Below are 144,179 nucleotides of genomic sequence, written 5' to 3'. Positions count from 1 at the left end.
TGGATTATCTCATTTTTGAAGAGAGCCACGTCCATCAGAATTGATCATCATATAGTATTGTTGTTGATGTGTATAATGATCTGGTTCTTCTCATTTCACTTAGAATCAGTACATGTAAGTCTCTCCAGCCCTCTCTGAAATCATCCTGCTGGTCATTTCTTACAGAACAATAATATTCCATAACATTCATATACCATAATTTATTTAACCATTTTCCAATTGATGGGCATCCAGTCAGTTTCCAGCTTCTAGCCACTACAAAAAGGGCTGCCACAAACATTTTTGCACATACAGGTCCCTTTCCCTTCTTTAATATCTCTTTGGGATATAAACCCAGTAGAAACACTGCTGGATCAAAGGGTATGTACAGTTTGATAATTTTTTGAGCATAGTTCCAAACTGTTCTCCAGAATGGTTGGATTCATTCGCAATTTCAACAATGTATCAGTGTCCCAGTTTTCCCACATCCCTTCCAACATTCGTCATTATCTTTTCCTGTCAGCTTAGCCAATCTGAGAGGTGTGCAGTATGTTCTTTCTCTTCATCATAGGATACTATGTCCCTACATAACAGGAAATATAGTGTAACAGATATATTTGGCTTTGGAATCAGGAAGACCTGGATGCCAGTATTGATTTTAATAAATATTGGCTATGTGATGATGGAAATTTCTTTTTTTTAATTAAAGCTTTTTATTTTCAAATCATATGCATAATTTTCAGCATTTACCCTTACACAATCTTGTGTTTTTCCTTCCCCCACTCTCTCCCCTAAATGGCAAATAATTCAATATATTTTAACTATGTGCAATTTTTCTATACATATTTCCACAATTATGTTGCACAAGAAAAATTGGATCAAAAAGGAAAAAAATGAGAAAGAAAACAAAATGCAAACAAACAACAACAAAAGTGAAAATATTATGTTGTGATCCATACTCAGTTCCCACAGTCCTCTCTCTGGGTACAGATAGCTCTCTTCATCACAAGATATAGGAAATGGAATCACCTTGCCATTAAGAGCCACATCCATCAGAATTGGTGATCATTTAATCTTGCTGTTGCTAAGTACAATGTTCTCCTGGTTCTACTCACTTCAGTTAGCATCAGTTCATGTAAGTCTCTCTAGGTCTCTCTGAAATCATCTTGCTGATTGTTTCTTATAGAACAATATTATTCCATAATATTCATGTACCATAACTTACTCAGCTATTCTCCAACTGATGGGCATCCACTAAATTTCCAGTTTCTTGCCTTTACAAAAAGAGCTGCCACAAACATTTTTGCACATGTGGATCCTTTTCCCTTTTTTATGATCTCTTTGGGATATAGGACCAGTAGAGATAATGCTGGATCAAAAGGTATGCACAGTTTGATAAACTTTTGGGCATAGTTCCAAATGACTCTCCAGAATAGTTAGGTCAGTTCACAACTTCACCAACAATGTATTAGTGATGGAAAAGTTTCTTAATCTCTTGGTTACTAAGAAACTTGTTTATAGAGCTGATTTCTATTGGTGGAAAGAATGTTCACAGCAGGAGTTCCCTTCTATAGAGTCTTATAAATAATTTTTCATTCCCTACATTGATAGAATCACAAGTTTGGATTTAAGATGTTCCTAAATGAATACTACTAAAGAATATAGTTATAAAAAGGAAGTATGGCTTCCAGAACAGAACTTGTTGGCATTCCATTTTCATTTTAATCCTATGGAAATTTTAAAAATCTTGAGCCAGTATATTATTGGATTTATCTTATAAATGCTTCTTTAGATTAGTAACTTGATAATGGTTTCTATTAAAAATTTAAACCAAATTTAAACAGAGTATTTATAAACAGTTCAGAAAGGAATAGGTGAATACTGAGAATCACTATATGTTTATTAAGTACAATTTTGGCAGGCTCAAATTTTCATACTTATCTCTGACAATTTTAAGTTATATTTATACATAGTTTAATGGCTAAACTTTTGAAACTAATATTCTTCTTTGTTCTCGCCAAATAGTATTATTGGATAACTTAAAAATTTTTTTTAAGTTGTGAGAAGATTGAAATCTTTCTCAATGATTGTTATAACTTTTTAAAGATTAATAAATTAATTTATAAATATTTGAATTTTATTTGCTTTATCCCTACTTCTTTCCTTCTGCTCTCCTATCCCTCCTTCTTTATATACATTCCCACTATACTGGTATTCTGAAAATTCTAGCTCTGTCTCCTTTATGGAAAATAACTGTTTGACTCAGATTCGGAAACTGAAGCAATTTAATTGAACAATGAGATAAAAAATTAATAAAAAGTCAGCCCAATGTAAATTCAAATTCGCAAATATTTTTGAATATCTACTATAGGAAAAGATGTGGACATAAGCATTAATTATGATATAAGGTAATATATTTGGAGCAAGATGCAGATTATATACTGCATAAAGTCCAAACAGAAAAAGGATTCCCTATTGACAGGGAGTTTTTCCAGTTGTTCTTCCTTACAAATAATTCTATATCAATTGTAAGAACGTAACTTGGGATTATGGATATAATTGGCTTCAAAGACAGAAAAACCTGAGTTCACATGCTGTATATGTGATACTTGGAAAGCTACCTGTTCTCTCAGTGCCTTTTTAATCCCTTAACCTTTTATGTGTCATAATCTTTTATGACATCTGGTGAAGCCAAGGGATGCCTTCTCAGGAAAAAAGAAAAGTGTTTTAATACATAAAATACAAGTTAATTATATTATTATACCGAAATAAAGATATATTTTTTCCTATTTAAATATATGGAATCTAGGAGTTTCTAAGATTATAATTTGGAGAGTTGATGAAAAACCTGCATTGATAAAAGTTTCTTCACTTCATTCAAATAAGATAATTTGCATTAGAAAAACTAAGTGGATGAAGAACATATTTTCCCCAGATTATGACATGGACTTGAAGTATTAAAGCATAAATATATACATAATATGCAGGTGTATATAAAACATACATCTTGGACAATTTACTGTAGATGGGCATTGAATTGGATCCAGAACTTAAAAAGAAATAGAGATTAGTCTGAATCAGATCTGGGAACGTGTAAAATGCTTTTAATTATCTTATACTATTTTTTTTTAACACAGTATGAATCTACATACAACATCATGTAATATCATCATCAATGCTTCATATTTTGTACAAATTAATTTAGTTCTGATCTGAATTTTTTAAAAAGATGCTAAAATCTTTTGTCATATTAGTTTCTTGATTTAGTTTTCTTCACCCCATAAGAATTTGGAAGGCAAGATAGTTTTCACAGCTCATTTGCCTAACATTTTCTCCTTTGAAATGGGGTTTTGTTACAAGTTCCAATTATTCAGTAATGAAGAGAGTCATCTACACCCAGAGAGAGGACTATGGGAAATGAATGTGGACCATAACATAGCATTTTCAGTCTTTCTGGTATTATTTGCTTGCATTTCTGTTTTCCTTCTTAGGTTTTTTTCTTTCTTTCTAGATCAGATTTTTCTTGTGCAGCAAAATAACTGTATAAATATGTACACATATATTGTATTTAACATATATTTTAATATATTTAACATGTATTGAACTACTTGCTATCTAGAGGAGGAGGTGAGGGGAAGGAAGAGAAAATTTGGAACAGAAAATTTTGCAAATGTCAATGTTGAAAAATTATCCATGCATATGTTTTATAAATAAAAAGTTATAATAATAAAAAAAATTTTTTAAAGAAATGTTTTTGTTGTGATCTGCATGTTGTTCTTTTTTTCTTCTGATGTTATGTCATTATTAACACCTGCTTTTTAACATTTAATGAAAACTAAAAAATGTCAAAAATATTATATATAGATGGCAAACAGCATAGTTTCTAATCAGTTGACTTATAATTTAATTAGATTTTTGTGAGAATCAACTTAGGCAAAAGATATAAAAAGTGTTCTGAAGACTATAAATGGACATATGAATATTAGGTGTTGTTACTGTTGTCAATATGGTTATAAATTAAATTTTTAAGGCAATCAGAGCTTAGTGACTTCTCCAGGATCACAAAATTAGTGATCCTGTAATTTGAGGTCACATTTGAACTCAGGTCCCCCTGACTTCTGGGCTGGTGCTCTATCCATTGAGCCACCTAACTACCTATGACTTTACTTTTAAGGAAAGAAGACGTGGAAGCATGAAGTAGATTAATTTTTTTTTCTTTAGCCAAGGAGCAAAGCTTTATTGTAACAGTAATGCCATTACAAAGCAAAGGAATTCAGCAGAGAAATAGAAGCAAGGAGATACATTTATCCAGCTTTTTAGCATTGATATGCTAATTCTATGGCTCAAAGGTAGGAAGAAATTTGTTTCTCATTGACCAGATTATTAGTCAGCAATGAATTAAGGAGCGGTCTTCAGAATCAGGCAGATTGTCAAAATAATAGCATTCCTAGGTGGAGACTGAGAGGGGAAGGGGGGAGCCAAAGGACTTTGGAATCAGATAGATTGCCAAAACAGAAGCCCCTCTAAAATCAAGAAATCACAAAAATCACATTATATCATTTTCCCCCCTCAAACAATCATCTCCAAATTCATTTAAGACAAAGGGATGGAAGTCTCATCTTCTGGAGCTGTTTTATGCTGATAAGGAGTATAATATAAGGCTCTGCTTAGTGGCATCCACACTGAGGAGGGAGGACAAGATGGCGGCAGCAGAATTCAAAGGGATACTAGGTTTCAGAATCTGTTAGCCAGTGGTATTCAGATTGAATCAGTAGTTGGAAGTTCATAGCTTGGAGCCTGAAGGAAACAAATTTCACAAGTAGGTTAGAATGTAGGGGCCAAATATAAGCAAAAAGAATTTAAAGTGGAATTGGTAGGAACAATAGCCAGGAACCCCACCCAAAGGAAGGTTGGTGGGGGAAAGATGAGGCTATCATGAAGGCGTTTCATTAAGACAGCTTTTATTAGGACAAATACCAAAGAATGTTTTCCCCCAAATCCCCACTTTTGTCTTCTTAAAGGGATGGGGGCAGTGTCTGAAGCAGTGGCATTATACACAGTGAAAAGAACATTCAGATGGAGTGCAAGAAACATGTTTAAAAGATGTTAAGCATTGGGTAGAGAGGCTTATGTAGAATGGAGATAATAATTGATCTTAAATGGATTTCATCTTCTTTAGCAAAAACCTGAGCCTTCAGTCTTTCAAGGGAATGATTTTACCTAATTAGTAAGGGTAACAACAAAAATCCAGTTTGAAGCCCCTGAGAGGGAGCATATGTGTAAAATTCACCTGCCAATTCTTCCCTAAGTATGTACCCCTCCTCCAAATAGGCTTCAGGATGGGGGTGGGGGGTGGGGTTAGCAGCCCTTTCACAAACTAGGCATATTTGACAGCTCTGTTTAATAGTTTCTCCTAGCTTTTGACCAGTGAAAATAGGTTTCACAAGGATTGGAGAGTATGTTTTTTCCCAAGAAAGTAGTTTGATGTAGATCATAGAGAAGTTTCTACTGACTAGCTTCAGGATTCAGAATGTTAGTTCTCAGGAGGTTATGAAGAAACCTCAAGAAAGGTAGTGTAGAAGCATTATGAGCAAGTTTGCTAGAATAATTTTGGAATGGATATCCTACAATTATTATCTTTCAAATACAGAGGCTGACTGGCTTTCTGGGTGCTGTCAGAGGTACCCAAATTCTTGCCAGGCAGTTCCTGGACAGAACCTGCTGAAAGCTAGGGTGCCAGCATATCTCTTTGATGGCAATCTCAGGTGCCAGGGCTCAAGGAATGCTGACCATAGAGCCTGATTTCCATTCCATTCCCATTCCCAACGTGAGTTAGGGAATTTCCCTACAATTCTTGACAAGAGGGTGTTAGAGTTCAAATGTTGGAGTTTGTTCTTCTCAAAGCACAGCCAGTTTAGAGGCTTAGAGCCCTTCGGATGTCTCCAAATCCAAAGGTTCTGTCCTTCAGCCTCTGCCTCTGCTTTCTTCTGCCTCCAACCAAGACAGAGATGGAAGGTCTCTCTTATCTCCTTCTGGGGAGCCCAGCCACCAACTTGCCGCGGAAAGAGGGCTTCTGGCGTCCAGCTACCAACTTGCCGCGGAGAGAGGGCTTCTGGCGTAGCTCCCCTGAAATCCGTCAAAAGTGTTCTCTGCACCAGAGTCGTTCCTCTCGAGTCCAGCGCGATCAGCCAGCCAAGAGGAAAAAATGTATTCTGCCACAGATCCCTCGTCGCTGGCCTTTTATCTGCCTCTTCTGAGAGAATGGGATTATGGGTTTTCTCCCATAGTGCTCTCTGGCTCCCATAGAGCTTTTAAGGGAGGTGTGGACTCCCTTGAAGTTAGAAAGTGTACTTTGTGAAGCTAGCATACTTGTGGACTCCAATGAGTAAAGGTGTGAACACAAGCCTTGTATTGATTAGTTCTACTTAGTACCTTGTTTCAGGTTCTGGCCAAAACATCTTCTTGTAAGATTAGATCAACTCTAATTAGTTAGCAGTTAGTAAGGATTCCAACAAGAGGGGAATCAAGCCACAGAAGGCCAACTTGCCCCAACCAGGCCACCAAATGTTGAGATTGGGAAAGGGGAACCCCAAAAGTTTGGGGTCCCAAACCAGTGTTGCAAGGTATCTCAAAAAAAATTTGCAGGTTTGAACCCATCTCCTTAGCCAAGGGGCAAAGCTTCATTGTAATAGTAATGCCATTACAAAGCAGACTGAATTGTAAGGGAATTCAGCCAAAGCAGAATAATTTTAGGTATTACATAAATCATGTATTTAACCATTGATAGCACACATGAGCTATTGAATCCAGGCACAAATTCATACAATTTATCTACCTGAGAGTAGCTCCAGTACTCCATCAGAATGTTACTGATGGAGCTCACATAAAAGCCTTCCCTCCCACCTTAGAAAAGATTATAAAACTCATACAGATTAACTCTTCACTGTTGGTTGCCCCAAAATTTATTCTTTCCTATATAGTATAGAACATTTCAAAGTTGTGTCAGAGAGAAAAATGTCTTGGAATTACCATGATTTAAAGCCACCTACAATATGGCATCAGGAGGCTGACACTTTTCCTTATATTGTATTTTTCTTAGGTCAGGGCCTTAGTTGTGGTTAAAAGAAGAAATCTACTCCCCTAGTGTAGAGGACTGAAATTCTGAATCAGACAAGAGAGCACTTAAGGCTACCTATTCAATGTGAGACAATGGCTCTATTAGCATATATTTAGATGATAGCTCTTCTCACCATTGGTGCTTGCTGAATGTTTGGTAGTAAGATAATCATAGGCAAGGATTGGAGGGTGGAGGGAGAGAAATGAGAGATACTTGATGGCAGGATGAGGAAGAGAGAGGCTGGAGACTCCTGACTCCAGAATCCAGGATACATTTTTGGCAAGCCAGGTGGCAGCTTGCCTACCTCCTTCACTTCTCCCGCTAAAGACCAAGGACTTTGATTTATCCTGACTCTGGCTGACCCTGAGGCACTTCAGGGAACTAGCCCATACTTTACACCCTAGGAAAAGTAGAGACTTTCTCGCTTATCTATCTTTCTTTAGAAAGGGATAGACTCATGGCAGAGTACATCATATGGCTTCTCTTCCCAGCAGCAGATGACTAACTGAGGAAGATCTAATACCATTACAATGATATAGCTTTAACTAAATGATAAAATTAAAATGCAATAAATTTATTTTAATAAGGACTGAAATGCACATAATTTGAGAAGTACTAATGTAAAGTTTACAAGAACCTTAAAGATTATTCAGCCTAACCACTCTAATTTTAAAGCTAAAACTAAGCCCAAGAAAAGTTGTTATTTACCTACATTCACAGAAGTTTCCAATAATAGTAATACAATAACAGATCAAATAATAATTTGATCTCAGATATTATGATTCTTTTTATTATTTTTTTTTATTTTAATATCTTTTTATTTACAGGTTATATGTCTGGTTAACTTGACAATTGCCAAACCTCTTGTTATGATGACCAGTAGATGTTAAATATATTAAAGTATAAATTAGATACACAATAAGTATACATGACCAAACCATTATTTTGCTGTACAAAAAGAATCGGACTCTGAAATATTATACAATTAGCCTGTGATGGAAATCCAAAATACAGGCAGACAAAAATATAGGGATTGGGAATTCAATGTAATGGTTCTTAGTCATCTCCCAGAGTTCTTTTGCTGGGCGTAGCTGGTTCAATTCATTACTTCTTCATTGGAATTGATTTGGTTCATCTCATTGCTGAGAATGGCCAGGTCCATCAAAATTGGTCATCATATAGTATTGTTGTTGAAGTATATAATGATCTCCTGGCCCTGCTCATTTCATTCAGCTTTAGTTCGTGTAAGTCTCTCCAGTCCTTTCTGAAATTATCCTGTTGGTCATTTCTTACTGAACAATAATATTCCATAATATTCATATACCACAATTTATTCAGCCATTCTCCAACTGATGGGCATCTATTCAGTTTCCAGTTTCTGGCCACTACAAAGAGGGCTGCCATAAACATCTGCACATACAAATCCCTTTCTCTTCTTTACGATCTCTTTGGGATATAAGCCCAGTAGTGACACTGCTGGATCAAAGAGTATGCACAGTCTGAGATATTCTGATTCTAAGTTTAGTATTCTTCATTGCAATACTTTACCTACTAATCATATTATAAAGCTTTACAGATAAATCCTTTTATTGAAAAATATAAATCCCAAATCCAAAGTGCAAAAAGTTTACCAATTCTGTGACTAATCACTAGCCTTTTGCTTTAATTTGACTATGAAGATATAGACAAGCATTCTCTGAATAAATTATAAATATTGAAGAAAATCTGATTCTCTTAAACAAAAACACCATGAAAATAATGATAAGAAAATATCTTTGCAGATGAACTCATGGTTTTAATTGCTATCTTTCACCCAAAATCATCATGATTTAATCACATCAATGACATGATGTTTGGAAAACTGTTATGATTATCTGATTAATTATATTCCATTAACTAAGTTTATAAAACTAACATGATATTTTTAAAATTAAAATTAATTTATTTTCATGAACATTTGCCTTCTCTCCCTCTTATTTTTCCCTCCCAGCCTCCAAATTTAGAAAGCAATGAAAACAAAAACAAAAACAAAACCTGTTACAAACACATATACTCAAGAAAAGAAATTCCCATATTGGCCACATCTAAATAAAAGTCTCAATTTGCACTCTGAGTCCATTACCTCTCTATCAAAAGGTATAAAACACAACATGATCATTTTAAAGTTTAAGTGAGACGTAACTTTCAGCAGAAATAAGAGGTAGCATTTTTTTTCTTTTCAGTTCCATAAACATTTATTATTTCTTATAAGGCACAAAGTAATCAATAAGTGGGATAGATCCAGAGAATAATGAGCAATCTTGATGGTGATCAAGGGAATTTAAACTTCAAAATTCTATTCTTGCAAATTATTATTTTTCCAACTTTAGGCTATTCACTGTATCTCTCTGGACATCAGTTTTTTTCTCTGTAAAAAATGAGGATGATAGGGTAAGAAATTCCTAAGATTTTTTCCAACTTCTGTATCCCATGATCCCAACAACCAGTTCTCTCAAAATTCTAAAATCCACAGAATAAATAATTGTGACACAATATACTACCTTGAGATTTTTGGGGGGAGAGTGCACTTTATTTAGTTTTCATATTTACACCTTTCTCCTTCTCCCTCTCTTTTTATATGCACTGAGACCTGACTCCACCCTGATGAAACAACTTCCCTGCTTCCCCTTTCCAGAAGGAGAAATGTTGCATTTTGATACATATCCCCTAATTCATTGGGGGATTGGATTAGAAGAAGTTGGATTACTTCTTCTAAAATCCTTCTCTCTACTACAAACACTCAGTAACTTCTCCTCTGAGGGTTATTTGATTCATATCTGTCATTCAATCAATAGTCTAATAGTTCTTGTTTACAGATGTCCAGGACAGATTCTCCATTCCTCAGTGAGTGCAGTATCTGGTTCAGTCTTTCTCCTCCAATTGTAAAGGGCTGAAAACTCTGAGCAGATACATTTGGACAACGGAGCACTTACGGCTAATTACTTATTGGACAATATTCTATTAGCATATGCTTGGAAAATGGCCCACCCCACTATTAAGTGCTGGCTCGATCTGTTGGTGTAGACAGAGAATTGTAAGAGGGGATTAGAAGGTGAAGTAAGACAAGTGGGAGTTATTTTTGTGGCGGTGGAGAGAGAGAAAGAAGGTGTGGAGATTCCTGTGTCCATTCCCCTGACTGCTACCCCAAAAGACCAAGAATAAAGATCAAGGACTTTTGCTTATCCTGATTCTGGCTGATTCTAAGGTATCCAGGGTGCTAACTCAGTCTTCACATCCAACTCTTGCCATAATACAAGGAGACTTGAAAACATATGTTGCTTGTCATTTGTTTTTGAGGAGAACCAGTGACATCAGGGATGATATCATGACTTGCTCATCACTGGATTTAAATGAGACAGACTTGCACAAAGTCGTTTTCCATCATAGGAGTCTAATAGCAAAACAAAAATCAAGATGACTGGCAATGACTCAGGGTGAAATAGAGAATTCAATGTGTGACCAAGTTCTAAGTGCTCAATAGTACCTGCTTCATCTCTATTTATGGTCATTGAAGTAAATTGTTCACATTCATCCATTCTATCAGGGGAAATCTTCACATAGGTTAGATATCTCCTAAATCATCAACAAGTTTGAGGCCTGTTGTTCATCCTCAATTCCTCAACCTATTCCTTTCATATGACTTAATTCCTACTCCATCAAAGCTATACAAAGAGATGATTAAACTCTTGATTTTAGGATCATCCACAAAAATTCTGTCTCCATATTCATGAATCTTGGAATTGTTTTATCTGATTATAATCTGTTATTCTTCTACCTCTTCCTTTGCCTGTAACTCCAAATCCTGTTCTTCATCCTTACTACAACCTCCAATTGATCAATTCTTTCCCAGGCCATCACCTCTGTACTGGTTATATACACTCTACTCTTCACCAGCTTTACCTCTTAGCGAGCCAGTTCAACTTTACATAGTCTTCTTCCTTTGAGTCCCTTGCACTTTTTCCTATCAAAAATTTTGTCCTTCTAAATCCCAGGCTTTAAAAACTCTGCATTCCCTTTGATTCAGAAGTATCTCCACTAGGTCCCAAAAAGATCATAAAAAAAGAAAAAGGATCCACATGTGGCAGCCCTTTTTGTAGTAGCAAGGGACTGGAAATTGAGTGGATGCCCATCAGTTGAGGAATGGCTAAATAAGTTATGGTATATGAATATAAGGGTATATGAATGTGGCATATGAAAAATGAAATGAGCAGGCTGATTTCATAAAAACCTGGAAGACTTATATGAACTGATGCTAAGTGAAGTGAGTAGAAACAAGAGAATGTTTTGTACACAGCAACAAGATTATATGGTAATCAACTGTGATGTACTTGGCTCTTTTCAATAATGAGGTGATTCAAGGCAATTCCAATAAATTTGTGATGGAAAGAGCCATCTGCATCCAGGATGATCCCCTTTTGATCTAATTTTTCTTGTGTAGCATAACACATGGAAATAAGAAGAATTGCACATCAGAATGATATTTGTGGAAATTTGTATAGAAGAATTATACATGTTTAACATATTGGATCTCTTGCTGTCTAGGGGAGGGGGTGGGAGGAAGGGAGAAAAAAATAGAACACAAGGTTTTAAAAATGTGAATGCTGAAAATTATTCATGTATCTATTTTGAAAATAAAAAAACTAATTAAAAAAAGAATTACACATGTTTACACTAATTTGGATTGCTTATTGTCTAGGAGGAGCAAGAGGAAGGGAGAAAAATTTGGAACACAAGGTTTTGCAAAGGTGAATGTTGAAAATTATATTTGCATGTTATTTGTATGTGGGACAGGTGCAAGACCCCCTTTGCCAGAGACATCTTCAGGTACGAAGAGAAAGCATTTATTTAATCCCTGCAGGGAGAGGCCCAGACACACCTGGGAGCCATCCCAACTCCTGCCATGTGCTCCTGTCACCTGGCCAGCTTCGCCTTGTCCAGGACTTATATGCAAAACCCGAGCCTTCTCATAAGATAGACTAAAAGGACATAATCATCTTTGACCAATGGTCCCCAATGTTGTCTGTTTCCTGTGGGTCATGTCACTTCCTGTAACTTCACTAACTTCCTGCATCCCAGGGTTCAAAGTTCATGCCTCATGACTTTCTGAAACCCAAAGCTCAACAAAGTATAGGGATCATGTGACTTGGGCCTAGTCCCATAAACCTGAGAAAACGTCATCTAATTAGTACCATTCATTTGGAAAAATAAAAAGCTAGCATAAAAATATATAAATTCCAACCTTAGTTCATTACCACCATTCATTGCCTTTCCTCTTATTCACTTTGTAAAATTGATGTATTTATTAATTATTGTTGAGAATTGAAGCTAATCACTGGAATTAGTGCTTAGGAATTAGTAATCTTAGCTGTAGGGTCTATAAAATGGTTTGATTTCTTAAGAAGAATTACTTCCCCATTTCTCAGGACTACAGACTGAACTTAGTGATTCAATATGGTCATAAACTGTTCTGCCTGGTCATAAGCCTCTCACCAGACCATTCTGGTGTAGGGGCTGTCGATGCAAGACTTGCCAGAGAATGTTACCTAACTCTGTGTTTCCCCTTGCTCCAAACTTGGGAAATTCCCATTTTGCAAGTCAGCATGATTATGCCAAATATAAGCCCACCCTACACCTTTTGTCTACCTCTGCTATAGAATAATCACAATCTTAGTTTAGTGTCATTGAACCTTACATAAACAATTATATATAAAAGACTACTCTGTTTGCTCTCAGGGATCTCTGATCACTGAGGGGCCAATTAGCCCTATTCCTGACAACTGTTAGCTTTGCTAATAAATAAATTATACTTAGAACTTTTCTCCCTCAGTTTCTCTTCATTTTAGATTTTTATCACAACAATGTACTAAGCTGAAGAAAAATCATTAAACTTTGCTGACTTAGGTTCACTACAAGTTTATGTTACATAATCTCTCAAGTGAATCCTCACTGCATCAAGGCAATCCCTTTACATCTCACCTAACTTAATTTACTACTGCACTTGCCAGAATGACTGTTTCAAACTTTTTTATTCTTTCTCAAACCTCCCACAGTTCTTCCCTCTCCCCACCCTCTAAGCTAAGAATCTTGCCTCTTATTTCCCTGAAAAAAATTAAGGTCATTCACAGAGAGCTATCTCTGCTCCCTTCCTCCTTATCTTACATCACTCAGAAGCCTTTTTTGTGCTACTATCTCTCACACTCTTGTTACATAAAGAGGTGACTCTCCTTGCCAGAGCAAATCCTTTTACATGCACAAATGATGCATTCCATTCCATTTTCTATATCAGAATGCCTCCAATATTATCCTATTCTTTCACTTCAGTTGCTCCCTATCCCCTGCTGCTTCCTTACTTTCTACAAACACATCCATATCTCATTCAAAAAACCCTTCTATCATTCCACATCTCTCCTTTTTGTAGCTAAACTCTTTGAAGTCATTTATAATCCAGCTTCTTAAACTGTGGATCTCAACCCCATATGGGATCTTGTAATTGAATGTGGGGGCATTAAATTATGATTTATTTACTTACTCTGATAGCCAGGGTCTTGTATAAATTTCTCACAAAAAGGGGTTGCAAGTGGAAAAAGTTTAAGAAACCTTGATTTATAATATGTCTTTCTTCTTCCTTTCCTCTTACTTTCTTCTGTTCTCTAGCAGTCTGAATTCCAGCTTTGTTATTCATCTGAACTTGCTACTCCAAAGTTACTAATAATCTCTTAATTGCTAAGGCTTATTCTCCTCCTTCTTTTCCTTTAGCACCATGAATTATCCTCTTTTCTCTAAGTTTTTGTGATATTGCTTCTATCTCTCTAATGCTTACTCTTTTTCCTTTACTGAATCTTCGTATAGGCCATGCCTTTTATACTTCCCTATTCCATTTTATCTAGGTCACACCTATTAACCAGAGATGCTCCCCCACCCACCCATCCAGACTTTGTCTTGGGGGTCTCTTCTTTTCTTATCTGCATACTAATTCACTTGGTTATCATAGCAGCTCTTCTGGTTTCAATAATCATTTCTGCAGATGATTCTTACAATCTACTTTTCTTTTCAATGCAGACCTCTCTCCTAACTTCTAGTCTTCTTAATCAATACAATGGGCACTTTTCTAAGTATTGGGGATACAAAAAGAGGTAAAAGACAGACCATTGTCTTCAAGGAGCTAACAATCTAACGGGGGAGACAACATATAAATATATACCAAAAGATCTATGTACAGAACAACTGAATATTTATCTATAGATAAGCAGGGCTTGTTCAATATTTAGAAAATCATCAGCATTATTAACCATACCAATAACAAAATCCACAAAAATCATATATCTCAAATGATGCAGAAAAATGGTTTTAATAAAATACAACATCCATTGCAATTAAAAATACTAGAAAGCACAAGAATAAAGGGAACCTTTTTTAAAATGAGAAATTATATCTATCTAAAGTCAAAAGCAAGCATTTTCTGTAATGGGGATAAGCTAGAAACCATCCTAATAAGCTCAGGAGTGAAGCAAGAAGATCCATTATTACTATCATTATTAAATATTGTTCTAGAAATGCTAGCTATAATGATAAAATATAAAAAAAATTGAAGGAATACAAATGGGCAATAAAGAAACAAAATTTTCATTCTTTGCAAATAGTATAAATAATGTAAATTGTGTCCCCTTTAACCTTTGGAGAGATTCTGAAACTGTGTCCCTTTTAATATGTGAGAGAAAAGTGATTCAGGATCTCAAGCTCTCCTCTGGGAGGGGCACACCCTTCTGCCCATAAGGAAAATATCCTAAGTAATCTCATTCAATTGGAGATCTTGGCCAGGGACATAATCACTATCCTCTATTGAAATGAAGAATAACTCCCTCAGAACCGATCTCAGTGACTCAAACCCCAAGTTAAGTGATCTCATTCAGTTGGAGATCTCATAGTCAATAGTACTCTACTGAGTGGCTCAAACTGCTCCCCAGATCCAGGCCTAGGTTTATCCAATATAATCAAGGATTGGTCAAACTTATCTTTGCAGACATCCTAATAGGACCTTGCCCACTGTTGAAGATATTTTCTTCTCAGTGTAACTCACCTTTGCTATATTCCTTACCCACTAAGAAGTCTGTCTTCCTAGCAAACTGGCTTTTTAGTGTAATTAAGCCCATCCTTTGCCACAAACCTCATGCCAGTATTCATTGGGGTTTGCAAATTCTTTCGCTCAGCCTGCCACCAGCCAAGGGAATCCCATTGCTGTTAAAGGATCTCTTTCTTTCTATTCTCGCACCTCATCATTTGCACCTCATCATAATGGTATGCTTAAATTCCAGAGAATTAACAACAAAAATTAATAGAAACAATAATTTTAGCAAAGTTGTAGAATAGAAAATAAACCCATACAAACCATCATTATTTCTACTTTTGTCAATAAAATCCAGAAGATATGGATAAAAAGAGAATTTCCATTTAAAATAGAATGTAGACATAAAATACTTGGGAATCTATCTGTTAAGACAAACCCAGAGACTATGTGAACACAATTATAAAACATTTTATATAAATACAGATCTAAACAATTAGGGAAATATTGCTTATAGGTTAAGTTAATACAATAAAAATGACAATTCTACCTAAATTAATTTACTTTTTTAGTGCCAATGATAAGATCAGGGAATCAAATGATGAGGTGTGAGAATTGGGGTGGGAGATCCCCTCTGGCAGGAACTGCAGGTCCTATGTGAAAGAATTTGCAAACCTGAAATCTGTGTGGCAAAAAGGAATTTTATTTCCCCTAAGAAGTCAGCTTGCTAGGAAGTCAGTCTTCTTAGTGGGCAGGGAATAAGCAAAGGTGGATTACACTAAGAAGAAGATATCTTTACCAGTGGGCATGGTCCTGTTAGGATGCCTGCAAAGACAGTTTGACCAACCCTTGATTATATCGAGTAAATCTTGGCCTATAGGCTGGGAGCAGTTTGAGCTACTCAGTAGAAGACTATCAGGCTGAGATCTCCAATTAAATAAAATCACTTAACTGGGAGTTTGAGCTACTGGCAGTGGTTTCGGACTAATCTTCAGCTCAATAGAGGGTGCGATCACATCCCTGGCCAAGATCTTCAACTAAATGAGACCATTTAACTAGATTCCCTGAAGAATGGGTCTCTTTCAGAGGAGAGTTTGAGATTCAGGAACTTCCCCTGAGAACAGATTTCAGTTTATATCACCATACAATTATTTCCTAGAGCTAGAAAAAATAATAACAACTTCATGTGGAAGAACAAAAGGTCAGAAATATCAAGGAAATCAATGAAAAAAAAATCTGAAGGAAGGCAGCATAGGAGTCACAGAATTAAAATATATTACAAAGTCATAATGATCAAAATAATATGGTACTACTGATACATTGTTGGTGGAATTGTGAATACATCCAGCCATTCTGGAGAGCAATTTGGAACTATGCTCAAAAAGTTATTAAACTGTGCATACCCTTTGATCCAGCAGTGTTACTTCTGGGCTTATATCCCCAAAGAGATTTTAAAGAAGGGAAAGGATCTGTATGTGCAAGAATGTTTGTGGCAGCCCTGTTTGTAGTGGCTAGAAACTAGAAAATGAATGGATGCTTATCAATTGGAGAATGGTTGGGTAAATTGTGGTATATGAATGTTATGAAATATTATTGTTCTGTAAGAAATGACCAGCAGGATGAATACAGAGAGACTTAGAGAGACTTACATGAACTGATGCTAAGTGAAATGAGCAGTTTTATATACTTCAACAACAATACTGTATGAGGATGTATTCTGATGGAAGTGGATATCTTCGACAAAGAGATCTAACTCAGTTTCAATTGATCAAGGATGGACAGAAGCAGCTATACCCAAAGAAAGAACACTGGGAAATGAATATAAACTCTTTGCATTTTTGTTTTTCTACCCAGGTTATTTTTACCTTCTGAATCCAATTCTTCCTGTGCAACAAGAGAACTGTTTGGTTCTGCACACATATATTGTATCTAGGATACACTGTGACATATTTAACATGTATAGGACTGCTTGCCATCTTGGGGAAAGGGAGGGGAAAAATTGGAACAGAAGTGAGTGCAAGGGATAATGTTGTAAAAAATTACCCAGGCATGGGTTCTGTCAATAAAAAGTTATAATTATGGTACTGGCTAAAATATGGAGTATCTTCAGTGGAATAGATTAGGCACTTAATACATAGTAATAAATAACCACAGTAAACTTGTTTGACAAAGCCAAAGATCCAAGCTTTGGGAGTAACAAAAATTGCTAGGAAAACCGGAAACTAGTTTGCAGAATTAAGCATAAATAAACCTTTCATACCATATGCCAAACTTCATAAAGGTTAAGTAATATCATAAGTAAATTAGGGAAGCATGAAAAAAATTTACCTGTCGGATTTATGAATAAGGGAAGAGTATTATCAAGCAAGAGACAATGAGGATCACAGGAAGTAAAATGGATAATTTTCATTGCATAAATTAAAAAGGGTTTGCACAAACAAAACTAACATAGCCAAGATTAAATAAAAAGTAGGAAAATGGAAGAAATTTTTGGACAACATTTCTCTGCTAAAGATCTCACTTCTCAAATATATGAGGAAGTGAGCCAAATTTTTAAGAATACAAGTCATTCATATTTAGCATGCATAGGACTGCTTGCCTTCTTAGGGAGGGGGTGGAGGGAGGAAGGGGAAAAGTCAGAACAGAAGTGAGTGCAAGGGATAATGTTGTAAAAAAAATTACCCAGGCATGGGTTCCATCAATAAAAAGTTATAATTATTTTTAAAAAAGTGAATGGATAGTGAAGAAAAAAAAAGAATACAAGTCATTTTCCAATTGATAAATGGTCAAAAATATAAGCAGGCAGTTTTCAGAAAAAGAAATCAAAATTATCAATAGTCACATGAAAAAATGCTCCAAAGCACTATTGATTAGAGAAATACAGATTGAAAGAACTCTGAGGTACCATTTCACATTTATCAATTTCACTAATACAATAGAAAAGAAAATTACAAATGCTGAAGGATATGTGGAAAAATAGGGACATTAATACACTGCTGGATGAGTTGTGAACTAGTCCAATCAAGCTGGAGAGCGGTTTAAAACTATGCCCCATATTCTATAAAACTACATAATTTTTGACTTAGCACTACCACTATGAATTAGTCTGTACCGAAACCGATCAAAGAAAAGGGGAAAGGATCTATATTACAAAAATATTTATAGCACCTCTTTTTGTAATAGCAAAGAACTGACCATTGAAGGAAGTCATTGGGAAATAGCTGAAAAAGTTGTGTGTGTGTGTGTGTGTGTGTGTGTGTGTGTGTGTGTGTGTGTATTTGTCTTTCTGATCAATAAACTTTGAAGAATTTAACCGAATTTTTTCACCTAGTCTCCTGTATAACCATACTCTTCATTCACTACTGGAAATGGACTCCAATAGTACTCATTTTTTTAAAGTTATGATTTTTTAAAAAATTTTTAAAGAATACATTAGCTTTAAAGTTCAATTACTTTATAGGGACTTTCCCCAGCTTCTCCTGAAGTCTAGGAGGTGAAGCTATATAATCTTGCAATCCAGGCTTTATGTCAAGTCAGTTAAACATGGAACTATTACATGCATAAAGACAAAGAAAACTTATCTATCCCATATGTAAATGGAAACCTGTCATTGAATCTAATCATTCTTCCAGGAAGTGCTTATTCTTCCAAATAAATAGAATGCAACATACCATAGACTAATTGCAATATTACACATTTGATGTAAAAGTAGGGAGGCTTCTGACAATAAAACAGAAATTAATGATGCAATACTATCTTACACTATTACTTTGAGTGTTATTTATGAAAAAAGCAGATGGTATATTAATAGATATGAAACTATAATACTGCTTAATTTAAAAAATACTAAACATATGCATTACATAGATACATATATATTTGCACACATAAAAGGAAATATAATGCATATTTCATCTTTAAAATAATGATAATAATAATAAAGATATATTTTATTCAGTAAAAATAACCATATCAAGATAAGGGCCAAATTTTGTTTTAGGAGAAGATTAATAATGTTATCAAAGAAAGTGGTATCGTGTTGGCATTCCATTAACTCTCATAGCAATTTATACAAGGTAGGCACTTTTACACTCTTCTTTGTACTCTATTTATATGTATACACATATAACAGGATTCAAGAGTCTCAGAACTACATTCTCTGGAAGCTTGGATATGATCAAGTAAGTGATGTTACCCCAGCTTGAACTCTGAAAAGATAAGCATGCTTTTGGTGTATTAAATCTAAGAAACTGTGACAAAGGTATAGGCTTGAATTTGGGCAAAAGAGTTAGGAAAAGAGAAGAAGAAGAAATGTCAAGCCAGGATCTAAGCATAACGTCCTGTTTAATGATTGCTTTACTAAGGGGCAGCACTTTCAGAACTGCCCAAGGTTTCAATACTGACCCAGTTTGCATCCCAAGTCAACACAACACTTTCTACAATGCCCTTCAATATTCATGCTGACACCTTTCTGTGACTGCTCTTTGCCTATAGGGATTAAAAAATTCAATGCATCTAATACTGCTGCTGTAGATGCTACATTTAGCTTAAATTTTTAAGTATATATATATATATATATATATACACAAAAGAAAGAAAATGGAAAAACAGCATGCTTTAAGTGGGCATTCAAACAATATCAGTTCCCTCCTTCTCCACCCACCCCCCCCAAGGTAGATGGTATGCTTTATTAGTCCTTTGATATTGTCTTTGATTATTATGTTGCTGAAAATACGTAAGTCATTCACAGTTCTTCATTGTACAATATTGTTGTTACTATGTACTAGTTCCCCTCACTTTGTTTGCATAAGTTCATGTTAAGTTTTTACAGGTTTTTCTAAAATCATCCTGCTTGTTATTTCTTATAGAACACTAAGTATATCAAAAGGATATACCACAGCTTATTTAGCCATGCTGTAGTGATGGACATCCCCTTGATGTCCAATTTCTTAGTTATCACAAAAAGAGCTGCTATAATTATTTTTATACAAATGGAACCTTTTTTCTTTCTTCCTTCCTTCTCCTCCTTCTTCTTCTTCTGTCTTTGGGATGTAGATCTAGTAGCAGTATTACTCACTCAGAGGTATATACAGATTTAAAGTCCTTTGAACAAAGTTCCAAATTGCTCTCCAGAATGGCTGGACCAGTTCACAGATCCACCAATAATAGTACATTACTGTTCCAGTTTTCCTATATCAACTTCAACAGCCATCATTTTCCTTTTTTGTCATGTTAGCCACTTTGAGAACTGTGAAATGGTACCCTAGAGTTGTTTTAATTTATATTTCTCTAATCAATAGTGATTAAGAGGATTTTTCCATATGATTAAAAATAGCTTTAATTTCTTTATCTGAAAATTACCTTTTTATAAAAATGTTATAGTTACAACCTTTGAGCATTTATTAATTAGAGAATGACTTGTATTTTTATAAATTTGACTCAGTTCTCTATATATTTGGGAAATGAGCCCTTTATCAGAATATTTGTTGAAAAAAATCTAATCTAATCTAAGAAAAAACTATATCTGTAGATTTTATATAAATATATATGTATATATATATATATATATATATATAGAGAGAGAGAGAGAGAGAGAGAAAGAGAGAGAGAGAGAGAAGAGAGAGAGAGAGAGAGAGAGAGAGAGAGAGAGAGAGAGAAAGAGAAAGAGAGAGAGAGATTGTTATATAGAAGCAGTTCAAGTAAGTCTTAGCCATTTCAGCTTTCTAAACTGAAATTGAAATGCAAACTTAGTTTCTTCAACTCTTGAATTGTTTATCTATAACGCTGGTATTCTAAAAAGAAAATACTTTCCCTCAAATAAGTTGTAAAAGATAGAAGTTACAAAGAACATAATTACATGACTAATTAAATATTAAAGTTAGCAATCTGTATGTCTGGATATAATTTGGTATAAATATCTAAATAAAGCATTTTTTTCCCTTTCTGGCTCATGCTGGGGTAGAGCTTGCTTGGCTTTTTTCACTAATGCTCACTTTATCTTTGAGATATCTAGGAAAACAGCCTGAGGTAAAAGTGCGTATCTTCAGCCAGCTTACCTTGGGGTGAGGGGATGGGGATAGGTACTTGACTAATAAGGAGTAACTGAAGAGACATGTATGGGACATGTAAGTTTTTAGACATGTAGACAGAAAACACACCATCCAGGACTTGGGGGGGGGTTGGGAAAGAGGAAACAAATTATGAAATCACATTTTCCCACTATGGTTTCTGTTGTTGTTGATATTGTTTATTTGTTTGTTCTTTCTTTCTCGAAGAGGACCATGAAATTAGGGAAGTGATGCCAAAATATGCAAGTGAATTGGATTTAAGTGAGGAAGGGCTGTGCAAAGTCACCAGCTTTACTCTTTCCTCCAGAGTCATCTGGGTTCAAGGGCAAGATATAGATCAGGACTTCTAATAGGTCTCAGTTTGACTGAAGCAACACCCTTTCTATAATTAAGACCAAGTGAAAATTAAGGCAAAGAATGGTCTTTTTTACCTAGTAAAAAAAGAAAAATTAATCTGGGTGGGAAAGATCCTCAGGGTTTCAGGCCAAAACAACAATTGTTATTTACTTTTACGGAATTCAACCTGGGACCTACTGTTGGCCAATCAATGAGAGCTACAGGGATCTGGATTTAAGGCATGATCCTTAAAATAGAAACCTGCTCCCCAAACCCCAAGATATCTTGAGAGGTTTCAGTATATATGTCCTCACCCCCTAAAAAAATACATTTCTTTGGATAGATCATCTGCAGGAAAGAATATGATACCCTCTGTGGACAGAAGGAAGGGAAAGAAAGGACCAGTTCCAGTTGGGTCCTCAGTGGGGCAGCCCTACTCACAATGATTGTTTTTGGAGACAAATGTAAACCTCGGTTGAGGAAGGGATGAGAGGAAAAAACATAATAAGGCATGAGAGAGAGGGGTGAGGAAAGATACTAAGAGGTAATGCTGTGGCAGGCAGGACCAAAAGGGGTTCAGCAAAGATGGCATAGGGGGTGCAGGAGTCCTCAAACTACGGCCCACGGGCCAAATGTGGCAGCTAAGGACGAGTATCCCCTTCACCCAGGGATATGAAGTTTCTTTATTTAAAAGCCCACAAAACAAAGTTTTTGTTTTTACTATAGTCCGGCCCTCCAACAGTTTGAGGGACAGTGAACTGGCCCCCTATTTAAAAAGTTTGAGGACCCCTGGAATAGGCCATGAATAAATTTATAAGAGAAATTTAATCTCAGGGGTTTGTCATAACTTGGATTTCTGACTGGACATAGCAAATGTCTACAGAGGGTGGGATTGTAAGGCTGAATTGATCTCCATCAATGCCCTTCCCTCTGCTTGCTTCAAGCAAGGAGTAATTTTATCAGTATTTAAGTCTTTCTCAGCCAACCTCACCTCAGGACCTCACCAGCATGACAAAAAGTCAGAGGAGTTATAAAGATTTCTAAGGAGAAAAAAAAAAAAAGCAGCTCTTTGGTAGATGTTACTTTCCATGAGCTTTGAAAAGAGTACTTGTTTTCTTTGACCTAAAAAATAAACTTTTTCTTACTTGAGTTTTGTGAATGGTGTGTTTACAAGGGATAGTTATGACATTGCCATAAAAAATATCTTATGATGAAGTTCATAGATTATTTTATAAGTGATTGCCCAAGATCAAAAACATGGTCAGAGTCCCAGTACAAATTTGAACTCAGGTTTTACTGAATACAATGTATGTGAAAAGCTTTGTAAACCTTAAGACACTGTAAGAATTAAGCATTCAATTGAGAGTGGTCTGCTTCTCTGAATTTTCTTAACATTTTCTTTCTCCCTTTTCATATTTTGCCTTATAGTTAGCTGAGTATGCTTTATCCTCAGTATTACACCATAATCTTTTTAAGAGTCCCTATATCCATCATCTTAGTGTTCAACCTCTCTCACCACCACCCTTCAATCTGCAGGACTGCAACCAGTCTCTTTGTCATTAATATAATCAGAAGTAAGCTACAGAAAATTACTTTTTTACCTCCAATCCTTGCATTGCTAGTCTTCTAGGCTGGAGTGAGATTTTAGATCAGACTTTTTTATTTATTATTTTTAAAACTTTTTATTTTCTAAAACATATGCATAGATGGTTTACTCTTACATTCACCCTTACAAGACCTTGTGTTCCCAATTTTTTTCTCCCTCTTTTCCCCCCTTCCCTCCCCTAAATGGCAAATAATTCAATATATGTTAAACATGTGCAATTTAGATCAGAATTTAGATCAAACTTCTTTTTTTTTGTGAGGGTTTCAGATTCTTATTCTTGTTGAGTTCACAATTTTTTTATCCTATCAAAGGATCATATCCTCTTCATAAGGAAGCAAATGTTGCATGCCTATTTTCATGAAACACTGAATTGATCCAATATAAAGCAATCTGGACAATGTGGCTGGGGCAAGTGAGGGGAGATGAAGGGTGGTAATGAAGAGTAAGAAGGGATGAGATATGCTTCTCAGTGAATTATATTCTTAGTTTGCCTAACCAAGACTATTTGGCTTATTCTTATTTCCATCATGGACATCTAGGTACATTTCTTAGATTTTCTTTTCTTTAACCATCCTATTTGGCTTACTCTCATCATTAAGGGAAATTCTTGATTTAAAAAAGAAATGTCATAGCTTATAAGATGCTCAAACTTTCCATTAAGATCTCTAATTTTAAAGTAGATTACTTAGCTGCATATTTTAATCCTTGCTTTTATCCTTTTCACCCTTTAAGGAGTGTTTCTTAATTCTATATTCCAGTATTTAATTACTTAGGTGCTATTTACCCTATACATACCATGTATGATTTTGTAGACTTCAATCATACTCCCTCTAATTCTTCACTAAAGAGTGACCTAAGAGTTCTGATATCTTTAGTCCTATGAATTGATTTATCTTTATCATTTAAGTTGCATTTCTCTGAACTTAAGTTGTTATACTATAAAGAAAAGTTCTTTGAGTCTACAGCAGAAGTGTGTTTTATTTTATTCCAAAGGCTCTACATAGACCAACAACATCTATTCATAATTCAATAAAACATTTTCTACAAAATACTTTAAAATACCTTCAGGGAAACAAACATTCTGACATTACTTCTGCTATACTTATATACATGTTTAAAGTGACTTTTGCTACAAAACAAATGATGGATCTGCATTCATGTCTGCATGTAAATTTGTTTTATTTTTTATAACTATGACTGGAGTAATGATTCTTGAAATGTCTCTCACAACAGACTTGATTGACAGCTCTCTAAGTGCTGTGGCTTTTATAGCAAACAAAATTGACAGCTCTTAGGTAAAGAGCACATGTAGCTGAGTGGCATTATTTTGTACTTATAGAATAAAGTAAAATGCAAAGGAAAATTTGTTCTAATTATTGCTTTTTAAAATTCAACTAATATATTGGGTAAATGTGTGAATTTTTATTTACTTGTGGGATTTGATGGATATATTTTTATACTGGTGATGATTAAGAATGAATGATTATATCAGCATTATATGTCTACTACAAAATATCTGAAATGCCTCAGTGAAACACAATATTACCTATCTCCCTATATAATATGTATATTGTTCATTAAACTATGTTTAATCTACACAACAAAGAACAAATTGACTACTAAACTTTCAAGTTATTCCACTAACTATAATTCAATTTAAACCAAGGAAGAACTCTTTTTCTAAATTATTTGGCTACATTTTGTATATGAGTGCATAGTCTATGTGAATTGTTAATCTGCATGGATATTCCATTGTTGCTTTTATAATGAAAATAATAAAACTCCCACATACTGTCACATCTTCCTATCAACATGATGCCTTCTAATATAGTTTTACAATCTCAAATAAACTGTTAACCCTAATCCCTTTCAGGGAATCCAGTGTCTAAATGACGATGATTATAGTGTTTTTCACATGAGGTACTCAACAAATGTATCACCAATTGCTGCTGACTAAAATTCACATTATAGACCATGTCAGAGAGATGTTGGGTATTTTACATAAAGGATCACTGGCTAGATCTTTATGTATTTTGTTAAGTAGTATAAGAGAAAAGTACAGATGCATAGAGCTGTGCAGAGTTCATGGGCTCATCTACCAGGAGAACAACTCCTTTCTGAAATGTATTTATGTGCCTGAGGGTAGATAAAAGTAGGGAAGTAGAGAGGGAAAGGACAATCTGGACCGAAACTATAGGATTCAGCTGGACTTTTAGAAGTCTGGGGAAGGTGTGAGGAGGGAAAAGAGATTAGACTTCTTCTTCTTCTTCTTCTTCTTTTTTTTTTTTTGGCTGAAGCAATTGGGGTTAAGTGACTTGCCCAGGGCCACACAATCAGGAAGTGTTAGGTGTCTGAGACTAGATTTGAACTCAGATCCTCCTGACTTCAAGGCTGGTGTACTGCACCACCTAGCTGCCCTGAAGTGTAGACTTCTAAAATGTTTATTATGCCTATTGATCCTATGATCTTATCTTCTTTCCCAAACCAGCTCCTTCTTCACTCTTTTAGTTGAGTGGATTTATCATTTGCCAAATGTTCTCAGAGGTAAGGATTTGTCAAATGTCACTCCATTAGCAAAAGACAAAAAATTTGGGTCATGTTTAATGGTATATTACAGTTGATTTGGATATTCTTGACTGAAAGGCCTCTAAGAACTTGGATATCAAACTGATGAGGATTTGAGCCAAGATGCTCTGACTCGAAATCTAATGCTCTTTTAATTACATAGTACAACCTCTTTTGCCTTTTCTGATGAGTTGTGTGATTCCTAACATTATTTTAACTAGAAGAGCCTTAGGACTTTAGATGTGAAGTGTAGCAAAATTTAGAGTTCTAGGTCAAATCCCAGGTATATAATTTACTATCTATGTAACCATGGTCAAATCAGTTTTCTCTTGGATATCATTTTCCTCATTTGTAAAATAAGGGATGTTGAGCTAGGTGATTTCTAAAGTCCCTTCTGGCTTTAAATCTATAACCCCATGCAATTACGTTGACTATAACTTTATACAAGATTTCATTCAACAACTATTTTCTTTATATGTATAATATATTGCTCATAAGAATATAAAAAATTCTAAGATTCTCTATCTTTATAATCTCAAAATTCCCAGGAGACAAAACATCTGTATAATTATATCTCAATTAAATAACTATCCTGATATAAAATGATGCAAATATTTAGGTGCTATGTCTTTCAAGAAGGAAAAGATCAATGGAGTTTTCAAAAAGCATTTCAAAAGTAGAGATTTCAAAAGGCTGTCCTGGGAAGTAGAATTTGAAACTGTGCTGAAGGATGAATAGAGTTTGAAAAAAGCAGAAATGGGGAAGGGTAGTAAGGTAGAAGAATGAGTAAAAGCACAGATTCATACAATGTAGCACTTGCAGGGACTTTAAAGGTCATCTCGGCTTAAATTTGAGAATAAGTATGGCCATTTGTGCTAAGATATAAGACGGAGAGGTGGAGGAATGCATTAGAATACTAAATAGCTTTTATATTGCTTAACATGTACCAAACTGTGTCCTTGCTATATATTCTTTCTGTGTGTGTATGTGTGTGTCTACCTTTCTCTCTTTCCTCCCATATCCTTCCTGAAGAGGTATCAGAATGCTCTTTACTCTCACTGTCACTTCAATATTCTCTATTTGCTTTAAACAGCAATTTTTCTTCCTTGAAGTATACTCAATCAAAATTTCTACCCAATCCAAATTGTGAAGGCTATAGTACACTGACTTCCAGGTTATTTTCCCTCCTTCTCAATGTTTTCAACACCTGGATTACCATCTTCCTTTATTCCCCAACTCTTGCCTTAATACTTTTCATATCTCCTTCTTCCCTCCCCCTGAGAACTTCACCTTTTACTTTACTAAAAAAAAATTAAGACTATTCAAATTGCGTTCCTTCTTCTCCAATTCTTTTAAACCTCAAACCTCCTTGACATTATCTCCCACTTCTTATTCCCTAGGTTTGTGACAAAAGAGTGGCTCTCGCATTGCCAAGGCCAACCATCTCTATGAGCATTAAACCCATACAAGCTTCTCCAATTTATGTACTTTTGATCATCTCCCCTCTCTTTCTAATCTTTAGCTTCTCCTCTCTCCTTTCTTTCTTGGTTCCTTCCACCTCCAAATCCAGTGCTCTTTCCATAATACTTAAGAAAGCCTGAGAAATTTCAGAACAAAGTAAAAAAAATTAAATTTATTAATAATAATAACAGCACTTACTATATGCCTGACAGTATGTAATTCATTAAATTTTTTTAAAATTCCATATCCCTAGATTCTCTCCACTCTTTTTCCATCTTCCAGCTCCTATGCCCCTATCCTCCTAACCCTCCACCAGTTTTCATGAGTTCTTCCAGACTTCCTGATGTAATTGAACTCAGAAAACCTGAGTTCAAATTATGGCTCTGCTATTTAAAAGCTTTGTGACCTGGGTAACGTTAATTAATCATGCTAATTAACTTTTGTGAGCTTGTATTTTGTGAACTATTAAATAAGGACACTGGTATAAGGATCTTTCCAATGCTAAATCCTATAATTTCCTATGCTGAAAGAATTAAGATACTGGTAATAATCAAGGCACAGGAGAGTTAGTGCTGCTCATGTGAATTACCATCAAGGGAGCTTTGGTGGTGATTTGGGACCTTCAATAGCTTCCCTAGCCTCTTCTCACTCCCCCCAACCTACTGTTACTCTGCCCCTACTCACTTCAACAAAATTATTACAGCTCTCCATTGCTATTGAGTTGGATGGAACAAAACTTCAGTTGTTACACTAGAGCCTTAGATTCTGCTGAAATGGAGACTCGGGTTTCCAGGACTCAGATAACAGATGGCTTATCATTAGAATCCATCAACTATGTACACAGTAAAAGCGATATTGTAACAATTATCAGTTGTGAAAGACAGCCATTTAATCAAGGGCAGAGCAGTCAGATAAAGGCAATAACTTGTCTGAGTTCTCCCAAATTTCCCTTCAAACAACTTTAAAATAACATCTCAAGTTTAAATCTGGAGCAGCAAAATTAACAAAAGGTTGATATGAAACAACTTACCGCCAAGAAAAGGGAATAGTTGGACCTGGAATCCAACAGCAGGCCTTGGAAGCAGTTCATTAGTGGGGTGGCAACCTTTGTAACTGTCAATCCAAAGAAGGGAGGTCAGACAACTGTTCAGAAGAGTATAAGGGACAATTTGCTGGAATTGGGTGTAGGACTCTGTCACATTGTCAATACGCAGTACTGGGTCACAATCCCAGAGCTAAGCACTTGCAGGCACCCATAGGGATGCAGGGATTCTGTTCATAATTCCAGGACAGAAAAGAGTATTAAGGTCACTCCCAAACCAGGGTACAGATTAGGAGAGTAGTGACTACGGGCCAACTTGAAAGAAACAAAATCCTAGAGACCCCTTGAGCTAGCTCTGATAATAGCAGCAAGAAAAGCCTGAAGCTTGAGATAGTATCCCATCAATCCTAGGAGCAGAGCTCACTTTTTATATAAAGTTATAAGTCAAGGAATAAGCTGGAAAAGTAAAACAAACAAACAAACAAACCAAGGGGCAGCTAGGTGGGGCATTACATAGAGCACCAGCCCTGAAGTCAGAAGGACCCGAGTTCATATCTGGTCTCAGATACTTAACACTTTTCTAGCTGTGTGACCCTGGACAAATCACTTAATTCCAATTGCTTCAACCAAAAAAACAAAAAACAAAAAACCCAACAAATCCTAGATCACAGAAAGTTACTATGATGACAGGGAAGATTAAGACAACTTAAAGGAACTCAAAACAACTACATGTGAAGCATCAAAGAAAAATATAATTTGGTCACAGCCTCAACCCTCCCCCCAAAAGGAAAAAGTTCTTGAAAGAGTTCAAAAAAGGATTTTAATAATCAAATAAGAGAGATAGAGAAAAGACTGGGAAAAGAAATGGAAGTGATGCAAAAAAATCACGAAAGAGGAGTCCATCATGGTAGAGGAAAGACAGAGAAATGTTGAAGAAGATAGCTCCTGAGAAAACAGAATGGGCCAAGTGATGGAAGAATAACATTTACTGAAAAAAAGAACTCTCTGAAAAGCAGAATTCATCCAAGATAATTCCAAAAGCCTCATGATAAAAAAATACTTTCTATCTTCAGAGAAAAAACAGATGGAACCTGAAGGTAAATTTTCACTTTATTTTTTTCATGTTTTTTTTTTTTTTTTGGAGGAGGGTCTATATTTTCTCTCACATGACCAATATTAAAATGTTTTGTGTAATTTCACATGTATAACCTAGATCAAATTGTTTATCATTTCAGGGAGGGGGATGGAGAAAGCAAGGGAGAGAATGTGAAATTTGAAATTAAAAAAATGTTAAATGTTTTTATATGCAACTGGGAAAAATTAAATATTACTTTAAAAAGGAAAAAAATCACAAATATATAATTAAGTCAAATTTATTAGAATATGAGTCATTCCAATTGATAAATGATCAGAGGATATGGACAGTTTTCTGAAGATGAAATCAAAACTATTTATGGCCATATGAAGAAAATTCTCTAAATCATTCTCAATTAGAAAAATACAAATTCAAATAACTCTGATGTACCACCTTATACCTACAATTGGCTAATATGACAGAAAAGGAAAATGATAAATGTCAAAGGGGATGTGGGAAAACTGGGACACTAATGAATTGTTGTTGGAGTTGTGTACTGATCCAACCATCCTTTTTTTTTTTTTTTTTTTTTAAATAAAACTTATTTTAAAAACATATGCACAGATAACACTGATCCTTGCATAGCCTTGTGTTTCAGATTTTCTCTTCCTTCCCCCCATCCCCTCCCCTAGATGGCAAGCAATTCATGTTAAACATATTAAAATATATGTTAAATGCAATATGTATAAACATATTTATAAAATTATCTTGCTGCACAAATCAGATCAAAAAAAGAAAATAAATAAGAAAACAAAATGCAAGCAAACAATAAAGAGTGAGAATTTTATGTTGTGATCCATATTCAGTTCCTACAGTTCTCTGTCTCCGTGCAGATGGCTCTCTTCATCGCAAGATCATCGGAACTGGCATCAATCATGTCATTGTTGGAAAGAGTCACGCTCATCAGAATTGATCATCTTATAATATTGATGCTGTGTACAATGCTGATCCAACTATTCTGAAAAACAATTTGGAACTATGTCTCCAAAGCAAACAAACTGTGCAAACTCTTTGATCCTGCAATAGCACTATGGGCCAGTTTTTCAAAGAGATTTAAAAAGAAGAGCACCTATTTGTATAAAAATATTTATAGCAGTTCTTTTTTTGTGGTGGCAAAGAACTGGAAAATAAGGAGAAGCCCTTCAATTGAGGAGTAGCTGAACAAGTTGCATTTTATGGTTGTAATGAAATACTATTGTATTACAAGAAATGTCTAACAATGGTTTCAGAAAGATTTGGAAAGACTTAAGTGAACAGAACTAGAAGAATATTATACATAGTAACAGCAATATGGTAACAATTATCAACTGTGAATGACTTAGCTATTCTCAGCAATACAATGATCCAAGACAATTCCAAAGGATTTATGATGCAAAATTCTATCTACCCCCAGAGAAGGAATTGATGAAGTTTGAAATGCAGATCAAAGCATATTTGTTCCCCTTTATTTTTCTTGGTTTGAGTTGTTGTTGGTTTTTTCTTTTTTTTTTTTTTTTGGGGGGGGGGGGCTATGTTCTTTTGTAACATGGTGAATATAGAGATGTTTTGCATGACTGCAAATGTATAGCCCATATCACATTGCTTGTCTTTTCAGGGGTAGGGAGGAAGAAAATTTGGAACTCACCATTTTGAACAATGAATGTTAAAAACTATTTTTTACATGTAATTGGGAAAATAAAATGTGAAAATAAAAATAAGACAATGATTCAAAACAAAGAACTGATGATGAAAGAGAACTAATGAATTTTGAGTACAGACTGCAATATAAATTTTTTCACTTTATTTTTCTTGTCTCCTCCATCCCTCAATGACTATGGGAATGCTTTGCTTGACTTCACATGTGTAATTGATTTCATATTGTTTGTCATAAATCCAAAGTAGAAAGGATTTTTTTTTTTTTTTTTGGTCTTCACATCTCCAGGGACTATAAAAGTTTAATAAATATGCTCTGAATGTTGAAAGAAACAATAATTAAGATCCCATGGAGGAAAGTACATTGGGAAATGGAGCCTCATAGGATTTTAAATAACTAACATTAACAGTACATTTAGTACTCTTTTCCAGGCACATTTCTAAACACTTAAAAAATATTATTTGATTCTCACAACCTGAGAGATTGGTGATGTTATCATCTCCATTTTACAGTTAGGAAAACTGAGGCAAATAGAAGTTAAATTACTTGCCCACATTCACACATCTAGTAAGTGTGAAACCAAATACAACTCAGGTGTATTGACTGTAGGCCCAAGGTTCTACCCAATGCACCATTGAGCTAGGACAGTGATTGGATAAAAACATTTTTCCAAGATGATTTGATTTAGAAGCTCTGGGTAGGATGGATAGAAGTAAATTGGGACTGTCTGAAAAAAGCAGATAGAAATTAATGCTTATTACACAAGTCTACCGAGTGTGCCTCTGATCGGGTCTCCATTAACTTGTCTTTTTGCTTGTTTTTTCGATACCTGCTACATGGTAGGAGCTTGAAAAATGCTTATTGAATAACCAGTGGTGGCAGTGGACAATGTTACATCCTGGTATAGTTGAAATTAAGAGAATTGGCTTAAGTAGAAGATGGGCCGGACGATCGATCAGTAAAGGTCCTTTTGGATTTGTGTCTCCATCAGATTTGTCTTTTGCCTTCCTTAGCAATGCCTGGAATATAGCAAAGAGAAAAGTTATTAAGGACAAGAGGTCAGAAGCTCGCCCCCTTTGGGGCCAAACCCTAGTTGAAAAACTTGGATGGCCGGGAGCATACACCAGGTTGAAGGTGCTGCTAGTGGTTGGCTACACTCTAAAATTCAACCAAAGTCCGGATCCACGCCAGGAAGCCGGCACAGAACACCCAGCGCCCTCCCCTATTACCCAGCCAATCACTGACGTGCAGAAAAGAACAAACCTCCACAGAGCATTTTCTAATGAGCATGCGTGATTGCTTGATTTCTTTCGCGACGTCAACGAGCGCAAAAGAATATACCTCCCACTCGGCACCTGCGCAGGAGACCGACTCCTCCCCTTTCTTTTCTTCCCGCGGTAGACATGGCGGCTCCCTGGGCGCCTTTCACCGCCACGGTCACTAGCTTTCTTTTTACTCGCAGTAGGAGTGGACTGGCTCGGAGCCTAGTCGCCTGGAAAGCAGCAGCAGTTGAGCAGCGAACGGCATGTGGGACCCAGGTAATCCCTGGAGAAGAGAAGGAAAGGGAGAGTCACGGGGACATAGAGCAAGGGGCGTGGGGAAATGTGGACTCGGCCTCAGGATCTTCCTCCTTCCTGCACGCCGCAGCGCGTGAGGCGGGGAAATGGCGCGCGAGGAGGGTGTTTGGTCCTCGTTCTTCGCTCCGCCCCTCCCCGGATAACCCCGCCCCGATTTCCTTCTCCCCCTTGTGTTCTTAGTTGTCTGGAAGGAGGCGGGAAAGAGACGTGTCACTACACTAGTGAGTGCTGCCCAGGTTTTCACTGTTGCTGATGTTCAGTTGTCTGGGTTCGCTGTGAGTTGAAGACTTTTAGATAGAGACACATGCCGGATGGAGGCAAAAGTTTCTGATGATTTTTTTTTCTTATTTTTTCATATTTTAATTTTTATTGTATTGTTTTATTTTATAATAACATTATAAAAGCCACCGGTCTTTCACTAAGCATATATCAAGCCCCTATCATATATCAGGCATAGCAAAAACAAACAATATATCATATTTTATTATTGTTTATTACATTTTCCTGTTTCCAATTTACAAAGCATTTATTTTCTCTCCCTCCCATCTGTCCCTCTGAGGGAAAAAACCCAAAACTTTTTTTTTTTAATATGTAGGTAGACCGAAAAAAGAATGAAAATTACTAAAGTTGGAGGGCCTGAATGTAAGCAGGCACATTGATCCACTACTAGTGGAACTGTGAATTATTCCAAACATGATTCATGTGTGAGGAGAATAAGAGAAACAACTCTGTCTCCACCACTAACTGCTATGTGACCTTGGCCATTATCACTAAGAAGGATGTAAAATGGGCCAGAACCAAGGTTGGGGACAGAAAAGGATATGCCACTCCTGTACTTTAAAACTCTATACTTCAACTTTTCTTGAATATGTCCCCTTTTTTCTTGTGACATTGCTACCATTCGGGTACAGGCCCTCTTCATCTTAAGTCTGAGCTCGCAGTAGCTTACTGGATGGTTTCCCTCCCTTAAGTTTTTCTCTATTCCATCCCATCCTCTACCCTGCTGTTAAATTGACCTTCCTAAAGAGCAGTTCTGACCATTCTCAACTCCTCCTCAAGCCCTCCCCGCCCCCCCATTCAGTCAACTCAGTTGCCTCCCTTTTGTCCCCAAGATCCAGTATTAAAAAACTTTCATTTAGCTTTTAAAGCCCTCCATAGCCTTCCTTCTTCCTATTTTTTTCAGATCTAACCTTCCTGTCCTCCATGATCCAGTGGCAGGCATTCTTATTTCTAGAACACAACATTGCTTGTTCCCCATTCCTGGAAATCTCTCCTACCTTATCTATACTTTTTTATTTTCCTGTCTTACTCAGATTTCAGCTAAAGTTCATCTCCAGCAAGAATCTTTTCCCAATCCTTTTAATCTTAGTGCCTTTCCTCTGAGACTATCTTTAATGTATTTTGTGTATGTGTGTGTGTATTGTTCAAACATATTGGTATGTTGTCTCCCATGTTAAAATATGAGTACCTTAAGAACAAGATTGGTGTGTTGTTTTTTTTATGCCTTCTTTTTTTGTATCCCCACTGCTTAGTAAAATGGCTGGCACATAATATAGATCAGCCTATTAGAATGAGAAGAGCTGAGAAGAGAGGAGCACGAGGAAAGAGAAAAGAAAGGGGTGGGACATTGAGCCATTTTACTACCAGCTCTTAACAATGTGCTTTACTATCAGTCAATGAACAGACATTTATAAGTACTGAGGATACAAAGAAAAAAGCAAAAATATTCCCAGTCTTCAAGGAACTGTAAATTTAGTTCTAGTTCTTCTTTGGAATGTAAGCTGCTCTTGGAGGACATGGATTATTTACTTTTTGAGAATTTATGTCCCCATAGTCTATTGCCTGTTGATAAGGTGATTGTCACATTCCTCTCTTTCGTTTTAGATGTTTGAAACTGCATGTCCCATAAGTATTTCAAGCTCATGTCCAAAATAGTTTTATCTCTTCTTCCTCTCCTCCCTGCCAACTCCAATTTGGCCATCTCCTTGAAACTTATTTATTTCTGTCAAAGTCACTCTCTACAACATCTCCTGTATCTCTTCACTTTGCTTGTCATGTTGCCACTGAGTCACTTACATCATCTGTCTGGACTATTAGTAATTTCCCAATTGGTCTTTCTACTTCAATTATTCTATTGTTTTTTCATCTGCTGACATGATTTTCCAAATGTTTAGATTTAAATATATTACTCTTAAGTATAAATTCCAGTGATTGTCTTTAGTATCAAATATAAATTCCCTTCTTTGTCTTTTAAAGCTTTTTACTTCCCAACTTCAACCTACCTTTGTAACACTGTTATATTTCATTTCCCTTCCTTCTCTTTCTTATCCAGCCAGATTAGGCTTCTTGCGTTCCCCCAAAGAATGTCTTATCTTCCATCTTGGTGCCTTTCATCCATGCCTAAAATGCATTTTCATCTCACTCTGGGCTCCTAGAATCTCCTTTTCTCTTAAAAATTCAGCTAATCCATTTACAAGTCTTTTTCATATCTTCAGCTGTAATAGTCTCTTCTCTAAAATATAATGTTCTCTGAGAGCAAGTTTCTTGAAGGGCTTCTGGAGACAGCCTTAGTTTCAGTTTAGTATAATAATCATCCCTAATGCAGACAGGAGTTAAAGTCCGAATCCTTTATTGTTTCCTTTTAAGTCTTGTCTCCTTCCTGAGCCCAGTTAGCTTTCTTAGAGGCCTATCTCTCTCCTTGGTTCCCGAGAGCTCTTGCCCACTAATCCTTTGCCTCTCCAGCTTCAGCCTCTAGCTTCCTCCGAGTCTCCAGCCAGCACAAAGGTGGAATATGGAATAAATCTGACTCCGCCTCAGAGAGTGGGCTTGTCTCTTAGACTTGTGAATATCCTGGACTCAATCATGGTTAAGGCTCCTAGCTTATATATGCTCTCTTAAAGGTGTGAATCTTAAAGGTGTGAACTCTAATAAGTACTAAGTTCATTAGTGAACTAGAGAACTGTTAAATATCATGCTAAATTAGATAATTATTGTCTCTATCAATTCCAGTGACTTAGCGCCTTGTAAGAATTCTAATACCCAACTGCTAGTGCCCTTTCTCACAAAATTCTCTTTCTATTTTGTACATGTGCAGGTTGTTCTCACATTATAATGTAAGCTTACGGAGGGCAAGAACTTTAGTTTTTGTTTTTTTCCCTAGCACCAAGCACAGTGTTTGATACATAGGTCTCAGTTAATGTTTGTTGATTGGTTAAATGGATGAACAAGTTGTGACAAAAGAATGTAATGGGTTATTATTGTGTGATGACCACATTAGCATCCTGGATACTTTAGAATCAGTTGGAGTCAGGATCAGCAAAAGTCCTTTTTATTGTTTTTGGATGTGAGAGGAATGGCAACACGAAGTGAGAGAGATGGCGAAAGGAATCCGGTCAGGAGTCACTCTGCCTTTGTTACTCTGTCCTTTTATCCCTCCTCCTTCTCTCTATATATCCCAACAGATTGAGCCCGCACAGAATGGTGGGGTGGGCCATTTTCCAAGCAAATACTAATAGAGTATTGTCCAATTGGTAATTAGCCTTAAATGCTCAGTTATCCAAGTGCATCTGCTCAGAGATTCAGCCCTTTACATTATCATATATGAAAAATTTGAAGAAACTTAGGAAGTTTTATATAAATAACAACAGTAACATGTATGTAGTGCTGTCTTCACAGTAATACTTTAAAGTAGTGCTATTATTATGATGCGCGGTTTTCAGATTAGAAAACAGACTAACAGTTTAAATAATATACTTACTATTATACAACTAGTAGATATTTGAGACTGAATCTGAGCTTAAGATTCCCTGATTCCCAAGAATAGTAAACTACTTATGTAAGCAAGATAATAAGCACAATGATCACAATAATGAAAAAATATATATTAAAAGCTATCATCTTGAATTTCTGGATAGGTGGTGTCAATTTGACTCAACTATGTTGTCATAAAAGGAAATTCTATGGGGAAAGTGGGTACAGGAAAGTGGTTTTGATTTTTAAAAACATCAATAACAATTTTTATAAAAATGAACAGATTTCAAAACAGATGAGTGAAACAAATTACTTTTACAGTGAAAATAAGGACTATTTTTTCATCTTGGAAGAAATAGATATAACCTACTTGGGAATACTTTGTATTGGGCAAGCTAGAATTGAATTCAATCTGTTCTACATTGGTTTGTCATGAAGATTCCTAATCTACTATCAATAATGGCAGATTAAATGTCATTTAATGTACTAAAAAGCTGACTCTTAAGGCATATAACAACTATGTTGCCACTCCTTTTTTTTTTCCCTTTTTGGAAAAGCTGTTTGACAGCTGGGTACATAACTGAAACCATGATCTAAATACATTTCCTCTCTGAAATTCTGACTGCTTTTAGAACTGACTTGGCAGCTTCTGAACTTTTTAGAAGAGAAACTGCATGTTTTTGTTGTGATAACATAATTTGTATTTGAAGAGACACTGGGCAATTTAGTGCCAATCTTTGATATATATAGGTTTATAATTCCCAATTTTATTTGACCACATTACTCTTCATTTCCTTTGTCTTCACACATAAAAAGTGTCAGTACTAGTCTTCCTCACATTAGTCAACAAGCATTTACTGGCAGCTGTGTTCCAGGTATTTTTAAATTAATGCAGTTCCTCTAAAAGATATGCTTTATGTAGTTATCTTTTAGGCATATGCCTTATCTTTTTAATTAGATTTTAAGTTTTGCAGGGGCATGGACTATATCTTAGACCTTTCTATTTTCAGTGTCTAGAAGAGTGCTATATACATAGGAACATAAATTTAGAGCTGAAAGTAACCTTGGGGGTTTTCTTGGCCACTAAACTATGTATAATCATTGTTGCTGGCTGCATATTGACATAGAAAACCACATTAACATTATCTGTTCAAATATATATATATAAAAATGTTAAAAATGTTAAATATTTCCTCATCATACTTTTTAAAGTTTTGGGCAAGGCAATAGGGGTTAAGGGATTTGTCCAGGGTCACACAGCTAATAAGTGTTAAGTGCCTGAGGCACTTTGAACTCAAGGCCTCCTGACTCCAAGGCTGGTGCTTTATCCACTGCACCATCTAGCTGCCCCCCTCATTACATTTTTAATCTGGTTCTGGTTGCACTTGGGAATCCTGGTCCTCTGGTCCCGATCCATTATTCTTTTTCCTGTGCCTTATTCAGTCATTTTCAATTGTGACTAATATTTCATGATCCATTTGGTATTTTCTTAGCAAAGATACTGAAATGTTTTGCCATTTCCCTTTCTAGCTTATTTGATAGATGAAGAAATGAGACAGAGTTAAGTGACTTGCCCTGGACAATTAGTAAGTGTCTTAAGACTGGATTTTGAGCTCAGAAAGATGAATCTTCCTAATTCCAGGCCTTAATCTCTATCCATTTTATTACCTAACTAACCCTGCCCCTACACCATTCTTCCATGTAATACTAATATTTGTTTACATGAAACTGAATGGTTAAATGTAATGTCTGGACTAGCTCTCTGGTGGATATCAGTACTAGCTCAAGTCCTTGATCTTAGAAGAAGAGTAGAGAAGCAGAACTCATCGGGATGGTCAAACATAGAGTCTTATTTATTCCAAATTGTCTCAGCCTTATATACCCTAATATAACTCACTGCATGCCACACAGGTTGTCACCGCCCCCTGACTTTTCAGGAAGGCTGAGAACTCTTAAGAGAGATGGGGAGTCGACCAGACATTATCATCAGGGTTCCTTTTTACTGGACTAAAGGGTCTTATATCTCATCCAGGTTCCCCACTATCTGTGGCCCTCTACATCACTCCCTTTCTTTTGTTTTAATTGAAGCAGGTATATATCAGTGGGTAAATCCATCAGCATGGGAGAAATCACACAAGCAAGTAGTAATATAACAAACACTGTGAATAAACAAGATACTATAAAAGACTTCCATGAGTCTCAGAAGGAAGGGATACAAAGTAACTATCAATTCACAACCATACATACACCTCCTTCAGTAGCCAAGAGATAGTCCAAAGCCAATCCATTGTCCATCACTTCATGTGTCAAGAAATTCAATGATTCCTGCAGGTTTTGAAGTCCTGCATCAGTCTCATTAATTATTTTTATAGTCATGGTAATGTTCATTAGTGAATTGCCATACACATTGGGTTACCTAACATGTTCTTTCAGTGATGGACATAGTCAAAGATGGAACCACCCGATGTTTCTCGTGTCTTCTCCTTCATCTTGAGGGTCTTCTCTTTTTCCATCTCTCTCCAAAGGACAAGGTGGATTAGGCTTATTAGCACCTATTGGATTCCTTCTCCATCTGTAGAGAAACAAGCAAAACCTCTGCCCCAAGGTATTAGTCTGTGGTTCCTTGCATTCACCACTCTCCAGATCTCTCCACATCACTTGGTGATTTTCTAAAGATACCAGAGCTGCTTGCAAGGGACACTGGCCTTTAAGTGGTTTCTGAAACCTCTCTGTCAGAGCCAGTGCATCTTCATCAAAAATAAAAAAAAATTAGTAGTATAAAGGGTTAAGTTTAGAAATTCTCTAGGGTTACCTTTGGCTTCCCCTTTCTTTTGTTTTTGGAAGAGTGTCTTGATATCTCTATTTCTCTTCTCTATTATTGCCTGTCCTTGAGGATTGAAGGATATGCCAGTGGTATGTGAAATCTGATGTGATTTGTACAAAAATGTGCAAAATGTTTAGAAGTACATGCAGGTTCGTTATCTGTTTTTATTGCTTGTGGCATCCCATAATTGCAAAGGCCTGTATATGGAATTCAGCGACCATCTGGGACATTTCTTTTGTTGCTGGTATTGCAAAAGTAAATCCTGAAAAGATGTCTACTATAACATGGATAAAAGACAGATGACCAGAAGATTTATAATGGGTCACATCCATCTACCAAATTTCATTGGGCTTCAAACCATGAGGATTCTTCCCTGGAGGGAGCGTAGGAGCGTGGAAAGGAAGGAAAGCTCTACAGGCTTTTACTATGTTCCTAGCTTCCTCTTTTGTTATCCCAAACTGCAGATATAAAACTTGTGAAGCCTGATGATATTTAGAACGAGATTCTTGGGCTGCCTGAAATAGAGGAGAGTTAGCTAACATGGTGAGAAGGCAATCTGCCTTTGAGTTTTCATTAAAAAACCAAGTTTCTAGAATACCATTATGAGAGTAAAGGTGCAAGAGGTAGTATTTACCTGGATGGTTTCTCACTTGCTCCTGAAGTTCTTTAAAAAGCTGATATATGTTAAAGGCTACAAATTTTATTTGGGCTGTGGCAATTCTTTGTTCCACACCTACTGAATAAGCCAAATCAGATATATTTACATCTCCTGGATAATAATCAAGAGCTAACATAATTGCATACAACTCATTCTGTTGAGTGGAGGAAGTTCTAACTATTCTTTTTATAGCTAAGTCAGGAGAATATACAGCACAAATGTTATGTTTGGAAGCATCTGTAAAGATGGTTGGTCCTTTAAGAGGAACCTTAAAAACCTTTTCTTCAAAAATCCATGGCCAATTATGTATTAGCTGGGTTATCTTTAATAGAGACCTGTGTATAAAATTTGGAATTGTGGCCACTAAAATTAGCCAGTCTGGGCTGTTTTCACTGCATACATTAATTTTTTCATTGGTATAAAAGGTATATATCTTGTTAGGTCTTATCCCAGATAACTGTACTACCTGTTTAATGGCCTTTAATAAGATTCTAGCCACAAGCATTGGTTAATGAATAAGGCTTTGGTCTGGTTATACTTGGAGGATCACCCACTCAATCACACTGTCTCCTTGATGAAGGACTGCTGTAGTTGCCTCTTTTGTAGCAAAAACTGATATTTCTAAGGGTTTTTGAGTGACTCTTTCAGCCATATTGGATAAAGCCAATTCAACCTGTCTCAGAGCCTCTTGGGCTTTTACAAGCTGGTGGAGTCTAAAGCATTGTTTGCTTTAACTTAAAATGTCATACAATGGTTGTAATTGATAAATAGTTAAACCTAACACTGGATGCATCCATTGGGTATCTCCTATCAATTTTTGAAAGTCATTTAAGGTGTCCATCTTCTCTGTACTTAAGAAAGATTTTGTACCATAAATACCTTGGGATATACTTTACATCCTAAATATTGAAAAGGAACATGCTTTTGAATTTTTTCTGGGGCTATATACAATTGGTAATTCCTTAGTGTTTCTATGGTTTTTTGAAGGCATTTTTTTTGTAGGCATACTTGTAACATTTGCTCCTCAGGTGCACATCCCAAGATAATAACTTAACTTATAACTTTAAACATAACATAAGTTTTAGAAATGCTTTTCTTACTGGAGTAAGAGCAACAGCCACATACATTTGATACACGGTAGGGCTATTTTTCATTCCCTGTGGCAAAATTGTCCATTTAAATCTTTTTATAAGGCTAAGCTGAATTAATGCTGGGCATTGAAAAGGCAAATCTTTTCATATCCTCCTTAATCAGAGGTATAGAATAGAAACAATCCTTAATGTCTATAATCCAAAGAGGCCATTCCCTAGGCAATTGAATAGGAGATGGAAGCCCAGACTGAAGAGTTCCCATAGTTTCCATCTGTTCATTTACTTTTTTCAAATCAGTCAACATCCTCCATTTTCCAGATTTCTTTTTTACAGCAAATACAGGAGAATTCCAGAGACTTAGAGAAGGTTGTAAGTGTCCTTGGTCAAGTACTATATCTCATAAGGCCTGAATTTTTTCACTGGTTAAGGGGCACTGTTCCACCCACACCGGTGTATCAACTTTCCATTATATGCGGATAAGTATAAGGGCTGGCAGGCCTTCATCAGCAGCCCTGCCTAAAAAGCCAAATTGCTCAATAGTAAGTAATCCTAACTGCTAATGGTGTCATTGCTCTTCCGACTCTTCCGTCCATGAAGGTGGAGTTGAAGGAGGAGGATGAGGAAGCAGAGGATATCCCATGGACTTAGGCAGAAGTGAAGGCAGTGAGAAACTGAGAAGTGCCATGCCTGTCAAACTTCTCAATGCAGTCCTTATCTACCTTACCACCCAACTCACCATGCCTCTCAAACTTCCTAGAGCAGTAACAAACAACATGAATCAACAAAATACTATAAAGGACTTCCTTAGCTCCATCCCACATCCTATACTTTCCATGGCTATGGCCACCAAAAAAATAATGCTTGTTTTTTTCCTCATATTTCCTTGCTTGATACCCCACACTAAAAGAGTGAGAATGCTATGTTATGAACTACATTCAGTTCCCACAGTCCTCTCTCTGGGTGTAGATGGCTCTCTTCATCACTGAACAATTGGAACTGGTTTGAATCATCTCATTGTTGAAGAGAGCCATGTCCATCAGAATTGATCATCATATAGTCTTGTTGCCGTGTATAGTGATCTTCTGGTTCTACTCATTTCACTTAGCATCAGTTCATGTAAGTCTCTCTCCAGGCCTCTGAAATTATCCTGCTGGTCATTTCTTACAGAATAATAATATTCCATAATATTCATATACCATAATCTATTCAGCCATTCTCCAATTGATGGGCATCCATTCAGTTTCTAGTTTCTAGCCACTACAAAAAGAGCTAACACAAATATTTTTGCACATGTTGGGCCCTTTCCCTTCTTTGATATCTCTGGGATATAAGCCCGGTAGTAATACTGCTGGATCAAAGGGTATGCACAATTTGATAACTTTTTGAGCATAGTTCCAAATTGCTCTCCAGAATGGTTGGATCTGTTCACAACTCCACCAACAATGCATTAGTATCCTAGTTTTCATAGGTGGGATTTCTTAATGCCAGTTTTATCCCATTGTATTCAGTTAGTTGTTATCCCACTATCTTCCACATCACTGGCTCCAAACTTTCTTCCTTAGAGAGCCAAGTGCACTCCAGAGCATCTGAGAACTCAGTGATCTGCTTCTGAGTTACAAAGAAACTTTACTTCTCTATTAACCTAATGAAGTATGCTTTATACTTCCCTCGGGAGGAAGGCCCTTTTATTAGTACTTGCCCCATTTCAACTGAAAAATGAAAATGATTAAATTAGCTCTTACCAAATCTTCCTTCTTGCCTGTTTTCATATTTTCATACTTACCCTGTGTTGGTCACGGGTTCTCCTTAACTGAATTTGCTGATTGCCTCAATTGAGCTGCTTTGTACCCTGCTTTCCAAGGGCCTGTTTTTGAACACCAAATGTAATGTCTGGACTAGCTCTCTGGAGGATCTCAGTACCAGCTTGACAGGAAGGGAGCAATAATATATGGGACAACATTCTACTTCAATAAGGAAGTGAGGATACTAGCATTCTGGGCCAGACTAAGGAATCACTATGATAAGGCACTTCCATATCTTCTTTGCAGAGGTGGGGGACTATGAGTATGTAACACTGTATATGTTGTTAGACTTTTTTTGATATATTTGATTTTGTTTATGTATGTGAGCTTTTTTTTTTCTTTTGTTTCCTCTTTTTAAAAAAAAAATTATGGAATGAAACATCCATAACATAACAGTACAATAAAAAAGATAATTGTATAAGGAAAAAACTTAATCTTTTAAAGTTGTTCTTAAAATAATATTGCTTTTTAATTTATACAGTGTTCTCTTGGTTCTGCTCATTTTGCTCTTTGTTATTTCATGCAGAATCTTTCCACATTTTTCTAAAATCATTGAGCTCATCTTTTCTTATAGCGTAGTAATATTTCATCACAATCATATACCACAACTTGTTCAGCCATTCCCCTAGTGATGGGCACCCCTACATTTTCCAGTATTTTTGCTACCACTAGGAGAGCAACTATAAACATTTAAAAACATATAGCTTCTCTTCCTTTTTTCCCTAATCATTTTTGGCAATAGTAGTGGTATTGCTGGATCAAAGGTAGTTTAGTAACTCTCTGGGAATGATCCAGATGGCTTTTCAAAATGGTTGGATCTGTTCACAATTTTCTACACCTTCTCCAACATTTATCCTTTTTCCCTTTTATCATTTTAGCCAGTTTGGGAGGGTATAAAATATGTTTAGGTTGTTTTAATCTGAATTTCTCTCATCAATTATGGATTAGAGCATTTTTATTTTTGAATGGAAATTGTTTTGATTTCTTCACTGGAAAACTGGAAGTTGTTTTGATTTCTTCACTGGAAAAACTGCATATTCATATTATTTGGCCATTTATTAATCGAGTAGTGACTCATATTCTTATAGATTTGAGAAAGTTCTTTATATACTTTAGTTATAAGATCTTTATCTGATAAACTGTGTATAAAATTTCCCCCCAACTTTCTGCTTTCCTCCCAATTTTGATTATATTTTATTTGCATGAAAATCTTTTATTTAATATGATTGAAATTATCCATTTTAGATCTGATTTTCTATGTCTGATAAATAAAATATTTCATGTAATTTTCCTGTAAAATCCCTCTTTATATCTAGGTTATGTATCCATTTTGATTTTATCTTGGTGTGAGATATTAGCTCATGTCCAGTTTCTGCCATACTGCTTTCCAGTTTTTCCAACAATTTTTTACCAAATAATGAATTCTTATCCCAAAATCTTAAATCTTTACACTTCTCAAATGCAAAGTTATATTTATTTGAGGGTAAATTGGATGTCTGTTCTATTCCACTAATCTACCTTTCCATTCTTAGCCAGTACCAAATAATTTTGATCATTAATGTTATATATACAGTTTAAGATTTGGTACTGCTATATCTCCTTCCATTATACTTTTTCCATTATTTCCTTGGTTTTTTTTTTTAATGAAATTTTTTATTATTTTTTGTAATTCAGTAAGATACTTTTTGGGGGAATAATTTAATTGGGATGGCATTGAATATATAGTTTGTGTAAAATTTTCACTTATTTTGGCTTTGCCTACCCATAACTTTCCAATTATTTAAATCTCTTTTTTTAAAAAAAAATCATTTATATAGTTCTTGGATTTGTTTTTGCAGGTGTATTCCCAGGTATCTTATACTATCTTGAGTTATTTTTAATGTGGTAATTTTTTACTATCTTGCAGAGTTTTGTTTGTGATATATAGGAAAGCTGATAATATACATGAATTTACAGGATGATGATATCCCACTACTTTGCTAAAATTGTTTCACCTAACTTTTTAGTTGAATCTTTGGGATTTTCCAAGAATCTCATCATAGTGTTTACAAAAAGATAGTTTTATCAACTCATTTCCTCTTCCTTCAAATTCATTTTCTTCTCTTCTTGCTAGGATTTCCAGTACAATATTGACTAATACTGGTGATAATGGGCAGCCTCATTTCATACCTGATCTTACTGGGCAAGCCTGTAGTTTATTCCCATTACAAATAATCCTTGCTGATGGTTTTAGATAAATTCTTTTTATCAGTCTAAGGATATGTTGGATTTGAAGAAAGGTTTTTTTTTTTCTTTTTAAATTTTAAAAAATAAATTAAAATTTTAAATCTTTAAAAAAAATTTCTTGCTTTCTTGGAACAGTAGAAGGGATAAATTGTGGAAAACAGGTTATATAAAAACTACATATACAGACACATACTCTAAGAATTCAAGGCTAGAATGAATGACTGGACTAAACTTTTTGAATATGTTCTGCTAGTTGTAATCTAAATATAGGTATAGATATATTTCAGTGTCCATATTGTAGTGTACACTATTCCCGAAGCACTGAATTCTTATTTGGTTCTCTGAATCTAACAAAGCAACTAAGCTTTTCTGATATTTAATTTTCTTAAGAAATCATGCTGTTTAGCCTGAGACAGATTCAAGCACTGCCTTTATAATAGGTTTTTTTTTTTTTTTACATACTTGGTAGTCATTCTGATTTTAAACATGTTCTTTTAGTTAGTTTTGCAAGAATATTTTCCTGTTGAGATGCCTTATTTTTTGGTTTTCAGAGTCCTAAGAGTTTGGATAATAAAAGTGCTGCTTTTTTCTTTTATTGGATTATCTAAATTTAGCTAGTTCAACAAAATGATCCAAAGCTGTTTTCAGTGGGAAAGTGCTTTTTTTTGTAGTCTTCCTGCCAAAGTCTGGCTTTACCAAGGGCCATCTCATCTGGATGTTCAGGTCCTTTCCAGCTTCCCTTTTATTTGATATGTGGGAGTTTTGATCCACACATATTTAGCAGTCCCTTCCCAGTACCCTTGCTTTCCTGATTGGTGACATTTTCTCCATGCACACTATTTTAGGAATGCTTCGGCCATTCTTCACTTCACTCTTCTCTCCTGACACCTTTTCTACAGCTTTCTCTTTGCCTTAAGGATGGACTATTTTCTCCTTTCTTCTTGCCCCTTTTAGTCTGGAAGAATAAGCCACAATCACATCACCTGTGTCATTGTTCTTGGATAGGGCACATAAGGCTGTTCCCCCTGGACCAGAATACTCTTCCCTCACCAGCACAACCCTATACGGTATCTTACCTTTTAATAATATTTCTTGAGAAGCTATCTTTGTTATTTATTCTTTCACTTTCAAATTGAATGATAGAAACACAGACCAGTATAATTAAAAGATAAAACTTCAGTATTTCACTTTTTCCTTTGCAAAATGAACTGAGATGTCACCTTTAGAACTAAACAGGTCACTGACATCCAACCTCATCTGTGATTTTCCATCTAATTTCTTGCCTTTCTCAATGTTTTAATATCTGGCTTAGTTAGAAACAATCTTCTGTGCGGAATAACATCCTCATTCACTGTTGTCATTTTATAGCTTTCTATATCATCTCCAGTCAGTTATCAAGCATTTAATAAGCGTTTATTATGTGCCAGGAAAGTACTAAATGTAGAAGATACAAAGAAAAGTAAACACACAGTCTGTGCTTTCAAGTAATTCACATTTTAATAGGGAAAGCAACATGCAAATAACTGTGTACATACTACTTGTATACAGTACAAAAGGAAGGTAATCTTAAGAGTTGAAATGGAGGCAGGAAGACTAAAAAAGGCTGGATGTTGAACTGAACCTTGAAAGACAGTAACAAGACCAGACCTTTTCAAGACAACACACACATTGGAATAGGGAATAGATGAAATAGAACAATGAGAAAGTCTTTGAGGTCAGTTGTAGTGGTACACTTATCCTTATTACGTAGAGGATCACTTGAGTCTGGGCTACCCTGTACTATGATAATCAGATATCTTTGCTAAGTTCAGCATTAATGTGTTGACTCCTGGAGACCGGAGACCACTAGATTACTGAAAAAGAGGTGAAAGTCAGAAACAGGTCAGAAGGTTATCAGTCTCTGTGGAGAGCCTATACAATGGTGATAATTGTGTGAATAGAAAGAAAGAAAAAAATTTGTATCAGACATGTTGTGAATGAAATAACAAGATTTGGCAGTAATGGATTGGCTATGTAGAGTGAATGTCTGTGAAGAATTGACATTGTGGTTCTAGTACCTTCTGTAATAATATGAAAGTTGGTTGAAGGAAAGGGGTTAGTAGAAAAGAAGATATTGACTAGAACTCAGGACTAGAATCTAGGCTGGGCATATAATCTGTAATTTAGAGATAATAATTGAATCCATGAGAACAATAAAATCATCAAGTGTGATAGGTGAGAGCAGGGATTCTTTACTTTTTTGGGTGTCATGAACCTGTTCAGCAATCTGGTGAAGCCTGTGGACTCCTTCTCAGAATCATGTTTTAAATACATAAAAACATAGGGTTACAAAGGAACCCTATGAAATAGCTATCAAAATTTGAAAAGAAGCAAGTTTACAGACCCCAGAATAAAAACTTCTTTTGACAGAGAAATGATAAGTTTCTATATCTGGTATCTATATACCAGGATATAGCCTTGAGGATCATCCAATATTAATGGAAGATCCAGTAAACTGAGATGTAGTCAAACATAGAGGGAAAAGTAAGGGTATTGCCATAAAAACCTAAAAAGAAGAAAGTACTGTAAGAGTAAGGAAGCCCTATAATGAGGGCAAAAAGGATGAGATTGAAAACCTCCGTTAGCCAGTCCATTAGACTAGGCAAACATTGCTAACTTTGGAGAGAGTAGTTTTAGTTTAATTCAGTTAGAAGCCAGATTTGAAGGGTTTTGAAGCAAGTAAGAAGATAGACAGTAAAAGCATCTGCTATAAGTGACTTTAAGTAGTATTGCAAAGGGATAATTCAAGTGTAGGGTCTTTAAGGATAAGGAAGATACAGTGTTTGTAGGCCATACCAGGAAGAGATTAAAAATTAAGGAGAGCATAGAGGCAATCTGCTGGAGATGGAATCAAGGTATGTAAAGGGGATTTGTTTACTTTGGCAAGGAAGACCACTTCTTTATGTGAGAAAGAGTATAGTAGGAAAAGATGTCTGAGTGATGTGAGAAGACAAGGGAAGAATTGGGAACTTTTCAGTAAATGACTTCAATTTTTTCTTTTTAAGTATGAATCAAGGTCCTTAGCTGAGGACCAGATGAGTAGGAGAGAGTATGCCAAAGAAGTCTTAAGGAAGCATGAAAAAGTTTGGAATAGCTACTGTGATGAGTAAAATGGCAAAAAGCAAATAAGCATTTATTAAGTGCATACTAGGTGCCAAGCACTGCTAAGGAAGGAAAGGAGGAAAAATAGTATAAACAAAACAAAGAAATAAAAAAAAAAAAACAGTCCCTGCTCTTGCAGAGCCCACAATTTTATGGAGACAGTATACATAAATAGAGTGTGTGTGTGTGTGTGTGTGTGTGTATGTGTGTATGTAAATATATATATATGTACATATATATATACATACAAATACACACACATATACACAACACATATACATATATTTGTGTATATGTAGGTGTATTTATGTATGTGTATTTATGTATAGTGAAATGAATATAGTCTCTGAAGCAAAGCTGTAAAATTAAGGCATTTTGTAAGATGTGGGACTTTTGCTGTAACTTAAAGGAACCAGAGAAATTTAGAGGCAGAGTTGAGGAGTATTCTGGTGGGAGATAACTAGTAGCTACTGAAAATAGTCTAAGTTGGGAGATGATGGAATGTTTTGTTCAAGGAAAATCAAGGAGGCCACTGTGACTGGAAAGGTAGAAAAAGGCCAGGTCACGAAAGGCTTTGAAAGACAAACAGGATTTTTATATTTGATCCTTGAAGCAATAGGAAGCTCCTGAAGTTGATTGAATTGAGGACGAACATCAGATCAGTTTGACAGCAAAGTAGAGATTGGATTGGAGTCGGGGAGACTTGAGGTAGGCAGACCCACCATTGCATATTCCATGTACCAATGGTGAGTGGAATCATCAGCTTTGCGTAAGTTTTTGTACTTTTTTTAGTATTTTAACCACAGGATGGAATTCCTGCTTGCCTCAGTAATCAAGCCAGGATTGGGTAAGCAGACCATTTTTAGAGTACCTTTTCTTGCCCCTTTCTCACACTCAGAGGTGCAGTGTGATTCTTAAAAAGGTTGCTCAGACACCTAGTGGGCTGCTGAATCTCACTGATGCTTCCAGTGAGAAGACGACCCTATGGCCTGGGCTGCCTCTATACAGGGTTGACTACAACTCTCAGTGTATCTGAACCTGCTACTTTGTCACTGGCCCATTGCCACAGGATTTTAAGATGCGTAGAAATTGTAAAATAGTATGGTGATGTCTTTTGATTCATGTGTAAATTGGATTTAAGTAAGGCAGAAGTCCATGAAGTTATCAGCCTCACTCTCTCTTCCAGAGTCATCACTGTCTAGTGGTAGGACAGAGTTAAGACTATTGGAAATGGCTTGAGATATGCAGTCTTTTATTGGTATCTTTGATGTCTAACTAAGCACTGAACTCTCCTCAGCTTCACCTGCTTTATCTGCCTTCTTAGCTGTCAGAACAAGTTTTTCTCATCTGCCCATTTTACCAGAAGATGTCTTCACATTCTGGAGTAGACATCCTTTCCATCTCTCCAATTCACTGTAAGGTTTGATATTCCTTTGTTATCCTTCACCTGGTTTAGCCTGTTGGCAGAAACAGTTTACTAGGATGTAGTCACTGTGCATATTACAGTTTCTTGGAGCCACTGGTGAGAGTTGGAGTTCCACCAAAGGTGGAAAACAGTCCAGTAAAGAGCTTGCCAGCTCTGGCTTAGTTTTTCATGAATATACCCTGCATCCCACCCTGTGGTCAAAACACTAAAAAATGTAGAAAAACTTTTGCAAAGTTGTTTCTGCTCAACATCAATACATGGAATGTATACATATTTATTAACAATATAAAATCCAATAGACCTGAAAAAGCTCTTGTTGTGAAAGAACTCAACAGTTATAAATAAGAGCCCTGAGTGAAACAAAGTTGGCAAATAAAAGTCAGTTTACTGAAGTTGGAGCTGGATATACATTTTTCTGGCCTGACAATAGTAAAAGGGAGCACCATTAAACTAGTATAAGTTTGTAATCAAAACTAATCTAGTAAACAAGTTTGTATGCCTTCCAAAAGGAGTGAAGGACAGACTCACAGTAATGTGATTGCCATTTGCAGGAAAATGCCATGCCACCATAATTAGTGTCTGTGTTCCACCATGATGAACCCTGATGAAGTCAAAGAAAAATGGTTAAGTAAAATCATAGCTACACCTGTATGAAGATGTAGGTTCATATTCATCTTAGGTTCAAATTCATCTTCTGATGCTTACTGTTTGACCTTGGGGTTTAAGCAAATTGTTGAATCTCTTAGGACCTCAATTTCCTGAGAGGGAGGGGGTGGGGTTGGGCTACAGAGTTTGAATTGGTTTTGAATGCCAAACAAAGGATTTTGCATTTAATCTTGGATGTGATTGGGAGCCACTGGAGTGCATTGAAAGGGAGTAGGAGGGAGTTGTCATAGTGGAATTTGCCTTGTGGTGGCTAAAAGGAGGCTGAACTGATATGGAGAGAGAGATTTGTGACAGCAGATTGTTGAAGTAGGAAATGAGAGCCTCTACAGGATAATAGAAGTATATAGAAGAGTTTGTGTTTTCAAGAGATGTTGACAACTGTTTGGAAGTGGGGAGGGGCTGAGAATGTTGTGAGATAAAGTGAGAAGTCAACAATGACACTTAGGTTGTAAGCTTGTGGGACTGGGAAAATAGTGTTGATCTCAACCTGAATTCACCAGTATTAGGAAAGTTTGAAAGAAGAAAGAGTTTGGGGAGAAAGATAAAGAGTTCGGTTTGGGGCATGTTAGGCTCAAGATGTCCAAATATCCAATTTGAGAGGATTGATTGGCAATTTCAGCTAGGAGAGTGGAGGTCAGCCACAGAATTAGAGCTAGATAGGTAGATAGAATAATTTTGATTCCTAGGGAGCTGATGAGATCACTAAAAAGCTAACATAAGCTATTCCTATCTTCCATGACGGTCCCTTCCCCAAGTTTCTGGTATAGACTTTTTTTGATGCACATTTCTCTGACTTGGAACAATTTTTCATATGATTCTTAATAATTTGTCATTCTTTTGAGAATGATTTATGACCACTTTATCCATTGAGTAATGTGGTCTTTTTAGGACTTTTTAAATAGGGAGATTTTTCCTACTAAGTTATGATAATGAATTTATTAGACAGAGGCTAGATTTTTTTTCCTTTTTTCTTTTCTTTTTAATTTTTTTAAAATTTAAACTAAATACAAAATAAGAAAAAACAAAATAGAAAAGAAAGAAGAAAATAAAAAATAAAAAAAAGCACTGTCATGTGCCCAGTAGAACATCAAGAGGATTCAAAATATGTAACAGCAAATTTTCATTTCAAGAAAGCATATATAGTAATAGAAAAGATTATATTCATTACTGGCCACCTTTTTTTTTTTGCTTTCTTGTAGATTAGAAACAAGTCTCTCACCTCTGTTTCCCCAAGCAGACTACAGTTAAGCATAGATAGATACATATTCACACCCACCCACATACATCTATCTGTATACACAATCTGTTCATCTACATACGTACATACACATATATATACATACATATTTACATATATGTAAACATATATCTAAAACAATATTGAAATGGCTAACATATATAGATTTTTCTCTTGATTGAATCTTTAAATTTGACATTGTCTAAGATCAATGATTACTAACCCTACTTTTTTTCCTAATAAATTTTACTCCTGATCCTTGTTTTTTGTGTATATTTCCTATCCCTGCTAATTCTTCTATTTTAATTTTGCTTCTTAACTTGTCTTGCTATTACTTAAACCTCCTTCTATCTATAAATCCCTCCCTTATCTTCTCCCCCCACCCTTTCCTTCCCTCTTTATCCCCTTCCCATTAATCTATATACCTTATCCCTTAATCTAAACATCCTTTGGAACCCCATTTTATCTTATCCTACCCTTTCCCTCTCTCTTTATTCTTTTCCTATTAATCTACACAACTTAGTCTCACTACCGTAAATCTATTCTTTCTTGTATATCCTAATTTGTCCTATTCTTTCCCCCCTTATTTCTTTATAGATTTTGGGGGTGCTATACCCTTCATGGTGTATATATGTATTGTTAGCATTTAACCCATTCCAGTTGTAGATTTTCAGAACTACCAGCCTTCCCCTTGCCCCCATTGCTTTTATATTATTTCTTCCTCTGCATCTCATTTGGATAGTATAATTACAATTTTTGCTTTTTGGAGTCAGATGATACTCAGCTCTGCCCCAATTTTTCTTTTGAGCTACCCAATTATTAATGTTAGTCTTAAATATATGGAATACATTTCCATGTAAAAAACATAAACAATTTGTCCTTGAATCCCTTGAAATTAATTTTTGATGTTGTCTCTTACATGTTCAATTTTCTATTAAGTTCAAGATAGTTTGAGAAGAGGTCCTGAAAATCTACAAGTTTGTTGAATGTCCTTTTTTAAAATTCAGTATCATAGTTTTGCTAGATATAATATTTTTGACCACAGGCCTAATTCTTTTGATTGTTGATATATATTTTTCCAGGAACTTTTGGTGTGTTATTGTAGCTGCTGATAAATCCTGTGCTGTTCTAATTGTAGCTTCAACATATTTGAATTGGGGTGTCTTTTTTGTTTGCTTGTTTCTTGTAAAATTTTCTCTTTAATCTGGGGGGTTTGAAATTTGACAAGAATATTCTTATATATTTTCCACCAAGGATCTCTTTTTTCTTGGATTATTTCTTGCATTATTGTGTCAGGGCTCTTTTTTTTTTTTTTTTGTCACAACTTTCAGGTAATCCAATTATTCTTATATTTTCTTCTTCAGATTTTTTTTCCCCTCAATCTTACTCATTTGAATTTCGAAGTTCTTTTTGAGTTCTTCTGTAAATTTTTTCTGGACAGGTAGCTATTTAATGTTAGTTATTCTTTGGGGTAGAAGAGGCTTTTTTCACTTCACTGGTCTTCCCTATACCCATCTTAAGTTTCTTTGGTTCAATTCTTTGTTAATTTTTTTTTTTAAATGAGAACAGTTAGTGTAAGCACCTCTCACTTTGGACTGGGGATGGGTGAGATGATGCCTCTAGCTTCACTTCAGCTCTCTTCTCTAACCTGTAACCTTAAACCAAAAGCTTCACCTTCCTTTAAATGCTAACAGCCAGCAGCATCCCTGCTCCACTCACTGCTTTTGCGCTCACCTAATGTGCTAGTTCCTTCTTGATCAGAGGCTTCAGTACAGATAAGCTTGGTGTTCCTTATCAGGAGAGGTTCTCTCAGTCTTCCCAGACTCGAACTCCTGACTCCCCATGTTATCAGGGAGGTAAAATGTCCTGTGGTTTGGGTTGAGGCTTTTTCCAAACCTAAGTAGCTCCAGAGTTCACTGCTTGCTGTTTCATTGAGCTAATCTGGAGGTGTTTAGACTTCAAATAGATTAAACCCCATTCCTGGGGTCTTTCTTTGGGTCTTATCCCAGAAGGATAAGAAGTCCTAGGAGGCTTCTGTTCCAAGTCTTTTTTTTTTATCTTTCTTTGTTCTTCCTGAGAGAGAGTTTTTTCTCTTGTTTTGTTTGTGGGGGAAATATGGAAAGTTTGAAATTTCCTGACCTATTCAACTCTCTTTCCATAATCCTTCCCCTTCTTGCTATTTTTTGTTAAATTTCTTATGAGTTTTGCTTATCTTAACTGTTGTAATGATCTCCTTTTAATAAGTACCAAATAGTTTGAATGACTTAGTGCTTAATCATTTAGTTTGAGATTTAATTCTCAAGGCCATCTGTCATTCTCACATTCATTATTTTTTCTTTTCTTTTTCTTTCTTTCTTTCTTTTTTTTTTTTTTTTTTTTTTTTGCCGAGGCAATTGGTGTTAAGTGACTTGCCCAGGGTCACACAGTCAGACACTATTAAGTGTCTGAGACCAGATTTGAATTCAGGGCTGGTGCTCTATCCATTGCGCCATCTAGCTGCCCCCACATTCATTATTTTCTATGCGATCTTAGAACTTCTGGTCTTTTAAATACATGTTTCTATAACTTTTAAAATATTTTATAAGGTAATTTGTAGAGAGCTGAAACTATTGGGTTGATGCACTGAGGTCAGGACTGCTGAGTGCTTGAGGCTAACTACTGATTGGACAATACTCTATGGGCATATGCTTAGAAAATGATCCTTTCCACTATCCGTGCTGGCTCAATGATTGGTGTATAGAGGATTGTAGAAGGGACTAGGGGGTGGAGTAAGACTAGCCAGAGACACTCTTGGCAGTAGATGAGGGAGAAGGTGGTCTTGGAGATTCTGCTTCTATCCTGTTCAATCCTGCGTCTAAAGACTGAGAATAAAGATTAAGGACTTTTGCTTATCCTGACTCCGGCTGATTCTGGGGTGTCCTGGGTGCTAGTGCGGTCATTACAGTAATTGAGAACAGATTTAATTCTACATGTTGTTGGTCATCTGCTCTAAGCTAACTCCAAATTTTCTGCTATACCATGCTGCATTTAATTAATCTCCATCCAGCTGGGAAAAATGAAGCCCAAAAAGATTAAATTTCATCTGTGAAACAGACAAAACTAGGTATCTAGATTCCTGGTTCAGTGTTCTTTAACTTCAGTCTTCCTCTTTTCCTATAGTGATGTGGTTCACTTACTTCTCTGGAAGAGCTGCTTTGTTCCCTACCAGCATTAAGCATCCTACAGTCAAACAATTGAGTTGTCCAGAGTTAAAATGCCTGCCTCCAGTCAACCCAACCCTATTTATCTGGACACAGATTCCTTTCATCAGAGGTGAGGGAATTAAAACATCAAGTGGTAATATGAATTGAGTAAACCATAACCATACTGACTACATCTTGTGACGTAATTCTGGAGTTAGCTCCATTCCTTTTCTTTTTTCTTTCTTTTTTTTTGGAAGCTTTTTATTTTCAAAACATATGCATATTTTTCAACATTGACCCTTGCAAAACTTTGTGTTCCAATTTTCCCCCTTTTCTCTACACCCACTCCCCTAGATGGCAGATAATCCAATATATGTTAAACATGTTAAAAATGTGTATAAATCGAATATAGGCATGCATACTTATATAGTTATCTTGCTGCACAAGAAAAATCTGATGAAAAAGAAGAAAAATGAGAAAGAAAATAAAATTCAAGTAAATCACAACAAAAGAAGTGAAAATGCTATGTTGTGATCCACACTCAGTTCCCATCATCTCTCTGGATGTAGGTGACTCTCATCATCACAAGATCATTGGAACGCTCAGTTCTTTTTCTATTTAGTTGTTGGTTTACTTCACTTTCTTTCATGTGAGAAAATTTTAGTCAATAATGGGAACTTTCAAAAAGCTTTTTTGGTTTGAGCCTAGTCTTGCATGGCTAAAGAAGCCTGCTTTAACTAAGGATCTAGAAACCCAGTCAGATCCAAAGAATCTTACAATTTTTCTTAAATCTCAAGCAAATCATAAGTCTTATCTGAAAACTGGTTCTGTATTAGCCAATCAGTTGTTTCCTGTTCCTTTGGAAAACACAGGGAAATCTTTTTCTGATTTCAGGGAATTGTACCTGTTTGCTCTTCCCCATCCAATTTGAAAGGCTCCTAATCTTTTCTTCAATTAGAAAGTAGATTCCCTAATTTTGTATTCTCATTAATTGGTTTTTTAAATTAATTGGTCTTTTTTGATTTGTTGTTTTTAATGCATAAAAATCTGTCTCCCCCTATATTTGTGGTCCAGTGGCAAAACTGAAGAAGTCTGGGGTGATTTCTTATGTGGTTAGCATGCATTGCTTAATAAATTGATATGCTCAAGAAGCCCAAACCTTTGTTTCCTCAGTCATTTCAAATTTGCTGACTTGCTTTTATGGCTAGTCTATTACCATACCAGAATAGTCCCTTGCAACATCCAATTTCTAATCTCTTGTTTCAGCTAGAGATTGTTGAGGCATCTTTCTTCTCACCCTTATTTTCCTCTTGGCTCTGCCCTTTTGTAGTTATTTAGCAAGTTTCCCCATAGCCTTCATATTAGCTTTTGATACAAACTATTGATGACTTTGGAAGCTGTTGAGGGTTCTTTAAATCCAGTAGTAAATTTTTGCTATATTATATTATTTACTATTGTTTTATTGTAGTATCTTGCCTTGTTTTTCCAGTGAATCTGTATATACATGAGAGCAAGATCATATCTTGTATATTTTCAGTTGTGTTAAGACACAAGGCAAATGTTCAGTGCATATTAGTGAAATGAAAAACAATAGTTACTTTTACATAACACTTCTATATTTCTTGCTTACTACATAGTGCTATTAGTTTAGTAAGTTACACCCAAACATCATGTCTTTTAATCTGTTGTTTTTATATTCATTAAGTTTTTCCTCTTATAAATTCAGAAGTGAATTTTGCAAAGTAGAAATTAAAATGGAGCTATTTAATTTCAAATAGGCTACAGTGATCACTTTCCCCAGAATCTCCGAGTTAAATTTACATTTTTCCTCATATTCTCTACTGTCCCTGATTGCTTTCCCTTAGTCTTAGACTTATAAAACAAATTTTGTTAAAAACAAACCATTTTAATTATCTGTGCATTACTTCATCTGAGTTCAGTCAGTAGTATAATTAAACTAAAAAGAGGCTTACTTAATAGTGCCTCAGGACAAATAAAGTAGTGTATAAAATTGGCATTTGGCCAAAATTGGGACATAACTGCTCTGTCATTGAAGCTTCTGTTTCTTTGGCAGACTGTTTGATTGAAATTATAGCTGTCTAAGCCACTGATTATCTTTGCAAAAAAGAAAAAAAATCTAAATCTGTCTAGTCGTATCCATACTATTCTATAAGAATGAAAAGCTTGAAGAATTGTCTCTCAAATCATGTATTTTCAGTTATTACTAGAAACAACAGCATTGTGTGTGTGGAGAGGGGATCTTTCTAGTAAAAAAAAGACAATTCTTTTCAATACCAACTAAAAGTCCAGTTATTTCAAAAATCACTGTAACTGCTTAATTTAGATTGAGTTAAAGCGACCATCTTTTGAGCTTCAGTATTATCTTCATATGAATATTTTTTCTCTAATATTCTTAGCATTGTGCAAATATATTTAATGACTTTTTGACTTAGTGTGATGTTTTTAATAAATATTATGAATGTTCAGTGTGTTATATAGTTAAACAATTATGCACAGCTGTCTATATTAAAAGAAATCCAAAGTACATTTTCCCAAAAAATTAGATGATTTAATATAGCACATGTGTAAAAATTGAATATTAATCAAAACTTTTCAATTATTTCCTTTTGTGAAACTTTGGATACAGCTTTTAAGATGAAAATAATTATTATTGATTAATGAACAAATTCATTATTTAAAGCAGTTCTTTTTTTTTTCCTTAGGAACTATTGTCTATTCTTTCAACTAAGGACTGTACTTCCAACAGAACTTACTTTGGTTAATATAGTAGTAATGTCTTTGAAACAATTGTGAAGAATTGTAAAAGTTAAATATATTGTTTGTGAAAGCCAAAATGTTAAAAAAAATGTTTGAAAAGAACTGTATTCTTCTTGAGCAGAAGAAATTTATATTCCAGTAAGACACAGTATTTATACCTTTATCTTTATATTTTAGAGGTCCATGGAATTACACTTGCCTTTTGACACTGAAGCTATATTTTTCAAAATTTTGTTTTGTTTTGTGTTTAGTGATCCACTTTGTTAGAAACAATGTTTTATTCAAAGGTAGAATTAGAAAATAATGTCCAAATAGCTGCCTGAAATGGAAAAAATCTCTTCTGTGGACAAAATTAATGCAACTAGAAAGAAAAAGGCAGATATTTGGGAGAAAATTTATATATAAAATGTCTTTTGACATCTAATTTAAGACATCTAATATAGAGGGAATTAAATGAAATAAATGACCAAAGCCATTCCTACAGATCACTAAAGCCCTAGGAAGTTAAAAAGTTAAAAGATATGAACATTCAATTTCCAAAAAGAAGAATTACTAACTATCACCAATAATTATCCAGATTACCAGTGAATATGAAAATATATTTCTTTCTAATATTGGCAACTAGTTAATTGTTAATCTTCTAGCTTTTTTTTCTCTGCTTAAACTATTAAGAAAAAACAAAAAGATAAGAAAAAGGATATGTTCTTGTTGTACAGACTATTGAATGACAACTGAATGTCATCTGAACACATTTTTTCTGGTTCTGTAATCACTTTGTCAAAGGTGAAGTATTAGTGCCTTGGGGGGAAATTTTCAGTGCCATAGCACAAAGAGATCAGTAGCAGCCAGTGTAATATAATTACTGGTATTTTAAAATGATGTGAAAGCTCTTATTGTGAAAACTAGCAAGTTGAATCTAATTGGCAATAAAAAAAATCATTTTTATATATAGTTGAGCAACTCTTATCCTTTTAAATGAATATGGAACCTGTTTATTCATTCTCAAGCTAAACTGAACCTATTCTTATTATTTATTGTAATATATTGCTTTTATTTCTATTAAATGGTGGAGGTAGAACTAAAATTCAGTTTTTTTGTGTGAGGAAACAGCTTAGAAATACAAGAGCATTTTTCTTAGTTTTTAAAAGCTTTTATCAACAGCTACATTTGCCATCTGCAAAAGAACTATAGATAATATTTAAATTCATAAGCACAAAATATGAAGTTCCAACCTATCATAGAACAAAAAATGAAGGAAGGAAGAAAGAAAGAGGACAAGCCATAAATAATTAGAGAAAACTTCATGAATCATGGCACATCACCACAGCGTTATTTACTTGTCATACTTTTTTTTTAAAGTACATATGTGGGAGCAACTAGTTGGTATCAGGGAATAGAGCACCAGCCCTGAAGTCAAGAGGACCCAAGTTCAAATTTGGCCTCAGACACTTAACACCTCCTGGCTGTGTGACCCTGGACAAGTCACTTAACCCCAATTGCCTCAGCAAAAAAAAAAAAAAAAAAAAAAAAGTACATATGTGAGCTTCTGGCAAGGAACTTTGTCTACCAAAAAAAATTGACACCTCTGTAGTCTCTAGTCTTACTTACCAAGAGAATTGCCCAGTGCCACATAACAAGCATGTCAGAAACAAGACTTGCGGAATTCAGATCTTCTTGATTCAGAAATCATCTCTATTTATACCATATTGACTCTTTCATTGATTATTGACACAAAGGAAGATCAGTGCCATTGACTTTTAAAAGGCAATACCAATTATAATTTTTAATGAGTTTTGGTGTTTTTTGTTATATTCTTTTGCATAGTTAACATTTTATACTCTTAACTTTTTAACTTTGCTAGATTTTCTTTAGATTTTTCTCTTTTTTTTTTAAATCAATTGTCAGTTTATCCAGTCTAACACAGGAATTAGAACCTTAGCACAAAGAAAGACAGTGCTTCCATATGTGTGTGTGTATGTGAGGAGGTGTCAAATGCGTGTAATATGTGTCTTGTATACATTGGCCTATAATCCGTTCCTAAATAAGAGTGAAATAAGAAGTATCCCTCTTCACTCAGCCCCAAACAGCAGCCTCCCAAGTTGGCTGCAGTTCCTGCAAAGATTAGCAAAACGTGGTTTTCATGGGTAAGGAAAACTCATTGCTGCTTTAGCTTTCCCAACACTGTCCTTTGGTGGAATTTATGTATACTCAGGGGCATTGAATAAATAAGGTAGATTTCTGTCCTCTTCTTTGCCCTAGCTTAAATCTTGATCTCAAGAGGGTCATGGCTCATGACCTAAGTCTGAGTTTCTTCTTCTTCATCATGGTCCCCCTCACAGTCTCCTTCTTGAGTAGCCTAGAAGCACACCTCAGGAAATGAATAAAATTAAGCCCTCAACTTTTGATGGGCCAGGAAGAAAGGAGGGAAATGTTTCTTCATTCAGAGAAGTTAGATAATAGTATTGTCAGAATCATAAGCAGAATCACATCCCAAGCCTTGGGTAGAGGCTTATAAAAGTAAAAGTGCTTGGGAATGTCCCAGTTACCTACCTGGTAAGACGTTCCTTTCATTGCTCTAGACTCACCTTTCTCTTTCCCTACCTCCAGACTGTAGGGTCCCAGATGGGAAAGCGGGAACTTTTGCCTTCAGCAAATGATTCCTCTTCCAGAAAAGTTTCCACAGCTTCTGGTGGTTACATCATTCATTCAGGTGCTATATATTTAGGCACTTGGCAAGCTGGGTCCAGGTGGTAAACTTGTCTTACTCCATGCAAACATAGGTCACAGATGTATGACCTTATATATTATGTATATATGAAGCCTTATATATAGGTATTTGCTGTAGTTCAGTAGCTCAACCTCACCAAGCAGCCAGAAAACTTTTTTTAATAGCCTTTTATTTACAGGTTATTTCCCCTCCTTCCCCCCACTCCCTTCCCTAGATGGCAGGATGACCAGTAGATGTTAACTATATTAAAGTATAAATTAGATACACAATAAATATACATGATCAAACAGTTATTTTGCTATACAAAAAGAATCGGACTCTGAAATATTGTACAATTAGCCTGTGAAGGAAATCCAAAATGCTGGCAAGCAAAAATATAGGAATTGGGAATTCAATGTAATGGTTCTTAGTCATCTTTCAGAGTTCTTTCTCTGGGCGTAGCTGGTTCAATTCATTATTGCTCCATTGGAACTGATTTGGTTCATCTCATTGCTGAGGATGGCCAGGTCCATCAGAATTGGTCATCATATAGTATTGTTGTTGAAGTATATAATGATCTCCTGGCCCTGCTTGTTTCACTCAGCCTCAGTTCATGTAGATCTCTCCAGGCCTTTCTGAAATCATCCTGTTGGTCATTTCTTACTGAACAATAATATTCCATAATATTCATATACCACAAATTATTCAGCCATTCTTCAGTTGATGGGCATCTGCTCAGTTTCCAGTTTCTGGCCACTACAGAGAGGGCTGCCACAAACATCCGTGCACATACAGGTACCTTTCCCTTCTTTAAGATCTCTTTGGGATATAAACCCAGTAGTAACACTGCTGGATCAGAGAGTATGCACAGTTTGATAACTTTTTGAACATAGTTCCAAATTGCTCTCCAGAATGGTTGGATGTATTCACAATTCCACCAACAATGTATAAGTGTCCCTGTTTTCCCACACCCCTTCCAACATTCCGCATTATCTTTCCCTGTCATTCTAGCCAGACTGACAGGTGTGTAGTGGTATCTTAGCCTTGTCTTAATTTGCATTTCTCTGATTGATAATGACTTGGAGCATCTTTTCATATGGCTAGAAATAGTTTCAATTTCTTCATCTGAGAATTGTCTGTTCATATCCTTTGACCATTTATCAATTGGAGAATCAGCCAGAAAACTTCTGCCTTATATATGTACTTCCTTAGGCTTTCTAGGTTTTTGAGTTAGACTCTGGGAATGATGGGTTTAAGGGCTGGATTAATTTGTTTTTGTTTTTGGATGGAGTTTTGGGGAACATTTTAATTGCTTTTCCAATTACATGTGAAAACAATTTTTAACATTAAAATTTTTTTTTTTTAATTTCAGATTCTTTCTCCCTTCCCCACTCCTTAAAAAGGCAAGCAATTGATATCAATTTATACATGTGTAGTCTGCAAAATTGCAATTTCCATATTGATCACTTTGTGAAAGAAAACACAATATCCACCCCCTCCAAGGGAAAAAAAGAAAAAAAAAATTAATATGCTTCAATTTGCTTTCAAACTCCATCAGTTCTTTCATTGCAGGTGGAGAGCATTTTTCATCAGATCTGGTTCAGATCATTGTATACTGAGAATAGCTAAGAAACAGTTCTCAAACTGTATTGCTGTTACCCATGTGAGATGAGATGAATGAATCTGGCTGAGGCTCCTAGCTTATGTGCTCTACACTGAATATAAACTAATTATTATATCACTAGGAAACCATTTATTGTTATAAGATTAAATCAATCATACTGAACTTTAAAAACTATTCATCACCATGCTAAACTAGATAACCATTGTCCCATCAATTCCACTGACTTAACACCTTGTAAGAATCCTTGTTTCAGAGTTCTGGCCCATAACGTAGGATTATAGCAAACTTTACCCTAGAGTAAAGAGAGACTGGCCTTATAATGTTGAAACACCCATGTGTCCTTTTTACTAATGGATAGTATTTCCTTCAGACCAAACAGATTCTATTTCTCAAACCATGTTTAGTCCTCATAGGACCTGTCAATGAAAACCTTTGTCATCTAGAACTTTACATCCTGAATAGAAAACATATCATTCTAAATGAGTAGTTGAACTAGATCCTACAATGGCTGCCATAGGCACAATGCCATTCTTTTCTGTGAGTAGAACATGGTTGAAATCAGTAGCTCCAACATCCTAGTAGCTGCAACTATCCTCATACCCTCTCAGCTTTGCCTCAGAATCTTTCAGCTTCACATCTATCTAGTGACTTTTCAGCAAAACTAAATTGGATATTCATCTTTAGCAGGATGGACCTTACCCCTCCCCATGAGAACAAGATAAGTGATTTCTAATGTTTCTTAGGTGAAGACAGCCCTTCCTTTTCAGCCTACAATGGCCTATGTTTCTTATAATCTTGCCTAGGACTAATCCTGTGTGACTCTCCATCCTCTAGAGAAGAACCTTGGCTATAACCTTTAGATAAAAGGAATTCTTGTCCTTGATAATACAGATGAGTATGTGACTTGGGGCCAGTATGTTGAACAAAAGAACCATGGTCATGGGGAGAAAATAGATATAGATATAGGTTGGTTGGTTGGTTAGTACCCTTCATTCTCAAAAAGGACCAAAATGACATCAGTATGTTAGAGTCAAGAGAGTGTGTCTGACTAGTTGATCAGACCAAAACAAGCTTGCTCTGTCAAAAGTTGGACCCAGAAAAGTCCCTGTGAACATTTGGGATAGATTTTCAAAACTTTGCACATCTCACATTTCTTCTGAGTTAATTCAATTCTGTTTTGCTCATAGAGCATAGCTCCTTGTCTGATAAGTGCATGCCATGCTGAGCGGTCCTGTTCCAGTGTCTCCCACGTCATACAATCAGTTCTAAAGTTCTTAAGATGGATCTTGAATATCCTTGTATTGCTTTTTTCTGACTATCTTGTGAGCACTTGTCCTGTGTTGAGTTCTCCATAAAACAGTCTTTTTGGCAAGCATACATTTAACATTTGAACATTATAGCCAGTTCAGCAGAGTTGTGTTCTCTGCAATAATTTGAATACATGGCAGTTTAGTTTGGAAAAGGTCCTTAGTGTCTGGTATCTTATCCTGCCGGATCATCTTCAGAATCTTCTTAAGACAATTCAAATGGAAATGATTCAGTTTTTTGGCATGAAACTGGTAATACTGTTAAGGTTTCACAGGCATACAACAATGAGATTACCAAAGACGGCTCTTATGTATATCTTCACTTTGGTAGTCAGTCTAATACCTCTTCTTTCCCACACTTTCCTTTGGAACTTTCCAAACACTGAGCCAGCTCTGGCAATGCCTATGTCAACCTCGTTATCAGTGGTTCCATCCCAGGCTATGTGCTACCTGATGATAGCCTGTAGATCTCACTCTCACACACACACACACACACACACACACACACACACACACACACACACACACACATATCAGATAGTACATAGCCTGGTTGAGAACAATGATGTGGATGCTTCATCTTTCATCCCAAGCCTAATCTTCTAGGCACATGGGGCCATCCATAGCAACATATTTTTTTTCTCTTCCTGAAGTAGATCTTGACATCTGACATCCTACTGGAGTCAGGAGCATCCTTCCTTGGTGTTTTCTGGTGATTCATAGTCTCATCCTTGTCCTGCTTAGATTCCAGATTTTCTCCATTTTTGTTGATTTCCAAATTAGTTGGATATTGAGAATAGTCACCAGAAGAAATGGTATTGAATCCCATCTGGCAGAGCCATGATAGAATCAATTGGTTTATCACTTTTTTAACTGAGTGGAAATTATTAACTACATTAATATTATTGATTACATTATTAACAGTATATCAACTGTATATTAATTACAAAATTGCCAGTTACCAGTTTTGTTTGTTCTGGCCTCAGAATAGTTTCTTCAAGGTGCCCAGCTTCCAGTTGTCCGTACCAAGGGCTAATGATGAGTAAAGGAGAATTATTCACCAGTGGCTCTTATGGGACTGTCTTATATGGTTGTCAGGTGGTACAATAGCCTCTACCCAAGCCACCTTCTGCATACTACCTTTCCCTCTTCACTTTTTTTATACTTTATTCCCTTCCATACACTTTACTTCTTTGCTGTAATATAAGTACTTAATGAATGCTTGTTTATATAGTGACTTTGTTTTATAATTTCCACTTAACATTTTGTGTCTGTATATATATTTCCAATTATTTCTTTACTAGTTTTGTATTTTATTTTGTTTACATTTGATGATCATAATTAAAGTCTGTGTTTTAAATGCAGTTTCCAGTAGGAAATAAGCTCCAAATCTTCATTTGAAATGTTAGACTTTCCAAGATATTACAAGTAAAAATATGTCTTTAACATTGCTAAGGAGCCTCAGCAAATTTGTTAATAACTTCTTTTACCCTAGTCTCATTATAAACAAATCTCCCTTCTACTTTGATAGCTTTTTTATTTAGAGGTGATGTATGCTTATAGCCTCTTTTGTTTAAAAATGACTGTTGCAAGAACAAAATAAAATTTTCTTTCTTTTTTAAATTTTTGGTCAGGTATTAAGGGTAATACATACCACCAACACTACACAGAAGAAAAATGTTGCAACCTCAGAACATGGAGAATATACAGTGGCTTTTATTAAAAAACAGATTGAAGAATTCAACATAGGAAAGAGACATTTAGCCAATATGATGGGAGAAGATCCAGAAACTTTTACCCAAGAGGATATTGATGTAAGTACAGTTGCTCTTTTATAGAAATAACAGTATAGAGTTGGGTTATTGAAAGCAGATGAACCCCTCACTCTTTCTAAATTTTAATTGAATTGTCTAGATGAAAATATCATTTATATTTCTCAGGTAGGAATTATATCGTTGAATAGATATAATGCATCTACTGCTGTGTAAGGTCAGATATCACAGTATAAGATTGCTATTTGTGTCTTGTTTGTAACTTTCAGTTTTAACTGAAAGGATTATTCTCCTTGTTTCAAGGTCATGAGACCTCTACAAGTGTTTAGGTGATTATAATATGAGTAAAATTTTTTTGTTAATAGTTAGGTTATGTTTTCTTGCAAGATGATATATCAGATTATAATGGAAATATCAGATTTATGGGAATTACTGTAAATAAACCTGAATATGATGTGTTAAATATTTGTTAATATATACTTGCATTGTTAAAAAGGTTAAAAATTAAGAATTGGACTTGAGTTTTCATTCTAGTTCTCCTATAGCAAGGACTTATTAAAATTTTATGTTAATACATTGGATTTAATATGTAATTTTTTAAAAACATGTTTAACATATATTGGATTATTTGCCATTTAAAGGAGGGAGGGGAATTTGAAACACAAGGTTTTGCAAGGGTCAATATTGAAAAATTATCCATGCACGTATTTTGAAAATAAAAAGCTTTAATAAAAAAAAATTATGTTAAATTAGGGAATTAGTAGTAATAATTGGTGATATTTGATTGCTAAGTAACTTGAAATTATTGGAGAAATTGTTCAATTTAACTACGAACTATTCACCATGCTCTGATAAAAGTGCCGATTCTTAACATCCATATAATCTTATTCTTAAATGTTATGAATAATTTATAACCAGGTATAACTATCTTATTACAAAGTCTAATCTTCATCAGAGTGTTAAAAGTATTTGGTAGGACATGATTCTTTTTTTTATACACTTTAATTACTTTCACATTGTCCAGAAATCTCAACCAAAGATATACTTTAGTATCATTTGAAATCCAGCTAAGTTGGAATTGCTTTTGTTTATTTTGTTCTTTTTTGGTTTGGGAGGGAGGGTGGTGGGTAGCAGTATTCCATGTTAATTCTATTATAAAATAATCAGTAGTTCATTCTGAACCAACTACTTATTCAGTTAGCTTTATATTCTAATGAAGTTTTATTTAACTTACATCTTAGTAATGTACAAAAAACAGTAGCTTTCTTAAAATGCCTAGTTTCTCTTTTAACCTCTGTGTTGAATGCCACCAAAAATATCCTTAATGTCTTAGAAAATTTTTATCTATTTTTAAAAATTAGATATATAATACTCCATTGTAATAATGCTTTCTCCATTGAGCTCATTTGAATTTTTAGGTGGTTTAGGTGATCTGTCTATTTCACGAATAATAGTAAGATGATAATATTAGCATTGGTTACATCTTTGATTTATAGCTATTTTTTAATTACATAGTTACAATAACAAGCACAAAGCATCAGCCAAATCTTTAATCAAAAGTAAGATTGAACCTCATGGTTTTTAAAAGAAAATCACATTTGAAGAAGGTTTTAAAAGCCATCCAAATGGCTTTTAAAAAAAAAAAATTCTGTTTAGTTTTTTTATTTTGATTAACTACTGTCTCAAAATTCTTTTATACTTTGAAAGATAATAATCATTTTATACCTTGATGTGTTCCATTTTATTTTATAATATATACTGTATGTATTCTTATTATTACTGTTAGTAATAAATAAAATACTAACCAAAACCTTTCCGTGATTATTGCTTTTGTTCTTGAAGTATCTGTAATGTCATTTGTAAATCTTCCAGGTAATTTATGTAAGCCAGGGAAGAAGAAATAGTATAGTGCAAAATCCTTTATGAAGTACTTTGCTTATACCATGAAATAATTTAGTTTGTATTTCAGGGATTCATAATTTCAAAGTGGACTCTTTATCCAGTGATAAAATTCATGACCTATCCACATCTTCTCTTTCTATGAGATTCTACTTTATGTCTGTCCATGAATCCATTATGAGCAGTTCATCATACGCACACAGCAGTTTTCCCTCTCCTTTCCCCCCAGTTCTAGGATGCCCATCTGATATCTCTTGGTATTGTTTTATGACCATTTTGCCACTTTTTCGATTCCTACATCTCCCAGATGCTATTCTCTACACAACTTCTTTTACACAAACTATAGTTGGTAAGATTTTTATGTTCAGATTTATTGTCATTACTAACTTATGTGACCTTGTGCAAATTAGATCTTTCTAGCCTTATCTGTATAATGAGGGAATTGGCCTTAATGGCCTTTTTTTTTCTGTTTTATCTATAATAATGAGCCAATGATTTTTCTTCTGCTAATCCTACTTTTGCCTTCCATGCATTTATCCATTGCCCTTTAAACCACCTAAAATTTTGATTTTTTTTTTGTATATTATGTGTGTTCTATCCATAGCCATATATATCATCACCAGAAGAGTGTCAAAGTTAAAGAAAAGTTTTTCTGTTTCAGGAAGCAGATTGGAATAGTTGAAAATACAGTATAATTTACCAAATGAAATTCCATCTACTCTCTTCTGTTTTATTTTGGACCTAGTTTGATTATCTATGTGCAGTGTCTGTTTACATGCTCAAAGAAATATTGATCTGGTCTGCTGAAGAATATTATATGTGAAAGTCTGCTTTTTCATCTTTTCATTTTTCTTCAGTATGTATGTAGATTATTTCCCATAATTTTAAAGAGATAAGAAATGAGGTATATGGATCACTAATTACTGATGTCCTTTTCATTGCTTGTTGAAGCCATTTGTGATCCCCCCCCTCCTCTTCCATCAGTGCTTTCCCTTTTTTAGATATCAGTCTCTCAATGCCTTCATAATTCTATCACCTCCAGCCCACATTTCCTCTTTGCAATCAACCTGGTCCAGCTGTTCCAGCTGTCATCATCAACTTTTAGTGTCATTTTTTTCTTCTTCACATGACATGTTAAAAAATCCACAGGTCATTGGTGGTTCTGCTGGTGTCATTTGGGAAAAGATCTATTTAGAAAAAGTGAAAAAATCTCTTCCTTTTTTATTTGCATCTTGTCCTTCTTTCAGTTTGATCTTTGAATTATCTTATAATCATTTTATCTAATTGAACCTCACACATCAGATTTGTTTTTTCCTTCACTTCTCATTGTTTTATCAGGTGATAGAGTGCATAATTTTTCAGCACTTTCTGTTTTGAAGTAAGTTAATAGTCAGAACCACTGTTGCTTTGGTTCTCTTTGGTCTCTACTCTTCAGGGAAATCACTTAACTTATTGCTTTGTTGCTTTATTGTTGATGATTGTGGGCCGTGTTGGCCTCCTGATTTAGGCAATTGCTTTACATTTATTAAACGGTTTTTATAGGAAATAGTGGTAGGCCTTAGAAATGATTTGTCATTTATTTTCTTCCTATTTCTCAGCATTAGTAACTTGTTTGAGAATGGTTGGGTATTCAGACCACATTTTTTTTATTCTTTTTATCTTTCTCATTTGATGTTGATTCTTTTGGTTAACTAACTGTAGGGCAGTACAAATAGCCTTACTATTTAGTGTCTATGGAACTAGCACCTGCACAAATTCTAGAAGTGCCAAACAGAGCATAATTTGACCCTCTGAAGATTGTTGTCTTTAAGAATATACAATTATTAAACTTCTCCTTGCAGTTGATTGTAATACCCTTAGAGATTATTGATATGTGAGTCTTATTTGTTCCTAACAAAAAATGATCCAGGCTTTTGTGCTTTTGTAAATGTTTGCTTTATTTAATTCTGTGAACTATACAATCTAGAAATACAGGCCTGTTTTCTATCCTGCATACATGACACCATCTCCTGTCTCTAAGCTTTTGCACTGACTGTTCCCTAGGCTTGTCATATTCTCCTTCCCAACTTCTGATTCTTGAAGCCTTTGGCTTTAAGATGCAGTTCAAGAACCATGTGGGGGGGGGGGGTGGATGGGGGGGGGGGGAGGTGGGGCTCTTCTGGTCCTCAACACCCTCTTCCCCTCACATACACCAGTTTTTATATCTCTAAGATTATATTCCATCCAATCTATATTTATCCTGTGCATTGTATTAATACATGCCACTTTCTCTATCAGAATGTAAACTGAGGGCAGTGACTTTTCACTTTTCTTTTTATCCCTCATATTTACTTAGCAAAGTATCTGATATAATAAGCACTTAATGCATGTGAACTGATTAATTGAATTCCCTTTTCTAGTAAGTACTCTTAGATTTTCTGTCATACTTTAATGTTCTTGTAGTACCTCTTTTCCCACCTACCCATTACCTCCTATAAAATGCAATGTCTAATCTGTTGTCATAATCAAACTTGTTAGAATTGTATGTAATATTTAGAGTTGGGATACTCTTAAGAACAAAAAGGCTTCTATTGTGAATTTAAGCGTACAACTTTTGTGATAGTTATTTCTGTTCTTTAGACTATCCTTCATTCACCCTTAGTTACTTTGAGGTCTTGTTCCCATTCAACTCTGATTCTAATTTCCTCTTGGCTTCAGAACTGCTGGCTTTTCCTAGAATGTACCTTAAGACCCAGGACTTCCTTCCCCTAAATCAGCTTTTCACTTCTGTCACCTACTAATCATGGAACATCCCTCTGCAAAGTCTGCCCTCCTTCTATCATTGTTGAGGTCCTCCTGACATTTAAGGGGTCCAAACTAGCTTCTCTTCATTCCCCTTCCTGTGCCTGATTTTTGGATTTCAAACCTTCATCCTCTTCCCATTTCACCACTCCCTCTTCCCAATTCACCACTCCCCTTGCTCAACTCCCTTTTGAATGAAAGTTCCTCGAGGGTAAGGATTGCCTTTCTTTTTGCTGGCATTTGTATTCTCAACTCTTAATGCAGAACATGGCATTTGATAAGCACTTCATAAATGCTTGTTTCTGTCTGTCTCTCATAACTGTCTTCCAGGTAATTAAATTTGCTAAAAGTTAGCTATCCCAGCAAATAATAATATTGAAGATTGTTATAGGTAAACTTGTGTGGCACCAGGCATGATCTAAGGTTGTTTAACTAAATAATGTGATATCTAATAGAAAGCATGACAAAAATATGGAAGATGAAAAAATTGAAAGTTTATCATTAAAAAAAACTATCAGGCAGGATTACTTATGATTAAATATACCTTTCAAAAACATTTTTAGAGATCTGATCCACAGAATTCTCACTTTGATTTTGGTGTAGCATTGAATAAAAAGATTCTCATCAGTTTCCATGTTTAGTCATTGAATAAATGGATTCTAAAGAAACAAATCTTCTAATAACCAATGGTGATTTTTAAACCAAGCAACTGTGGTCCCATTCCTGGTACTCAATATTAACTTACACATATTTTAGAATCATATTCCAAGGAACATAGATTTAGAATTGGAAGGGAACTCAGAAAACATATAGTGTAGTCTACTTTTTCATTTTACAGATAAGGAAATTGAGACCTAGGGAAATTAAGGGACATACCTTGATTACACAAGTAGTAAGGATCAATTAATCAACAAGTATTTACTAAGCTTCTGTTATATACTAGTTACAAAGACTAAAATGTAAGTTTCTGCTCTCAAGGAAATTACTCTGTGTAATAGAATGGCAATATGTACTTATATAAGTAATAAAATAAATACAAGGTAATAAGGGTATGTGTGAGGTGGTAGCCTTCATCTTGAAGGTGACATTACAGCTGTGTGCATTCCACACAGCTGAGTTTTGAAAGAAACCAAGAATTCTAAGTGAAGTGAAGGAGGGAGTGTGTTCCAAGCATGCAGTACAGAGGCATATAAATTGGGGATAAAATTTTGTGTGTGATGAATAGCAAGGAGAACAATCTGGCTGGACCTCAGAATGCTAGTAAAATTTGAACCCAGATCTTCTGAGAAGATTTAAAACAAACAAGTAGAATACACTACAGAGTCTCTTGTGTCTACCACACACTTTAATTTTCTCACTGAGAGTCAGATGCTGAAAATGTTTTATTTGAGATATATATTATACATATATAATATATAAAATTATATTTCTGCTGTAAAAAAAAATGAAAGATTTAGCCAATATCATTGTGGCTTTATATCCTTACTTGTCTTTCTTTATTAAACATAGATTTTTGAACTTTTAAATTGCTACTATAGTAATTTGAAACAGTAGTTAAAGACATTTCAGTCATGTTGACTGTTTTGAGTTGGAATTTATTAATGCTTATATTTGGGAATTAAAGTTAAGCTGTACATTACTTTTGAATTTCAGGGGAAAAGCCAGCAAATTGATATATAACTGCAGAAGTCTACCAATTACTTTTTAATTGGTATTATAGACCTTGCTCTGAAACCAGAATGTTTTATTCTCCTAAGTGTGAATATGCTGTATGAAGTTTCTCTAATTGATTTGCTGTGCCCATTCCATTTGATGTATCATTTTTCACAATATTTCATAATTTGTGCTCATTTCTAATGAACAGAGTCGTTAGGACAGGCATGTCTAAGTACAACTGACAGCTAACATTAGGTGCCAGATGCAGTTTATAAAGCTATGTAGAACTGCAGAGAACAGTTTAAATAAATTAGCACCTGTACATTAGTCTCACTTGCTGGTAATTTATAAGCGAATCAGTAGAGATGACATTTAGGTAAGTCATTGATCAAGTTAACAGCTGCATACCCACTGCCCAGCTGGGATACCTAATTAATAGAGATTGCAGTCTTGACCCAGTGCTTCTCCCCGTTTGAATCTGCAATCTTTTTTTAGTTCTCAATTTAAGCTTAAGGATGTAGTAAATACTTTGCCTTCCTTTCAGCAGTCAAAATCATTGATATTCCAGTTTCTGAAAATGTAACTAATAGTTTTATTAATCAAAGATTACCTTAAGCATCATGACCTACTTAGATTAACTGTTATTATTATTCACTGTATGTATGTGTTTATAGTCATTTGTTCAGCTTAGAGAATCTGTATTGCATATATATTCAAATATCTAAAAGATCTTGTATTTAATATATATTACACATTTAGTTTTGGAAAAAGCATCTTCAAATAATTAGCTAATTATTTGGAGCTAGATTAATATGTGAAATACTTTTCAGAAAGTTACTTTGCTTAGAAACAATAATTTGAATATCTATTGAACACATCTGTAGTATCAAAATATCCAAGATAAATTAATTTCTTAGTTTTCTGGTTGTATATACTCTTAGTTGTGTTTTTAAAATAAGATATACTAATTAACATTTTACTTAGATGAAAAATAAATTTTTCCTCTTCCAGAATATTAAAGAAAATAGGGTGAACATATAGTTTCATTTAGTTCCCCTAGAATAAATTGTAGTGTTATTCAAAGGATCCATAGTACTTAACTTAAAATTTACTTTTATCTTATTTGACTCAAAGGAGAGTTCTTTTTTGGTATTTTAAAAGCAGGAAAAAAAAAAAAGGAAGCAACTTTTTTTTTTCTAGTAAATTTATTTATTTTTAATATATATTACTTTATAAATCATGTTTGGAGAGAAATATCAGAGAAAAGGGGAAAAACCAGGGGAGATTTTTTTTAAAAATGGAAAAAAGAAGTGAACATAGTATGTGATGATTTACATTCACTCTCCTTAGTTCTTTTTCTGGATGCAGATGGCATTTTCTGTCCAAAATCTACTGGGATTATTTTAGATCACTGAACCACTAAGAAGAACCAAATCTTTCATAGTTGATCCTCGCGCATTCTTGCTGTTACTGTGCATAGTGTATTCCTAGTTCTGCCTGTTTTGCTCAGCAAAATCTTTCCAGGCCTTTCTAAAATCAGTTTCTTACATCATTTTTTATAGAACAATAATATTCCATTATCTAAATATAGCATAACGTGTTCAGCCATTCCCCAATTGATGGGCATCTACTTATTTTCCAGTTCTTTACTGTCACAAAAAGAGTTGCTACAAACATTTTTGCCCATGTGAGTCCTTTTCCTTCCTTTAAAATATCCTTGGGATACAGACCCAGTAATGGCACTGCTGGGTCAAAAGGTTTTAAAGCCATTTGCGTATAGTTCCAAATTGCTCTCCAGAATGGTTGGATTATTTCACAATTTCATCAATGCATTAGTGTCCTAGTTTTCTCATATACCCTCCAACATTTATCACTATCTTTAAAGGAAGTAATTTTTTAATTTAAAAGTTATTTCATCAGAATATTTTCTATTTTGTTTCATTTGTAATATCTACCATCCAAAAGTAAATATACCAAGAACTTTATTTTACTTAATTTTTTCCCTTTGAATTCTATTCTTGGCTTTACATATTCTTCCTGGTTTCAATTTGTTTGTTTAAGTACTTAAGATGTAATTTAAGAAGTATTTTCCATATATTATTAACATTTGGAAAGTTCTCCCAATACAATGGTATCTGTTTTGTCAGGCTAGCTCTGCAGAAACATCAAGTAGGCACCCTGGGGCTTAGTTTGGCTGGAACCTCAGAAAGAACCACAGAAACACTGCATCTGTGCTATAGTCCGAGAGAGGGAATCAGCACACCTGATAAGTCCAGAAGCATTGGGGCAAGGACACTGCTGATTGGGCACTTGCAGGACGGTAGACCTTTTGGTTGGGGGTTCCAGATCAGAGGGAAGAGGTGAAGTGAAGCTAGAGGTTTCCCCTCCCCTCCCCATGATTGGAGATGCTTACACCAGTACTTCTCATTAAAAAAAAATGGGCAAAGAAGAACCCAACTATGAAAACTTACTGTGGAACCAGGGAAATTCATCTTCAGAGGAAGACACTGAGGTAAAAATAATTTCTATCCCAAAGAATAATGTTAAATCATTCTTATGGAAGAACACAAAAAAGGATTTAAAATAAAATGAGAGACATTGAGGAAAAACTTTTTTAAAAAATTAATAAAAACCATCTAAGAAAAATGAGATTATGAAAAAAAAAGTTGTCCAATTAGAATAGGAGGTACAGAGTCTTAAAGATGAAAATAATTATTCGAAAATTAGAATTGGGCAAGAGGAAACCAGTGAAGCTATAAGAGACCAAGAAATAACAAAACAGAATGTGAAACATAAGAAAAACAACAGATCTAGAAAACAGATCAAGAGGAAAAAATATAAAAATAATTAGACTACCTGAAAGCGGTGACCAAAAAAAAGAACCTTGACACAGTAATGTAAGAAATAATCCAAGAAAATTTTCCTGTAGTAGTAGAACGTGTGGGGAAAGTACAAGTAGAAAAAAAAAAAAAAATCTACCAATCACCACCTCAAAGAGTCCTTTTGTGGAAAACACATAGAAATATTATTGCCAGATTTTGAAATCCCCAGGTCAAAGAGAAAATCTTACAAGAAACAAGAAAAAAAACCCTCACTTACACTAAAGCTATAATTAGAATTATATAGGACTTACCTTAGCAACTACAATAAAAAAATTGCAAGTTCTGGAATCATATCTACCAGGAATCAAAAGAACCAGACCTGTGACCAAAAATATCATATCCAGCAAAAATATTTTATAATGTTGAATTAAAAAAAAAAAGACATTCAACAAACTTGCAGGTTTTCAGGACTTTCAACAAACCCCGAACTCAATATAAAATTTAATACATAAGAGCCAAATTCAAGGAATTTAGACAATTTTTTTTAACATGAAAATGTAAATCATATTAAGATTGACATCAGCAATTGGTTAGTGCAAAAGAAAGATTGGGGCAGAGTTAAGGTAAAAATAGTAATTATGTTATGCAAATGAAGTACATGAAATGAGAAAGAATAAACACAGAGGCATTAGTGTGAGAAGGGCTTGTACTTCTGAAAACTATTGGCACTGGTTTAAATAGGCACCACTACATATATACCATAAAGGGTATAACATCCTCCAAAAGCTATAAAGAAATAAGGGGAGAGGGTTGGGTGCAGGGGAAAGCAGAGTGAAGGGAAAGAAAAGGAAGGGATCCATGGGTGGAGGGAAGTTCAGTAATAGCCAGGCAAGTTAAGGAACAAAATTAAATTAAAGCAGAGTTAGCAGGGATATAAAAATTACGGGTGGGGGAAGGGGAAGAGAGGAAGAGGAGGGAGTGTGTGTGTGTGTGTGTATACATACATGCAAATATATCTTATCCTGCTTGGGGGAGAAGGTAGGGATGAAAGGCGGAAAACAGAATAAAGTAAAAAGTACAACAGAACAAAAGAACAACTTATAAGGAAATAAAGATGAATACTTATGAATGTAATTTTTTCTATTATATATTCTTAATTGAACTAGTAATTTATTGTTACATATTTAGAATTCTTCCCAATGTTCTACTGGGCACATGACAATGTTATGTTTTGTCTTTTTTTTTTTTTCTTTTTTCTTTTCTGTTTTTCTTTTTTTTTAATAAAATAAATTTTTTAAAAAGACCAATGTTTTGTCTCTCAGTATTGTATAATACTTCATTAATAAAACAGTATTAATATTTGTTCTTAGAAGGAACTGAAATGACAAAATAAAAATGAAGAAAAGACTACTGTTTTGGTTGCTTGTATTTTTTAAATTAAAAAAAAAATTTATTTGCTATTTTTTTCATCACTTTGATTTCCAAAAATATACCTACTTCTTTACCCAGACTATTGTCTTGTAACAAAGCACAAAAAAGAAAGGGGGAAAAGACACTTGAGAAAACTAACCAACATATCAACTGAATCTATATTTTTCTACTTTTAATAAAAAAAAATACCACTTCCTCCATGAAGTTATCTCTCTTCCCTCTAACCAGGAGTGATCTCTTTCCTCTACTTACATAGCTTGTTTGAATCTCTTACATTGTTTAGCATGTTCTGCTAATTTCTATCAATCAATTGCAACCATATCCATAACTTAGTAGATAAATCCTAGAGGGTTAATTGAACCCATTAAAAATTCAGTAACTTGGGGTTAGCTAAGTAGAGCAGCCCTGAAGTCAGGAGTACCTGAGTCTGGCCTTAGACACTTAACATTTCCTAGCTGTGTGACCCTACACAAATCACTTAACCCCAATTACCTCAGCAAAAAAAAAAAAAAAAAAAAAAAAAAAAATTCAGTGACTTAGAGTCACACAGATAATAAATATAAGAGTGAGAATTTGAACTTGCTTCTTCTTAAATTCAGATCCAATATTTTGCTATACTAGCTTCCTCTTACTTGTATTTATTAACATTCCATAATAGATTGTAAGCTTAAGTGAATTTTTTTACAAATAAAGTTTTCTTTTGTTATCTTTCTAAGTTCACAATAACAAAAAAGAAAAATCAATGTATTTATTTTATTTACTATTTTCTTTTTTGTCCTGTTCCCATCCTTCACACATATCCTCCCCATATATTATCATTCTGCTAAATTTGTAATTACTGCTATAGATGAACCTTTATATTAGATATGTTTTATGTTACAAGTGCTTTACAACAACAACAACAATTTACAATGGTACCTGTTGAATTGAAATTCACAGAATTACAAAAATATGGAATATAAAGGGATCTCAGAGGTTCACTGGACCAGCTTATATTTAACAAGAATCCCTGTTATAGTATCCCCATCAGATGGGCATCCAGCCTTTGTAGATTATACTATATTCTTAGCAATGGGAGTCTGGAAAAGAAAGAGTCAACATACTGATAACATTTCAGACAATGAGTATGACAATATAAAAGCATTTGTACATATGATAGACTTGTGGTAGTCACATACCTATGCCTACCCCCATCACTATTAACTTAGGAGGAGAATAAATAGATAATCCTATTTCCCTCCTCTATAATTTCCACAATGAGGATTATGTCTTATATGATAATTAGGGGACCCTCTTCAGTATCTAGTACAAGATCTGTTAAAAATGCTCTCCGGGACATCTTCCTTATAGGTGAGATAGAATAATACTTTTAGACAAGTTGACATTCAGTGTTAAGAGCAATGAAAAACAGTTTTTCTTCCTTCTTGATCTGATTTTTCTTGTGCAGCAAGATAACTATAAATATGTATACATATATTGGATTTAACATGTATTGGACTACCTGCTAGCTAGAGGAAGGGGTGAGGGTAAGGAGGAGAAAATTTGGAACAAGAAGTTTTGCAAGGGTCAGTGTTGGAAAAATTACCCATGCATATGTTTTGTAAATGAAAAGCTTTAATTTAAAAAAAAAAAAAAAAGAGCAATAAGAAAACTTAAATTCTTAAGTTCTATGTTCTCTGTGACCATAGGCTAACCACTTAGTCTTTCTAGATTCTAGTTTCTTGTCTGCAAATTGAGTATTAGACTAGACAATCTCTATGGGTCCTTCTAGCTGTGTTTCACTTAAGGAGAATACATGGACCTCTTTTTCCATTCATTGGAGTTTCGGAAAACATAGACAACTTTATTTCTATTTTCCTTCTTCCATATTTCAAGCAGAGGTTAGTTAGAAGAATTTGAGTGCATTCCATTGTATTCTTATAATAGATGCTCAATTGAGCTCGAGTAGTTAATTTCCTAATAGCTTATATGTCTTAACCATTTAGAATTTTATCTTCCAGCCTAAAAATTATGCCAACTTCTAAAATGGATTTTCTCCCAGTGGTTAGCTAACTCGTGTAATTTGGAGATAATTCTTTAATTTGATCAGTGAGTAGCTTAATCAGATAATGATATATAGTGCCATTTCTAGATAAAAATTATCTTACTCTAAAAAACTGTTAGAAACAATTAGCAACTTTTGGTAATGTTACAGGACACAAAATATATTAATCCACATAAATCATCAGTATTTCTATATGTTACCAACTAAGTCCATCAGCAAAAGATAAGAAGAGAAATTCCATTTAGAATAACTGTAGATAATATAAAATATTTGGGAGTCTACTTGCCAAGACAAAGTCAGAAACTATATGAACACAATTACAAAACACTTTTTATACTAATAAAGTCAGATCTTGTTATGCCTCAGTTTCCCTGATGTCAATCCCCCTTTCCTGGCCATTAGGACTGAGAGAATTAGGGCCTCACCTCTGAAGTCCTGACCAGGAAATGAGTGGAATAAATTAGGTTCACAAGACACAATAGTTTTTTGTTTTTTGTCCCTTCTTCCCATCCCCCTCCCCCACCTGCATCATAGCATATTGAAAAGATTATATCCCCAGTATTGCTGGTCTCCTATGTTCACATTAAAATCATAGTTTCAGAGTGTCAGGTTCTGTCTGAAATGTGTTTTTTTTACTTCTACTTCTGTCTTTAAAATGAAAGTCATATTTCAGTGCTTCATTATGCCATGGAAATGACTCTTGAGTTCTTGATTGCAAGTGTCATTTGAGTTTGGGCCCAGTGAAGGATGTGTCTGTTCTCTAAAGACTCATCTAGCTAAATTCAGAGAAATTTATTATCAGAAGATTAATAATTTTTTTTTCTACTATAGGAACTTAATGAAACCTGTGGGTTTCTGTGATTATCTGAGGAACTGATGTTGGAAGCATTGTATTATGTGTTGGTATAGAGAATGCCCACTTGGGGAATTAATGAAAAAAAATCAAATGAAGGTGGCCTAGCTGTACCTGATCTAAAATTATATTGTAAAGCAGCAGTCACCAAAACCATTTGGTATTGGCTAAGAAATACATTAGTGGATCAGTGGAAAAGGCTAGGTTCACAAAACAGAATAGTCAACTATAGCAATCTAGTGTTTGACAAACCCAAAGCCCCTAACTTCTGGGAAAAGAATTCATTATTTGATAAAAACTGCTGGGATAATTGGAAATTAGTATGGCAGAAATTAGGCATGGACCCACACTTAACACCATATACCAAGATAAGATCAAAATGGGTCCATGACCTAGGCATAAAGAACGAGATTATAAATAAATTAGAGGAACATAGAATAGTTTATCTCTCAGACTTGTGGAGGAGAAAGAAATTTGTGACCAAAGATGAACTAGAGACCATTACTGATCACAAAATAGAAAATTTTGATTACATCAAATTAAAAAGCCTTTGTACAAATAAAACTAATGCAAACAAGATTAGAAGGGAAGCAACAAACTGGGAAAACATCTTCACAGTTAAAGGTTTTGATAAAGGCCTCATTTCTAAAATATATAGAGAACTGACTCAAATTTATAAGAAATCAAGCCATTCTCCAATTGATAAATGGTCAAAGGATATGAACAGACAATTTTCAGAGGATGAAATTGAAACTATTACCACTCATACGAAAGAGTGTTCCAAATCATTATTGATCAGAGAAATGCAAATTAAGACTACTCTGAGATACCACTACACACCTGTCAGATTGGCTAAGATGACAGGAAAAAATAATGATGAATGTTGGAGGGGATGCGGGAAAACTGCGACACTAATGCATTGTTGGTGAAGTTGTGAACGAATCCAACCATTCTGGAGAGCAATCTGGAATTATGCCCAAAAAATTATCAAATTGTGCATACCCTTTGATCCAGCAGTGTTTCTATTGGGCTTATATCCCAAAGAAATACTAAAGAAGGGAAAGGGACCTGTATGTGCCAAAATGTTTGTAGCAGCCCTATTTGTAGTGGCTAGAAACTGGAAAATGAATGGATGCCCATCAATTGGAGAATGGCTGGGTAAATTGTGGTATATGAATGTTATGGAATATTATTGTTCTGTAAGAAATGACCAGCAGGATGAATACAGAGAGGACTGGCGAGACTTACATGAACTGATGCTAAGTGAAATGAGCAGAATCAGGAGATCATTATACACTTTGACAACGATATTGTATGAGGACATATTTTGATGGAAGTGGATTTCTTTGACAACGAGACCTAACTAAGTTTCAATTGATAAATGACGGACATAAGCAGCTACACCCAAAGAACGAACACTGGGAAACGAATGTGAACTATCTGCATTTTAGTTTTTCTTCCCGGGTTATTTATACCTTCTGAATCCAATTCTCCCTATGCAACAAGAGAACTGTTCGGTTCTGCAAACATATATTGTATCTAGGATATACTGCAACATATCCAACATATAAAGGACTGCTTGCCATCTAGGGGAGGAGGTGGAGGGAGGGAGGGGGAAAAAATCGGAAAAGAAAGGAGTGCAAGGAATAATGTTGTCAATATAAAGTAATCATTAAATAAAAAATAAAAATTAAAAAAACAAACAAACAAACAAACAAAAAAAGAGAATGCCCACTTGGACGGAATCACAAACTTACCACTGTATTACTCTAGATGAAAATTATTTCTCCTTCCTATATTCCTTTAATAACACATTAAAACTCTCTTAGTACCCATAATATTCTAAGTTATTATATATTATTTGTATTATGTATTTAAAATATCTTTGTAGAGTCTAAGCATATGAACTCAGGTCTTTTTTTTTATCATTGCATATAATTGGCATTCTAAATTGAAAATTTAAATACTTTTTTTTAATTTTTAGAGAGCTATTGCATATCTCTTCCCAAGTGGCTTATTTGAAAAAAGGGCGAGGCCAATTATGAAGGTATATTAATTTTGTTTACTTCTATAAAATTTTTTCACTATATTTTTTCATGTTATATCTAGTGATTAATATACCTTTTACTTATTTTACAGCATCCTGATGACATTTTTCCAAAGCGTAGAGGTAAGTATACTCAAAATCCATTTTCATTTTATATCATTTTTTTAGAGACAAAGTGCTATACTATAATATATTGGGTAAAATTTCCAAAATAATTTTTACAGGTTAAAACTAATTTCTTTGTCTAAAACAGAAACAGTATAACTAAAATTAAAAAGAGAAGGAATTAACTATAATTTCCAAAGGAAACTTTGAAAAACATCTTAAACAGTTAAAATTTTAGTCTTAGTTTTCTTCTATAGGGAATAGGACTAGGAACTAGACCTGTAATTTCAGTATTTCTCTGGAAACTCCCAAATGAAGGAACTAAACCAAGCCCAGGCCTTCTCTGCAAGTAAACTCTGCCTTAAAGTGGCCTGTGGCATTGAGAAAGGTAAATAACTTGCCCCTAGTCACATAATCATTATCTAGGAGATATGAGATTAGAACCCAAGTCTGAGATTTCAAGTCCAACTCTTCATTCAGCCATGCTTCCTTGCCAGTTTCCTTTTATATTTTTTAAACTAATCTTGGTAAAGTTCAATGAAAATATAAAAATTTACTTTAAAATAAATTAACATGGAAAGAAATTGTTATAACAAAATTAAAAGTCCAGATAGAAATAGTTTAACAATATTGCGTAATAGTAATAGATTGATGAGTTTTGTGTTCGGTTGTGGGGGATGTGTGTTTGGGTCCATTTTGTTTGTTTTATTTTTATGGTGCTAAGGAATTCTCTTTATGTAAACAAGTACCTGTTCTGCAACTAATTGCCTTAGAGAATTACATAGAGAATTCTTTGTAACCTGGGTTATTCTGTCAGAAGACAGACTTTGAACCCAAATTATTCTGACTCTTGACTTTCTCTTTATTCTTTGTACCACCCTGCAACTCATCAAATTTAATAAAATATTTGTGTTAAAGGCCCATGTTGTTAGTAATTTTTTATCAACTTGTTCAGGAACACTTTCTTTTATGATGTAATATAATCTAAACTCTCTCAGACTGCCTAGATAGATTAGATAGATAGCTATATGAGACTGACTATATTTATTTGTGTTATATAGATTATATATAGTCAGTCAGTATTAAATTATATACTATCAAAAATATCAATTATACAGCTTAGGGTATGTCAGATATATTTTATGTCTAATTATATACACATAAAATTCTCTTTCCCACTGTACTCAGAAATTAGAAAATTTAGCAATTTCATAATTCAGAGGACGGTGGTTTCTTTACCTCTACTGACTCCATAGCATTTATAAAGCCCTTTCTGTACTGAGTCGCCTCATTTCTTCTTTTCTTAAAAGCAGTATCTTTGATTCATTCACTTTTCCTAAAAATGCTATATAATCTTTTTTTAAATTAAAATTAAAAATTTGTGTGTGTGTGTGGAATTCAGTTATACTCATGAAAGTAGAAAACATTGTGAAGAAACTGTGTAGCTTCTAAGCACTTTAGAAACATGTAGACATCTTAGATGAAGAAGTAAAAAAAAAAAAAAGAAAAGAAAAAACTCCTTGTAAGATAGCCATACATGTAAACCATTCATCTCTCAATGCTGGTGCAGCATTATTTTGACCAATAAGGGAAAAAAGTGACTGAAGAAAAATAAAATGGCAAACATCAAGATCAATATTTTACAGAATCAGATAATTTTGGAGTTGATAGGGACCCCAACAGCCATCTTGTCCAACCCCACAAATGAAAAGAATTCTTATTTTAAATATCCCCTGCAATTAATTACGACCAGGATCTGCTTGAAGACTTTCCAATGGGAGTTAATCCCACTAGCACTTGAAGTATTCTATTTCTCTCGGGAGCATCTCATACTCAAGTTAATATGCCCAGAATAATTCATATTTATACAAAATTAGCCCCTTTTTCCAACTTCTTTATTCCTAATGAAGGGACCACTATTCTAGTCTCCCACCTCTCACCTCTGGTATAGACTATTAAAATGATGTAATTGGCCTCCCTGCCCTAATCACTTCCCTAATTCAGTAGACCTTGTCAAATGATTTTCCTTAAACATAGCATTGACCATGTAAGCTCCATTGCTTTCCTATTGCTTTTGTTATAAAATTTCTAGCCCTCCAGTTAGTTTCTTTTTTTAATTAAAGCTTTTTATAATAATTTTTCAACATTAACTCTTGCAAAAACCTTGTGTTCCAATCCCCTCCCTCCCCCTTTTCCTCATCCTTTCCCCTAGATGGCAAGTAATACAATATATGTTAAATATGTTAGAAATATATGTTAAATCTAGCATATTATCTGATAAGTTTTTAAAGTCCTTTGCAAGTTGATCCCAACCTTTCTTTCTAACCTTATTATATATAAATTCTAACTTTCACTTTTTTCTGTGCAGCACTCTATCTTCTATTTATTTACCTTTACACTACTATCCAAGCTAGAAATGTTTTCTCCAAATTTTTTATCAAAGAAAACCTGTTTTCCTTCATAATATATCTCAAGAACCTTCAAGATGATGCTTTTCTAGATCCCTTAAAATGCTAGTACCTTTCTACCCTGTTTTTATTCTCTGTAATAGTACTTATTCTCAATAAGTACTTATTGTCTTTCCCCCTCCTCCAATTTGAATGTTAGATCATTGAAGGCAAAGAGTATTTTTGCTTTTCTTTGAATCCCCAGTGCTCCTTTGTATCTCCAGTGCTTTTAGTATAGTGCCCCAGGGTACATGGTAAACACAATAAATGCTTTTTCAATCTTTTCGTCATAAACAGCATAGTTTATACAAATTACTGGAACTAAATTCTGAAATGAAAAATAAGTCCCTGAAATCAAGAAATTTATTATCTAGTTAAGGCCAAAATGATGCAAGTATGGCAAAAGATCCTATTTTATAGATCAGGACTACATGTTAAAGGAAAAATTGAGGAAGGGAGAAAGAAGATTTTATTCCAAAACTTTGTAGAATTTCTAGTTGCATTTCAAATGGCAGTTCAGGAGTTAAATTCAAAGCCTTTTTTCAGCACTCATTTACCAACTGTGGAACATAATTAACCTTCATTGGCAAGAGAGAGAATAAAGTGCTTATTACTATATGCCAGGCACTGTTCTGAATGTTCTGGGGATACAAATTTAAGCAAGCACAACAGATCCTGCCCTGAAAGACCTCACATTCAAATGGAGATTGGCAACACACAAAGAGGAACTGGAAATAAAATGGGGAAGATGTGCTCCCAGAGCCATGGTGGCAAGATGACAAGTGACTTGGAAGACTGGTTCCAGGCAAGATAAAAAGGCTCACCTCTCAGATTCTGGTGACATATAGGTTAAGTTTCCAGTGGGAGAAAGATGAGAATTATGGCCAGAATGTACATAGGCTAACTTGGCAATGACCAAGAAGTCTTCTTACTTTTAGTAGAAAAAATGATTATCTTTTCTCTGGGAACTAGAATTTCAGTTCAAGATGAAGGGACAAAAACCTGTAAGAAGTTTGAGATTAATGGAAGTTTATTTTCAAAAGTATATCTTTAATAAATTTAATAAATATGTTAGCTATTTATACCTGAAATTTATTTATACTAATCATTCCAATTTTCTCTAATTTGATTTCAAATAACAATTGCATAGGAAAAATAATATGCTATAGAAGTAGATAATTCTATATCTGGTTGATCTAAAAAAAGCATGCAGTTCAACTTTTCAAGTCGATTGAAAGATGCTATAGAATTAGTAATTTGTAATTATTAAAAAATACAAAAATTAATCCAGATATTGGTAAGTAAAAGTAAGTTTTGCTAATAAGTTACAACATTACATGGAAGTATATTTGGAATAAAAATTAAATGGCAATTCAGTTTTCCAGCTTAGCAAAATCTTGCATCCTTTTTATAAGATTTTATTAGAGCTTTAAATTTAGTGGTTAATATGTCTAATACAGATATTTTTCGCTGTTTAACACATATAATGTTAGATTTTCTTAATTTCATTTTAAATAATATTTTTAAATGATGTAGGTTTTTTATTTTGTTTTCAGGTTGGTTATTTTGATTACTAAATATATACTGATTTTGTGGCTGATGCTTCTTTACTCACTGCAATAGAAATGCCTCCCTTAGACTGACTGTATTCAGGTCTCACCAGTTGGTTGATTTTTCCTAGGAAAGTGACAAAAACTATAACCTGTTTTAATAAAGTATAATAAAATAACTTTCAATGAATGAAAAAGGTATGAAGATGCAATGGGTAGAGCACCAGGTCTAAATCAGGAAGACATTTTTTTCTGAGTTCAAATCTGAATTCAAACACTTAACTTGTTTTGTGACCCTGGGCAAGTTACTTAAACTTGTTTGCTGCAAAATGAGTTAGAGAAGGTAATTACAAGCTATTCCTGTAGTTTTGCAAAGAAAATCCCAAAGGAAGTCACAAAGAGTCAGATTTGACTGAAATCATTGAATCACAATACACTTGTTTTAGGGGTAACTAAGTGGTACAGCAGATAGGGCACTGGGCTTGGAATCTGAAAGACTGATCTTTTTGAGTTCAAAACCAGTATGTGACCTAGGCAAGTCACTAATCCTGTTAGCTCAGTTTCCTCCTCTGTAAAATGAGCTGGAAAAGGATATGACAAACTACTCTTAGTATCTTTATCAAAAAACAAACAAAAAGACAAATGAAATCATGAAGAGTCAGACACAACAAAATAATCTAATCAAATACAGTTAAGAAGGAAAATGATTGGGTAGTGGATATGTCCATTGTTCAATACCATGTCAGATGTTCAAGACATTTATAGAATAAACAGTGATTTAAGACGAGCAATACTGAGAAGCATCAGTTCTAAAAAGATATAGGAAAGGAAAAAAAAGGTTAAATGAAACTGGAATTTATGGTATTTGGATTTAGTTGGGATTGGAATTAGAAAAGTAGGTTCAAGAGTCCTTCTGAAAATTCATTTACAATCTGTTTTTAAGAAGGAATTTCTAAATTGGCCACAATCAAGGAATCACATTTTCAGGCCTAATGTTTTTATATGGCTTGGGTTTTTCCCCTTGTACAATTTTTTTAACCTTTTTTTTTTTTTTCTATTTGGATTTGATTTTATAGATCCTTTTTGTTTCTTTGACTTTCCTAAACACTGTCACTGAATACATGTATAGTGTTTTATTGATGCTTTATTCTTTAACATTATGGTTGTTTCTGAATATTTCCCTCTCCACTGAGGGCTCCACTGAACCTTCTCTTGTAACATAGAAAACAATTAAAGTTAAGCAACACTGTTGATGTTGTCTTACATTCTACTGTCAGGTGGTGATTTTTTTTTTTTTAGCTAAGGCAGTTGGGTTAAATGACTTCCCCCAGGGTTACACAAATAAGAAGTGTTACGTGTCTAAGGCCAGATTTGAACTCAGGTCTTCCTGACTTCAGGGCTGCTATTCTATCCTCTGTGCCACCTAGCTGCCCCTAAGGCAGTGATTTTTTATAAACTCTGTGGCCAAAAATGTTTTCTCATATTTCTCTGAAATTCTTATATTCATAGTTTTTTATAGTCCAGTCTTTAAATTCATTTACCACAGTTTATTCAGCCAATCTCCAAACAATTGGCATTCAGTTTTTCTTTCCTTTTTTTTTTTTTTTTTTTTTTTTTTTTTTTTTTTTTTTTTGGCTTCATTTTATATAAAATGATAGTATTTCAAATCAAGAGGTAAAACCAATTTAGTGACTTTTCTTGTGTTTCTAAATTGTATTTCAGAACATTTGAACCATGTCACAATTCTTCCAGCAGTATAGTGAATGTGGTTAGAGTGTTATTTTATTTTATTTTATTTTTTGGTAAACTTGATGAGTGTGCAAGTTTTGCATTTGCATTTAATTTACAGATTTTTAATTATCTTAGACATTTTTAATGTTGTAATTAATAGTTTACATTTTTGTGAAAATTTTATTTATATCCTTTGACCACTATATTAGGAAATGGTTCTTGGTTTTATATTTTTAATGTCAGTTCCTATACAGTTTAGATATAAGAATTTTAGTAGAGGTATTTGAGTTTTTTGTTTTTTTGTTTTTCTCCCATTCAGTTTTTCTTTTTCTAGCCAAATTGATTATGTTAGTACAAATGTTTTCTAATTTTATATAATCACAATTTTATCTTTTGTGATTTTTCTCCTATTTTTGGTTAAAAATTGTATCCCTACCACCAATTTTTTTTTAAGTTATGACATGAGCTTTGATATGTTGACTATCTATTTGGAGTTTAGAGTATAGTATGTTGGGCAAGATCCTAATCTAATTTAATTTTTGCTAGGCTAAATTTAATTTCCACGTTAGATTTTTTAAAAGCCTAGCATTTTGTTATGTCTTTAAAGTTTCACAATTCCTGCCCAGATTTTGCTGACCTCTATTCATGCAAAGGGAAAATGTTCTATGATTTCGTAGACTCTTACAATAATTTGAATTGGTTATTTAATACTGCACTGGATTCAAGATTTTATAAATATAGGTAGTTCATCAGTATAGAAAACAATCTATCCATGCCTTTTAATTCTTTTTTTTTTCTTTTTTCCCCCATAAGCCTTTCGTAGAAATTTTGAAGTCATCTCTTTTTTTGTTTATTGTTTTTTTTAAAGAGAGAGAAGAGTATTGTATAGAACTTTTAAGTCAGAAGACATGAATTCAAGGCCCACTTCTGATATTAGTGTAGATATTGGGCAAATCAGAAAGGGCAAATTAACCTCTCTAAGCCTCAAGTTTCTTGATCTGTAAAATGGGCATAATGCCTATAATCTTTATTTTGCAAGATTGTTGAGAATGAAATGACAGTGTATTTAAAATGCTTTGTAAAACTCAAAAGTGCTATGTGAATTTTGTCTTTTGATAATAATAACAATAAGCTTTTAAAAATATAAAATAGCAGAGATCAGAATCGTATAGAAAATGAGAGATTGTACATGCCCTCCTTTTTGACTTATCTGCTGTAGTAAAATGCTTTTATTATAAGAAAATAGTATTGAATATGAAACTGTATTTCTTTTAACTATAGTTATAATAAATTGCTGTGGGCCTTTGGGCAAGTGTTTGCCTCATTTTCCTCAGCTAGGGATAATAATAGCACCTATCTTTCAGGTTTGTTGTGAGGATCAAATGAGATAATATTTTTAAAGTACTTATTCACACAGCTCACACATAAAAGGCATTTAATAAATGCTTCCTTTCCCTCTTTCTCTGTAATAACTTCTTTTCTATACATTTAAAAATTTTAATGTGTCCTTGACCTCTTTTCCTTCCTTCCATTTTTTCCTCTCCTCCCCTTTCTGTGTGCCCTCCCCAGCTTTTCCCTTTTTACTCTTTTTTCTTCCCTTTCACTAACCTATTCCCTCTCCTTTCTACCATTATTACTCCATTGAAAAAGAAAAAAGGATGATCAAAACTCTTGTAAAAATTGCAAATTCTCACATTGGGCACATTTCAAAATGTTTATCTTATTCTATAATTTGAGTCTATCCATCACCTCTCTCAGTTAAGTTGATAACATACTTCATCATTTCTTTGAAATCATGGTTAAAGATTATGTTTATTGAACCTACTGAGGATTAACAATTTACATCCTAATACTTTTACTTATCAACCTTTCTTTATTGCAGTGTGTGTGTGTGTGTGTGTGTGTGTGTGTGTGTGTGTGTGTGAGATGGATACCAATTAAGTCTTTGGGCTTTCTATCAGTTTTCTTTTACTCTTGCTTCCTGTTTAGCTTACCTCTTTTTGGGTCATAAATATCAATATTTGCCATCTACAGTTTTTGGAACACAGCAAGAAGTGATAAAATTTGACTTAACTACCTACACAAGAGAAATGAAGTGAATAAAGAATGCCTGTTGTTGAGACTCAGATATGAAATTGAATGGACAGCACAAAACTTTGTCAATATCCTTGAAGTTTTGTTATTGTTTTTTACGTCATTTCTCATACAAGTCATTATTGGAATAAACTTCAGCTTTCTTTATCTTTCATGTTCATGTACATTGACCTACAGTTGTCCCTTACAACTGTCTGAAAAATATTCAGTTAGTCCATACTCCTATGAATCTGATATCAACGTAGATATTCTCACTGATGATACAGATTACAATTCATTCATGCCCGTCCTTCTTGCGTGATTCTTTTATTCTTTATGCTTTGATAAAATCTATAAGAAACCCTTTGTCATTCAAACCAAGAACTTATATTCAGATCCTTATGATTTGATAGGGTGTTTTTTTATCCATCCTGTAATACATTGAGTTGCTATCAAGCCAAAATATAGTTGTAACATCAAAACTACCCTTTTTCTTTTTCTAGATGCCTCTGACCCTTCTTCCTTCTTGGGACATTTTGAGGCTTGAATCACAATTTTTAGCTGGAAAATACTACTTTCAATTATTGATCTTTTCTCTTTTTAATTGCTAATTCTTGAGGGGCTTGAGGTGGGGAAGGATAGAATTATTAAGGGTCTTCCTTGTTTTTTCTTGACATCAAAAACATTCTAAACATTCAACTTATCCATCATTTATCCTTTTCAAAATGTGACTAGCCCATCATTTTTGTTTGTACATTTACTTAATATCTTTTATACCCATTCTTTTTAATTCTTTATTTACAACATATCTGTTCATGCCTTGCATGTGTCTCTCCTCATTGGTAATTTTCAATTTCAGTTCTTTAGAGACAGGTGATCATTGACTCACGATTGTATTACAACTGAAGGAATCTCAGTTTTAGAAAGGTTTATTAGAAAGAAAATTATTTCTTGGAAAACCTTGAGATCATTTTAGGAAATTTGCATTTTCTTAAGTACAACATAGGCAACAGTGTCTTTCTGAGATATAAATAGACAGATAGACAGGTAGACAGAGGGAGAAAAAGAGATGATGACAAATTTTATATGTTGTCCATTCAACTTCACATCATTCTTTACTTCATTTTTCCTCTGTAAATAAATTAAACCAAAAACTTTTTTTTCCTTTTGTTGTCTCTTACTGTGTTATGAGAACTGTAGGGGACATGTCTTAATAGTTGTTCTCAGTTACTTTTTTGAGGTAAGAATAAATTCTGAGATTATAACTTTACCTTTGATATCTTCCCATTTTCCCCTATACTTATCATCTTCAAAATTGTTTGGCTTCCACCACAGGCCTCCTTTTGATATAGTTGTGGTACTCCAGTACCACATTTTTTCCCATCTTTTTTTTCTTTAGGATTTGTGTTTCTTCTAGAGTCCAAATGTAATGACTCTACAATCCTTGTTGGGGAAAAATGGTATAGAAATATTTGCAGATCTTTTCAATCTTTTCTTAAATCTTAAAAATGACTTTAGTTGGGATTTTGGAATTTTGTTTTCTGAGCTTTCTTAAAATGCTTTTCTCTCCATTGCTACTGATTTTCTCATGGGATAATGTAGCTCATAATGTTCCACTATCTTTCCTCATATTTTACAAAAGAGTTTACATTCTAAGCCATGTTTTTCAGTGCTGTGTCTCCTTGGTTGGCAAATAATTCAGTCTTTTGCTAAGTGGGATTTTTAAGGTCTTTTGGTTTCCATAGTAATTGATTTATATCATTTAAATGTCTCTATAAAATTGTTAAAATCAAATATTTGCATTTTTTCCCCCTTCTATTTCTTTGTTCAATGTCAGTAACTCATTTAAGTAGGCCAGCTTGGAGGTATTTTAATTGCACATCATATTCTATACTAATTTTTATTTCTACTAAAAGTGAAATTTGTTCTACCAAGTTAGTGCTCTGATTGTATGCAGACAGCTGGTTCAGAAATGATTCCTATATCAGTAACAAGCAACTTCCTGTTTTTCATATATAACAAATTCCTTTTTTGTGTGATGATAGTTTTTGCTCATCATATCTAGTTTTTAGGATAACTAGGAACAAGAAAAGATGAAAAGTATTCAAGTATTTATGTGAAGCTTTTGTATATTCTACAATTTTTTAAATCTTTAATTCCAAATTCCTAAACCATATCTATTAACTTTTTCTTCTCTGCCTTTAAGTTACTAAGAATCAGAATATAGATTAGTATATTTATATGTAGTCTCCTCAGTTCATTAAGAATTTATCTCTTTTTATTCTAGAACTAATGTTAGTAGATAGGTTACAGTTATTCTTGTAGTGATCTTCAAACACCAAATAAACCATGCAGTTGTTTGCATGATAAAACCATCTCACTAACTTTATTTACATGTTAATATAGTTCCTGTGAACCATCCTTTTAGCTTCGACTTTCTTCTCTCTTCTGCTTTTGTGTATAGAAAAGAAGAACCTTCTGAATGGTAAAATTCTATTTTGATAGTGGTGTAGTACACTTTTGCATTGGCCCTTGAATAAGGATTTCATTTTTAGAGGATCAATGGCTGTTAATGTTTATGGATGGTCTAAATAATTGATTTTTGTCTGCCATCACACTGCAGAATTCCAACATATTCAAAGGAGTAAATACCAGTTTTTTGGAATTTTTTTGGTTTGTTTCATAAGTTGACATTATCAAATAAATAAATTACAAAGAAGCTAGCCATCCTGTTCTTAATAAAATTTGAAAAAAATTTGTATTTCAAAGATGGACTTGATTGAAGCAAGCATTTTATGATTTAAATAGCTGCACAACTGTCTAAGTATGTATATGTAATAATGAATTAATTCAGTGGTCTGTCTTACTGTATTTCAGCATCTTCAAAGTGGTATACATTATTAGTCAGTTTTGTTTTTCCTCCCTGGATGGCTGGACTTTTGGTCAACCATGAGTCTTTACTATCTTGTACCTTATGAAGCTTCCCTAAATTGGCTGGTGTTCTGATTTCTTCCTCTTTGTCCAACCCATCTCTGATTGTTGCGTTGCTCACGGTCCATTGCTTTTTATTCAAAAAAAAAAAAAAATTCTTTTGAGCAGGTTCTTTGCTTTCATTTTTGAATGTCTCCTAGACCCAAGTACTTTTTTTTTTTTTCCAGATTACATTGGAATTAACTTTCAGGACAGAAACCATATTGCTGCTGGCCAAAGCAGAATTTGGCTGGATTGTTTCTCAGGGGATCAAGCTTTGAAACCTGGCTCTGCCCATTCCTCTCTGGGTGGCCTTTCTAGTCATTCTCTTGGCTTCACTTTGTTTATCTATGGTTGCACTAAGTGGCCTCTGAGTTCCTTTCCAGCTCTAAATCTATGATCTTCTGGTCCTTTTTCCTTCAATCAACCAACCTATGTTTGTTTATTAAATGTCTGCTAGGTGCCAGCATTTGAAGGCAATTGAATAACTCAGTGGTTAGAGCACTAGGTGTGGTATTAAGAAGACCTGAGTTCAAATTTGGATTCAGGCATTCACAAGTCATGTGATCCTGAGCAAGTCATTTAATCTTTGTTTGCCTTAATCCTCTGGAGAAGGAAATGGCAAACCACATCAGTGTCTTTGCCAAGAAAACTCCAAACAGGGTCACTAAGAGTGACACAACAACAAAAAATGCCTATCTTTTTAATTCTCATGATCTATTTGTTCCTTTTGCTCCACCTCACCTACACACAAGGATTGTTACCCCTTTCATCTTGCCATCACAAGTGTTCCATTCTTGGTTCATGATCCATTTGCTTTGTTTTCCCTAACACTATTCCCTCTTCTTTACCCTCACCATTCCCTCCACCTCTCAGTTCTTTTCCAGGTCATTACCCCTATATCTTTCATGGTCACTTCCCACCACTCCAACAGTAGTAGCTGTCTCTCTTGCCTACAGTAATGGGATGACTTTACCTTTGCCTCTTGATTTCTTTGATTTCCTCCAAGGCTCTGCTAGTATCTCACTGTCTGCAAAAGGTCATCTCCTGGATGCTAGGATCTTTCTTTCAGATTGATTACCTTCCTTCTGCACTATCCATATTTTGTATCTACCTGCTTATTTACATGTTTTTCTCTTCTATTAGAATATATGTTCCTTGAGGACAGACACTGTATTTTGCCTTTGGTATCCCCAGTATTTATCAATGGCTTTCACATATTAAGCCTTAATATTTGTTTAATATTCTTAATAAATATTTGTTGACTAACAGTGCTTTTTAAAACTTGTTAAATGGAATCGGGAATATTGCTTTGCCTTGGAATTGACAAAACATCTTCTTGTGTAACCTTCTGTTCATTTGTTCTCCCAGTTATTTTTACAAATATTTGATCTCTTTGCACATGTTTAACATATATTGGATTACTTGCTGTCAAGGAGAGGGGTTGAAGGCAAAGAAGGGAGAAAAACATTTGGAACACAAAGTTTTATAAGGACGAATGTTGAAAACTATGCATATGTTTTGAAAATAAAAAACTTTTAAAATTAAAAAACAAATATTTGGTCCACGTAAAAATTTGAAAACTGAAACAGAATATTTAAAAATAAGCACCACAGTTTATTTCTATATATATTGTAGCAATAAATAGCCTTCCCTATTATAGGAAGAGAGTGTAGGGGAAAAAAAAACAGCTTGGTGACACTTGGTTATATGACCCTGAGCAAGTTATTTACTCTTACAGTACTTGAGGCAATTCTCTGAGTTAGAGGAACAGTGCTACTATACCTTGGTAGAAGGGAAATGCTTCTCTGAGAGTGCTCTATTACACAAGTCCAGACAGACTCTAACCTTTTTAGACCATTTTTACAATAATCAAAGGGTATGCCATTTCATAACTTTAGAGCTGTAAAAGTTAAGGTTAGAAATCATGTAGGCCACCTGCCTCATTTAGCAAATTACTAAACACAGGCATAATAAGTGTATAAGTGATTTTGCCTTCAGTCACCCAGTAGTTTAATGGTTGAGCTGGAACAAGAGTCATTAATAGTGGTCCAGTATTCTTAACAATAGCCCAAATGAAATCCAAAGGTCATTAAAATAGAATTCTGTCTATATTATAGTAATGGAAGTATTTGAGCTAAAATATTTTATCAAGATATTTGAATCTTTACGGTAGAAACTCAATCTAAACTTGCTTTTAAGTGTTCTGGGTCTGCAATTCAGTTAGAGACTAAGATGTGCTAAGCCCAAATAATTACCCACGCTATCATCAGGTATAGTTAAATGGGATAGCTAAATAAGAAGTAAAAGCTCACAATTCAGAATTCTGTGCTTTTTTTCTGTTAAATATCTCTCTTGAAGTAATTATGAATTACTTAACCATTCTTTATAAAGATGGATTGATAGAGAAGTACAATGCCTAAATATTTTCAGCATAACTACTAATGAGTCATAGCTATATCTTTTCAGGTTAAAACCTAGAAGAGTATGTGCATCTCTCTAGAGTTTGCTTTTTAGTACAATATAAAATCACTTTTGAGCTCTGGAACATTGTCTTCTGGGTAGGTAATTGTTTACCATTTGGAGCATAGTTTATATATTGGCTCTCTTGTTTTTCTTTGTTTTTTTACTTTTGTTTTTTCTTTTTCTGTTTTATTTATGGTTAATGAAGAAAAATATCAAAGACAATGTGATTGCCTTATGGTTCTATCTTCACTAAGGATTCTTCGTGTTTGTGTTACTAACACAGTAATTCCAAGTGAATTTCACTTTTTTTTTTTTAACTTTTATCAAGATTTTGTCTTCCTGGAGTTTATTTGTTCACTTCCCTGCTTGAAGTAGATTTCCCCCACTTCCCTTCTGCATCTTTCAGATACATTTTAAACAGGCTGTTTTTAAACAAAGGCTCATTTATGGGGAAGCTTCATGACAAACTTTTTTTTAACAATATATTTTTATGTGTAAACAGATGACCTCTAAAGTTCTGATTTTATGGTCACAGTAGATACTTACCATTGACTAAAATTTTACCATCTACAGGAAGCTTTTCCCAACCCTTCTTAATTCCAGTGACTTCCCTCTGCAAATCATTTCCTATTTATACTTCACGTAGCTTAGTTTGTAAATATTTATTTGCATGATGGTGTCTTTTGTTATTAGATTGTTTGCTCCTTGAAGACAAGGATTGTCTTTTGTTTCTTAGCACAGTGCCTAGCACATAGTAAGTGCTTAATATTGATTGATTATACACTTAATATAGAGAGAGATTGATTCTGTAAGTAACCTTATTGTCTTATTCTTCTACAATTTATTTTTTTAGCCATATTTTGCAATGTGGAAGCATATTACAATTTAGGCTATAGTTCAAGTTTAATTTTTATTTAATAGAAGTTTTGAGAGTTCTAAAACTAGCATAAATGGTTGTTTAAATTAGGACTTTTGAGCTGATATTGTTTTAATGTAATAAATGTTCCAAAAAATCGTCCTATGTGAATTTCACCAGATAGCAACAATGTTCTAGATTCTCTAAATTAGGGAACTATTCTTATGTTAGACACAAATATCTTTTTTTTAAAGTATTTTTAAATTAAAGGGTCTTTTGTTTAATTTTCAATTCCATGTTAATTTCCCCATATTAGAACTCAGTATATCAAATTGTTTATTCACGGGAATAATTTGTTGTTACAGACCTAATTTCTAATTAATACACTTAGAACTTGCATTTGAAAAGTGAATAAACTAGGAAGTATATGGATTGATACAATAGCACTGAATCAAATAGTACAGTCTAGAAAATCATGTACAAGAATAAAATCTTCAATTCAGAAAATTTTTAAGATTTATGTATTGTTTCAGTTTTTAAAGCTTTTTCACATAGATCCTTATATTTGATTGATAGTTCCTATTGCTAAGAGTGTATTATATAGCACCTAGTTTGTCATTTTGGGATGTACTTAAGTGTCCTGATAGGCATAATAAATTCACATTTAATATTTCTGTTTGTAATAATGTGATAGTGCCCATTTCATATAAACTTTTATTAAGAACATAATAAGAATCTATCCTATGGTGAGATAGCTAGGATGATTATATTAGAATATTATAATTTCTCGTTAAAATAAATTTAAATAAGATATATCCTGAATTATTAAATATCTAACTAAATATCCATGATATTTCTTTTCTTTATTTCTTTTTAGCTTGTATTTTAAACATTAATCAGCATTATAAAAGTGGTTTAGAATTACAATTCGGCATGATCTATATACAAATTTTTTTTGGTCTCATCTGGCTTTTCATTTAGCAATCCAATGGGGAGAAGATGGCCGTCCATTTCACTTTCTATTTTATACTGGCAAGCCGTCATATTACTCATTAATGCATGTAAGTACATCATATTTTATGATAAATAATATAAGCTATAATCTAAGTTAACTAATTACATCAAAGCTTTCAGAAGCTTCAGAATTTACTTACTCATTTTCATAATGGACAATAAGACCTCTAGAGGTTTGATTTTATGCTTGTATAGATACTATTAATTTAAATAAACGTTCAATTTATTGAATTTATAATTGAATGGCTTGTTTTCTTTTTAAATATTTTCTCTTAATAGGTAGTTTGAAATTTGTTATACCAGTTTCTTTTATTTTATAATATGATTTGCTTAGAGAGTTAAATTTTTTTAAAAAGGACATTTTATTAGATGTCTAGTAAAGCAACAAGGCAGAAAAGAAGGTATCTAGTATAACATAAAGTTGTTAGGTTCAGTTAGGCATTTGACATGAGGGAAATTTAGACAGTTACATATAATTACATTTTAAAATTGTTCTGAGATTTTCATATTTGTGGATGAAAATGAATAGGAGTCTGGAATTTTAGTCTATTTACCTTTACAATAATGCTATCTCAGATATCAGCTTATTACATTCTAACTTCCATTTCATTTTGCCATATTATTAACAGTTTTTTCACAGCTGTGGACGTTGATAGTGAGCAAATTCTTTGACTTTCCAGAATTATCCTATAGAAAGATAGATCACTTATGAATGAAAGAAACCATTGAACATTTTAAAAAATAAGTTGAACCTGTCAAGTTTTATTTCATCCATTTCATGCTTATTCAAAAGTTACTCAAGTATTTATCAGACATACTCCATCCTTTCCTTCCCAATCTGATATCAGATTTCAAACATTCCTATTCTATACAAAGCTTTTCTATCCATAGATTATCTGGTGTTTATTTGTGCTCCACAAACCCAAAGGACAAAATCCCCACTTGTCAGATACATTCATTTCTTGGTAGGGGGTGGGGTGGGGAAACAACCTTTTTTTCATTTTTTGTTGACCTTGGGCAAATGAGCTTCTTGCCCTGGCAGAAATGAAATGAATGATAAATGTAGAATGTGTCTTTGCTGAGTAATGGAGCTACAGCCGAGACTTTCCACAGAGGTTTTCTCCTGCACAGCCTGAGGCAGCCCAAGGACCCCTGCTGTTCATTTAAATAGGTATGTCAAATCTGCCTCGAAACGCCGCTGGTTTGATCTGTGGTAATATTTGTGAAGGTTCCATATGGACTTGAGCCCCCTGCAGTGCTAAGAAATAATGTACAACGCTTCATGGTGCAGACGCAAATTTTCTCTGAAAAGGGATGCAATGCTGCGTTTTAGCTGTCGGAGAGGATGATGGAGCTGACGCGCTAGGCCTGTCAACTTGTTACACGGATGGGTTGCACGCAGCGAAGCTGTGGAAAATCTGTGCCTTTTAACTTTTCTACTTAATCACGGTTGTAGCATTGCCTTTAGACTGTATGCTACATTAATTCTCTTCCTGCCTTCTGCCTTTCATCCCAAGTTTCACGGAAAAAAGTAAAGCATGCAGGTCTTGTAGAGGAGCCTTATCAAACAGCTGTCATCCGACAAGTCATTTGCATTTGTTTTGGCTGAAACAGAGCAACCCAAGGGCAAGATGTTTTGTTGCATTCCATCATAATGAAGAAATTACACATTTTACAAGGAATATAACTTTGCTTTTAATTCTTTGTATTATTTTAAGACACATAGATTGTCCAAGATTGTACCACTTCTCAAGGGGCCAAATGTTTCCCTATCACTTGACTGAGACTTCAAACTATATCTGATTGGCATTCATTTTGTATGTTTAGTTGGAAGAATACCAAATCTGAAGACAGAGGACCTGGGTTTGAAACCCCAACATAACTAGTTGTGTGATCTTGAGAAAGCCATAATCTTGCTTTCTATATCTGTAAAATGGGGATAATAACACTTGTACCAACCTATGAAGCACAGGGCTGTTTTGAGAATGAAATATAATATGCAAAATCAGTTGGAAATTTTTAAATGCTATAAATGTAAGTTGGAATTATTATGAGACAGCATATTATGGCTGAAAAACCTGACCTTCAGGTATGAAGTATTAAACCTTTCTCATTTACTAACTTTATGACAAGGAGCCTCTAATTCACTTAACCCTAGAGTTTCAATTTTATTAGTTGTTATGTGGTATTTAAATTTGTATTAACCCATTTTGAGGGTTTGAGGGAGAGAAACATCAGAGAACACCATAAAATGTGAATTTGTAGTAGTAATAGTAGAAGTGGTGGTAGTAGCAATAGTGGAAGAATTTTTTATGACTTAGCTTTTCATTAAACAAAATGTTTAGGTCATTTTGTTCTGCAGGCTGTTATTAGATTTAATTAAACAGTTATAGGAAATTTGATATTTAACATTTGATCTTTAATCAAGTTGGTTTACATTTTTTAAAATCACAAATGTACTTATTAAACCAGAAAAACTATAATTAAGTATTAATAAAAAATATGTTAGAGAATTCTTTAATGCAATTTTTAAAGTAATTACTGTGCTTCAGAAACTTGAATATTAATACAGGTATGTGCCAATTGAATATAATGTATCATACATTTTATTAAATTTGTAGCTGTCATTGTACCCAGCATCATTTCTTTTGCTTATCTAATTTTAGTAATTAAACACATGAACTCTAAAACTTACAAAATCTGTTTTCTATTTCATTCTTATAGATACAAAATGATAATTGCTAAAATTTGAATATCTTTTATATTCATTTGTCCTTTTTGTTCCTTTTTGTTAACTTTAGTCTGGAGAAAATATATAAGAATCATCAGTATACAGTTAAAAGAATTAGTTCCTCTTAGATTGTAATTTATTAAATAGATCTGAAGCTATTAACAGTTTTTGTGTTGTGTTTAACATAGTTCCTTTCTTGGCATCAAAATTTGATATACAAAAGTAATATCTTTTTCCTACATTATAGCCTGGGAACATGTAATTTGTGTGATACCAACAAACCTTTTGACAAGAGTGATTTAGATCACATATAGTGATGTCCATGTTGTGCCAAGAGGTTTTCCTGAAATGAAGATGCAGTTTGCTTATTGCTTGACTTAGTTATGCAATAATAAATCTGTGCTGAAACAATATTACATTCTTTACACAGAAAATTTATTATTTAAATTTAAACCTTCTTATTTTCATCATATGTTGGTACTTAGGCATAGCAGCTAATGTTTCTATATGCAGCTCTAAATTTTAGGGCAATCATTAAATGATTTGTATTTTTTGTTAGCCTCTCAATGTCTAACCTTTACCAACAGCAAATTAGCTAGATATAATTGTCAACCTTATTTTAAAGGGGGCTCAGGGAAGAGTGAAAACAATTATAGTTTTAGAGTACTGTTTTATGCAATTATATTTTCTCTTGGGTTATTAAAAATCCCATTAATTTTTTTTTGAGACTGACAAAAGATTGTTACAGGGAGTAGGAAGATAGAAGTTCAGAAATGTAAATTAGGATGTTGCTTACATAAGTCTGTAATTCACAGTGGATTTGTTTTCCTAAAAGTTGGTTATAATTTTGTTGTTAGTTTTTGTATGAAACTTCTGTTATAAGTTTTTGTTAAGTTCCAAGCCTTTTTAACTTACCATATACCTGAAAACTATACATGTGTGATGGAAAAAATAATAGAAAACAATAGTATTGCAGAGTTAGTAATGAACATTTTAAATAATGGAATTGAAATCTTGAAGACTGGTGATTAAGGGAAAAATTGATGGATAAAAAAATGAGTTGTCAGGTGACTTGTGGGAATGCTAAAGATACTTTTTTAACCTTTGAAGTTGATGACACTAGTTTTTTTACTTTCAATTCAAAACTTATAACTTTCTATTTTCTTGAAAAGATGTGTGTGTGTGGGTGTGTGTTTCGCATTGCTTTTTTTGCTTTTCATGAGAGATTAGAGTCAATTAGAAGTTCACAAATGAGAGAGAATTAGAAGTTTTTCTGAGATTAATGAAGATGGGTTTAGAAAATAATCGGGGTTCAAGAGGATATAATTGCATACAGTGGCCCTAAGAAAGAGGATGGTAGGTAAGAGATAACTGGTACCAATAGAATCATTGATTCATAGAAACTCTTAGGAAAGATTCGAGGTCATCTAATCTTGTATAAATTCCAAAATATACAATTTGCAGAAAGATATGAATTTCTACTTTAAAATTTTAAGCAAAGTTAAAAATGTCTTGAACAAGCACCCATAGAATAGGTCCATCCATTATGACATCTCTAACAAGTAGTTGATCTTTAACCTTCTGCTTGAAGATGTCCATATGGAAGAAGAGTAGTATTGGAGTTGGGAGAGGAAAACGATGTATTTTATGGTATAAAACTTTGGTAAATCAGTTTAGAAAGTGCTATATTTCAATTTCAACAAAACTTTTATTACATCAAGTATTTTTTTTCTAAAAAAATTTATTATGAGAGGAAAGGCGGGACCAGAAGACATTTTAATTTTTTAAAATTACTTTAGGAGCGAGGAAAATGAGAAAATATTTTATGACTCATTCTTATTAACTATATTAATAGAACCTCATACAGAATTACAGCATCACACATATATTACAAAACTGTTTATACCTGCTCAGTTTTTTTGCTTAGGAAAAAATGGTAGTAAAGGAGATTTTATAACAAGGTTAAGGGAAGAAAGAAAATGCTTATCTGAAATTGTTGAAAAGTGCATTCTACTGTCAGGCTTGATTTTTAGCCCCAAAGTTACAATAAACAGGATGCATAGTTTCAAGATTAAAATTTATAATGTGTCAGCATACCTTGACAGGTTTGCCAGTATACATCAATTGGTGCTAATATGCATATTTACACATTGTAGCTATAAAAAAAAAGTTCTGAATTATATTTTTGTCAGGTAAATTTCTAAAAATAGTGTTCAATGAATTTTTGCAAGTTGAAATACATTTTAAATTTACTTAAGAGTTTGTTTGAAGATTGACTTTTCCTGAGTTATTACTTTCACTTCAAACGAGTTACTTATATTATACTTGAACTAGTGTTATAGTAAATAATTAGCTTTTAATTTGAGAAATAAAAATATATGGGACCTGAGTTAAAACCATACTTTCCTAGTGGGTACATATTTCCCCAGAGTATTTTTATTTTTGCAATGTGACCTACATTAACAGACTTTTTTTGTTTGTAATATCTCAATGAATGCAAAATATATTAGCAATTTATAGTTCATAAATCAGTAGTGGCCAACAGTAGATCTCTGTCATTTAGAGCTTCCAGGACTGAAGTAAACCTTTACTGATTTTATGATAAAAGGATTTTATTTGTTCTCACATTTTTTTTTCATCTAGTTATGTGAGTATCACTGACCAAAACTTCAAGAAATTCAGTGTAGTGTTTTGAAACCATGTAGCATCACTAGAATTTCTTCTGTAGTCTTAAGTTTTAAATCTTTTTTTTCTGTTTTTGAAAAATATTATCTCTAAAATATTAATATATTGGTTAAGCATAGAAATAAGCTAGCTTTATTTCTCTTCCCATTTAATGTTGCTTGTTTATTCTTTCTAAACTCATAATTTCCACATGATTAATATTTTAAAAAGTTTAAACTGTAAAGCTAAATAGTGTTCTGTTCTTGGATATAGTTTTTGAACATTCCTTTTTTATAACCTGAGCATCTGGTATTTTCAAATCAGACATTTTCTAAATTTGATTCATACATTATGGAAATCTGATGACACTAGGGGTGGATAGGCTTGCTTTGATTTTATGAAATATTAATCATGACTGTGATTAATGATTCAGCATTTCACATCTGGGTTATTTCTGTCATATTTGAAAATTATACTACTAAATAGAGTATATGAACTTATTGTAAGAGTATTCATACTAATTCTCTAGTGTCCCTGTAAAACTAAGTAAAAACCAAATGATGTAGGAGAAATTGCCAGTGAAATTTTTTGATTTTTTTATTTCCTGTTATATTTTATCCTCTCAAGGATCTTTTGATGCAGATGAGGACTTCTCTTTGGAGACTTAAGGCTATATAATCTATTCTTTAGTGTACTGTGTAAAATTTGAGAAAAAACTTTAGTATGTAGAAAGAAAAATTAGCTGTAATATGTTGTATTACTTGTTTATTCATCAGCATCCTGAACACAAAATTGTATCTTAAAGGGTTTCACAATCATATTGGTATTTAATGAATATTAAGTTAATTTTAGTAAAAGTCATCTTAATGTATCTAAAATGCATGATATTTTAGAATGTAAAAAAACCCCAACATTGTTGTTCTACTATCCATCAAATTCACTCACATTCTACTTGTTCCAAAATACAGCAGAGAAAAAACAATTTTAGATTACTAGTTTTTAGGAGAAAATTTATATTTCAGCTAATTCTATCAACAAAGTTCATATTAACAAGCTTATCAACAAGAACTCTGAATTTTCATATTCTAGTAAAAACAAGTGAAATTCTTGCTTTGGGCTATGATAATTGCTTCATTTCTGAAGAAAAATATGATAAAACAATAGAGAGGAAAAATACTTTTTTAGTTGGTATTAGATAACATCTGTATTTTTTTCCATGCACTAATAATGCAGGCTCTTAATAAAAGATGGTACAGTGAAAAGTGCATAATTAGAGAACAGCTAGAATTGACAACAATGTCAGAAATGTGCTCTGTAACAATCGGCAGACTCTCACAGTCTTACCTCATCTATCAAATGGGAATATTGGTGGCATTCTTTAGCCACCAGAAAAGCATTTTGCAAACTTAAAGCATCATCTGTAAATATAAATAATTATTAATCACATTAATTATTGATTGATGTATAGCTCTTTGGTAAATTGTTACGTTTCCTAAACTGATGTTTAGAAGGCTTTTTCGTGGCTCTGATTTCTATAATCCTGCAAACTCTAGAGTCTTTGTATTTTTAAGATAAAATCATCCCTCTACCTCTTACCAAAAAAAAAATATAGAGAGAATTAGTTGGGATCTTCTAGGTTCTTGGGATGGCAGACAATCATTACCTATAAAGTAATTTTTGCACTTTGCCTTCCTCAAAGATGTGGGATTATATAATTATGCATTTTATCTTTATCTAGTTTTTTACTTTATCAGAACATGTAAGGATTAATTCCTTTATAATTTTCAGAGATACATAGGATTTTTTTGGCATACTGTTCCAGTTTAATTTGTAAGGTTGAAAGCTTCTTTATATTCTTCAAAAATTAAAAGAGTATTAGACATAAAAATAAACTTAGTAAAATCTAAGATAGATTATCTGGCACCTTTAAGGAAGGTTTTCTATCCTAGAAAAGTTAGTGTTATTGATTAGTATATCCTTTATTTCATGGGAATTATTTTAAATATTCATTCTCTACTGCAGCTATACAGTACATACAAGATACAAGTGTAAAGTGGTAATGGTGTGGAACAGTGATGTAGTAGAGAGAGTAGTGGACTGAGGCTCAGTCGGTAGATTTAGCTGAGAAACCATGAAATAGTTCAAATCTTTTTAAGATCCAGTTTCTTCAGGGCAGCTAGGTAGCACAGTGGATGAGCACCAGCTCTGAGTTCAAATCTGGCCTCCAACATTTAATATTTCCTAGCTGTGTGACCCTGGGCAAATCACTTAACCCCAATTGTCTCAGCAAAAAAAATAAAAATAAAAATCAAACCAAAAAAAAGATCCAAAACCAAAAAAAATTAGAATTTCTTTAAATGCATAATGGGAATAGTAATAATTCTATGTACCTGCCTTGTGGAGTTGTGAGGATCAGATGAGATAATGTGATCAGTAATTATTTATAGATGGTGTTTTAAAGTTTGCAAAATGCTTTTTTCAACAGAATGCTGTCAGTATTCCCATTTTATAGCTGAGGACACTAAGACTGAGAGGCTAAATGACCATGTCTGGTGATTGTTGTAGAACAAGTATATTTCTGACATTGTTGTAAATCCTCAGCTTTTTGATTGTGCACTTTTTTCACTGTAGTTATAATTTATAATTATAGGTTATTGCCATTACAATCTTGTGCTCTCAATGTTCCTCCAAGCTAATCACATTGTTTTCCTACTTTAAAGCCTTTAGTAATTTCCCATTGCCCTCTCAATACAACTCCTAAGCCTGTTTGTTGTTCATGGCCTACCACAATCTGGTTCTAGACTAACCTTCCTTTCCTTGTTTCATACTGTTTTTCTTCCTAAAATCTATTTATCAGCCAAGTGGAGGTAATAACTTCCTCTAGTGATACTGGAACTTTTCTCATTCACATTACTCCCATCTGAAATACTTCTCATTCTTCAAATTCTATTTCAGATGCAGCTTCAGAATTTGTTTGCCTTTTAAACATCTCATTCCTAGCTAGAACAAATCCCTCTTCCTTGGATATCTTATGCCACTATGTTTAACTTTAATCATATGCTTATTCAATTAATGATATTTTTAACACCCAAATAATGACAATTCGTGCCTTATCCCTCTATATTCAGTGTTCCTTGTGGATGGAGCCTGACATTTTTCTATTCTTTGTATTTCCAGTAACTAGCAACCTCCACTACATATAGTAGATCACTAGTGAATGTTTATTGAATTTGGCCCTTACAATAGAGAGATTATTCCAAATTGTATGTTTTTGGCACTTATTGTTATTATCTGTTCCTGCCATCACCTTCAGTATTTTTCCCTTCCTTCTTTTTGTGCTCTTTTGTTTTCCTTTCTTTCTGTCACTTTGACTTATTGTACTCATTTATAAGCCTTTTATGAACATTACCAGATAGTGAGAATCTTCTTTTCCCTTTTTACCAGAAATAAACAAAACAGAGCCTATGGATATAATATTCTGGTCTTTGTTGTTTGGGAGATACCATGTGGTATAATTGAAAGAGCCCTGATTTAGTCAGGAAACGGAGGTTCAAATCTCAGTCGTTATCATTATAATGATTATACATATTTGTTATTTATGGTTGTTCAAAGATTAGAAATGTGGGGAGTGAGACTATTTTAGGGTTCAGAGTTGTTCCAAAAAGCTGAACATTTTACTTTGGTAAGGAAGTTGTTCTAATTAAGATTTTATAAATGCGCATTTAAATGTTGATACATGTTTTAAGGCAAAGACCGATTTTTCTGGTTGAATATTGGAAGAATAACTTTTAAGATTCTGTACAGAAATTTTTCCTAAAGAAATTAAGAACCAACTAATGTAACTTAAAATTCATCAACATTTTTGTTGTTCAATGTTTTCCTGCAAATGACTGCTTCAAATAAGTGCAGGAGATAATCCAAGAAAGGCTTATCATATTACCCCATGTTTCAAATGTTACCCTGCTTGCACAATAGGATTTTATAAAAGATTATTATATTTTAAAAGTTTTAAGCTACTATGACTATGACTTAATTAAACTATTGAGGTCTAAAACTGCACAGATTTTTGAAAAACCCTGTATTTGTTGTTTTAGGTTTCTTGGATACAAACACTTGGTTCTAAAGTGTCATAGTTGAACACAGAGCAAAATGGAAAACAAATTTAACAGAATGTGCCTTTTTTTTAGCAAAAATTGTGCAAGTACTTATAATCTACAGAACATTATTTTGACAAATTCTCCATTTAAAATTGATTGAATTTTGTAATTTTTATTTTCAGATCCACAACCACCTCTCTTTCAGTACATCCTTATATAGGTTGTTACAGTTGTAATGATTTATTTGTCCATTCAAAAACTTAGTGAAAGTTGTGAATTTTTTTTACATAACTTTAAAAATAAGGTAGGGTTCAGTCCCATGTATATTAACTAACTCTTCTTTATTGTAAAGTCTATCCTTCCCATTTAAGCCAATTAATACTTAGTTTTATCCTTCTGCATCGAGGTGATGGCTAAGAGATGCCCCTTTTTAAAAGTTTAAATACTGCATATAGTAAGAAATATGGAATATACTGTATGATAAGACAGTTAAAATAGTACACATTTTATTTGATTATTTCTGATGTTCTAGGAAGTATATGGAATGACATTAGACCTGCAAAAACACTCAGATTACCTGAGAGCCAAAGGTCTGTTGCCTCAAAAAAACAAACAGTAAGTTTATATTTTGTATTAAAAATTATAATTTTTCTAAAGCTTATATTTTGTTTTAGAACTTGTAATATTTTATATTAACATAATTTTTCTAAAGCTTAAAAATTATGTATTACTTAAACATTTATCATCATTTGGGTCCATAATATTACATTATTTTTATGTGGAAAGATATTGTAATTAATGATTTGATTCTGATTGTTAGGACTTGAATCCTTAGTTTATTTGTTTTTGTTTTTATAGTTAAGACTGAGACTTTATAATACTTTGTTTTAATATATCCTTTCACCTGTGAACATAATGTACATTTTTAAAAGTTGTGTGCTTTTTCACTGATGTTGGGTGTATCTTTTGATTAATCATCCTTGGGTGAATAGTTCTGTAAACTTTAATAGAGCTTTAAATCCATCCTTTTTTTTTGTATTTTTATGCATAAAGTCTTTGAAAATAACTTCCCTTGATTTTGCATGCTTCTTTTTATTGTCCTTGCAGCTGCATTGATATTTTAACATTTGCTAAATAACCTTAATTTTTAAGAACATTTTTGTTCATTTATATTTTGAGTTTGATCCCAAAGTACATTTTTAAAATTATGAAACAAGCAAAGATGATTTTTTTAAAAAAGAATTTAGGATAGCCTTTTATTGCAAATATGTTACTCAGTTTCTTATTTGATTCTTGATACAATGAGATCATTTTATTTATATATATAAAGATCTCTCTCATAAAGTACATTAACAAAAAAGTAAAATGCAGTTAAATTGATGTGAATTTCCTGATACTTGAATGAAGTTAAATTATTTTATGATATAAAAATGTTTTTCTGAATCATGCATGACTATATGTGATCCTTTGTGATATAACTCTAATTGCATAGTTAATTAAAATGAGAATATATGTGATATTTTAACAGAGACCTGATTGGCAACAGATGGCTGATTAAGGAGGAACTAGAAGAAATGTTAGTGGAAAAACTGTCAGATCAAGATGTGAGTAATTAATCCTTTTAATTTAAGGGGACCTGTGTCATAAGAAAGCAGACACATGCAGTATTTAGGAACCCAATAGATATATTCCTCAGAGGCAGGTGCTCTGAAGGAAATGTTCTTCTTTTTCAAACATTTAGTTATTTTCTGCCTTGATGTAATATTTATGGGTAGGAAAATGACATGAGTATTCTCCAGATACTTCTTCATCAGTATCCCCAACATTATCTAATGCTTTGGTGAACTTAACAGATGGAATTACTCAATATAAGTCTGTTACATTAGCTAGTTTGTGCTGACTAACAGCAAGTAATAAGGTACTGTTATTTATAGTAGATAGGCTAAAATGATATGGGAGAAAATCTTTGTGCTATCTCTGGTTTTACTATTATATATATTTTTTCTATATCACATTCTGTTAAATCTTGCCATAGCTATACATAGCTGTAGGATATCTTGTACTATAAATATTCTATAGTTAATAGTTGCTTCCACACTGAAATCTATTTGAAGGAATTCTACAATTCATAAACTGAGAGAGGGCTGAACATCAAATTTAGCCATCTATCTCTGTAACTCCATATAAAACAAATAACATTATGAAAAAGTACTACTAACACTTAGCCTTTCCAACACACAATGTGTGTTATTATATATTCACTTTAATTATTTTTATCCTTATTTGATAAATTCAATTCGAGAGGTTGTAGTTTGCTTGATGTCAAGAGTTGGTTAGTATTAAAGTTAAGCCTCAAGCCTTATTTTCCTTACCCAGAGTTACAGGTTAGTGTTAAAGCTAAACCTTGTTTTCTTTAATCAGAATTACAATTCCAGTTCTAATACTCTTGGACTAACCTTTTTTTTTCCCCTTATACTTTCAGAGGATCATTTCATTGTTAGCTGCATTTTCATGCTACCTCATATTTTATGAATTTATATTTTCAATTTTTAAGCATTCTAAGGTATACAGTATGATTTCTACACCTTCTAGTGTAAGTGAGGTGGGACAGACTAAAATGTGGGGGTCCCAGGAACTGTTTCAACCATAGTCTCACCAGCAAAATTAAAGTAATCCCTGCAGGTGCTAAGCATAGACAAAAAAGGAGGGGAAAAAATTATAAGAATTAAAAACATAGAAGAGGAAATAGAGCCCTGTGCAACTAAAAAAAGGAGGACATGTTGATTATTGTAATACTCTTGATTGTCCACCTTTGACATCTTTGGCATTATTTCATACAGCACTAAGAATTATTCAGAGCTGTGAAATGGAGATTGGTTCTTGTGAAAATGCTTTTGGTAATAATTTTTTATGTAAATTATTGAAATTTTTAAGTTTGAAAATTTTTTGTTAAGAATGTTTTAAGTAATACCATAGGGTAGAGCTAGCCATATTTTAGGGAACTTTATAACATTTGTTTAATTTTACATTAACACTTTAGAGGTGTTATTTTGGCTTTCATTTGTAAAGGGTTAATATCAAGTTGTTTACTTTCTAATCACATGTTCAAGAACTATTAAAAAAAAACCTCAGAGTAGCAGGGATAATTTATTTCAAGAGGTTGCCCTTTAAGTCAAGTATCTCTTGAATTTTTAAATAGCTTGATTGTTCAGTTTTAAAGGAAATCATAAACATTAAAAGAACACAGCTTGAACAGGCAAAGATATATTTGCCAAATGTATTATAAAATATAATTTAAGAGGTACATTTTCATGAAATCAAACTATTTCCATTTCAATGTACACAACTTATTGGAAAAAACATGCAAGTTTTGCTTGATGCAATTCTAATAAAAGAATTAGAATCACATTTAAGATCACCCATATGTTTTCTTTGAAAATTAAAAGAAACATCATTCAAACATTATAATACTGTGGGGGTTTTTTCTGTTTGAGTGGAAGACTTCATTGTTTGCTAAGGAAAGGGTTCAGTATTTTCAGGCCTCTAGAATAAGATGCATCTGTGTGCAGTTTTAAAAGCAGCATGTGGATGCAAAAGTGTCATCCTGTCACAATTCATCAAGAAAAGCAACATAGGAAAGATCAAGGATATAAAAATAGAAAATTTTAGCAAATGCAATTACACTTGCATCTTCTAATGAATTTTTATTGTCTCTAGCATATGCGGTTCATTCAGCTGCTCGAAAGGTTATTGACATTGCCATGTGGTAGCACTGAAGAAGAATACATACACAAGTTTCGCAGAGCTATACCTATTCAATCCCAAAAAAAGCTGATCGAGCCTCTGCAATATGATGAACAAGGAATGGCCTACAGCAGTGGGGAAGGTAGTGACTATCTTTCCTTTTAACCTCAGATAGAAAAATAACTTTTTCATTTGTCATCCATCCCTGATGTTCATTTAATGTTTTCCCAATTTCTAAGATTGTGCTAAAAGGTAGTCTCTCAGAAAAAAATTATATATAATAACATTTCAAGGGAAATGTAGATGTTTGTCTTTATAGTATATGAATCTAGTATACACATATCTTTTTCAACTGAGAGCAAATAAAGTGTTTAAAATAAATCTTCTGTAAAATGACTGTGCATAGTGAACCCATATGCCAACCAAGGTGAAACTTATTATTCTGTATTTACAGTAAACTTAATTAATATTATCCTAAATATTTTTTCTTCTTTATGTATGCAGAAACATTTGTTACAGAGTAGCTTAGCAGAATTTGTTAAGCTCTAAGTAGCAAAAACTACGGTACTTCTTTTGAGTCTTCTTTTAAATAAACTTTTTGTTTTCAGTTTTGTCTTTCCATTTTTACAGATGGTTCTCTGAAAGACATTTTTTTACTAGACAGCAGTTTTACTTTAATAATTTTAATTTTACAAACATAAATCTCTTTTTTGTTGAATGTGAAATATATCTAAAAAAAAAAAAGATTTACAGAACCAGGAGACTACCCTGGATTGATGATAATGTATTAAAACTTTTTTCTCCCAAGTGATGATTTCAAGGATGAAAAATATAAATGTAGTTTTTTAGATAATTTAGAAAAGTTTCAGGGTGATCAGATTTCTTTTAGTTGAATTTCAATGCAAAGATTATTCAGAAGCATATATTACTTTAAAAAATACTGTGTACTTTTAAATAGCCCAAAGTGAACTAATAAGAACTTTCTATCTTTAAGGCAAAAGAAAAACTGCAAAAGCAAAAGTAATAGTCTATGAACATGGAAGTGGAAGAATAAAAGTAAATGGAATAGATTATTTGCTTTATTTTCCAGTAACACAGGACAGGTAAGTTTTGACTTACTTTTTGATATGAAGCTCCTTTGATCACTTTTAAGTAAGTTTCCATCTTGTGTTCCTGACTCATTGAGTTTTTGGTTGTTGTTGTTTTTGTTTTAAAGAAAGATGAATTCATTAAGCTGTAAAGGGAGATTTTGTAAGCATCATTAAAATTTTTATACAATTTACCTAAAATTCTTCATAAGATATTATTAGAATTTAGATACTCTTAGAAGTTGTCAATTTCATCTTCTTATGGTGAACCAATGTGTCTGTCTGTCTATCTATCTATTTATCTATTTATATATATTTTTCTCTCTTTCTCAATTCCAGAGAAACTTAGGCTATTTTAACTTGGCAACAGTGAATTCCTTGCCATTTATTTCATAGGGCATTTTTTTCTTTGATTCCCCAAATGTTAGAAAAAAAATAGAGTTCTAATTCAGTATGAAAAATTGCTTATGAGTCGATTGGCAAAGAAATTATCCTTTAGTGGTCTAGGACAATAGCAAAATCCTGTGCGGTTATTACTGCATTTTTCTCTGTGGCCATTATATTTTTTTTCAGTTGTATATTATCTGTAAGGAAATAAATACAAACAATCGTAGTTGATTAGAAAGAACACTAGCACTAGATTTGAAGTCAGGAAAGCCTGACTTTGGTTTCCTTCTCTGATTCCTACTAGTTTTATGGAGAATATTGACATGTTACCTAACCTTTTGAATCTCTTTCCTCATCGATAAAATGGAGGTGATAATTCCTATGGTATCTACCTTATAATTAAGTTGGTGTATAAAGATTAATGCAAATTCTAGAGCACTATATAAATTCAATTTTTATTAATGTCATCATTATCTTGGGCAAATTCTCTTTGAGTAAATCACTATAATAAAGACCTTTTCTACCACCACTTAATATTTTTTCATTAGCTGTCTTTCTGAACTCATATTTTCATAAGATATCCAAAGGAAAATGAGGTTATTCAGTAGAACAGAAATTCTAATTGATGATCCCATGTGTAACCTTTTGTCTTCTTTCTTTTTTTAAAGCATCTTGGGCTATACAGTCAAATAAGAATGCCAGGCATCTATTCCCAATGCTTATGGGTATTATTACTCTTTTAATACTCTATAAATTTCTCATCAGGATGTACGTTTAATAAGGATTATGTTATTTTGATTTCTATATCAAAAAGCATGACCTATCTTAAATTCCATTGAAAACATATGTATGAATTGAAATGTGTTTTTAGGTAGAGTTCTTTTCTTAGGTTTTACAGGTTAAATCTGAAACAACAGATTTTTAAGGTTTGTCAGATGTGTTGCTTTCTTATCAGCTACTACAGAGTTCTTATAAATTGTTGCCAAAGGCCATCTAAGGCCATTTTTTGATTCATTCAGCAGTGACAGCCAAATTTCCATAGCCTATTCAGGCATCATATTATATATGTCTCCTGACCACCATCTAGCAACTGACTTTCTTATATAAATCAAATGTTCCTTCATTCAGTCTTTTTGATTCAGTTAGTCAAATAAGTGGAAACTTATTTGAATCCTTCCCATGTATAGAAAATTGTGCCAATGTGCCAAGCCTGGCAATCTATTTATTTATTTATTTGTTTGTTTGTTCATTCATTCCTTCATTTATTTTTGCTGAGGCAATTGGGGTTAAGTGACTTGCCCAGGGTCACAAAGCTAGGAAATGTTAAGTATTTGAGACCAGATTTGAACTCAAGTCCTCCTGACTTCAAGGCTGGTGCTCTATCCACCATACATATATTTTCAGTGGAATTTAGGATAGGGCAGGCAATTTTTAAAAGGCAATTTGAGAGATAGTTGTCCTGAGGGAAAAAGTCTGAGATCCTGGCTTTGCCACATAATAGTTGTTTCCGTCCTGGCTGTGCCACTTAATGTTGTATAATCTAGGAGTAACTACATTTTGCTGAAGTTCAGATTTCTCATTTATAATGAAGATAATAATATAGTATGTATCTCATAAGATTTTTGTGATAAACATACTTATATAAATATGAGTTACTACTGCTGTTATATGACACTTTATGCAAAAAAAGGCAGATTCCAAATATATACACTAGACTTAAACCTCATTTGCATGGAACCTAGAAGCCTCCAAAGTCTTCTCATCCTACAGTCAATTCATTGTATCTTGAATTCTTGGTGTTCCAGCTTTGTTTTTGTTGTGATTGCAGTTTTTTATATTAATTTTTTAAAATTCTGGACTTAAATGCACACAGAATATACTTATTTCCTTATACCCAATAACACAAAAGGAGTAAATGAAATCATTAATCTTCATTTTATAAAGTATTTTTTTTTAAAAAGAACTAAATTGAATAAATTACTTTAAATTTTGTAACTATTTGTGCTTCCTTCTGAACTTCCCTTGCTCTTTTATGCATTTAAAAAAATATCCAGTAGCTTGCTTTTTGTCAGGTTAGGTGACAGCATCCTTTCCTTTTTTCTCTCGTTTCAACTTCTTCCCTTCCTCTCTTCTCCCTAGTATAACGAGAATTGACAGTATTAACACCTCATTGTTTATAAGCATGTTTCCCTGTGTTATCAGTTATAATTCTTTTATTACTGTCATTTTGTATTTCACAAATATGTATAAATTGAACAGGTATTTAGTTCCTAAAATGAGGGCTTCTTTCAAGTAATTTTTTCACTGAAGGAAAGCTAAAAACAAGCAGAAGGTATTACTTGGTTAATACCTCCTTTGAAATAAAATTATAAATAACACTCAAAGTAATTTCCTGTAAGAGGCATCAGAGAGTCACAGATCTAGAGTTTAAGGAGATTTTTAAGGAGTCTATTGTCCAGTCATTTCATTTTACAGTTTTGAAAATTAAGGACCTGAGTGGTACCAAAATCATATAGTCATTGGCAAAGCTAGTTTTTAGTCTTCGACCTTCTGATTCTAAAGCTAGTATTTTAAAGTGTTCTGGAAATCTGAATGGACTTTGATTCTCTCAAGAACTGGGTTCTTATGCTGCCTCTTCGAACCTTCTTCATCTATAAAATGGAATAATAATACTTATATTACCTATCTCATTAGGTTGTTGAAAGAGTCAACTGAGGTAGTGTATGTAAAGTGCTGTTAGAGGCAGCATAGGGCTTTATGAATAGTCAACCAGCTACAAAATCAAGAGGATCTGTGTTCAAGTCCTGTCTCTGATAATTCATCGCTGTGTAATCTTGGATAAGTGTGATCTTGGATAAGTCATTTAACCCCTCAGAACTCTAGACAACTCTGTAAGATGGTCTAACTGTAAGATAGACAACTCTAACTCCCTTATCTGGGAGTTCCCTATCATTATATAAAGCGCTATATAATAGTAAATTGTTGATATTGATACTGAAATCAAGTTGGTCCCTGTTTAAGCTCATTAACCTAAATTTCTTTAGTTAAAAAATGCAAATCAAAATAAAATAGGAAGGGCTAATGAATATCTAACCCAGCAGTGTGGTCTGGTGACCCCTAGGGATTCCCTAAATTTTCTCAAGGTGTTTCTTCAATAAAAACTATATTAATAATAATAAAACATTTTAGTTTCTAATATAGTAAGTATAAAAAAATATATAACTTACATAAACAAAAGCTCTTCTGGGAGAAATGTAAAAGGATCCTATGAACAAAAAGTTTGAGAACTGCTGATGTAAATCATCCAGAATAGATGATCTTTTATCTTCCTGAAATATTCTAAAATCAGAAATTTTCCTTCTATTCAAGTGTTCTAAAATTCTGCTTATAAGAAATTTCTTTAGGCTTATTTACATGTTCCTACAGGCAAGTGATTGTGCCTTTCACTTTCTGATTGCGCTGTTTTGTAGTTTGCCACAGTATTTGGCCCTTCCATTTTGCTTAAAAATTCATCCTAAAGTTTTTGTTGGAGAGAAAAAGAGCAACCTTGTTTCTAATCGATGTATATATATGTCTACTTTGATCTCTTTGCTCCAATTGCCTCCAGAATCTTTGACAATGGTCAGAGCCCAATGTTTCTGGAAATTGTTCTTCAGGCTGCCCTTTTGAAGTTTTTCTTCTCTCTACCCTTTTTGTGGTTATTCCCCCAGTATTCTTCATCTAGCATCTACTTCAGTGTTCTGTCATCAGTCTTACCATAGTTATTTGTAATAAGCATTGCTTCAATTCTAGAAAGCAAAACTGACAGAAAGATGAACCTAGTAAGTCTGCAGAAATTAGGAATGATAATTGCTTCTTGTAAATAGAAATGTTGAGTAAATTTTGGAACAAAAGTTCAGAGACATGTCTAAGTTTCTACCTCTTCTTGACCCAAGTACAGTGCTTTATGCATAGTAGGTATTTAATGAATCATTATTAAATCGAATTGAGTTGTTTTCTTTATTTTGTTATCTCATTTAGACAAGTAATTGAAATGGCTTACTCTAAGGTTGTTCATTCAGAACAAAAGATAGTGCAATTAATATGGCTACAATTGTTTCATTTTACAAAGCCTATGAAGGTAGTTGGCTTAGGCTATAGGTGAATAAAAAAATAAGATTTTTATATAAAAGAAAGTTGAGTGTCATCATTGGTAATTGTGCAAACTAATCATATCAAGAACATGATTATAGAAACAAAAGATGATGGTTTACATAGCTCAAAGCATTTTAAGTATAAATTCAAAGTATATTCAAAGTATAAATATAATCATGTAGCATAAAGTAATTGTATTAACCTTAAAAAATTAAGTCTTTATAGACTATTTTAATTCTTACAAAATTCTTGTGGAATAAGAAAGAAGCAAGTTTTTGTGACTTTCTACTTTTTACATTTATCAGGACAGAAAAGCGTGATGATTTGCCAGTTGCATGCTGTTATTCTCTATACTGTACTATATACTTCCCCCTGTCCTGTTAGCAATTTAATGTCTCACTGTAATGTGTTAAAGAACAAGCCTAAAAAATGATAAGGTAATGATGTGCTTTTATTTTGTAGATATAGAACTAACCTATACTTATTTTAATTTTTATCTGTGTGTATATATATATTGACAGAGAACAACTGATGTTCCCATTCCATTTCCTTGACCGACTTGGAAAACATGACATGGACTGCACAGTCTCAGGTGGAGGGAGATCTGCACAAGCGGGAGCACTTCGCTTAGCAACTGCAAATGCATTGTGTAGTTTTATCACTGAAAATGAAGTAGAATGGATGAGACAAGGTATGAACTTAAGAAGGAGGCATATTTTCACAGTAATATTAGTTTAACCAACTTCTAATAGTTGCCTGACTTTAATAAGAAAATAATATTTCTAAATATTTGATTTTACTGACAGCATACTTTTACAACAATAACTTTTAGTCTTGATTTCTGCCATAGTAAATTTGAATTAATAGGAAACTTCAGTTTAGCATTGTTAAAATTTCCTTTGCCTGCAGGTTTTAGAAATACATTTTAGGAAGATAGCTGAAGAAAGCAGGGACTCCTTTGAGCTTTAGAAAACAAGTTGGCAGAAACTAAATACAGAGCAATATACTTTACAACAAGCTAAGCTCACTCAGGAGTATGTGACTTGGACATAAAGGATGATGTCCCAGACAAGTCTGAGGAGCAAAAAAGAAATTATCTTTCAAAACTATTGAGAGGGTAACAATTCATAACCAATCAAGAGATAAGAAAGATCACAAGAGACAAAAGGGGCAATTTGGGTTGTATAAAAATAAGTTTTTGCAACAAAAAAATCAACAGAGCTAAAATTAAGAAAGAACATTTAACTAAAGGAGAAAACCTTTACAAGTTTCCCTGATAATATTTAATATGGAACTGATTTAAATTTATAATAAAAACCATTCTCCAAATTAAAAAAAAAAAATTAGTCAAAGGGAAGAGAAAGAAATTCAAGCTATCCATACATATGGGGGGAGAAGGGATGCTTCAAATAACCAACAGTTTGAGGTTTCAGCTCACATCTATAACATTGACAGAGCTAACCAGAAAAAAGAAAAGGAAAATGACAAATGTTGGAGAGTACTCTTTAATACTTACTTTTTCTTCTTGGTGGAACTACAAATTGATACAACTTTCTAAACTATAGGTTTCCCTTGAGATCAAAGAATTCATACCTTTAAAAACATAGCAAGTGGGAGTAAAGCCAAGATGTGAGAGAGAAAGCAGGGTGCCTGAGCTTTCCCTCAGGGCCTTTAAATAAGATGCTAAAGCAAATCCTGGAGTGGCAGAACTCACAAAAGGATGGGGATGAAACAGTTTTCTAGCCCAAAACAACTGAAAAGTTTGTTAGAAGATCTATTGCACCAGAGTGAAAATAGAGCACAGTCAGTTGGGTGTAGACTGCACAGCAGAAACCAAGCACCAGTAAACCAGAAGCAGATCTTAGGAATGCATGAATCAGCAGTTACAACAGTAATTACTTCTGGAATTCTTAGCCTATAAAGAGTATGGGAATCAAACAGCTGGACAGAAGGCAATTATAGGAGTTTCTTTGTTGGTACTAGAGTCCTTCTTCTACTTCCTCTACTTCTGGAGTTCTTAGCCCATAAAGAGTATGGGGATCAAACAGCTGGACAGAAGGAAATTATAGGAGTTTCATTGTTGGTACTAGAGGAAGGGTTCTTGTTGTTTTGCTCATATTCAAATCTAAGTTGTAGTCCTAGGGTGAGGAGCACTAGAGCATCAGAGCTCACAACTATAGTGGAATGGGAACCCTCCTCAAAGTTTCAGGACAAAAAAAATGCTTGTGGTCACTCAAAGACCAGTGAACATGCCAAGAGAGTAATAAACACCTCTTCTTAATATATCTTAGAGGAATTAGAGGAACTGAAAACTTTCCTAGAAATATCTCTCCGAAAACAGTTTCAGAAAAACTCATGAAACATGGGACAGTGCACCCTAAACCCTGGAAGCAGAGCTTTTCTTTAAAAAAAAAAAAAAAAAAGTTAAAAGTCAAGGGTTAAGCTGGAAAATTGAGTAGACAACAGAAAAAAAAAATTGATCATAGAAAGTTACCATGGTGACAAGATCAAAATACACACTCAGAAGAGTCAGCAAAGTCAAAGTTCCTATATCCAGAGCCTCCAAGAAAACTATGAATTGGTCTCAGGTCATGGAAGAGCTCAGAAAGGATTTTGAAAATCAAGTAAGAGAAACTAGAAAAAAGAGGCAACTACATGATGTAGTAGATAGAGCACTGGCCCTGGAGTCAGAAGGACCTAAGTTCAGATCTGTCCTCAGACACTTAACACTTGCTAGATTGTAACCCTGGGTAAGTCACTTAACTATTTGCCTCACAAAAAAGGAAGTAAGAAAGAAAATTAAGAAATCAAGTAAGAAAGCTGAATTTAGGAAAAATTAGACAGAAATGAGAAAGAAAACCATGAGGGAAAAAAATTAACAGCTTAGCAAAGGAGACAATTAACTCTATTTGCCTTGCAAAAAAGAAAGAAAGAAAGAAAATCAAGTAAGAAAGCTTAAGGAAAACTGGGAAGAGAAATGAGAAGGAAAATCATGAGGAAAAAAAACCAACAGCTTGGTAAAAGAGACAAAAAAATACTGAAGAAAATATCACCTTATAAAACAGACCATATGGTAAAACCATTGAGGAGAAGAATGCCTTAAAAAAGCAGAATTGGCCAAAAGGAAAGAGTAGCACAAAAATTCACTGAAGAAAATAATCTTAAAGAGTAGAATTGGTTGAATGGAGAAGGAAGAACAAAATCTCATTGAAAAAAATAATTCTTTAAAAATTAGAATTAAACAAATGGAACCTAATGACTATGAGAAATCAGGAAACAATAAAACAAAACAAAAAGAATGAAATAGTATGAGATATCTCATTGGAAAAACAACTGACCTGGAAAATAGATCCAAGAAAAATAGCTACAAATCATTTGACTAACTGAAATTCATGATCATAAAAAAGAACCTAGACATCATCTTTTTAAAAATTATCAAGGTATACTGCTCAGATCTTATAAAATCAGAAAAATAGAAATTGAAAGAATACACTGGTCACTTACTGGAAGAGATCTCAAAAGTTGCTCTGATAAAGACTTCATTTTTCAAACATATAGAAAACTGAATCAAATATTTAAAAATAAGAGCCATTCCCCAATTGATAAATAATCAAAAGATTTGAAGTTTTCAGATGAAATAATCAAAACTATAGCCATATAAAAAACTACTGTTAACTTATTATTGATTAGAGAAATGCAAAGTAAAACAATTCTGAGGTCCTACCTCATACCTAATAGATTGTATAATAGCACAAAAAAAGGAAAATAACAAAAGGAGGAGGGGATGTGGGAAATATAAGACATTAATGCATTGTTGGTAGAGTTGTAAGCTGATTCAACCTTTCTCTAGAGCAGTGCTTCTTAACTTTTTTCACTTGTGACCTTTTTCTCAGTCTGCAGTCTCAGATATGTGAGTCTCTAAAATATACAATTATGTATTTGTATGTAATACACAAACATTTATTGATAATAAATCATAATTTTATAATACCACATTCAGTTATAAGACTCCATATGGGGTTGTAACCCATAGTTTAAGAAACTTGCTTTAGAGCATTTTGCAGTTATGCCCAAAGGACCATAAAACCATGCATATCCTAGCAATGCCATTATTAAATCTGAATCCCAAAAGAGATTTTTAAAAAGCAAAAATAAAAAGGAATTGTATGTACCAAAATATTTATAGCAGTTCTTTTCCTGGGGAAAAGAATTGGAAATTGAAGAGATGGCCATTCCTTGTGGAGTGGCTGAACAAAATGTGGTATGTGATTATGATGGAAAACAGCTGTGCTCTAAGAAATGCTGAGCAGGATGCTCAGAAAAACCTGGAAAAACTTCGGTGATCTGATACTTTATACAAAGTAACAGCAATATTGTAAAATGATCAACTATGAATGACTTAACTGTTCTCAGCAATACGGTGATCCAAGACAATGCTTTAAAATTGTTATTGAATTTTGTTGTTGTTGAAGAAAATGTTACCCATCTCCAGAGAAAGAACTGGTGGTTTTTTGCATATAGATTAAAGCATACTTTTTTATTTTTTTAATTTTTCTTGAGAGTTTGGGTTTTTGTTTTTTTTTTTTGATTTTGGTTTTAGTCTGTTTTCTTTCACAACATGACTGTTACAGAAATGTTTTGCATACCCACATTTTTATAATCTATATCAAATTGCTTGCCTTCTCAATGAGAAAAGATAGGGAGAAAAGGAGGGAACTCTGATCTCAAAGTATTAAAGACAAATGTTTAAAATTATTTGTACATATAACTGGGGGAAAATAAAATACTAAATTCTTTTAGAGAAAAAAGAAATATAATTTGTTCTTGAGGTATGCCCATTTGCCCTGTATATCGATCAGGTAAAGCTGTTTTTATGAGATTATATTTGGTCATTTTCCATATTATTGTAGTAAACATTTTTGTTGATTAATTCTAATAGCATGTTAAAAATTAGTAAACATTTTTATTTTACCATTATGATGATAGCTGGAATTTAATTTTCTTCTTGAGATCTAGAAATCTTTGTACTTGCTTTCTTGCTTGCTTTCTTTCATTCTTTCTTTCTTTTTTTTTTGGCTGAGGCACTTGGGATTAAGTGACTTGCCCAGGGTCGCACAGCTAGGATGTGTTAAGTATCTGAGGCCACATTTGAACTCAGATCCTCCTGACTTCAGGGCTGGTGCTCTAACTACTGCACCACCTAGCTGACTCATCTTTGGACATTCTTATAAAGATCCACAGTGTTGGCTAATATCTTTTACTAGGGTCTTTGGAATATATGGTAAACTTATTTGTCCCTAAGGCAAAGGTAATCTTTATGTTCTCTTTGAAAATGATTTATCAAACAAATGATAATCAATCAATTAATTTATTAATCATATACATTTATTAAAACAATAGAATATTTGTTCTTGAACACTTTGTTAATCAATTGGCTATTTCTTATCACATGAGATAATATACGTAAGAACACTTAACAGAGAACTTGACAACACATAAATGTTTATTCCTTTCTCCTTATCAAATGTACTTTTTTTTTCTTAAATTAGATCTGTGATTTCATATGGCATCTCCTTAAGGAAATTTCCTTTGTCAGTGTGGATCAGTATGATATTTTAGAGTTGTCTGAAACACTGAGTAATTAAGCTAAATCATTAATGAAAATGAGGATGGTGGGAAGGAGACTGCTAGAAAATAGGACATGAATTGTGGATATTTCTACAAAGATTTGCCTTTTCAAGGAGAGGGACCTCCTTCTCATGTGGGACAGGAGTAAAAGAGAAGATGGTAGTGGAAAAAATATGAGAGGATGGGATAAGAGGGAGCTCTTGGTACGTGGCCTCAATTTTTCCAGTGAAATATGAGGCAGAGTTTTTAGCTGAGAGGGTTGCATGCTAAAGAGATCTTTTGGAGATCTGAGGAAGTATGAAAAGGTATGGAAAACCCTGTAGAGGAAATGGTATAATAGATCAGTTAGGGAGTTACAAAAGGAGTGCCTCCCTACCTTTCTGGCTATTCCACTAGTAGTTAGGGATCATCAACTTGGTTTCATGATTTTCTAAAGCTTTATTCAGCAGCACATGAGCAGGAGATGTCCAAGGCTGAGGCTTGAAAAATGGCAAGACCCTGATAGAATAACGAATTAAAAAAGGAGAAGATAGTGTAGAATTAAACAGGTTAATCAAGAGATCAAAATGGAAAAGGGAAATGTAGCCAGCAGTTAATGGCCCTGGCAAGAACTGAGGGGTACAGAGATTATAGGTGACAATGAGAACAAAGAACAAAATAATTAGGGGTTACAATGCAGGGGAAGAATTGGAATGACAATAAATTATCATCAGATAAAGGAATTTCAGAGTTCATGAACATAATTGTGGAGTACTTGTGGATTTTGGCAAGGTCAAGATATGACCATCTTATCACATTTTGTAACTGAGATGGTATAGACAGTAGTTATAGAAAATAAGCTAAAGAACTGGTAGGTTAAACTTGGAAAATTATTACTGTGTATGTGTAAGTCCCCTGATATGAGAACAGGAATGGGGGGGGGGGGGGAGATAGAAAACTCTTGAGTGAGGCACTGAACTCATTGAGGAAAGAATGTCATAGAGGTCAATAGATAACAGTCTTGATTGGATGATAGAGAAGATTTGAATGAACCTCTAATGTGGAGAGTGTTTCAAGTTATGGTGGTAAAGAGAAAGCTTGTAAATGACAATAGAGAGCTATCAATATCTGAGTGCCTCCATCAGGTCCAGTGAGTACTGGAAAGGATACTCAGAAAAGCTGTATTGTAGGGAGTAAGATAGGGAAAGAAGAAACCAGGTGTCAGTGAGTAGAAGGTAGAAAAATCAAAAAAGAAACAAGTTTAAGGTGAAACCAGCTTTGTTACTTGTTTGGCATGCACACACACACATGCATACCCAAAATTAGTCTACTTAGCAGCTCCAGTTTGCCTCTTTAAATTGCTACATATAAAAGAATTGGAAATGGAGGGGATGCTCATTAATTGGGAAATAGCTTAACAAAATGTGATATGTGGTTGTAATAGAATACTATTGTGCTATAAGAAATGATTTGTAGACTAATTTCAGAAAAACCTGGAAAGACATGAACTGATGCAAAGTGAAGTGAACAGAACCAGGACAACATTGTACACGTGATCAATTGTGAATAACTCTAAGTTATTTTCAGCAATACAGTGACCCAATACAGTTCTGAGAGATTCATGATGAAAAATGCTATCCATATCCAGAAAAAAAAATGATGGAGTCTGAATGCAGATCGAAGCATACTATTTTTCACTTTATTTTTTTCATGCTTTATTTTTCTTTTGGTTTGTCTTTTTTCACAACATGATTAATATGGAAATATGTTTTGCATGTTTGCACATTTATTGCTTACTGTTCTCAGGGAAGAGTTAGGTGAAGAAGGAAAGGAGGGGAAAAATTTGGAACCCAATTTTTAAATAATATTAAAAATATACATATATTTTTAAAAGTTACTACACATATTCTATACCTCTTATTTTGAATCAGTCACACTGAGATTTATGATCTTTATGAATCTTTAGTTTTTGAATGGCAGCTCACAAATGCAGTTTTATTATATATGGGGAGTATTTATTGATTGAATCTTTGGGTACCCCAGGTGATTCTCTAAGAATCCAGGAGTTTCAGAACAGTTGCATATCTGTATTGGTGGAAGAAGTTTTCTCAATGGAAGTTTCCTGTACCAGCTGAAATCCCAAGTACATCTGGTTCCCCACTCCCCACACAAAAAATAATTTATCAGCCATTTGAAATTGTCTCAGTTCATTATCTTTCTTCCCAGTACTTATAAATTACATACCATTCACCTTCTTCCCTATTTAGGAAGCATGTACATCCCATAATTCATTAATTTTCATCTTGTGTTACAGCTGGTCTATTGACTCCTGATCCTCGTGTCAGAGAACGGAAGAAACCAGGCCAAGAGGGAGCCCGCAGGAAATTCACCTGGAAGAAACGCTAAGTCTTATTCAAAGAAAAGGATTGATTCTGCTGGGCAGCACTTTTAGAAACATTTTGATCTGTATAGTTTATGTTCAAATGATATGATGTCAATATATATTTGAAAATTAACAAAAACTATATATGTGTAATATGTGTGTGTGTGGATTTTAAAAATCCTCGTGAAAGATTGTTTCAGAAACATTTTATAGACTATTAGAACTGAAGGGAATTTTAGAAAATATCTAATCTAATTCTCCCATTTTGCAAATGAGTAAATTTAAAAAAAATTTTTTTTCATTAATTAATCCCTTCTTCCTGCCTCCATCCTCCCAAAAATATGTTCATTGCCTTCAGAAAAACTAGTATATCACATTGCATAGTGCCAACAACATCTGTTGGCATAGGGTTTGATATACATATACGTACACACACACACACACACACACACACACACACACACACATACATACATAAATTTTTCTGTGTGCCAGTGCTTTAAGCCTTGGAGATATAAATACAGAAGTGAAATCATTTCTGGCCTCAACAAACTTATATTCTAATGGAGGAGACAGCACAAAGAGGAGAGTTGTAGCCAGTAAAAGGAGTTGTGTTGGTCAGGGGAAGATGGTGATTAGAACAGTAGATAGTCCATTAACATACCATTTCAGTGGATAAGATAGTGGTGATTTGGTTACAGTACTCAGGGAAAGGAAGAGGGAGGGAATAGAAAGATGTGGGAAGGAACTAAAGATGAGGATTCATGGTCCCATGGTGTACAGAAAGGTTACATGGCCTTTAGTGTAAAATAGGAATAGTAGGGCAGGAAAGACCAGGTGAAGATAGACGTATGTGGTCCTAGGAAGTATAGAGCTTAATAGCCTAAGAAATACATTTGAGTCAGGACCTGCATTCAGATTTTCCTCTCTTTTCCACTAACTACTTGTATAACCTTAAACAAGTATCTTCATTTCTTTCAGTCTCAGTTTCCTCATTTGTAAAACAAAAATGTTGAACTAGGTGACATTTGGATTTCCTTCTAACTCTCAGTCTATAATCTTAAAAATAAAATATTATGCTGAAAACATAATCATTATAATAAAGTTTTTTTCCAGAAGCATAGTTCTGTCTATGCTATGTCCTTAATATGTATTCCAGGGACTTACTTTTGTCACTGAAATAAAATACAAACTCCTCTGTCATTTTAACCCCATCACAACCTGGCCCAAACTTAGCATTCTAGTCTTATTTATTTACTCCCTTCATTCACACACTGTTGTCCAACTAGACTTGCCATCTTTGGTGTTTGTCATACCTAGCATTCCATATCCCATCCCTGTCTTGCACTGTCCGACCCCCATGTCTGAAATTCGCTCCCTCCTTATTTCTGCTTAAAGATACCTGTTAACTTCAAGGTTTAAGTTATTAAGTCTTTCTTAATTCTTTATTTCCTCCTACCCGTACTGTACCTCCCCCAAATTTTTTGTTTATAGATATGTGGGTGTGGGTGTGGTGGGTGTGTGTACACATGTCAATTCCTCTAGCTAAATTAGAAGCTTCTTAAAGAAAAAGACTTTTTTCCTTTTTATCTTCATATTTCCAATACACTCATAATAGGCGCTTAATAAATACTGTAGATTGAATGAATTAAAATATTTGTTTGGCAGGGAGCTGTGTTGCTTACTATGAGGAATACAAAGGTAATTAAGATACATAATTCCTGTACTAAATCAGTTTATTGGATACTGGAAAAATCTGAAATCTTCAGGTGGGTATTTACATTGAATGTTGCTCTCAAAATATGTACATAAATAGGCTTCTCTCTATTCAGATACTTAGACCAGTTTTTAATGTGGACTACACATGTCAGAGCCATTAGATGGCACTCTCTGAGTATTTTACACATCTTTATAAAGTTTCATTAAGCTTACTGTTATATAAACATTGACTATATGTGACCACAATAAAGAAAAAGTATGACTGAAGGTGAAATAAAATACATGCCAAAGAAATTGTGGGCTATTATGTGAAGAAATCAAAAAGCCTGGAGATTGTGAAGGAAGCAAAGTCAGCTAAGGCTCAGAAAAGTCAAGTGATTTATGTGGAAGCCTACAAGTGAAATAATTTTTTTTTTTTTTGATGAAAACAGTTTAGCAGTGTAACAAATGTATTTCTTTTTTCATTTATTTTTCTTGAACTCTTTGATACTTTAGAAAAAGATTGAATCCTCTCCAGAGAAGGTTTCACAGTGTGAACCGCATCAATCCATGTCAAAGAGGAAAAAAATTATAGAGATCTTCTCAGTTCCATCTAATTTTCATTGAAATTTGTTTCCTTGAGTGAGCTATCATTACTTCATGAAGCAAACTGTTCTTTAAAACTTTTCTCCTACACAACCTAGATTTCATTTTTTGTTACTGCAAAATATCCATCAGATAAGAAAATATGTTTTGCCAGAGGTGGTGTTAGGGGATTTTCTGCGTGAAGGTGGTATTAGTATTCCTAATAAACTTTTTAGTAATAAAACTAAATTACTAAGCATTGGAGACTCACGCAAGTATAAATTTTAATATTCTTTCTGCCACCCAGTTATTGGTTTACCTTGGGTAAGATACTTTTCTGTTTTAGTTCCATATCTAAGAAACATTGATGATAAATTCTCATTGCCTACTTCTTAGAGATACTAGACTACCAAGTCTTAATGAATGACTGACTACTATATACCCATAACTAGCCTGTGCACTGTGAGGGTCAGCTTTCATGGAATTTTATAATCTAGATGGGGAGGGAAGATTAAGGCACATTAATAGCATGTTTCTTTAGTGATTTCCTCAACTGAAATACTATGAAGTTCTATGATGTAAGCATTTTTATTCTTTACCATATAATTAAAGAGTAAGTCCTAATTCATATGGTACGGGGAAAAAAAAATTCACATAATGGAGATAGTAGAACTTTGGATAGGCCAGTGGTATTAGTATTAATATTTAGTTTCTCATCTACATTCCTATGCCTAATTTTTAGATTTTTCTATTCACACAAAGTTGGTATTATTACAATACTGAGTTAAGATTATACTAGCTTAAATCTTGATTGTTTATCTGTAAACTGGATTATGTTAAATACTTTCCTTTCTATGGAAATTTGCTTACAAAGCCTGTATTTCTTTCACATCTTTTTATTAAGAATACTCTCAATGTAATATAGTTAATTCTTTTTAAAAAAATTTATAAAGGAGGCAGCTAGATAGTATAGTGGGTAGAGTACCAGTCCTGAAGTCAGAAGGAACTGCGTTCAAATCTGGCCTCAGACACTTGACACTTCCTAGCTGTGTGACCTTAGAGAAGTCACCTAACCCCAATTGTCTCAGTTTAAAAAAAAATTATAAAGACAAAGAGACATGAATAAGGCTGTTTAGTTAGAAGTTTTTTTCACTAGCCTTATTATGTTATTTTTTTTTAAAGGAGACTTTGACCCTTAAAGAATTTGTGGGTCAAAGAACAAATCACAGGAACAAAAATTGCTCTAAATACAATAACATTAAAACAACATAGTAAAATGTGGAGGAGGGGAAGAAGTGCAGCTAAAGCAGTGCTCAGAGGAAAATTTCTATCTATGTGCATTCATCAGCAAAATAGAAAAAGATCAGACCAATCAATTTAAAAAGTCAAATAAAGAATTAAAATGAAAATTCTGAAAAGAAAAGAAACAATTTCCAAAATTGAAAGCAAAAGAAAAATCAGAGGCCCATAATATAACCAATAACCCAGATGAAATATGAGTATATACAAAAATATAAAATGTCCCAATTAATAGAAGCTAGAATTTAAATAACCCATTTTTCAGGGATGGGGGGAGAAACTGAATAAAGTTTAAATGAAGAAGGGAGAAAGGGGAACTAATCAAATGTATTTACAAGTATATTCTAATAAACATTTAAAGAACAATTCCTGTATTACATATGCTGTTTGAAAAATATTAAAAGAAGTCCTACCAATTTCCCTCATTTGATACAAATACTATCATAATGACTAAATCAAAGAGAGTCAAAACGGAGAAAGAAAAGTATAAACCAATATCCCTAAAAAATAAAATAAAATTTTAAATAAAATAATGGCAAAGAGTAATACAATTAGGCCAGGTTGGATGTAACAGTTCAAAATTAGGAAGCCTATCAATAAAAAATAAATACAATTATGTCAATAAATGCAAAAAAAGCTTTTGCTGTGATATAACACACATTCCTGTTGCATGTACACACACAAAATGGGAATAAATAAACTTTTCCTTATCCATTAAGATTAAAGGTAAAGCAAAAATGTCTTTTGTCACCATTATTTTTTGATATATTGTGATATACCATGTATTGGAAAGAACTCTTTTATCCCATCACAAAGCTGCCTTCAGGATAGATGGTTTAAAGAGATAACATTTGTAAAACACCTTACAAATTTTAAAGTGCTATATAAATGCTAACTATGGTTACTAGCATTGGAAGTGCTTGCTATTACTAGAAAATGAAATTTCTGAGAATAAAATAGATGAAGAAACAGGATTATTGCTTTTTTTTTTTGACATGATATGATGGTTTTCTTAGAGAATGATAGATATCAACAAAAAAATAATTTAAGCAAAGTTACAGGATACAAAATAAGTAGACATAACACCATCATTTCAGTGTATTACCCAGTAGAGCTCAAAAGGAAGAGATAAAGATATTTTCTTAAAAGTAAATTATGTTCTTTTGATATTAATGATCATAAAAGATGAATGGAAAAAGACTCAAGCATTAATTAAGCACCTACTCTGTGTGTGTGGGGGGTGTATGTCCAATTAAACACTTCACATAATATCTCATGTGATTCTTACAACAACCCCAGGAAGTAGGAACTATTATTATCCCCCATTTTACAGTTGAGAAAACTGAAGCAGGCCAGATTGATTTGCCTGAGTCACAGTTTGTGAGACTCAATTTGAACTCAAATCTTCCAGACTTCAGGACCAGTGAGTGCTCTATCCACTGTGTCCCTTTTTGTCCCTAGCGTTTTGTTAGGGGAAGAAGGTAAGAGGGTAAAATTAGGGGGGAAGAGTTAAGAAAAGAATATTAGAAAAATTTGTGTACCATATAATTGGATACACAAGAAAAAGTCTCAGAGGAGCAGTTGACATTTCAGCTTCTCATCTCCATTATTAAGAAGAAAGAATATTTACACATAGTTGAGTATAAGACTAAATTTCATTCAACAAAGACATAAAGAAAGGCAAGATCAAGGAGGGTACTTTAAGGGAGGGATTAGTACTAAGCAAAACAAACTTAAGAATGTTCAAAAATATAGCTCTTTGAGTTAGCAAAGAATCACCATCTGAGTAATGCCATCAATTGAGGAGTAGTTCCACAATCTAGCATATGGGGTAAACAATAAGTAAATATTTATTAGACACCGATATGTCAGTCATTGTACTACATGTTGGGGATCCAAAAAGAGGGAAAAGGTAGTCCCTTTCCTCAAAGATAGCTACTGTTTGATAAGAAATTTAGGATACAGATTGAGAAAAACCTAGGGACATATTGGTATGAACCAGAGGGAATAGAACCAGGAGAATAATTTGTAAACAGTTTTGTACAGAGAAATAGCTTTGAAAGACTTAGGAGCTTACTCAAACATAATTAAGTACACAACACAAAAATTAAATAGCACAATAGCCCAGTGTTCAATAAACTCAAAAACCAGCTACTGTGGGGTAGAAACACACTATGATAAAACTGCTTGTAAAACTAGAACACAGTTGGACAAACAGCATTTCACACTGCTGAAGCTAAGCTTCATTGTGAGTATATGGATGATTTCCCAGACAAGTCTGAGAAGCAGGGGAAAAAAAATTATCTTGCAAAAATATTAATAGGGTAACAAGGAAAAAGGAAGATCATGAGACAAAATGGGCAGTTTGGATTGCATAAAAATAAGTTTTTGCACAAAGAAAATCAACAGCTAAAATTAGGAAAAAGCCTGTAACTAAAGGGGAAAATCTTTACATCAAGTTTCCCTGATAATACCTTAAATCAAAGATAAATAAGAAACTGATTTAAATTTGTAATAAGGACCATTCCCCAAATAAAAAAATCAAAGGTTATGAATGGGCTGTTTTCTGAGGAAGAAACGTAAGCTATCCAAAACTATACAGGGAAAAAATGCTTCAAATAACCAATAATTAAAACATCAAATTAAAACTACTCTGAAGTTCCACCTCCCATCCATAAGATTGGCAAAATTGACTCCTCTTCCTCCACCTCCCCAAAGAAAGGAAAATGATAAATGTTGGAGAGTTACATACCTTTTCTTCTGGTGGAACTACAAATTGTTAAATCAGTCTAGAAAATTTACAAAATTATAATACCCTTTAACATAGCAATCCCACTGCTAGGTCAAGACATGGAAGACATGGAAAAGAATCCATATCTTTAAAAACATAGCAATAGGGAGTAGAGCCAAGATGGCAGAGATAGGGCAGGATGACTGAACTTTCTCCCAAACTCCTCCAAAGACCTTTAAATAAGGCCCTAATGCAAATCCTGGAGTGACAGAACCCAACTAGGTCTTGAGAGCATACGAATCAGCAGCTGCAGCAGCAACTGCTTCTGGAACTCTCGGCCCTCAGAGAGTAAGAGGATCAAACAAGTAGGCAGAAGGAGATGATAGGAGTCTCTTTGTTGGCACTGCAGGAAGGATTTTGTTGCTTTGCTTATATTCAGATCCAGGTTGCAATCCTGAGGAGCAGTCACAGGGTGAGGAGGAGCACTAGTACATCAGAGTTCATAGCTACAGTGGAAAGAATGTGGTTACTCGTAAATCAGAGAACATGCAAGAAAGGTATATATACTATATCTTTTTTTAGTTCATACAACCTTTAAAAAATTGAAAACTTAAAGGTCCTTAGAAGTATTTGTGAAAACAGTTGCACAAAATCCCATGAAGCACAGAATTGTGCACCTTCTACTCTACAAGCAGATCTCCACTTTAATAAAGAATTCAAAGTCAAGAAATAGGCTGGAAAAATGAGCAAATGACAAAAAAAAAATCTGATTATGGAAAGTTGATGATAAAGAAATCAAAACACCCACTCAGAAGAAGGCTACAAAGTCAAAGCTCATACATCCAAAACCTCCAAGAAAAATAGATTGATCTCAGGCTGTGGAAGAATTCAAAAAAGATTTTAAAACCAAGTAAGAAATGCAGAGGAAAAATTGGAAAGAGAAATGTGAGTGATGCAAGAAAATCATGAAAAAAAGTCAACAGTAAGCTGTTGTGTTGTCTTGTGTAAAGGATGCACACACACACATAAAAATGCTAAAGAAAATAACACCTTAAAAAACAAAGTCAAATGATAAATAAAGTAAAGTACAAAAATCCCCTGAGGAAAAGAATCACTTGAAAAACAGAATTGGGCAAATGGAAAAAGATATGCAAAAATTTGTCAAAGGGAAGAACTTAAAAAGCAGAATTGGTTAAGTAGGAAAAGAGGAACAAAAATTTAATAAAGTTAAAAAATAGAATTGTCCATATGGAAAAGGAAGTAAAAAACTTCAATGAAGAAAATAATTCCTTAAAAATTAGAATTGAGGGGGGCGGAGCCAAGATGGTGGAGAGGAACACGAGTCTTTCTGAGCTTTCCTTTACCCTCAAGCTATTTTTTTTATTTTTATTATTTTTCCCATTACAAGTAAAAACAATTTTCAACATTCATTTTTAAAACTGAGTTTTATTATTTTATTATTATTATTATTAACTCAGCCTCAGAATTAGTGCTTGACTGTTCAAACTCACGAATATTGGGAGTACAACACATTATCAATAAGATAATCTCGAAATTCCCCAGAAAAGGTCTGTTTTTGCTTGCAGGTGGGGTTGGAACAGGGTTAGGTCAGGTGCAGACTCAGGCAGATATGCAGTGAGAATGTGGAAAACAGCTCATGCTAAGTACACTGGAGAGAGGTGGGGAGTGGTTTTTGCTGGCTGAAAATCTGTGAGGAGAACTTTACCACAGTGTCAGCTGCTCTGCTCTGGCAGCAAGCCATTAGATCAGCAGAGAAGCTATAAACATAGGGGATAGAGACTATACCCCTAAAACACTAGAGTCTCTCAGGACTGACCACACCCACCCAGCACAGGGAGGGACTCAGCATGTTCTCAGCACAACCACTGATCCCAGTACAACCATTACGGTCTCACTGCTGCTTCACTGCTACTTCCTGTTGTCTGTTGAGGAAGCTTGGTAACCCCACATTGCCCCCAAAGCAGACTGCAGCTTTTTGTTGTTGTTGTTGTTGTTGTTGTTGTTGTTAAAATGAGTAAAAAGGCAAAGCTTTGATAGCTTCTATACTGACACCAGATTTCAACCCCTGAGGAGACTAAAAACTATTTGTCTCTGCATCCAAAGGTGGATGTGATCTGGTCCCCACTACATAAGGCTCTCATGGAAGAAAATAAAAAGACTCTTAAAAGAGAGCTAGAAGAAAAATGGGGAATGGAAAGAGAAGCTTTGCAAGAGGGTCTGGACAAGACATGTAACACATTAAAAGATAGAGTGGAAAAAGAAAACAACTCCCTGAAAAACAGAATTAGTGAATTGGAAAAAGAAAATAACTCCGTAAAAAATAAAATTGCTAAATGGAAAAAAATTCCATAGAACAAAACAACTCCTTTAAAAACTCAATTGGACAATTACAAAAAGAAATTTAAAAAAGTAAATGAAAAAAAAATTCATTAAAAGTCAGAATTGAACAAATGGAAATAAATGACTCGAGGAGACACCAAGAATCAGTCAAGCAAAACCAAAAAAAAAAAAAAAAAATAGAAAAAAATGTTAAATATCAGACCTGGAAAATAGATCTAGGAGAGATAATTTAAGGATTATTGGACTCCCTGAAAATTATGATGAAAAAAAGAGCCTAGACACTATTTTTCAGATCATCAAAGAGAACTGCCTAGATGTAATAGAAACAGAAGGTAAAATAGACATTGAAAGAATTGTTCGTTCACCTACTGAGATTCCAAAATCAAAACTCCAAGAAATATTGTGGCTAAATTCCAGAACTATCAGACCAAGGAAAAAAATACTAATTTTTTTAAAAATACTATTAATATTTCTTCTGGTGGAATTACAAATTGTTAAATCGCCTAGAAAAGTTACTAAATTATAATACAGAGAACACTGTACACAGTAACAACAAAATTTTAAAATGATCAATTGTCCATTACTTGGCTATTCTTAGTGATACATTGATAAAAGACAGTTCTGAAGAACTATCAATCCCCAGAGAAAAAAGTGATGGAATTTGAACACAAATTGATGCACACTTTTTTTTAAACCTTATTTTTCTTGAATTTTGATTTTAGGCTATGTTTTCTTTTCAACATGACTAAAGTAGAAATATATTTTGCATAATTATACATATATAATCTATGTCCAATTGGTTGCCTTCTCAATAAGGGCTATGCAGAGGAAAGGAGAGAATTTGGAACTCAGTTTTAAAAATGAATGTTGAAAATTGTTTTTACTTGTAATGGGGGAAAATAAAATATATAATAATTTTTTTAAAAAATATTTTTAAAAAGAAAGAAATAGGCTTCTCCAAGGGATCATCAAACATTTTGTAACTTCACTGATTTGAACTCAATTGAAGTTATTGTCATTGCTTTTTTCTAGCTTAGTATCAAAAGAGTTTTGTATTTAAATTCATTCAGTTTATATCAGTGTATCTTTCAAAAATTTTAGGTGTTCTGTATAACCTTTTCTCCTTGCTTTTTCTCATCACCTCCCTCACTTCCAATCTCAGGACTGACTCAACTGTCTCTGGACTTCTTTACCTCTTAATCAGCTGCTTACCCAGGCTTTTCAGCTCCTTTTTGTGTATTGTCTTCATCCAGATTATAAATTTTTTGAGGGTAGTGAAAGTCTTGTATTGTTTGCCACACAGTAAGTACTTAATAAATGCTCTATCACTCCAATCCATCTTTTTTCATTAACATTACTACTTTGGGATTATTTTAATAGAATAATATTTCCAAAAATTTCCCATGTCCTTTTGAGCAGATTCTCATATCCCTTGTGGAAGAGGTGCAAGGATTTAAATCCCCCTGTTCTAAAGAAAGGCCTTTTAGCAAGTTTATTAAGATACTTAATGCAGAATTTATAGACATTCATTGACAAGAATCAGACAAGATGAGAAGGCATAGATGTATATCACTGAAAGGAGTATTTACATTGCAGATCAGAGATCTGCTGTTGGAAAGTTTTTTCTGTGGGTCCTCCTTGGTTACTTTTTTCCCCTCTTGGACCATACTGTAGAATGAGAGAAGAGCAAACCTTACACTACATGTTAATTATTAAATATACTGAAATTATAAACAAAAAAAGTGTGCTTTTTTATTTTGAAATTTAATAATGTTTTGTTTCGACACTATAGCATTCCCAAACATTCAAACTTCTTTATGAACATTTTCCCCCAAAACAATGTCAGTTATTAAAAGCAGGGGGTATAGGTCCTTTAACATTTAACACTATCATTATACTTATATATATATTATTATCCCATCATATTTAACTCATAGCTATGTTCTCTGTCTTGTATACTCCTGTGTAACTGCCATAATAATGAAAAGGTTCTTAGAAATTACAAGTATCATCTTTCCATATAGGAATGTAAACAGTTTAATCTTTTTTAAATCACTTTATGATTTTTTTTCCAATTTACCTTTTTATTCCTGTCTTGAGTCTTGTATATGGAAGCCCAATTTTCTGTTCAGCTCTGGTCTTTTCATCAGAAATGCTTGAAAATTCTCTATTTCATTGAATATCATTTTTCCCCTGAAGGATTATTCTGTTTTGCTAGGTAGTTTGATTCCTGTTTGTAATTCTAACTCCTTTGCCCTCCAGATTGTATGTCATCATGTCCTCTGGTTCTTTATTCTAGAAGCTGCTAGGTATTGTGTGATTCAGACTATGAATTGTTAACTTTGTGGCTGTTATTTTCTCCTTGACAGAGAAGTTCAGGAGTTTGGCCAAAATATTCCTAGGAATTTTCATTTTAGGATCTCTATTAGTAGGTAATCTGTATGTAGATTTTTTTCAGTTTCTATTTTATTCTGTGGTTCTAAAATATGAGGGCAGTTTTTTTGATAATTTCTTGAAAGATGATGTTTGTTTTATCATGGCTTTTAGTCCAGTAATTCTTAAATTATCTTGCCTCAATCTATTTTCCAGATCAGTTTTTCTAATGAGATACTTCATATTTTCTTCAATTTTTTTCATTCTTTGGATCTTTTATTGTTTCTTAACATCTCGTGAAATCATTAGCTTCTACTTGCCCAATTTTAATTTTTAAGGAATTATTTTCTTTAATGAGATTTTGTACCTCCTTTTCCATTTGTCCAGTTCTACTTTTCAAAGTGTTTTCAGTGGGTTTTTGTGACTCTTTTACCATTTGGCTTTACAATTTTTAAGGTATTATTTTCTCCAGTATGTGTGTGTGTGTGTGTGTGTGTGTGTGTGTGTGTGTGTGTGCCTCTTTTACCAAGCAGTTGACTCTTTTTTTCATGATTATCTTGCATCATCCTCATTTCTTTTCCCACATTTCCTCTAACTCACATAGTTGATTTTTAAAATCTTTTTTGAGCTCTTCCAGGAATTTTTTTTTGAGGGGGGGTGCTGAGACCAATCAAATATTTCTCTGAAGCTTTGGATGTAGTAGTTTTGAATTTGTTTTCTTCTGAGTTTGTATTTTGATGTTCCCTGTTGCCATAGTCACTTTCTGTGATCAGATTCTCTCTGTTATTTGTCCATTTTCCCATATATTTCTTGATTTTTAAAGTTTAAGTCAGCGTCGAGACCAATGTCATTTTGTGCAGCTGTTTTCAGAGCAAATTTTCAATTCTTCCAAAGTCTTATGATCCAAGGAGAGATGTGGTCACTCATCTCCTGGCCTGTATTCTGGTCTGTGAATGACCCCAAGCACTCCATGGTTCCACTCTGGAACCATGACCAGGGTTGCTGTTCCCCAGCTATTGCAAACTCTAGTGTGCTAGTATTCCTTCTCTCTCTGGGATTATGACCCAGGACTATAATCTGGATCCATGTATGAGGAACACAACATTCTTGAACCCATTGCCGACAAAGGGATTCTCGTAATCTTCTGACATGTTTTTCAATGTCCTTACTATCTGTGGTCTGAGAGCTCTGAAAACTGCTGCTGCCACTGCTGATTCAGACACCTCTAAGGCCTACTTACTGGTTTGCTTGGACCTGTCCTGTGCTGGACTACACTTACCTCTCACTCTGGTGGAGCAGACTTTTTCTGTTGACTATGGACTGCAAAATTTTCATCTCATCCTTTTGTGGGTTCTGCTACTCCAGAATTTGTTTTGAGGTACTATTAAAAATTTCTTAGGAAAATTTGAGAGAGCTCACATGAGTTCCTGTATCATCTTGACTCTGCCTCCACCTACCAGTTTTTGTGTGTGTGTGTGTGTGTGTGTGTGTGTGTGTGTATGTGTGTGTGTGTGTGTGTGCGCGCGCGCATAATAATGATAATGATAACATTTTAAAATTTGGAAAATGTTTTGCATATGTTGTTTGATTTGATTTTTATAACATTTGTTAAGAGGTACATATCATTTTACATTATCATTTTTCAGATGAAGAACCTGAAGAATCATATAGTTTCTGAAGCAATGTTTGAATTTAGGTCTTCCTGATTCTAAGTCCACCATAGTCTACCATACTATCTTAATTCCTACACAAATTTTAATTACTTGGAATGGTCACTACAAAATCCAGCATCCTCTTCATGTTTGATTATAGTGATCTTCACAGTCCTTCGTCTACTTTTTAGTAGCTCCCTTGTCCAATTCTTACAACTAATTTCTGGGGCAATTAATTGCTAGAATAAATTGCCCAATTGCCACACCTTTTTTGTTATATGAACCAAAGGTTTGGTCACTGATAGTCTTAAGTAACGTTTAATTTATGTAGGACTTGCTTCTTGCTTTTAAATTACCATTTGCCTACTCATGAAGTACCATAAGGCAGACTGAAGCAAACAGAAGCAGTAGCCTAATTACTTAATTATCTCTTACATATCTATGTGGTGCCCTTTCCACATTTGTAAAAATATGTATTGGAGATGGAGAGGAGTGGATGAGACGGTCTTTGAGGTCTCTTTGTCTCAGTGACCCTGGGATCTTTCTATTCCTCTAGATTCCTAACCTATTGAGCTCTGCCTACGCTCTCCCATCCCCCCGGCGATTTTTGGTGTTTATTTAGCCAACGATAAACGCAAGGTTGAACACAACACTTTATTTAATTAAATAAACCTACCTTTTTTCTTTTCATTTTAATTCTGTTTTCCAAATAGGTTCCTAAACAATGGGGAAGAGGGATAAAACAATTTATTTACACATACACAATAGGGAAACCATTTACCATCCCAGTTCTACCCAAATTACTTCACCTTACTGATGATTTCTAGATATCTCCCTTTACTTTTCTAGATGCTTAGTTCTTGCAACCTTTATTCCAATCCTTCATATTTGAAGGAAGACTCCCTTCTACGATATCTCTTATAGGTGAATATCTAGCTTTCACATGAAGATCTTTTAGGATGAGGAATTCACTGTTTCTTTGAAACCATAAATTTGGATGCTCCCTTCAATGATGCAAATCACAACACCCCCATGCTTTCTCACAACGCATAATTTTTATACGTATTTTTCCATAACTCTTTCACAAGAGACCTACCCAGTGGTCTTGGACTATTACTCTAGTATCTTAATCCTATAATATTCCAAGAGTGTCCATTCTCTCTCCATTTGTATTCTTACATATATTATCAGTGCTTAGCACAGTACCTGGCACATAGTAGGTTCTTAATAAATGTTTATTGACTGATAATGAAAAATACCTTTATAGATAATGAACCATTAAACTATGTTCCAGAGAATCTTATGTGATCTTAACATAAGCATAAGACTTGGTTAGAAGACAATTTTTGTAATTATTCATAACATTTTCCATTCTTTTAAAATACTCCTGTCTTTGATAAATCTTGATAATCATTAACAGAGTACCTATGAAATTGCTTCCTCTGATATAGTTTGCTTTTGCAAATATTTAGTCAGATTCAGCCTTTTCAAATATGTTACAAAGGCCATTTTCACCATCAAGTGCTAAGTTGTTAAGAGTTAAATATGGAGCTTCCATGGTTGTTGATGATGGATTACAATATTGTGTAAACAGTAGCAGTCTTTCATTTTATAACAATTGTCCTACTTTCATTTTAAATGTTCTTGGAACTAACTCAAAATCTGTCTTTGTAGTTTCTATTCATTTATTTCTAATTCAGCTCATTACAATGTAACAAAATCAAATCTAATTCCTCTTTACATGACTGCCCTTTAAATACTTGAAGATAGCTATTATACCCACCTTTTTACCTTCTCCATTTCCAGATTTAACAATTCTAGTTTCTTCCTTGAATCCTAGTATAGTTTCAAATCCTATTTTTCTTAATTAAAGCATATGCATGGGTAATTTTTCCAACATTGACCCCTGCATAACCCCCCCGCCACAAATTTTCCTCTTCTTCCCCCCCATCCCCTCCCCTACCCTGCAGGCAATCCAATATGTGTCAAATATGCCGGAATACATGCCAGATCCAATGTGTGTATACATATTCACACAGCCATACTGTTATGCAGATTAAGAAGGAAGAAAAAGAAAAACTGAGAAAAAAACAAAAACAAAATGCAAGCAAATAATAACAGTGAGAATGTTATGCTGTGTTCCACTCTCTGTTCCCATGGTTCTCTCTCTGGATGTAGATGGTTCTCTTCATCATTGCACAAGTGGAACTGGTCCAAATCATCTCAATGTGAAGAGAGCCATGTCTGTCAGAATTGATCATCATATAGTCTTGTTGTTGCCGTGTATAATGATCTCCTGGTTCTGCTTATTTCACTTAGCATCAGTTCATGTATCTCCTGAAGTCTCTGAAATCATCCTGCTGGTCATTTCTTACAGAACAATAGTATTCCATAGCATTTATATACCACAATTTATTCAGCCATTCTCTCATTGATGGATATCCACTCAGTTTCCAGTTTCTGGCCATTACAAAGAAAGCCTCCAGAAACATTTTTGCATATGTGGGGGCAAAATTTCCCTCTTTTCAGATCTCTTTTGGATATAATCCCAATAGAAACATTGCTGGATCAAAAGGTATGTACAGCTTGATAACTTTTTGAGCATAGTTCCAAAATGCTCTCCAGAATGGTTGGGTCCATTCACAGTTCCATCAACAATGTATCAGTGTCCCAGTTTTCTCACATCCCCTCCAACATTCCACATTATCTTTTCCTGTATCTTAGCCAGTCTTTCAAGTCCTTTTTTGACAATGGTAGGGAACTTTTTAAAAATGTCATACATTTTTTCAGTGGTAACTGAAAACAGGAGCAGTGAAGGAATTTAGATCTGGCACAGAATTCTGTAGCTCAAAAAGGGAAGCCTTCTCCAGGTCTCCGCAGGACTTCATATTTTTCAACAAATGTTGGCATACAGAATGCCACATATGGGATTTTCAAGAAAAACTACCAGCTCTGGTACGAGAACTTGCTGACCTTTTTTCATGGCTGCCTATCTACCCTTGGTGTCTACCTGAAACTCAACTCTCATCTGTGGCCCCAAGAAGCTGTAGCATGTATAGTAGCCATACTCAGGTAAACTGTCTCATCAGACAGGCTAAGTTGAAGGTAACCACGAGACCTCAAACTCTTCAGAGAGTTGAAAGGTATCTACCCCAAGAATGTGAATACTTGCCCTGGTGGAATGGGCAGATAAGAACAATTTGTTCCAGTGGCTAAGCAGGCTGACTGAGGCACTGTGGAGTACTTTAATACACGAAAGTGATCCACTGCATCCCTGCCATCATTTTGGATTTTGTCTTACAACTGAACTTTGACGATTCAAGAGAGTTAAGTCTGATGACTTTGTGCAACTCTGCCTCATTTAAGTCTAATTCTTTCTTGTCTTTGAAAACAAATGACAAAACATTCTCAAACCTATACATCATCCTGGATAAGTCTTAATTTGACATTGTCCTTCCTTCGGTCAGATGCCTAAAACAGTAAATAAAAGCAGAATAATAACATCTAGGTCTATGCAGAAAATGGGAAAGATAAAGGAAAGTAACAAATATTATCTCGTTTCATCCTCACAAGAGCCCTGTGAGGTAAGTGCTATTATTATTATCCCATTTTACAAGTGAGGAAACTAAAGCAAACAGAAACTTAAGTGATTTGCCTACAGTCACATAGCTAGTATATGTCTGAGGTCAGATGTGAAGTTGGGTTTTTTTAAAGCCAGGCACCACAAGCTGACTCCATGTGCAACAGAACAATAATCTTCCAATAGACTGATCTCTGAGAGCAAAAACTATCTTTTGCCTTTCTTGGTATCTCCAGTGTTTATCACAGGCCCTGGCACACAGTAAGGCACATAATAAATATTTATTGACTTACTGACTTTGTTCTGAATGTAGTGTTTCTGTTAATGCAGCTCAATTACATATTTTTCTTTACTATCATCTCACTCTTTGAGTTTATCATTCACTTTTTTTTTTTGACAGATTTGTTCAGTCTTATTTCCTATTCCTGAACTTATAGACTTTAGTTTTTTAACTTAAGGGTAATCTCAATTTAGGGTAATATCAAATTTCATCTCATCAGATTTAACCCAGCATTTCTTCAAGCTAAACTTTTGGGACCACCTAAACCATCTAAGCGTAACTCCTTCATTTAACATGTAACAGATATAACTGGAAAAGGACAATGTTATCTAAAAATGAGGCATCAAAAAACCAGTTAGATTAAGTGATTTGCTAAGATATATAGTTAATTAATTGTAAAGCTGGAACTAAAGCAGTCTCCTGTATTTAGTATACCTTTCCTAGTACTCCAAACTAAGTAAAGTTAGATAATCCACTCTAAGAGATGGATTATCCAAAAAAGAGATATAAATGATTTGAATTATCTCTTAGATTTTTGTTTTTGTGACTTTTGGATTGCTCGTGTGTTTCTCCAAATCATATTAATTATTCAACTGTGGATCCAAATGTAATTCGTATAAGGACAGAAAATAAAACAGAAAAATTTGAAAATGAAAAAATAACTTTTAGAAAGGAGAGTAAGAAAGAGTATTTTAGCTAAAAGACTTAATAAATCATAAGTACAACATTAGTCACAGATTTTATTTCTATTACACATATTCCACAAAAAATTATATGTATGTCATTCTTGAAAGTATGAGTGTGTTGATTGGATGATTCATTTAAAGTCCTGAGGAGACTTGTGTGGTATTTTTGCTTTCTGCTCTTCATTGTTTAACCACAAGATGGAGTAGTTTACAATCTAATGAAATTAGGAACTGCACTTGAAAGGCAACCTTGAAGATGTAAGAGAAGTGGAATTCTTTTCTTTCCTGATTTTAATCCAGATTCTTTTTTTTTTTTTTTTTTTTTAACACCTGTTGAAAGGACCATAAGTACTGATCAAAATTTTTGGAAATCCCCTCCTGTCAATGAATAATCTCTAAATTCTGCTTTATTGACTTTTCACATACAAGTCTCTGAATTGTCATGATCTTTGTTTCACTTTTCACTAAATTCCTTCCTTTTGTAAAAGATGTAAATTGGTATGAGAGATATCCTAAGGAAAAGTTGTATTAATACTGTGTGTTTGTTATCTTCAATGGAGAAAGACTTTTAAATTCCAAAGACTTAGTTATGAATGTGTTTAGAGTTGTGTTCCAGTATCCTAGGAACCATGTATCTCAGCCTACTGCTAGTTTCTTTAAAAGTAAAATTGTCATTTCAGTGTTGATATTCAGATCAATGAACTAGCAGTGCTAAAACTTGTGACTCAATTATGAGGTGTTAAAATTGGATAACTAAGCTTATTTTAAGCAGCTGTGATTAAGTAGTTATAGTACTATGTATAGTACTATAACTACTATTTTATTTTTGTTGTCATTTTTGAGGCAATTGAGGTTAAATGACTTGCCAAAAGTCAAACAGCTAGTAGGTATTAAGTGACTAATGTCACATCTGAACTCAGTTTTTTCTGATTCCAGGGCCAGTGCTCTCTTCATTGTACTACAAAGGCTTGTCATTATGATAATTGGCATTTTTAGAAAGATGCACAGGTTTTATGATTTTTCTCATTGGAGTGGACAATTAAATTTAATTACAATAGCTTGATTGAGCTGATTCTTAATCATATACTGATATGCTTTACTTGATCAAATAAACAGAAGAGGGTTGTGCTAGAGGAAATGCAATTTTATGGGATCTATTCTCAAGTTATCCAAAGGAAGGGAATATTCCAAACGTAGAGGGGGAATAATTCTTGGACCTTAATATTATATATGGTGGGTGCATGTGCATATCCACACACACCACACACACACACACACACACACACACACACACACACACCCCCAGAGGCAACTTAGAACTTATCAAACAGCCATTGTGCCAAATGACCCATTGGCAATTCAACAAGCTCTACATAAGTTACTATACTAGATGCTGGTGGAATTTGATCTGTGCTTTGCATTAAGTTAAGGATTTTGAAAAGTAGAAGTAAGAAAAGGGTACATTCAGACATGGAGCACCACTTGTATAAAGGCATGATACCAAATTTTCATGTAAAAAATTACACATCCATGTTTAAGAGAATAGGCAATCTTCTACAAATGAATTCCACAGTGGACTGCATCCTTACATTCACACAGTTAACTAAAAGATGCAGATGATGCAAGGTCTCTCTGTGCTTATTGTTTGTGGACTGCAAAAAAAATGTGATTCAGCAGATAAAATGTCATCTCAAACAAATTATCTCCCATGCATATGTCAAAGCCATATAATATATACCTTAAAAGAGCATAAGAATATCAAGTCGAATTTGAAGAGGGAATTGGAATTCATTCATGTCTGGACAGCATAAGTTAAAAAAGAATCTCGTGTTTCCCAGTACTAACTGTAATTGTCTCAGAGGGATATACAAATGTTTTATAATTTACATTCCTATCAAACCTTTTGACTTCATATTTCTTCCCTTTAAATTTTATTTTTATATGGCACCTTAAGACTAGCATCTGATCAGTCAAAAATAGTTTTAATTTATACTCTATCATGGATTGAGAACATAGGAATAAGAATATTTTGATAGTACCTACCCAAAAGAGATAGAAGAAAGAAAAGAGAAAGGAAGAGGATTCTTCCTAATGAGACCTAGACAATGTCTGAATGTAGCTGGAGGTTTTATTATGAGTATTTGATTCTATTTCTCATGAAATTCCACTTAAAATCTAGCTACCCCAGAGTTATTAGGATGCACAAACCATTAAAACTATTAAAATGAATCCAGTGGTGAAATCCTTTGCAAAATAAAATGCTGAAAAGCCTACTGTTTTGCTAGAGCATTATATATGGCTCCCCCAAAGCAATAAAAGCATAAAGCCAATTGAGCTGACAATAGTAAAAATTCTTTAAGGTAAGTGGATAACCTATGAGCTACTCTGAACCTTAATTTCATTCAACCCATTTTCAGAGGAAAGCAGAGTGGGTAAAAATCTCTCTACCCTATGCCTCATTGCAGCATGGAGGTAACCCTAAGGATTTCAAAACATGCGCTTTAGCAGATACTTTTCTCTCTCTCTCTTTTTAAAATTTAAAGTTATTTTCAAAACAAGCATGGATAGTTTTCAACATTTACCTTTGCAAAACCTTGTGTTCCAAATTTTTTCCCCTCCACTCCTCTCCTGTTATGAGTTCAAATGTTGGAGTTCCTGTTCTTCTCAAGGCAAAGCCGGTTTAGAGGCTTGGAGCCCTTCGGATGTCTCCAAATCCAAAGGTTCTGTCCTTCAGCCTCTGCCTCTGCTTTCTTCTGCCTCCAACCAAGACAGAGATGGAGGGTCTCTCTTATCTCCTTCTGGGGAGCCCAGCCACCAACTTGCCACGGAGAGAGGGCTTCTGGCGTAGCTCCACTGAAATCCGTCAAAGTGTTCTCTGCACCAGAGTCGTTCCTCTCGAGTCCAGCGCGATCAGCCAGCCAAGAGGAAAAAAATGTATTCTGCCATAGATCCCTCATCGCTGGCCTTTTATCTGCCTCTTCTGAGAGAATGGGATTATGGGTTTTCTCCCATAGTGCTTTCTGGCCCAATGAGCTTTAAGGGAGGTGTGGACTCCCTTGAAGTTAGAAAGTGTACTTTGTGAAGCTAGCATACTTGTGGACTCCAATGAGTAAAGGTGTGAACACAAGCCTTGTATTGATTAGTTCTACTTAGTACCTTGTTTCAGGTTCTGGCCAAAACATCTTCTTGTAAGATTAGATCAACTCTAATTAGTTAGCGGTTAGTAAGGATTCCAACATCTCCCCCTTTCTTTTGTTTTAAAACATAGGGGGTTTCTGAGGGGGTACACATAAATCCATCAATATAGGCCAGAACTTTGTAACAGATATACATGGTATACATAAATCCATCAATATGGGAGGCATTATACATAATTTACATGAGCACATAGCAATATAACACAGGCTAGTAGTAATGTAACAAATAACAAGAATCAATCTGAAAATTTACACATGTCCATAAGTCTTAGAAACAGTCCAATAGGATTCCATTGTCCATTAGTTCATGTGCCAGGAATCTAATAATTCTTGTGAGCACAATCAGCAACAGAACCACCCGATATTTCTTGGGTCTTCTCCTTTGTTTCAAGGGTCTGCTCCATCTTTCTGCAATGGACAAGGCGAATGCGGCTCGTAGGCACCCAAATGATTCCTTCTCCACCTGTAGAGATGCAAGCAAACCCTCTTCCCCAAGCAGTTAGCCTATCTGGTCCCTTCCATTCACCACTTTCTGGGTCTCTCCACATCACCTGGCGATTATCTAAAGATAGTAGAGCTGCTCACACTGGACACTGCTTTTCTGGTGGGTTATAAAACCTGTCTGCTGGAGCCAGTGCATCTTTATCAAAGATTAAAAAATTAATGGTATAGAGAACTAAATTTAGAAGTTCTCTAGGGTTACCCGTGGCTCCCCCTTTCTTTTGTTTTTGGAGGAGTGTCTTAATGTCTCTGTTTCTTCTTTCTACTATTGCTTGACCTTGAGGATTGAAGGGTATGTCAGTAGTGTGTAAAATCTTATACTGTGCACAAAAGTGTTCAAAATGTTTGGAGGTATACACCGGTCCATTATCTGTTTTTATTTCTTGTGGTACACCCATAATTGCGAATGTTTGAATAAGGAATTCAGTGACCACTCAGGCTGTCTCTTTTGCTGCTGGTATGGCAAAAGTGAATCCTGAAAAGGTGTCTACCACAACGTGGATAAAAGACAGACGACCAAAAGATTTATAATGGGTCACATCCATTTGCCAGATTTCATTGGGTCTCAAACCACGAGGGTTCTTCCCTGGAGGCAGTGTAGGAGCGTGGAAGGGAAGGCAAGCTGTACAGCTTTTTACTATGCTCCTAGCTTCTTCTTTTGTAATCCCAAACTGTAAACGCAAAGCTCGAGCAGCCTGATGGTATTTAGAATGGGATTTCTGGGCCTCCTGAAATAAAGGCGTACTGGCCAACATAGTTAAAAGGCTATCTGCCTTTGAATTTCCATCAAAAATAGGACCTGGAAGTCCACTATGTGAGTGGACATGCAGGATATAAATCTTTCC

The 144,179-nt window shown here is 34.0% G+C and overlaps 1 protein-coding gene across 1 annotated transcript; it reads left to right on the top strand.

The window, feature by feature from the left end:
• Positions 1–32,350: 32,350 nt before the first annotated feature.
• On the top strand, positions 32,351–123,514 carry MRPS9 (mitochondrial ribosomal protein S9; the record flags this gene model as incomplete). Its single annotated transcript, XM_051990552.1, has 11 exons — positions 32,351–32,581; positions 64,674–64,853; positions 80,282–80,344; positions 80,437–80,467; positions 95,524–95,603; positions 105,581–105,663; positions 106,577–106,652; positions 108,766–108,934; positions 109,787–109,895; positions 114,923–115,092; positions 122,323–123,514. Coding segments are annotated over 11 exons (1,284 nt in total), but the record flags the coding sequence as incomplete, so codon positions are not given.
• Between the last annotated feature and the right edge of the window lie 20,665 nt (positions 123,515–144,179).

This window comes from Antechinus flavipes, chromosome 3, assembly GCF_016432865.1.
Source record: "Antechinus flavipes isolate AdamAnt ecotype Samford, QLD, Australia chromosome 3, AdamAnt_v2, whole genome shotgun sequence".
NCBI lineage: Eukaryota > Metazoa > Chordata > Mammalia > Dasyuromorphia > Dasyuridae > Antechinus > Antechinus flavipes.
The sequence above is the reverse complement of the archived record's forward strand: the minus strand, read 5'-3'. Positions and strand labels throughout refer to the sequence as shown.